A 135947-nucleotide genomic window follows, 5' to 3' on the forward strand; every position below is an offset into this window, starting at 1 on the left:
TAATTTGTCGATAAATATAAATATGCACGCTTTACTTCTGCATTTAAACAATGAGTTTAGCGAACTTAAAGGTTATTTTATTTTTTCTACTGGTTTTGTCTGTATCTATTTTTTTAAAATGCTATTTCTTTGACAGCGCGTGCTTTAATTTTTAACCATGGTTTTAATCAAGAAAATATCACAATTTCGATACCGGGCCCGAACTGCATAACGCCGGAAAAAGGTGATTGTTTACAAACCATTCCTTCAAAATTTGTAGAATGTTAAGAAAGAACACGATGCAATAAAATTACGAAACCAATGTTGCCAACGTCAAATAGCGACTTTTTTTTCCCTAGAAATTTTCTCATCGTTTACCAGCATACTTTTTATTTTATAAAATGGTAGAAAGATAAGTACGTAATTTTTTCGATTCCCTGTTTTACACTCTACGTTTTTTAGATTTCATCAATGGATTGTCAAGTCGAATTCGATTTGATTTTAAATTTAATTCATAAAATATAGGCAAATTGTATAAAGCAATAAAATTAATGCTACGATAATTTTGAACCTTGCCGTGTTTTCGATTACCTTCCGGCCTTCTTATTTTAAATAATAAATACGAAATTAAATCATACTGTGCAATTTTAAGGAAAGAAAAAAGTTGGCGTCATATGCAACGAGATGATCAAATCCTCCTGGTAACCCTGGCGACGATATGTTGGCGATACAAGAGTGGGTGTTTTTGTGATGTTGGCCGTGGGAAAGTGAGATGCGTAATTACGGTTGCTCTCTCTCTAAAAGTGTGTTGTTATTCTCTTTTGAAAGATGAGCGACATGGATTCCGAGTGTGATGATGTCTTCACTGAGGATTTAAAGTGTTATTCCTCTTCCACTGATAGTAAAAAGTATGTTAACACTATTTTCTTATTTATATATATAATATAAATATATTTATATATATTATAAATATATATATATATATATATATATATATATATATATATATATATATATATATATATATATATATATATATATATATATATATATATATATATATATATATATTAGTATTTCATGCACTTCTAGTAATTTTAAACTTCACATTACCTTGTTTTTAAATAGAAAAGATCATTGTTAGAATGTTAATTATTTTAAAAGCAACTTCCTGCTTACCCGTTAGCTCATAGCATAGAAAAATAATCAGTATTTTATGTAAATTTATAAAAGATTAGAGATAAAAACTTAGTTGAAAAAGGCAATACCTGACTTTGCAAATGCATTCATTCATTTAGAGTTTTAACTTATGACTTTTGTGTACCCATTCTAAATTTTTCGTAACGCTGTGAACCAATAATAAAGAAATGAATGTTTTTTTTACTAAAAAGAAAATTGCACAAAAGTTAAAAATCACAACTGGCTGTTGACACCACTAATTATTAACTGTTAACTCTGCAAAAAAGTAACCAATAGAAAAATACGTAATTGTAAATTTCCACGGCTTGCTTTGCTTTTGAATTAAAACTTTTGAAATTTTCGTTTGTTGCAAGATATTTGGAATAAGAACGCGTAACCCCGCTAACCTGTTGCCTTACCCCTGGGGGTACGCGTACCACACTTTGGGAAACACTGATTTAGAGTGATGAAATCTTGTATTCCTGCATTACTTTTAAACCAGTTTTTCATGCTTTTGTAAATTTATTTGAGGATAAATTTACAGCTTTTCCAAATTTAACTTTGTTTTTATTGTTTGTTACATCTTTTTATTGATACGAATCCCCCTAACTTATTCATTTTGTAATAATATTCATTAGTATTTAATATAACAATGACGGCTGACCGTCAAAAACTTGAATGCATGTCAAAATATTACTAATCCTAGTTTTAATAATATCTTTTGTTTTTAAACACAAAAAAACTAAAAATTTAAATTTTTCGATACAACTTTGCATTAACCAAATTTAAAACAATAATTTTTCTCTCCTTTACTCTGCATAATATCTATATCTATAATATATCTATATCTATAATATATCTATATAATATATCTCTTTAATATATCTATAGCTTAGAGTAAATAACATTTTCCTTCCTAAATGTTTAAAACTCTTACCATGCAGCCTATAAGACTTTGACATATATGTATCATGTGCGTCGCAAAGGTCCAAGGGGGGGGGGCACGAAATTTCAATATGCAGTCACAATAACTATCTAAATTTCACCCATTAAAAAAAAATCCTTATGCCTACATATATCAAAAAAATTAATTTTTCATATCTATCTCGTTTTTAACTTTGATGAATTTAAATCGATGATAATGATTCATAAAAATTGTCTTTATTTGTATGAAATATTGAGTTGAACTTTAAGAGATTTCAAATTATTTAGGGAGACTCCCACGCCATCGTGACCCATGAGCTATATCTTCCGCATTAGCAAGAAACTTCAATTCATCATTGTTCCCAATCACATAATCATGTAAAGTCTTTGAAAATTATTTTGCATTTTGTTAATGCATATAGTGCTTAAAAATATTTTTTCAGTGCTTAAAAAGTACTTAAAAGGTGTTTATTTTTTGTTGAAACGTTTGGCTACGCTACCTGTTTTACACATAGTGGTTTTAAATATCATTTTCACTAACTTTTTCAATTTAGATGGTATTTCAAACTCCTCCATAACTTCAAATTATTTATCTCTGATTGATACTAGCCATTGTCCCGCAGTGGACTGATCGTTAAGACACGTTCCCAGCAGATCCCCGAAGTCAAGCATCACTGGCTACGGTCAGTGTGCGGGTGGGTGACCACTTGGATCAGTCTGCTTAGGGACCGAGGGTGTGCGGTATTGGTCCTCGTTAAACTGTGCTACCGTAAAGTGCTCGACTTCGCGCGCAGGTCGTCGGGCTACCGAAGCGGGGGTGCCATCCCCTCCGCAGAGGATCAAAATTGTGATGGCATGTCTTCGGATCATCCTCCGGGATGTTTCCCAGACCGTCGCCAATAGCCCATTGTGCAGCTCTAGTGCGACGTAAATTAACAACAATACTAGCCATTAGCATCGAAGCTGCTCAGTTTTTGAAGGGGGTGAAATTAAATTACACAGTCACAATAGTTCTCTAATTTCGTTTTTTTCTTAAATGTCCATAATACCTAAGAAAACGAAATTATTTTTATATATTTATTGTTTTCAACTTTAAGGATTTTAATTGGATAATTCACGAAAATTTTCTTTATTTGTTTGAAAGACTGAGGGGCACTTTCTAACTATTAAAGGGGGCATAATATCAAGATTCCGATCTACCAACGACCTCCATGATATCATCACATGCTTGTTTAAAGTCTATAAGCAAATGGTGCATACTAATGTCAAATTCGTGGCATTTCATAATTCCTCTACAGATATATTTATCTTTCTTTTTGTGAATGTGACGAATGATAGCATAGTTACATTCAGTGAACATAATTTCATTTTTTCGTTACATCAGTTGGAAAACTATGGATAATAGTACTTGTCTAACATTTTGGCTGGAGTTGTGGTGGCTCAGGGGATAGAGCATCCGCATTCCAACGAGGTGAACCGGGTTCGAATTACAGCGATGGCTGTTGACTGATGACTATGCGTATTCCTAACGTATCCTTATGTTCTATACCCACCGACCACAGTGCTGACGTAAAATATCATAAGTGGTTGACGGATCATGGGTTAGAGGCATGTCATCGATCCAACAGTGTTAGGTTTTCATGGTTTTCCTCTCCATGTAACGCAAATGCGGGTCAGTTCTATCAAAAAGCCCTCCACACAAGAAAATTTGTCCTAAATACTTGATCCAGGAGTTCCCTTGTCTTCTGAATTGGGTTCAAAATTACAAGGCTACGAGTCGAGAAAAGCGAATTGAAAACTTTTTGCACACAATTATAAAATTCGTTTTTCCAAAGATAATTCCATGCAAAATATAACTTATAGTAAATATTTATTTTTTTAACATTTTATTTAATAATGGTCCGAAACTTTTGAATTGTAAGGCATACAGTTCTTTGCGTCATTTTGACGAACATAATTTTACATGATAAAATACAAAATTTGAGCAAAAATTGGTCGAATATTTCCTGGGAAATCGAATTTTAAGTATTTGACTTTTTTGAAATTTAATTTCTTATGAGCTATTCTACCGATTTCGCTCAAATTTTGTATTTTATCATGTTAAATTATATTCTTTAAAATGATGCAAAAAACTGTACACCTTACAGTCTTTTTCGTCTATTATTAAATAAAATGATAAGAAATAAATATTTACTAAAAGTTATTTTTCCATGGAATTATCTTTGGATATACGAATTTTATAATTGTGTGGAGAAAAAAAATTTCAATTCCCTTAAAAATTTCGCGAGATAAAGCGAAATACGTAAAGAAATAAAATTAGCATTAAGGGGTTAAAACTTATGAAAGCTCTCCTGACCACACTATTGGTCAAATATTTCCTAGATCCCCTATATTATGGGGGTCAGAAATCTCAATCCGTCGAGAAAAGGTATGTTTATAAGGAGAAAGTATGTTTTTGTGTCTGATTTTGTAGCTTAAAATATCATATGTACTTATTAACTAGCTTATTTCAGGCCAGCCCCTTGAGCCATTAAGATGAGTCTTAGAGCGCGAAGATTCGATTATTAGATCAAAAGTTATTCAGGGTTGTCCGTATTTTTTTCTTCTTACAGACTTTTTATTTTTATGTAGAGTTGTTCTGATAGTCATGTCATTACTACACTTAAAATCAATTAGTTTTCTCCTATTGTCATTACTTACGTCGTGCTCGCTTTCATCTCCAATTGTGGGTTGTAAGACCTGTTCTCACCCTACTTTAGAATTCATGTCACCCAAAAGAATAAGATCGTGTGTGTCGGATACCTGTTACTCAGGGCTGATTGTGCTCCGGAAAAAATCCGGATTTCCAGAATTTTCGCTAACAGTAATCCGGAAGTTTCCGGAGATCGTAGTGCCAGACATTTTAAAAAAATCATTAATCACAGAAGTTTCCGGAAATCAAATTTTTATAGGTGGAACTTAAAAACACAGTTTATTTTATTTGTTTGTAAGGGAGAGCTAGAGAGATACTTTATAAGCTTATATTCATGATTAATATTTATTTTTTATCAGTAAATAGTTGTTATAATCATAATTTCAAGAAAGAAAGACTTATTTGTAAATTTTAATTACTTCTCCAGGTCATCGTAGGTATGTGTAAATGGTATAGGTATGTGTAAAATTTTAAATATATTTTAAGTAAACTACAAAATATTGAGAAATAGGAAAAAAACCTTGTTTAAATTGTTTTCTAATTTTTCAATTTAAACTGTTGTTTTTTTTTAACTCCTGAAATTTTCCGGAATTTTGACTTGGGCTCACAATCACCCCTGATATTAATTCATTCGCTGATATTATTTGATATATGTCGATATCTGCTGAGGATAGATCAGACGAAATATCAGTGACAGATATTAAATGAGAACGAACTGTACCGGGAGTGGCACTGAACCTTAAAAAAACATCAGTGTAGGGCAGTGATTCTCAAGCACTGTGCCGCGGCACTTTTGTGTGCCGCCAAATATTCGAAATGATACATTAAAAATTATAATGCTTTTTTTTATTGCGAGTAAAGTTTAAATTTAAGAAAAGTGTATATATAATACTATTATATATATACTTTTTTATAATTTTTCCACGCCTTAACTACGTGAACATCTTTGTCGGCGACTGTCTTGTCTCTGAAAATCTTAAAATAAGAAGGAAGAGTTTAAATTGTCTTTGACAAAAAATTTTGATATAAGTAGAAAACTTAATGACTATTAAAATTATTAATTAACAAAAGCAAGCAAGCTGAGTATTAACTTTCAAACGGAAATAAAAGCTAATCGTTAAAGTAAGCTATGCAGTTTATAATTCTAAAAACAAATTAACAAAAGATAACTAACAAAAATAAGCTAACAATTAATAATTAGCAATAAAACTAATTAACAAGAAATCACAAAAAAATAACAATTAATGTAAAAAACTAACAGTTAATAACAATAGAAAACAAGATAACAAATAATAATTAGCAATAAAACTAATTAACAAGAAATCGCAAAAAAAAAATAATTAATGTAAAAAACTAACAATTAATAACAGTAGAAAACAAGCTAACAATTAATAACTAGCAAAAGATATAAAAAACTGTTGCTAACTAATAAAAAATTAGTCGAAAGAAATAATTAATTCCTTAATAAACGTGCTTTTGTTGTACATATTATTTTATTTCACATGCAATATTATTATCACAAACTATTTAACACAGTGTATTATAGGTAAGTAAACAACTTTTAAACTAATTTTTTTCATTGTGTGCCGTCAAATTTCGAAATCGTTAAAAGTGTGCAGCCGCAAAAAAAGGTTGAGAATCACTGGTGTAGGGTATACCGGGCAAATGTATAGCGGGCAGTAAACCTTAAAAAACATTGATGTAATGCATACCGGGCAGTGGTATTTAACTAGACCTAGTATATATATTTTGGACATTTACCAAAGCGACTTTGTGATTGTTCACCAGTTTAATGCAACAACCATCACAGTAAAATATATCTGTACTACTGGGCATTTTTCTTGTACAAGATTCTATTATATTCCGTATAGTTTTTCCTCCGTGCTGGCCAAAGCTTAAGGGCTGCATATTGACTATTTAGCATGATGGGGTCTTAACGTGCTGGACCCTAGCACAGAGCTGGAGATGACACGTAAACTGAGTCACTGAAACTTTATGTATTGAAATTACTCCTTAAATAGACTCGATTCTCTCTGAGAATAAATTACGATAAATGGAGAAAAGAGTGTAAACAGATGGAATATTTCTATTATTTATCCCTTTCTCTGTAAATTTTGCCAAATGGGCAAAACTCTGTTATATATGTAGTAACGAAACAAAGAGCTAGAGTGTGGTAGGTTTCAAGATTTCAAAATGGCAGAAAAGCAGCTTTATAAATATTTGCTTAATTGCAACTTTCGACTATTTTTTATTTATCGTCTTCAACAATAGAAAACAACTGTGTTGTGAATAAATATGCTTATTAGATATTTTAATAGTCACTTTTTATCTCGACCTTTCATTAATTAGCTTAAAAAGAACAATGACTGCGTGCAATATACTTTAAAGCTTTCACAGTTCTTAGAAAAACTCAGTAGTGGCACTATTAAAGTTACGTTAATGTTAGCAAGAAATTCCTTTTTTTTTTATAAGATGCGTTTACACTAACTACAACGTTTAAATGTGTAGTTCGCAAACAGATGTATTTTTTTATACAAAAAGAAAATACCTAACGATTGTCACAAATGGTCGAAGTTTGTTTCCAATTCGTAGCCATTGTTAGAATTTCATTAAACAACATTCTTATAAAGCTTGCTGTGATAACCCTTACGGAAAAATCGAGGCATTTTTGTGGTATAAATGAGTTATTTTTCAAGGGTATAACGGAGGTAGTTATTTAAGTAAGTTGTTAGATTGAAAAGGGTGCAAATGAATACCTCAAATATACCTAAAATATACCTTCAGAAGTATATATGAAATATATCAACCTGAGGTGTTTCATTTTACATCTGTGGAGAGGTAGATATTTATTACTTTAAGGTTTTCAACCTTAGGTTATTAACCTGATAGTATATATTTTACACTTGTGAAAGTATTTATTCAACAACCTAAGGTGTTTCATTTAACACTTCAGGTTATTATAACTCTACTTCAGGTGTATTTTTTTGACAGTTGGAAAGGTAACTTTTTACTAACCTTTGAGGTGTATTGTGTTCGACTTAAGCTAATTATTTATTACCTCAAGTATCTATTTTCATGTTGTTAAAGAAAGAGTTTTTGCTTAATTGGAACATAGTTTAGTTATTAAATCTAATTTAATATTTACAAACCGGAAATGAGTTATAGATTCTTATTATTTTTAAAGTGTTCGTATAGTGCCAATTAATTGAGGTCAGCTAAGTTTGTTTCACTTTGCCATAAATCATTAAAAGGTTTAATTTGTTTATTGGTCGTGGTGGTAAAAGTCATTATAAATCAAAATTCAAATTATAAATTTATTATTTATTCACCCTTTAAACCGGGTGTCATTTATGTGTACATTTATCATTCATCAAACTAAACATTTTTAAAATTATTTGCTCAGGACAATATTTTTTTAATAAACAACAAAATTTTCAAGTTAAATAAGAGTTAGAATTCAAAAACAACGAAATTGTACAGATATGTATGTTAGCGAAAACAGCACTTCATGAGGGGACACACTGTCTGCTAACACACTGGAACCTTTCTGTAGTCAGTGGTTAAACCAAAAACTGACAGTGCCCCGAGTACCCATTATGGAAAAACTAAATAAAAAATGCCTCAAAAATTCAAATAGTGAAATAAATATTCAAAGCCCCCTCTGTGTTAGCAGACAGTGTGTCCCCTGAAGTAGTGCTGTTTTTGCTATCATACATATAGTTTGTCTAAAATAAGAACTCCTCCAGACATTCGTCTGGACCTGTGGCGGTGACTATGGTAACGAGATATGACTATTTCAAGTAGGGGTGAGGGGTCGACATTTTGTTTTGCTTGTTTTTTGATTCTAACTTTTTATTTAAATTGTTCACATAATAATTTGCTTTTAGCGCTTTTCCATTTTGACTTAATAGTTTAAGGAGTTTTTTTTCTTAAAATTTGTTTAAATTAATTTCTTACTAGCCTCGATTGCATTCTGAATATTTTATAATATTCTCAAAATTGCTTTATTTCACGTTACCAGCTGCAACTTCCGCTACTTTCCGTATTCGCTATTTTTTTCCGTAGTTTGTAGTGCATTGCGCCACTTTTCAAAAAAAGGTAGTGAATAGTGCGATAAGAAAAAAGGTAGTTTGTAGGAAACAATGAAGTTTGTAGGTAAATAAAGAAACAATGTTCAAACGCAAAAAATTTTTTGTATCTCATTGGTGCTACAAAAGAACGATTTTTTGAAGAAGTAAAAAGATTTAAAAAAATATATACATCCAAATTAGTTTATGTATTATTCAAAATAAAGATAAACACTTACATTTTTAATATGAAAAACACTAGAAATGGTTGAAAATAATAAATAGTAAGCTTTTTTGGCATATTTATAAAAATTGTCCACACCAGCCCAATGACCCACAACTCTGAGCTGATTTTTTTAAATTGCAGTGAAACAGTTTTCGACTTTGTTCTCAAATGATTTATTTTATTTAGTGGTCCTGAAGATGATGGCAGGCACTCAATGAACAGAAAACGGAGACGTGGGGTAAGTAAAAAAATTTTTTTTTATGTTTTTAATTCAGATAGAAATATTTGCTTCTGTCGCATCAAGAATATTAATCAGCCAATAAATTATCCGTGAATCATAATTTGAATTGCTGCTTGTGACTTCGACAACTTCGTTTGATTTTTATGATACAGGGTAAGTAGCGTTTTTAAAAAGTGCTTATTTTTTATTTACGTTTTTTAAAAGCCTTTAAGGGTGTTTTTTTTTTATTCTGGGTTTGTAATTATATTTTTTTAACATATATTTGCAAACAAATGTAATATAATTAGTATAATTGTTTGCTTAATTTTCTATCTATTAAAAAGAGTTTCTTTGCCGTGTTGATTGACGTTCTAAATTACAAAAATTTTCTTTGTAATATTTATCAGAAAGTAGTTATTTTATCATGGTTATGTAAAGTTTTTAAAAGTGCTTTTGAATTTTATTGATTTCATGTTTATAAATTAAGAAGTTTAAACAATAGAAAAAATAATTTTTATTGCTACACAGATCCTAATTCTGATTTTTTTTTTTTTTTTGGATAGTGATTAAAAATATTTTTTGAGTGCTTAAAAAGTATTTGAAGGGTGTTTATTTTTTGTTGAAAAATCTGGCTACTGACCCTGTAATAGTATCGAATGGAAGTAAAAATTCGGTGCTGCGACGTAAATAAAATACCTTCCTTCATTTTTCCACTTTTCGAAGGTTGCTTTGCGTTTTATGTTTCAAATCACATCTGTTTTCCCTATTCACGTCTCGCGAGTCTTGAGAATAAGCGCTTACTTTCAAGCCCTCGAAACATGTCTCCTTTTATTACTTTTTTCATAATTTTTAAAACGAATGAAGTATTTATTCCGTTGTTGTTTTTAAAGGTAATCGAAAAAAGAAGAAGGGATAGGATAAACAATTCTCTATCTGAACTGAGGAGACTTGTTCCTGCTGCCTATGAAAAGCAGGTTTGGAAATTCATTTTTCTCCTCAAAAATGATACATCCTTATTACATCATAATTAACAATTTGTATTTATTTCCTTTTAAAGGGTTCGGCGAAGTTAGAAAAGGCAGAAATACTCCAGATGACTGTGGATCATTTGAAACTAATGCATTCAAGGGGTAATTATTAAAGAAATTTTGTTCTCTAAAAAGGTGTTTTCTATATGAATGTAAACAACAACTATGTCGAGTTCTCGATCTGCTTTATTTCCGGTTAAAAAGTATGCAGCTGCTTACAACAGCTTATTCAGCGAGGCGACATTTTCAAACAGATAATTTTGTCTTCAATAAAAGAAATAATTTCTGAGCTCAAATCTGCTGTACTTCATAAGATATTAATGCTATTAAGTAATTCTGGTAATTTTGAAGCGAAAATTTGTTTTAGTTATTTAAAAATGCTTTGTTAAAAAATGCAACATGGTTGGTAGATCAAGAAAGAACTCGCTTTTTTGGCAGTCCCATTTTGGCCTTTTTTTTACTTGTTTGTTACCGTTTATTCTTGTTGCAATCCGTGCACCATCATACGGTAGTGTTAGCATATTGTTCTAGCAGTGAGGTTACAAATTAATATTTAGGTTTAAATTTCGAAGTTGGTATATTGTTGACAAGGTAAGGAGTATTTTATAACGATTCTTTTTTCAGGTGAAGATTCTTGTGTCTTGAAATGGCATGTCTTCAAATGAAGATTCTTATGTCTTGAAATGACGTGTCTTCAAATGAAGATTCTTATGTCTTGAAATGACGTGTCTTCAAATGAAGGTTCTTATTACTTGAAATGACATGTCTTCAAATGAAGATTCTTATAACGATTCTTTTTTTAAAAGCAAATAACAAATCTGGTAACAAATACACGTATACGAGAAATACTACCCAAGATAGTCTCAAAACACAATGATCACGCTGTTATCCAAATTGGTTTCAAAATTAGCCAGAAACCCGGAAGTACAGTCAGCAAAGAGCTTGCAGTGCACCCTCGAGTAGAAAACACCATCCATTAGGAATATATACAGACGCATTGTTTCGATATCTTCAGAGGCCACTCGATCGATTCAAAATATTCTTTCAGAAATAAATTGATGTTTACTCTAGTCAGCAAGATACAAGCTTGTCACCCAATAAGAATTTTAAATATAAAGCGATATTCTTGTAGATTTTCTTAGATTTTTCTGACAAAATTAAACAGTTCTGACAAACCTATACAGTTTTGCAATTGTTGTAGTTCATTTACGTCGCACTAGAGCTGCACAATGGGCTATTGGCGATGGTCTGGGAAACATCCCTGAGGATGATCCGAAGACATGCCATCACAATTTTGATCCTCTGCGGAGGGGATGGCAACCCTGCTTCGGTAGCCCAACGACCTGCACGCGAAGTCGAGCACTTTACGGTAGCACAGTTTAACGAGGACCAATGCCGCACACCCTCGGTCCCTACGCAGACTGATCCAAGTGGGTCACCCACCCGCACACTGACCGCAGCCACAGTTTTGCAATTAGCAGTTTTTTTAAAAGGTTGTTTAGTACTATCAAGTCTCGTAAGATACTGCTACTGTTCAACTATTCTGAAAAGCCGGACCAGCTGGAGGCGATAAATAAACTAAAGCTTCAAAAGATTTTTATAATTTTTCATTGTTATGTTTAAACTAAAAGATTTTATGTAAATAATAGGAATTAAAGTTATTCAAACGATTTTTCGCTTTAAAAAAAACCAAGCTTGTTTTTTTTATAAAACCGTTTGGTTTACACCATGATTTAAACTGTGGTTTAAAACATAGTTTAAATCACATTGGTTTGAAGTTGCCAACCCTTATCATGTGGGTAACCCTACCGAACTTTACAAATGAAAGGGCGTTTGGCAACTGTGTTGTAAAATTTTGCATGAATTGAATGAATAAAAAAAAAGTTTTCTAAAATTAAAATAAATTTTGAAATGATTTTACCTTCAGTTTATGAATTAAGCACAAATCATCATATGTTAACTGTAAAAACTTATATTGAATTCAAAAATAAATCAAGATTTCTTTTATTTTTATTGTTCCGAATTTTAAATTAAAAAAATTATGATTAAAAAAAATATTTCAACATAGATATGATTGTTTATTAACTATTTTATATTGAATTCTGGAAAAAATTAAGGTACAAATTTCAATGGAAAACAAATAATTATACAGGAGAGAACCTGGTAGCACGATTTTATATATTTTCAAATTTCTCCCTCTTTTAAAGAATAAAAACTGTTTTTTTTTTACGACTACCAATTTTCTACTCCGTAGCTTTGTAATTTTGAACCTAATCCAGAAGACCAGGAAACTCCCGGATCAGTACCCCCAGAGGTTTGACTTTGTTATGGGAACATGAAGGACTTTGTGACCTGACAGATTTAACGTGCATCAGTTGCCATTTACTACACGGATGAGTCTTCGGCAGGCGAGGATCAAACCCACGACCTCTTGGACATGGGCCCAGTGCCCTACGAACCAGGCTATCCCGGCCAATTAAAACATTAATTTTAAGTTCCTACGTCTTATAGCTTTTGGGCAACAAAACAAAATGTACCGTTAAGCAAAACTAGCGAGAAAAAATTCGTAAAAAAAGAACGTAAATTTTTTATAATTTACGAACGAATTATTATTATTATTTATTATTATTTTTTTTTTTTTTCAAATAAAAAAAAAAGCTCGTGCCAATTTTATGTAGACTTGACCCACATAGTATTTTTTTCTGTTAAGTTAACAGTTAATAATTCGCAATCTTTTTTTTACCCCACTATACTCTTAGTACATTTTCCTCATATTTCAAGTTTCTAAGTCTTGTAGTTTCTACGCAGCAAAAAAAAAAAAAAAAAACAATTATATATATATATATATGGGTCATTCTCACAAAAACAGTCATTTTCATGTCCCCAGTATATTTTATGTTTGTTTTACAACTTACGAAAATAATTTTTTCAGGGAAAGTGTCCTTCAGAATGCAAGCTAACAAAAGAATAAAAATAAAATTATCAATTTTTATTTTTTATTAATTTTAGGTAATAAAAATATACCAATATGCCATTCCCTCACTTGTCCCCACAGCTGATTTAAAAAAAGAAAAAAATTGTTTCTGAAATAAAAATTTTTTTTTTTACAAATTTGTGTTTTTTATTTGAGAATATTGAAATATAGAATTCAGAAAATAAATTTTAAATTTAATTTCAGATAAAAATATTAACACAGCACTATTTTAAACTTTGTCCCCAGTGTTTCGCGTCATTCCCTCACAACAATGTTCTTATCACCTGCAATCATCTTAGAATAAAAATATTTTAATAAAAACTTCAGAAGTTAACAACTGGCATCATAGAACAAAATTGCAGTATGTTTCCATCTTCAACTCAAAGAAGCTTTGCTGTGGAATAAATTTGAATGAATCAAACCAGGTAAAATTTTTTACATTTGTCATTCCCTCATGTCGCTTTTTAGAGTAAAATAAAATACAACTTCATCGAGAAAGTGGATAATTATATGTTGCTTTCTTGTATGAATATAATTGTATGTGATTGACTTCAGAAATTAATAAAGCCTAACTGTTATTTTTAAATTTTATTGAATTCGTCATTCCCTCACTAGTGTATAAAGTGAGGGAATGATGCTGAAGTGAGGGAATGATTCAAGATGAGTATATTATTAAATTTTTTTTTGTTCAATCGTGCCAGCCAACTTTATTTCCCAAACCTGTAAAAACTATTAAATATATAAGACTAAATTATAATAAATATTAGATATACTTAGTATGTTATCATTTTCAAACTTTAGGTAGATGTAACTTAGATAAAAACATGTATTAAAATAAAATATCATTCCCTCACTATTAGTGTCAGTCCCTCACTTTTTAAATAGTGAAAATAATTAATTTACTTATTAATTAATTTGAAAAATAAATTAATAAATTGATTTATTAAACTAATTAATTTATTTATTAAATTAATTAATTAATTATTATAAATTAATAATTATAAATTAATTATTTAAAAAATTAATTAATTTAAATATTAAGTATAATTTATAGGATATATACTTTCTTTATAATGCCATTACATATTTCTATTAATATAGAAAGTTTCAGAGCTTTTTATTCACTTTACTTTTTTGGGATTTTATGAACTGAAAAATGACAGTTTTCGTGAGAATGACCCATATATATATATATATATATATATATATATATATATATATATATATATATATATATATATATATATATATATATATACAACGTTAAGTTGAACAATCAAAAGAACGTCGAATTTTTATGTATGTATTTATGTAAAATATAAATCATCCGTGTGAAAATAAACTTTATTTTTACCTTCCAAAGAAGAATAGACATTATTATCTGATCCCGCGTAGCGTGACTCCTTTTCCTAAAAGATCACAGTCTCGTGCACGGCGTAGTGCAGAGGTTAGAAACCACAGCAATTATCTCCAACCGGTGCCGTGGGAACATTTCCGAGGCATGCCAACCGCGCCAATTCCAGTAGCCAAATGTTCATTGTCTGTTCTGCTAACTTTATTAACAGGTGAAAGAAAAAGCCGTACCGGAAATTATTAAAAGAATAACTGACTGTTGCCTCCTATTATTTATTCCGCCCTTTGTCCTACCGAATATCTTTTTCTCAATTCCCTTCCCTCCCCCCTCATTTTTTTTTTGCTTCTACTGCTTTGGAAATTGTATAGTAGTTTTTTCCTTGTTACCTTGCTTAGAGAGAAAAATCGTAGTTTCGTTAATAGTAGAATATAATGATATGATATCTGGAAATTTCACAAATCATTTTTTACAAGTTTAATTATTAACATGGACGTCGCAGGGACTCCCTTTGTGAGGGGGGGGGAGCGAAATTTAAATTGCACAGTCACAATAGTTTTCTAAATTTAATGCAAGAGAAAAATAATTTCCTTAAAAGTGGATTATTTATATCTCTATATTGATTTTTACTTTAAGGAATTTAAATCGGTAATAATTCACGAAGATTTTATTTATCTGTCTGAAATATTAAGGGGAACATATATCCACCGACTCTCCCACCTACGACACCCACGATTATTAATGTTCAATATACATTTTATTTTATAACGTCGTTGAAGTTGTAGTAAACCGAATTTTTGTGGTTTACTCCTACTAATGCTCAAATTCGTAGCCTTGTAATTTTGAACCCAATCCAGAAGACAAGGGAGCTCCTAGATCAAGTATTGGGAGAAATTTGCCTTCGTGGAGGACTTTTTGATCGAGCTAACCCGCATTTGCGTTACATGGAGAGGAAGACGAGAACCTTTCACGGTTAGTTTGACGGCAACGGGACTCTAATCTATGATCCGTCTATCACTGAGGATATTTTACATCAGCACTGTGGTCGGTGCAAGCCGGATGCGGAATTCGTATCGACCAGCCATGGCTGAGATTCGAACCCGTTCACCTCATTGGACGCTCTATCCCCTGAGCCATGGCGCCCATGATTGTTAATAATTCTCGAATGATAATCTTTTTCATTCCTTCGTACGCCCATTTTCGTAATTACATGCTTTTAAGTTTTATAGTTTTTGCGCAGCAAAATAAATGCAACGTTAGAATAAACACTCAAAATAGCGGTAGGGCATAGCAGTATATTTAATGATTATCAAATAACAAATTAATTCCCCCCACTTATACCCCCGTATCTAAAAATTTCACTATTAGAAAAAGTTACAGTATTATCAAAACGAAATGAGTGGTTACCATAGAATCCTAAAACGAATGGGTTAGCTGGCCTAAACTCAAATTCACCAACTGATAGCTAAGAATTTTTTTTCTAATTTGTTATTACTAGAGCCCGGATTTTGATGACCTAAAAAATCTCTATTAATGCCCTTAAAAAGTGCAAAAAATGCCCTTAAAAATGCGAAAATTGCGCTAAAAATGCCTTATGACATGACTTAAATAAAATAAAAATATTGAAATCAAACAATGTTTTACTCTTTAAAATTATTATGAGTCATTTCAAAAAATATTAAGCAATGCAATACTTGTACTACGTTCATTAAAGTTTGAAAAATATGTTTTATATCCTAAAATAACAACAAAAAAAAGAAAAATATATTGACCCCAAAACATTTTCATTTTGTATAGAAACTTTAATGAATATAACAACTTCCATCTCATAATATTTCTAAATATCAGAATTACATTGGATTATAAATTTTTTTTTGATATTTTGAAATGTAAACGAGCGTCTCTTGTCTGAAAGTGCTTCTTTCAACGTCTACTGATGTTATTGGTGCGTACTTGAAAAAGACAGTCTCACTTACTGACAATTCTTCTTCAATTTGAAAAGATGTTGCTACACCTGTTAATATCCTATAGATTTTTTTTCATTGTTTGGAAGCCAGTGTAATAATAAAAAATGATAAAAAAAATAATAAAAATTGGAAAAAATTAGCAAAAAATTTAAAAAATGCTTTAAAATGCAAAATACGCCAAAAAATTTAAAGAAAAATGCCCTATAAATCTAAAAAATTGCTCTAAAGGACAAAAAATATCCAAAAATGCAAAAAAAATGCAAATGTCATCAAAATCCGGGCCTTAGTACATTCTAAATTAATTCGTAACGAACAATTATACAACTTAATGAAATATAATTTTTTCAAAAATTAAAATACAATCATTAGATTGTCCATTTTTTTAAAAGGCTTTTAAATGTCTTAACTTTAAATAAGTTTTTAAACAATTATTAATTATTTCTATTATTATTTAAATTGAATAAATAGCATTATCAATTCACTCTTATTTCTGCATTTTTGTCGTCTCATCGTTAATCCATCTCTGAGCCCCTTAACATGGTTTCGTACTTTTCTTTCTGCTCTTTAAATGAATGGATTAAAAAACAAGTAATTTATAAAAATTAAAAAAATTAAGTCACTTCCTACTTAGGTCAATAAAAAAATATTTTATTTTAGTTATTTTTTGTTAAATAATTATAATTTTTTCTCCCAAATAAAACTAAAATTAATGAATTAAATTTTATGAATGAATTAATGTTTGAAAAAACTGTACTAACATCAAGTGTCAAGTAACTACAAGTTTCAAAAAATTTATTTGAAGTTGAATTTATGAATAAAAAGTATTTTATGAACGATTGAACATTTGAACAAGATACAGGGAGAGTGTGAACTAATACAGTACAGAACCTGTTATCCGGATATCAGTAAACCGGAAAACCAAAAAACCGGAACAAAATTCGTTAAATTTTCCCGCCATTTTAAAAAAAAAAATTTTTTTTTTCCTCATAAGATTTTAGGATATTTCTTTCTTTTTTTGAAAGATGTTTATCTTACCATCATTTTGGACATAATCATTAGTATATTACTTTGTTTTTTCAAGATTATTTCCAAATATTTTTTTAGTTGGGTTAAATAATAAAAAACGGCTTTACGTAGCTATTCAGAAAACCGGAAAAATCAGTTATCCGGAATAGCGATGGTCCCGATCGTTCCGGATAATCGGTTCCCTACTAGTAGGAATTGAAAGGAGAGAAAAAAAGGAATCGGACAACTACAAAACTATAAATTTGGTGACGTGGACTACACGTCTACTACGTAATGTTCTTTATTAAATTTATCTGACATAGAGCCCTGAATTAGACGTAGAAGCTTAGTATAGTAAAGGATCATAGTATAAGAGCCATAATCTGACACAGCGAATGTAAAATAATTAAATATTTAAATGAGCGCAATAAACTATTTTTTTGTTCAAATTGAAAATAATTACTTTAGAAAAGTGTTCGTGGCATCAAAAACTGATATTGAAATGAATAGTCATGAGTCTAAGAAAGTAATCCAGTTCTTTTGCTTAATCGTTATAATTGCTTTAAATACTTGCGTATATTGTGGCGAAAACATTCCACCCTATTTTTAAAAGTTATTTGTTCTAATTACTTGTTTTAATTTTTGATCATGTGTGCTCCCGTCATTGAAGTAAATTATATACCAAATAAATAGTTAAATTTTGAATAAAGTTTTTTTCCCTAATTTACCGAAAAAAATAAAGTTTTTTTTTAATAGTCCGACAGAATTGAAAGACAGGGTTCTCTGTAAATCGACGAAGTCAAGCATCACTGACTGCGATCAGAAAGTGGCTGGGTGATCGCCTGCGTAGGGACAGAGTGTGCGCGGTATCGCTTCTCGTTAAACTGTTCTACCGTAAAGTGCTCATTTTCGCACGCATGTCGTCGGGCTGCCAAAACGGGGAATCCATCCCCTCGGCAGAGGATCAAAATTGCTATGACGTGTTTTCGTATCATTCTCAGGAACGTTTCTTAGACCGTAATCAATTAAATTACCCATTGTGCAGCTCTAGCGCAACCTCAATATTGAATCCTCTTCGTACTATGATACGTATCATAGTACTATTTAGTTGTTGCTGTAGTTTATTTGCGTCTTACTAGAGCTGCACGATGGGCTATCGACGACGGTCTGGGAAACATCCCTGAGGATGACATGCCATCACAATTTTGATCCTCTGCAGAGGAGGTGGCGCCCCCACTTCGGTAGCGCGACGACCTGCGCACGAAATCGAGCACTTTACAATAGAAAAGTTTATCCGTGACTGATACCGAACATCCTCAGTTCCTTCACAAGCTCATCATAATGATCACCCACCCGAAAGCGATGCTTTGCGTCGGTGATCTAAGGTGAATCGTTTGTGACAAACAGTTTAACGAGGACCAATACCGTGCATCTGTCCTTTCGTAGACTGATCCAAGTGGTCACCCATCCGCACACTGACCGCAGCCAGTGATGCTTGACTTCGGTGTTCTATTGTGAACCGTGTCCTAACGATCAGTCCACTGTGCGGGACTAGTACTATTTAGATACATTTAGTAGTACTATTTGTTCTATTCTACCACACTTAATTTTCCCTATATTCTCATCTCTTTACTCTTCGTAGATTTAAGATATATTTGTTTTGATGTCTTTTAATTAATATGCTTTCATTCTAGGTTTAGATGTGTTTAATCTAGACCCTCATAATTTAGTGACGGACTACCAGGGCCTTGGATTCCGCGAGTGTGCATCTGAAGTGGCCAGATACCTCGTCAGCTATGAAGGACTGGACTTGCAAGATCCCCTGAAATTGAGACTCATGAGCCACCTGCACTGCTTCACCACCTCCGCCCACCCATCCAACTGGTTCATACCCCATTTCTCCAACAGCACCAATATTGTGACCCTCACTGTTCCAAAAAGCCTCCCGATAAATCCAATAGCATCTCGGCCAGCCTTCAGCAGGCCATGGGGTGGAAGAGAACTTGCTTATTAAGAAATTACTAATTTATTCGATTTGGTATTAATTTATTTCAACTTCTGCCAGTGGTGAGCATGAGAGAGGGGGGGGGGATAAAAAGCAAACAGTTCCTCAGACAGAAAAAGGGAGCATTCAATATATGATTTATAATTTTTAAAAAAATGAATTGTGCAGCTTATTTTTTTTTAAAAAAGTTTTTTTTTTCGTGGCTCACATATAGCAGGGCTGATTGTGCTCCGGAAAAAATCCGGATTTCCGGATTTTTTGCTAACAGTGATCCGGAAGTTTCCGGAGATTGAAGGTCCAGACGTTTAAAAAAATCATTGATCACAGAAGTTTCCGGAAATCAAATTTTCAAAGGTGGAACTTAAAAACACAGTTTATTTTATTTGTTTGTAAGGGAGAGCCAGAGAGATACTTTATAAGCTTATAATCGTGATTAATATTCATTTTTTATCAGTAAATAGTTGTTATAATCATAAACTCAAGAAAAAAAGACATTTGTAAATGTTAATTACTTCTCCAGGTCATCATAGGTATGTGTAAATGGTATAGGTATGTGTAAAATTGTAAATATATTTTAAGTAAACTAAGAAATATTGAGAAAAAGGAAAAAATAAACTTGTTTAAATTTTTTTCAATTTAAACTTTTTTTTTAACTCAAGAAATTTTCCGGAATTTTGACTTGGGCTCACAATCACCCCTGCATATAGTCAATGGCTAAATTATTAGACTCACTGTAAGATTCTATGTGAAATCTTAATTATCACGTGATGCTCTACAGCTTTATTGTTTTTACGCGGTTGAAACCGGTTTGCATTTGCTTACGTCCGCGTATCGATTGGTTAAAATTGTAACGCAATACGCTAAAAATAAATACTAATAGGAAGTAAATAAAAAATCTCCTAAATAAAAACCCATTACATGTATATTTAAATATAAAAGTATTGCATTCAAACCCGTGCAAAACATGTAATAATTATAACAATACAGTTCGTGTAATAATTTGGTCGAATTATTACTAATATAATACCTGATAAAATAAATATTCTATATTTATATATAATCCAATCGTCGAATTTATACTATACATCGTCTAATTTAACCGATTAATACACTAACGTAAACAAGTGCAAACCGGTTTCAGCTGCGTAAAAACAATAAAGCTGTAGAGTATCACGTGATAATTAAGATTTCACATAGAATCTTAATAGTGCGTCTAATAGTTTGACCAGGGATTGTAGTTTAAAGCACCGTAATGTCAAAAAATAATAGCTGCTAATAACCAACTGTAATAAACCAAATTATTTCAAAAATAATTTTTAAAAATATTATGATGTAATAGATCTATTTACAGTTCGGATTCCCATGGCAACAACTTATGGTATTTGCCCATGACGTCGAAAGTGGAATTTTGACTGATTTCATACGCATTTTTATAAGCTAGTTATTTATTTTTAAATGATCACCACATTGTTATATTACGTGAAGATTATTTATTTGTGTATATAATGTCTTTATTAGATAGCTATGTTTTACGAAATGATCTCAAGTATGTGTAGAAATTATTGTATATATGCAATAAATACATTCTATTTTACAAATTTAGTTTTTGTTATTGCATTTTCTTTTCTGATGTTTAAAGTAGAAGAAAGGAATAACTCAAATTTTAGAGTACTTTTTCTATACTCTCTTAATACAAACAGAACACTTCCTATGTATGTCAAAGATTTTAGTGACATACCACAAGTATGTCATAGATTTTAGTGACATAAAATATTTTTCTGCTTTCCAAACCATTGTAAAAGAAAGGAATAATTCAAATTTTAGAGTACTTTTTCTATACTCTCTTAATACGAACAGAACACATCCTATGTATGTCAAAGATTTTATTGACATACCACAAGTATGTCATAGATTTTAGTGACATAAAATATTTTTCTGCTTTCCAAACCATTGTAAAAGAAAGGAATAATTCAAATTTTAGAGTACTTTTTCTATACTCTCTTAATACGAACAGAACACTTCCTATGTATGTCAAAGATTTTAGTGACATACCACAAGTATGTCATAGATTTTAGTGACATAAAATATTTTTCTGCGTTCCAAACTATTGTAAAAGAAAGGAATAATTCAAATTTTAGAGTACTTTTTCTATACTCTCTTAATACGAACAGAACACTTCCTATGTATGTCAAAGATTTTAGTGACATACCACAAGTATGTCATAGATTTTAGTGACATAAAATATTTTTCTGCGTTCCAAACCATTGCAAAAGAAAGGAATAATTCAAATTTTAGAGTTCTTTTTCTATACTATCTTAATAAGAGCTAACCACATCTTGAAAACTAGCATGGCAAAGATTTTAGTGACATAAAATATTTGTTTTTATCCCTTGAATTGGCTATATCACGTCATAATCAATGTGTTTTAATTCTATATTTTTAATAATAAAAGACATTTACGAAGAAGTGGGTAGACACTGGTAATTATAAATAAACGAAAAAAATAATTTTATGCAGTTGAAACTCTTATTTAGATTGAAGAAAGAGGTTCTTAGGACTATTTTACACATTGGAGACAATTTTACGCATGTAAACGGAATCATTAACAAAAATTTAACTGTCTCATATGTTTAACAACTTTTTTTGATTTTGTCCAGTAAAATGGGACACATACTTACGCTGAATTAATAAAATAAATTAGATAAAAAGTTTCAATTAATACGATAAATTTTTCTCTTCGTAGATAGAAAAATTTCTTTGCTATGTCTATATGTTACTGTGAATGACCGAAATTGGCGGTTGTTACCTTCCACCGGGGAATGTTGACAATCACATAGTCGCTTTGGTGAGTGTCCGAAATATATACTTGGTCCAGTTAAGTGCCACTGCCGGTATGCATTTGCCCGGTATACCCTACACCAGGGGCAAATGGGGTCGCAAAACTTTTTTGATCATCGACCCCTATATAATTTTTCGAAATCTCCATCGACCCCCACAAAAGTAATTTTATGTTAATTAAAATAAAACTATTAGATACTGTGTTTGTACATTTATTTTATGATTTTAAACATTTATTAAAGTAATAGTACATTATGTAACAATAGTTTTATGAAAAATATATTAACATTGAAATTTAAATACCTTATTATTGAATGATAAGTAATTATGCATAAGTAGATATACTAAGTAAAGTAACTAAAGATTTACTGCTTCTTGATCAATGAGATGGGTGTGCCTGGTGTTTTTTTGCAAGGTTCGCTATATTGGGTTCAAAATTGGTCAATTTTGTAATTTTCGTAAACTTTTGTGCATGGATAATTAAAATTGATATCTAAACCAAACGAATGGTTTTATCGAAACAATAACTTTTATCGAAACAATAACTAATAAAGTTTTAATAATGACACTGCAAATATTCAACACAGTTTGCAAAGATAAGCTGAAACTGCGTATGATATTTGCATTTGTAACGTCAATGCTCATCACACGCGACATTTGGACAAGCGCACGTATGCATATGACTTATAAACTGCGCTGAGTTCGTGCCACTGCGCGGTGGAACGTACATACTTGTTTCACCCCAATAAATATACGTTTATTAATTTATGTTTTACAAAGAAACTGATATTGAGTCAATTATGAAAAAAAAATTCACAAATTTTACATACTTAATTAGGTATGTGTGATTTGCGTATTGAGAACTGTTTCTTTTTTAAACCCACAATCGACCCTTCTGATTCGGATCGACCCCCATTCGCCCCCCCCCGTCTCAGATCGACCCCCGCTTTTGTTAAATAGACCCCTGGGGGTCTATATAGACCATTTTGGCGACCTCTGCCCTACACTGATGTTTTTTTGGGGTTCAGTGCCACTGCCCGGTATGCATTTAAGCGGTACTGCGATTGATGTTTCTCCTAATCTATCCTCAGCAAATATTAAAATATCGAGTAAACATAATAATATCAAGGAATAAATTAATATCAAATCGGGTATAACATTATATATATATATATATATATATATATATATATATATATATATATATATATATATATATATATATATATATATATATATATATATATATATATATATATATATATATATATATATATATATATATATATATATAAAGTTCAAAATGAAGAATAAAACAAAGAAAAATTATAGACATATGAAAAAAAGGGGGGTGGGAAATAATAAGTAAAAAAAATAACAAACAACATTTTATTAAAAAAAAAAAAAAAAAAAAAAATATTAAATGTTATTTAAAAAACTGGAAAAAAAAAAGATATAATCTTTTCTTCAGCCCACACGATTATATCCGCAAAACAGAATCAATGATATAATCGTGTGGGCTGAAGAAAAGATTATATCTTTTTTTTTCCAGTTTTTTAAATAACATTTAATTTTTTTTTTTTTTTAATGAAATGTTTGTTATTTTTTTTACTTATTATTTCCCACCCCCCTTTTTTTCATATGTCTATAATTTTCCTTTGTTTTATTCTTCATTTTGAACTTATCTAATGAGTGCTGTTTACTTGCAGCTTAAGCGCAATAAATGAAACTTATTGTTTTTCTTAACTTTCTTAGTGTTTTCTTGTATATATATATATATATATATATATATATATATATATATATATATATATATATATATATATATATATATATATATATATATATATATATATATATATATATATATATATATTGTCAAATTTAGAATTTACCTTCCATGAAGAGTAGCAAAGGGTCTAAAAGGTACACTAAAGCATATCAGTTTCTATATAACCAGCGTTCAGCGCATTTTCGTCAGGAAACTAAGTTTTTATTCAGTTGGCGGATTTCCGTTCTTCTTCCTCCTATTTCACTTAACTTAAAACAAAGTGTGTGAAAGACAAGGTAAGTCTTCTTTACAATAGTGTCAGTTAAGGAATTAACAATTTTTTTCTTTTTTTTTTATCTTTATTAATTTGTTGTAAACCTGCTTTTGTTTTAATCTGTAACCTACTTTAGAAAATGGTTATTAATTAAAGTAATAATTACAGTTCGTGGCCAAATCATTAGGCGCACTATAAAGATTCTATGTAAATTCTAAATTATCGGGTGATAGTCTACAGCTTTATTGTTTTTACGCGACTGAAACCGGTTTGCACTTGTTTACGTTCGTGTATCAATTGGTTAAATTAGACGATATGTAATATAAATTCAACCATTGGATAAATTAGACGATATATTATATAAATATAGAACATTTATTATAAAACGTATTATATCAGTATATGACAGTAATTAGACCTAATTATTAGACGCACTGTAGTTTTTTAATACTTACATGTTTCGCACGAATTTATATGCAATTCTTTTATATTTGAACATATATATAATGGGTTTTTATTCAGAAGATTTTTTAATTGTATTTATTTTTAACGTATTGCATTACAATGTTAACCAGTTGATATACGAACGTAAACAAGCATAAAAGTTAGTTCAGTCGCGTAAAAGCAATAAAGCTGTATAGTATCACCTGATAATTAATAATAGGGGAGAGTGGGGTCAATTGTAACAGGGTACGATTGTAACAGAGCAAAAATTTCGAGTGTCGGGTTCTAGATTTGGTTCCTAGGTGGTGCACAAGGTGTATTTAACAAATCTACATGTACACCCCTGAGGGCAACCATTTTTATGTACTTTTGAAAGAGTTACATCACAAAAGATATTTTCACGTCACGCAAGTACTTTTTTTGGTATTAGAATATTTTATTGTAACAAAGTAATTTTGTTTAAACAAATAAAAATTAGTAACCGAATATGTAAGTGGACACCTTAATTAACATTTCAATAAAAAAAAGATTAGTTTTGTTAATTAACTAGCATTGTTTTTAAAAAATGAAGCTGAAATGGCGTCTTGGGGACAATTGTAACAATAAGTAAAGGGACGATTGTAACAGCTGAAAATAAATAATCTTATGTTTACAAACCATTACTTAACTCTTTAAGAACCACCAATAGTTTCCTATAGCATTTATATTATGTTGCATGTGCATTATTTTATTTGTCACCTTTCACAGCATAAATTAAAATGTTTAACCCCTTAAAGTTAAAAGTTTCACCCTTTAGGTCAATGCTCATTATTATTTTTACTCCTAAAATATCACTACTATTTTGATCAATAAAAAAATATATCACAACTATGATAATATGTATAATTAACTATGTTTTAGTTGAATTTATGAACTGTTACAATTGACCCCGTAAGTGGGGACAATTGTAACAAGTGCACGACTGTCAAAAATTGTTAATAACTAATATAATAATATTTAAAATCAGGTATTTAATTTTTTTTCTAGTAGAGGATAGTCTACTTTACTCGTCTGTCAATTAATACTAATAATATATTGGATTTTTTGTTAGTTAAAAATAGTTAAGCAAAAAATGTTACAATTGACACCACTCTCCCCTAATCAATAGGTATAATCAATAAAAGTCAAATAGGGACTGAACGTCTAAGTATTAACTTTTTTTTAAGCATCTGAATGAACCAAATTAACTTTTTATAGTTTTGAAATCATTCAGAGATAGCTCTCCAATTTCATTTAAACAGATTACTATTTCAATTGGAGTTCGCATTATACGGTTCCTTCACTTGCTTTTCAATCAATACTATTGGTCTGCATACATCGTTGTTGTCTTCAAAAAAGTTCTATATTTCTGCATTTTGATGCGATAATCCAAATCCTTTTTACGTTAACTACCATTTTCTAGTTTTCGTTTTTTGAATACTTTCAACTTCTTTTAAGTAATTCAAATAATTATAATGTATGTTTTCTTCAATTCGAACAATGGAAAATGCGACGTGTTCTGTTGAGTCTCTTCTTATATTTCTATTGTGGGGAGAGCAGATATCGACTATGTCAACCTTCATCTATGAAAAGGTATCCCAACATAGAATCGAGTTAACATGTCTTATATACTAGTGAATTGGAATTGTATTTTTGTAGTGGTAGATACACTGCAGTTATTATCAGTTCCAAATGATATTAAAACTTCGATACGGCTATCACTGCACACTTACACAGCAAAATGCTGCTCGATGGAGCTTGCAGACATTGATGTACTATCGGGAACAATACTCAACATTGAGCGTGTAGACATCGATGTCAATAATACATCGGGAAATATCGTACACATCTCAGTAAATCACAATTTCCGATGGTTCGTAAAATTGCCTATCCAAACATCGGATCGGCGATGGTTGCATAGAATCGATATTTTGCGATGCATCGATTTATCGCCCAGTCCTATTAGTCATAATCATCTATGTAGTTATTATTTATTTATAATCAACTCCAAACTCTTACAAAGAGCTCAGACAATTAATATTAATAAGCCATCTTCAAATATTAATTAAAATGAACTGATCGGTTTGAATTGTTCATATCACATTGCGTCAGAACCTCGTAAACAATGTTAATTTCCCCCCCTTATTTTCCAGCTTCGCAATGAAAACTATTTTGAAAGAATCATGGATATTGTTTCTGCTTTATGAATATGGTGAGTTTCTGTTAATGTGATTATATACTGAAAAGATTAATATTCTTACAGAAATTTATAATAATAATTCTTCATTTGGTTTTGCGTGAAGTTTGTTTTACAACTAATTCAAATAATAAAAAAGGGGTACTGGGCACAAAATAAAATAAAAAATAAAAAGATATGACTTAAAATAACTTTTGTTCGAATTATCGGAAACAAAGTGCCAATCTTAAGGGTGACCTCAATTTAATTAATGCTAACTATAAGTTACAGCAGTGTTTCCCAAAAAGTGGTATGGGTACCCCCAGTGGTACGAGAATAGTTTAGCGGGGGTAAGCGTTCTTATGTGAAAGATCTTGCAACAAACGAAAATTTCAAAAAATTTTGTTTAAAAACAAAGCCAGCCATAAAAATTTACGATTACGTATTTTTCTATTGGCTATTTTTTTACAGAGTTAACAGTTAATAATTAGTGGTGTCAACAGCCAGTTGTGATTTGTAACTTTTGTGCAATTTTTTTACAGCTAAAAGTACATTCATTTTTTATTAGTGGTAGGGTAAACTAACCAGTGAAGGAATACTTAAGCTTCGCTTGCCTTTTAAAAGATCATATTAATTTCAAAATTCGTAACTTTAGTTAAATGACAGTGTCAACATATTTGCTACTAATTGCAAATTATGTAAAAAAAAAATTGAGAACTTACATAATATTGTTTTAAAGTTTTGGAGGTTCAAATAACAAGTAGTAAGAAGACCAAGTGAAGGAACAGCTCTTACCAGTGAAGGAACACAAAATTTCCCTATAAAGGCACACTTAATTTTGGTTATTTTTAAATGTTTTTTATGAATTTATATGCCATACAAATATCTAAAAACAAGACTATTCTTCAAATTATTACATACAAATACTTGGCAAATTTTAACTTTTTTTTGTAATCATGAATTGAAAAGTAAAGTGTCAACATATTAGCACATACTGTTCATTCACTGGGAAATCTATACCCAGTAAAGGAACATGCCTGTTCCTTCACTGGTTAGAAGTTGCTTTTTGTATTTTTAACATACTTTTGATCCAACATCACTAAAGGTACAAGAAAATTAAAGTTTTTCTTTCCTTTTCATTAACTTAGAAAAAACCCAGTAAAGGAACACTTGTTCCTGCACTGGTTTTTCATCGTTTGGTGATCCAGTTAATAAACACCCCCTTATCTCAGTACTTGATTATGCTATGATGCTTAAAAAAAATAAAACATAACTTCAATAACTATATTTTGAATTCTTATTTTCACAGTGAGAAAAATAAAACTATTACATGCAATTAATTCCATTTCAAACATATAAATACAAACACTCACCTTAAAATTTTTTTAAAGAAACAAGGTGTTGCAGAGATAATAATAAATTTAAAATTTTTTCCACAGAAGTCTATGTGACCAGGTAATCCAAAGCATTGCTAGATGACTTCCTATTGTTTGGCAGTAAGCTATTGTTACCAATCAATCTAAAGAAAAACTTTCAAATTCTTATTTTTAATCAATATATATGAAATGTTCCTTCACTGGTTGGTTTACCCTACACAGCGTTGCGAAAAATTTAGAAAGGGTACACAAAAGTCATAAGTTTGGGAAACACTGAGTTACAGAAAAGATCACAAAAACGTTCTTTTGCAGAATAAATAGCATTAAAATACGGGAAGCAGCCGCAATGTGAAAAATATGGTCCCGTTAATTTTGGCAGGGGCAGTCGAAAGTTAGAACCCTTTAATGTTATATTCATTTAATGCTTTTTTCGCTATATGTGGGAAAGTTTTAAAGCGAATCAAAACATTTTTGCACGTAATTATAAAATTCGTTAATTAAAAAATAATTTATTGTAAAAATAGTATTTTATAGTTTTTTTAATTATTTTATTTAATAAAGGTCCGAAAAAGGTTTCATCGTAACATATACAAATAATTCAATGATTACAAGCTATGCAATTGTAAATGAAAAATTCAAAATTTGAGCGAAATCGGTAAAATAATTTTAAAACTTTATTTTCCAGAAAAATTCTATCATTTTCTTTCAAATTTCGTATTTTGTCACTTAAAATTACATAGCTTAAAATGATACAAAAATTTGTATATCTTACAAATTCGACAAATTTCATTAAAGTTTTCGCAAGGTAGGGCAAAATACGTAAAAAGGGAAATAAAATTTTCGACTGTTTTCCTGACTAAACTGTAGGAACCATATCTTCCAGATATGCCCATATTTCGGTAATCAAAAAATCAAATCAGTAGAAAAAAAGTATGTTTATTCAGAGATAGTATGTTCCGTGCTGATTCGGTGAACTAATATTAATCGTTACCAGTTTCGTAAAAATTCGATCATAAGACCAAAAGTGATTAAGAGTGATATTGGTTTTAACTTGAGCACTTTGTGCACAAATTTTTTTTTAAAAAGCGAGAGAATAACAAAAAGAACTTGGATTTAAATAAATGATAGTATTTATTTTCAAAATACCCAAAATTTGATAATTAGTAGTAGAACTAGCTACGTTACTACAAAAACAAATTGTGTCTGATTTCGTAATTTAAGCTATCATCTGCTGTAATTAATAAGCATATTTAAGGTCTACATCTCGAAATGTTAGGATTGCATGTTATCATTTATCCTATCATTTATCCTATCCAAAATCCTATCATTTATCAATAGTCATTCAGTGCTATTTTTTGCAGACACCACAAACACAAGGGTGATAAAGAATAACTTTTAAGCAAAATTTACAATGAAATATTTTTCTTTGCCACCAAAGTTTGAAAAAACTCTGAGGTATTGACTATTTAATCGCAATTGTGAAAGGTTGTTTTACAGTTTGTATAAAGTAAGAACTCCCCTAGCCATTCGTCTGGACCCGTGGCGGTGGGTGACTATGGTAACGAGGTATAACTATTTCCAGTGGGAGTGTGGGGTCACTGTTTGGGGCAGGTTTTGACTCGAGTCGGCGAGAGAAAGGGAATCTTTTTTATCGGTCTATTGTGTTAGCTTTAGAGTAAAGAGAAGCTACCCTTCCTAAAATGCGCCATTCTTGTTTCGATAGCAGCAAACGGCCGCAGATTTTGTGGCGGGGGGCGTTTTTACCGTAGACAAACTATACGTTATCCATAAAGTTGCTCCAAGACTGAAGGCATTTATTGACACAAAAATGACCATCTTGTTCACTGAATTCGAATAAAACGAATTTTTCGTTACTTTGAAACAACGGTGTCTGCAAAACCTTATAAAACGTCCAAAAGGAAGGAAAATTCTTCCACCCCTTTATTGTCTGCTCCTTTTCACACCTCAACAGGGTCATATGTTGATCAAAAGGCAAACCTCTTTCATTTAAGGGGTGATAAAAATGACCATTAATAACCCTCAACTCCTTTTAAGGTACGACTTTTAAAGGTCAGGCCTGTTGGTAGGAACTCACCCGTAAATAACTTCTTGTAACAAAATATCAGTTGACTTCATCATGAAAACCGAAGGGGGGCACTTTGAAACTCTTGCAAATTAGTTTTAAACAGTAATGAAAAGTTTGGTTGTGGTTTAAACCAGGGGGGATTATAATATAGGTATATCCCGGAATTCCGGGTTTTCCGTATCACCCTTCCACGTCGTCGAAAAATTAAGAGCAATGCATATGAATTTTTTGGGAATATCGTGGAATTCCGCGTTTCACAAGACCATTGGTTCTAGGACTTTCGCTAATCAAAAATTTTTAATCCGATGAAGTTTTTACGGAATTCTACAAATCCAAAATTTTAATTTTGAAACTTTCGCTAATCCCGCTAACGAGATGTTTACATACATATGATCTTGGAAGATTTTCGCCTTTTTGAATATTTGAAACTGCGCCGGAATCAGCTTATTGACGTGATTTAAATACCAAACATTATTTTCCGTATTTACCTGATTTACACGTTGCGATTTGTATTCATACGATTTAAAAATCCAATATCGCGATTGGTATCCACGCGTTTTTAAAATCCAATATCGCGATTCGTATTAACGAATCTTCAAAATCCTGTAACGCGATTTGTTGCAGCCTCATCGAAAGATGTCAGGTCCCGCAGTGGACTGATCGTTAAGACACGGTTCCCAGCAGATCACCGAAGTCAAGCGTCACTGGCTGCGGTCAGTGTGCGGGTGGGTGACCACTTGGATCAGTCTGCGTAGGGACCGAGGGTGTGCGGTATTGGTCCTCGTTAAACTGTGCTACCGTAAAGTGCTCGACTTCGCGCGCAGGTCGTCGGGCTACCGAAGCGGGGGTGCCATCCCCTCCGCAGAGGATCAAAATTTTGATGGCATGTCTTCGGATCATCCTCCGGGATGTTTCCCACACCGTCGCCAATAGCCCATTGTGCAGCTCTAGTGCGAGGTAAATTAACAACAACAACAACAAAGAAAGATGTGAGAGCCCCCTAGCGAATACGAATAAGACTCAATAACTTTTATGAACAGTTTGAATGTGAACGGTCACTTGATACAAGCGCTTGGAGCTTTTCTCTTTTTCGTTACTCATCTACTTTTGTTGTTCATCTTTTATCGTTATGCTTATTAAATTACACTAAAATGTTAATTAGCTTGGTCTTCATTCGTACTTAGATATTTATTGTTAAATATATTGTATGCCAAACAAAAGAGTAAGGTTGGTCTTACTGCTTCTAATCATTCAGAACAACACAGCAAGGTAAGTAATACCTTCCCTTGATTCATTTTTTGGAAGTAGTGACGCCTCCAGTATAGAACACGATTCGTATTGACACGAATCTAAAATCCGATGTCACAATTCTTATTCACGCGTTTTTAAAACCCAATATTGCAACTTGTATTCACGCGTTTGAGATATCAAACATCGATTACCGTATTTATATGTGATATCCTATTATTTTAAAATCCAATATCGCGAATTCTATTCTTTGGGATTTTAAAATCCAATATCGCGATTTCTATTCGCGTGACTTTAAAATCCAATATCACGATTCCTAGTCACGTGATTATGAAATCTAATATCGCAATTCTTGTACGAACTAAGATTTTTCTTAAATTTTAATTTAAGAAATCTAAATTTTTTAATTCATTAATTTAATTATTATAAATCTTATTTCAAGAAATTTTAAATCTGAAACATGTATGATTTATAAATTAATATCTTGATATCGATTTTTTACACATAAAATTTTCAGGATTTTTCTCTTTATGCCTCAATTAATCCATGATGAACATTAAAATTATAGTGAATTCGGCGTACGCGTTCAAGGCTATTTCCTTTCATGCTCCATTTCAGAAATATTATTAGCTCTTATTATTATTATGTCTTTCAAAAAAAAAAAAAAGCATTCAACAGTTCATTAAAAAAAATTGAAGTTTATTATTTTTTCTTTTAATAAATGACTGGTGTTCATTTTTAGTGAGGGCCACAGAAGTGACCGTGTCATCCCATTATATAGTCTCCTCACAGGGCATGCAGGTTGCTCTGCCCGTATTCACCTGTCATGCCAATCACAAGAACTACAGCCGTGTCCTTTGGTTCAAAGACTATATCCTCCTGAGGAACGGATCGGCCTCCTCTCTTTCCAATCACATGTATTCCCTCTCTTCTTCCTCAAAGGGTATAAATCCCCTTACATTGCAAGGGTACTTCTGGTGCGAAACAGACGTTCCATCCATTGTCCATAAATACCTTTTCACCATCAAAAGTAAGTTCATTTTCAATGTCTTTTCATATTTCCACAACGCTTTCTGTAAAAACTATGTTTAATGCAATTTTGAGTTCCATATAATTTCTTAACTTAATCTGTTTGAAAGTCAAAACGTCACTAATGTACGAGTATTTCCTTTTCCTATGATTGTCCACACTCTAATGGTAAAAGCAAGCGAAGTGTTGCCATAGGTAGAGAGTTCGATCGCCAATATACAATGCTAACATTTACATAAACCTATTTGGAGAGATCAGGAAATTTTTCTTACATTTTAGAAATGAACCCTGTAGCTTTTACCAATTTAAAAAAATGCTTAAAAAATTCTTTACCTTAATAGGCGATCACAACGCTCGAAATCGCCATCTGGGGAGAAGACCGGTTCCATGCCTTTGGTCCTTCTCCCTTCCCTCTCTTCCTCTTTTCAGTTGTATAGGCATGTACTACGATATTTTTCCTTTTCTTAATATTTTTCGGTTTTAATTAACAAAAATATTTTTTAAACATTCATGATGATTTCTTTTAGAACTAAATTTAATGTAGTTTTCAGTCCCATATAGTTTCCCATAATTTAAAAGATTTTAATCTATGTGAAAATCGAAACAGAAACTGACGTACTTCCTTCTTCTATGACTCTCCACACGCTAATGGTGAAAACATGCGAAGTGTCGCCATAGGTAGAGAGTTCTGCTCTACGCCACGTGTAGGCCATTGCGATCGCGAGTAATATCGTTCTATTTTTAATAATAGTTCATATTTTTAAATTTTTGAAAAAGCAACCACATGTTTTTAACAGTGGCTGGTTAAGAAATATCCTAATTTTGCCCTATAACTGTAAGAGCTCTAATCTGAGAAAAATGATACATTTGATTTTTCAGAAGTGAATACCACGGAGAGCAGAACAGTGAATACTTACACGGGCAAAATTCTTTCCTCTCAAGTCTTCAAAGGAGGAGAAAATTCAGAAAAATTAAAACAAGATTACGAACTAGAAATGGAGAACATTCTTTTTGGGTTTTTACCTAAACCCAATACCTACGTTAGAGATATTAAAATCAGACCGTAAGTAAATCTTTTTCAATAATTCCTCCCCTCCCTTTTCAAAAATTGAACTATTTTACACTCCAATGTCACCGTTCAAATCACCTCTTATGTCTTAACCATTTCATTCCCTGACCATTAGTTATTCTATAGAAATACTGCATTCTGTATTTAAAATTTCTTAGTATTTACACATTTTCACTCGGAATCCATTAAAAATTTTTAACGAATTCTGTTGAATAGTTCTTGAGATGTATAAATTTTTTTTAAATTTGATATATATATATTATTAAGAAGAAAATATTTTAGGCGGTGATCGCCGATATATTACATTATGAGAATAAACGGTTAAATTTATAAAAAGGAAATGAGGTTATATTCTTGCAGACTTATACAGCAGATAAATGTTTTTTCCTTCAAAATAAATAAATTTTATCATAATAGAGGAAGGCTAGTAACACCTTACACTTGACTTATAGCAGATATCAGTTTACTGTGTTAAGAATGGTGACGACAATGCTAACTCTCTTTGTTTCGAAATAGGAAAGGAGTCGAAGTAAGTTTCTTTGTCTATTCCCGCCAAGTGTTGAATCCGAGGAAGCGAGATCAGGAGGAGTTGATGGAAGATGAGGAGGAACTAGATCATATCCTGGATAACATCAGCAGCAGTAACGAGGAGTGGATGGAGAATCGAAAGATAGAAGATATTGTTCTGAGGAGCACACGTTAGTTCTATTTCATTCAATATCAACGGCCACTAATTAAATTCTTGAATTATAAAGCCAGCCGCTTTTTAAAAACATTGCAAAATCAAAACATGCTGAAACCCATCCTTTTATTAAAACGCTGCTTTGTAAAATCAAATTTTTGTAGGGCATATGTTAATAATAAAAAATTCTGCTTTTATCTATTTTCTCGATTTTTGAAAGCACCTAAATAACATTATATACCAATAAATACACTCATGTCCATAAATTAAGGATAATGAAGTTCAGGCACAGAAAGAGACAGACGCCAAACAAATTTGCCTTATTTGTAAAGTCTATGTATTAAACAAAAGGTAAAGAGCAAAAAAGATGCTATATGTTTGACATAATTAATAAAAATTACGGTTTTTACTACCTGGAGCAAATTTCAAAAAGGAACCTATTTACAAAAAAAACAGTATAACATGGTTAGTATGATGGTTAATACGAAGTATGTCTCCCGGACGATGCAATACAGGCTGTACAACGCCTAGGCATGCTGAGTATCAAATTATCAATCTGATCTTGGGGAATATTACACCACTCATCAAGCAATGCCCTCCGAAAGTCCGGTAGACAGGTGGGAGGGGTTCACGGGCTGCAATTCGTCCGCCAAGCATATCCTACACATGCTCTATTTGATTCAAGTCCGGTGAGTATGCTGGCCAATCCATACGGGTGATATCCTCCGATTGAAGGCATTCGTCTACAATGTTTGCACGGTGAGGACGGGCGTTGTCGTCCATAAACAGAAATTCAGCACCCATGGCGCCACGAAACAAACGTACATGTTGTTCCAGAATGACATCCCTATAGATGTGGCCTGTCATCGTTACACTCTGAACATGCAGATCAGTTCTCGAACCAAGAATAATTCATCCCCAAACGAGCCATCCTGCACCACCTTAACGGTGTCGTTCAATGGTGTTGTCTTGGTGGTAACGGGTACCTGGCGCTCTCCATATGAAAGTCCGGCGAGAATCAGACTGCAAACTAAACCTGGACTCGTCGGAAAACATCACACAAGACGACTGTTGCGGTGTCCACAATGCATGCTCTCTACTCCAGGCTAATCGCAGGTGATAGTGAGTTGCGGTAAGTGGAACACATCTGACAGACCTACGAACATATAGACCAATGTGCCCTAAGCATCTGTACACGGTCTGCCTTGAAACTGTCGTACCGGTTGCTGAAGAGAGCTGACGAGACAGGTCTGATGATGTGCTCCGTCTGTTTCTTTTGGCAGTAACTGCCAAATACCGGTCTTCATTCGGCGTTGTAACTCGGGGCCAACCTGTGCTGTGACGTCTACTCAGATTACCATCATCTTGGAATCGTTGCCAAAGCCTGGAGATGACACTCTGGGGGATTCCAAGTTCCTCGGATACTTCCAGCTGGGTACGTCCACATTCCAGTCGTCCGATGATTCTGCCACGTAAAAAATCATCCAAATGCTTCCTTTGTGCCATAACTATGCGGTTATTGCACTGAAAGGCTTTTAAAGTGCTTGTGAACAATTTTACTTCTTTGCCACCATTCCTTATTTACCCCTCTCTTACACTCTCGTCATTGTGACATACCACCAGCGTCATCTAGTGGTTTCCTGTAATTTGCATATTCTTCTTCAGGATGTGTGTGATAATTCTACAGGTGAAATTTTAATTTTAGAGTTTGATTTCCGTGTGATTCTGAATTATCCTTAATTTATGGACATGAGTGTACTTTAACGCATTTGATATGGGAAAAAAATCTAAATTCGTTCTTATTCAATGAGCATGCTTAAATCATTGTGATATCATTTATGTAGTAATCTTGTGAAATTCCTTCTCTAAACAGTTCCTAAAGTACCAAGTAATGCTAACTAAAATAACTATATGAAACTGTTCCAAAATTAATGAAAATGAATGTAGATTTTTGTCACTTTTACAGTTGGCTGCTATTCGGAAGTAATGTTCGATCCTCCGAAAAACATTTCGTGGCCTTATGCCTATAGGGGAGAGATTGCCATCCCCGAAGAAAGCTGCTCATCTAAAAGTAAGTTGTCATTCTGACAGTCTTCTGACACCCCATTTACATGATGATTAAAGGCAGGCGTCCTCTGCTGCCACAGACCTGAATAAACCATTTCTGAAATCCCATCATGCGGCGATAAACGGGAAATTACCATGAGCTGCAAAGAGCCTGTGCCTGTAATTCCTGTCCTGACTCAGTTTGGTTTCAAAGTCGTACTGATCATAAGACACGGTTCCCAGTAGATCACCAAAATCAAGCAGCTGTCAGTGAGCGGGTTGATCAGCTTGCGAAAGGAACCCGTCTAACGAAACAGACAAAAGAAGACCTTTTGGGTTTCGATCTTCTTTTGTCTGATCTACCTTAAAGTGTTACACTTCACTCACAAGTCACTGAGCAGCTAAAGTGGGGGAGCCAACCTCTCTGCCGGTGATCGAAATTGTGATGGCATATCATCCCCGGGGATATTTTCCCAGACCGTCACCAATCGCCTATTGTGCAGTTCAGGGGTTCTACTATTACTACATAGTTCCGAAGTCAAGCATCACTGGCTACGGACAGTGTGCGGGTGGGTGACCACTTGGATCAGTCTGCGTAGGGACCGAGGGTGTGCGGTATTGGTCCTCGTTAAACTGTGCTACCGTAAAGTGCTCGACTTCACGCGCGGGTCGTCGAGTTACAAAGCGGGGGTGCCATCCCCTCAGCAGAGGATCAAAATTGTGATGGCATGTCTTCGGATCATCCTCCGGGATGCTTCCCAGACCGTCGCCAATAGCCCATTGTGCAGCTCTAGTGCGACGTAAATGAACAACAACAACATCCGTTTCCAGCAATTTGCTTTTTACATAAAATATTTTATGCTATGGTAAAGCCACTTCAGCTTGAAGGTTTGGTTGGATCACTTTGAAAACATAATTGGGTGCCTAAATGTATTTCCAGTTGATTATTTTAGTTTAGTTTTTGTAGGATATATTTTTTTTATCTTATCTATAACTTTAAATATTTCGTTCTTAGTTTCTTTGCTCCTCATCTTGGACACACAAATTAATTTAATACTCGAACCTGTGACCCTTGAATCTCATCCCAAAAATCTTGTTTTCCACCTATTAAAATCATGTACTTCTGCTTTAATTTTCGAGATCTCAGTATATTATCTTCATCGGGCTTGTTATAGGTTTCTTCATATCGGAAATATAAAAAAAGTTCATCCTTCTGAATGTGATTTTAAAAATGTAAATCTCTTTTTTTTTCACTGATATTTTTATAATGTATTAAAAAAGACTAGATTGGTTGAAATCTGAATAAAGAGCTGTAAACTTTTACTGTTATTTGAGATCTGTGGATCTCTGTGGAGGGGGGGGGAGCCTGCAATCCATATTGTTTTGTCGATCCGTTTAGAGAAAACTGAATGTTTTAAAAATGAACAAAGATAAAACGTGTTTCGTTTTATTTGCTTTCTGATATCGCTAGTTTGCAATTCAAGCTAAATTAAATGTATTCAAATTTATGTGAATTAAATTAGTGTTAGTACTTAAGAGGACGCCATACGAAGAGAGAAACTTTTTGTCGCAAATTCTTCTGCACCCTCATTATACTATTTTAAATTTTAAAAGAAAGAAAAAGTGAGTTCAGACTAACCAAGAGTTTAGCTATGTAGTTTCAATTGTTGGAAAAAAATATTGAAATATCAAAGGGCAAACAAATTATTGGAAGAAAACTTCTCCATTTCGAAATCCTAAGTTATCTTCTCATAATTTAGTTTCATTTTGATACTTTGAAATTTTCTTTTCGGTATTTGAAATTTCATGGCTTACTCTAAGTTTGACTGAACTCACTTTTTCTATACTTATAATTTTAAATTAGTTATGGAGGAAAAAGAGAATTTGTGACGTAAAATGTCTACCGCGGTATGGCGTCCTCATTTATCAATGATAAATTATTGGTAGCAATATTTTTAAATTGCTCAAGCTTACAATTACTGAAAAGATTGTAAGCTTAGCCTGAGGACACTTATTTGATGGAGAAGAATAACAGTGATTACGCATAATAACGCATTTAGTTTTTAATGTGAAATGTTTAATACTGTTTTGACCCAATAGATGGCCTTGCTGTCACTCGGTTGTGCATTGGTTCATTTTACTCTGGTGCAAGATGGGGAATGGAATCCGGAAAATGTGATGTGGAACCCAGCAATCTCACCTCTCAACTTATGCAGATACGAGACGTGAGTTTTAATTTTTATAAACAAAATATGGAATTTGAAAATTTTTAAGACAATGAGAGCAAGCTGGAGTCCGGGAAGGAAGTAAAAGTTGTCATTTTTTAACACGTAGCTTTCATACATTTACGCTAGGTGTTCTGTAATGACCTTCTTTAATAAATATTCTTATTACTCTCATAACACATTAAGAAGAAAAATTATGCCCATTAGGATTCTCAATCAATAGGATAGGCATTTCAAGGTTACGTAGTTTCCCCGTATCCCCCTTTCCGTTACCATGGTTACCACGCAAGTATATTCTATATTCTAACGGAAACGTATTGCCATGTGGAAAGAGTAAAATTTGTCGAAACTATTGTAACGAAGAGGAGGAAAGAGAGGTGAGTGGGAAACGGTGCAAACTTGAAAAACTTCCAATCTATGACTAGTCATCGTTAGAATCCAGAATGGAAGTATTGAAATTCTTTTATACCAGTTTATTTAAAAAGGTAGCTTGCTAATGTATTATCATCCATGTCACCCTAGATTGTTTGCACATATGTCGCTATAATCGATAATCATGCAAATATGACGTGAGTCAGGTTAAGAACATCATTTTGGACTACACTTTATGTGAACCATTAGCTATTTCGGTTATAGGTATTTCTCTCCTCTGCTTTCTAATTATTGATATGTACTGCATTTGAGGTGGTAATTTGGAGGACACTTTAATGATTTTTCATATTTTTTCGGTTCACTAGAGAACTTTGATATTAATATCAAGTTATTGGATAGGTGTCAAACTTTCTAAAAACATATACATATGCGAAAAGATGTTGATTAAACATATTTAAAAAATGTGTTATATTGTCCCTGTCACCCTAGATTGTTAGCACAGGTGACGCTATAATCGAAAATAGTGCAAATATAACGTGAGTCGGGTTAGGATTATTCATTTTGGACTACACATAATGCGAACCATTGTCTATTTCGGTAAAAGGCATTTCTCTCCTCTGCTTTCTAATTATTGATATGTACTGCATTTGAGGTGGTAATTTGGAGGACACTTTAATGAATTTTCATATTTTTTCGGTTCACTAGAGAACTTTGATATTGATATCAAGTTATTGGACAGGTGTCAAACTTTCTAAAAACATATACATATGCGAAAAAATTTTGATTTAACATATTTAAAAAATGTGTTATATTGTCCCTGTCACCCTAGATTGTTAGCACAGGTGACGCCATAATCGAAAATAGTGCAAATATAACGTGAGTCGGGTTAGGAATATTCATTTTGGACTACACATAATGCGAACCATTGTCTATTTCGGTTAAAGGCATTTCTCTCCTCTGCTTTCTAATTATTGATATGTACTGCATTTGAGGTGGTAATTTGGAGGACACTTTAATGAATTTTCATATTTTTTCGGTTCACTAAAGAACTCTGATATTGATATCAAGTTATTGGACAGGTGTCAAACTTTCTAAAAACATATACATATGCGAAAAAATTTTAATTTAACATATTTAAAAAATGTGTTATATTGTCCCTGTCACCCTAGATTGTTAGCACAGGTGACGCTATAATCGAAAATAGTGCAAATATAACGTGAGTCGGGTTAGGAATATTCATTTTGGACTACACATAATGCGAACCATTGTCTATTTCGGTTAAAGGCATTTCTCTCCTCTGCTTTCTAATTATTGATATGTACTGCATTTGAGGTGGTAATTTGGAGGACACTTTAATGAATTTTCATATTTTTTCGGTTCACTAGAGAACTTTGATATTAATATCAAGTTATTGGACAGGTGTCAAACTTTCTAAAAACATATACATATGCGAAAAGATGTTGATTAAACATATTTAAAAAATGTGTTATATTGTCCCTGTCACCCTAGATTGTTAGCACAGATGACGCTATAATCGAAAATAGTGCAAATATTGCGCACATGAACTACACATAATGCGAACCATTGTCTATTTCGGTTAAAGGCATTTCTCTCCTCTGCTTTCTAATTATTGATATGTACTGCATTTGAGGTGGTAATTTGGAGGACACTTTAATGATTTTTCATATTTTTTCGGTTCACTAGAGAACTTTGATATTAATATCAAGTTATTGGATAGGTGTCAAACTTTCTAAAAACATATACATATGCGAAAAGATGTTGATTAAACATATTTAAAAAATGTGTTATATTGTCCCTGTCACCCTAGATTGTTAGCACAGGTGACGCTATAATCGAAAATAGTGCAAATATAACGTGAGTCGGGTTAGGATTATTCATTTTGGACTACACATAATGCGAACCATTGTCTATTTCGGTAAAAGGCATTTCTCTCCTCTGCTTTCTAATTATTGATATGTACTGCATTTGAGGTGGTAATTTGGAGGACACTTTAATGAATTTTCATATTTTTTCGGTTCACTAGAGAACTTTGATATTGATATCAAGTTATTGGACAGGTGTCAAACTTTCTAAAAACATATACATATGCGAAAAAATTTTGATTTAACATATTTAAAAAATGTGTTATATTGTCCCTGTCACCCTAGATTGTTAGCACAGGTGACGCCATAATCGAAAATAGTGCAAATATAACGTGAGTCGGGTTAGGAATATTCATTTTGGACTACACATAATGCGAACCATTGTCTATTTCGGTTAAAGGCATTTCTCTCCTCTGCTTTCTAATTATTGATATGTACTGCATTTGAGGTGGTAATTTGGAGGACACTTTAATGAATTTTCATATTTTTTCGGTTCACTAAAGAACTCTGATATTGATATCAAGTTATTGGACAGGTGTCAAACTTTCTAAAAACATATACATATGCGAAAAAATTTTAATTTAACATATTTAAAAAATGTGTTATATTGTCCCTGTCACCCTAGATTGTTAGCACAGGTGACGCTATAATCGAAAATAGTGCAAATATAACGTGAGTCGGGTTAGGAATATTCATTTTGGACTACACATAATGCGAACCATTGTCTATTTCGGTTAAAGGCATTTCTCTCCTCTGCTTTCTAATTATTGATATGTACTGCATTTGAGGTGGTAATTTGGAGGACACTTTAATGAATTTTCATATTTTTTCGGTTCACTAGAGAACTTTGATATTAATATCAAGTTATTGGACAGGTGTCAAACTTTCTAAAAACATATACATATGCGAAAAGATGTTGATTAAACATATTTAAAAAATGTGTTATATTGTCCCTGTCACCCTAGATTGTTAGCACAGATGACGCTATAATCGAAAATAGTGCAAATATTGCGCACATGAACTACACATAATGCGAACCATTGTCTATTTCGGTTAAAGGCATTTCTCTCCTCTGCTTTCTAATTATTGATATGTACTGCATTTGAGGTGGTAATTTGGAGGACACTTTAATGAATTTTCATATTTTTTCGGTTCACTAAAGAACTCTGATATTGATATCAAGTTATTGGACAGGTGTCAAACTTTCTAAAAACATATACATATGCGAAAAAATTTTGATTTAACATATTTAAAAAATGTGTTATATTGTCCCTGTCACCCTAGATTGTTAGCACAGGTGACGCTATAATCGAAAATAGTGCAAATATAACGTGAGTCGGGTTAGGAATATTCATTTTGGACTACACATAATGCGAACCATTGTCTATTTCGGTTAAAGGCATTTCTCTCCTCTGCTTTCTAATTATTGATATGTACTGCATTTGAGGTGGTAATTTGGAGGACACTTTAATGAATTTTCATATTTTTTCGGTTCACTAGAGAACTTTGATATTGATATCAAGTTATTGGACAGGTGTCAAACTTTCTAAAAACATATACATATGCGAAAAAATTTTGATTTAACATATTTAAAAAATGTGTTATATTGTCCCTGTCACCCTAGATTGTTAGCACAGGTGACGCCATAATCGAAAATAGTGCAAATATAACGTGAGTCGGGTTAGGAATATTCATTTTGGACTACACATAATGCGAACCATTGTCTATTTCGGTTAAAGGCATTTCTCTCCTCTGCTTTCTAATTATTGATATGTACTGCATTTGAGGTGGTAATTTGGAGGACACTTTAATGAATTTTCATATTTTTTCGGTTCACTAGAGAACTTTGATATTGATATCAAGTTATTGGACAGGTGTCAAACTTTCTAAAAACATATACATATGCGAAAAAATTTTGATTTAACATATTTAAAAAATGTGTTATATTGTCCCTGTCACCCTAGATTGTTAGCACAGGTGACGCCATAATCGAAAATAGTGCAAATATAACGTGAGTCGGGTTAGGAATATTCATTTTGGACTACACATAATGCGAACCATTGTCTATTTCGGTTAAAGGCATTTCTCTCCTCTGCTTTCTAATTATTGATATGTACTGCATTTGAGGTGGTAATTTGGAGGACACTTTAATGAATTTTCATATTTTTTCGGTTCACTAGAGAATTTTGATATTGATATCAAGTTATTGGACAGGTGTCAAACTTTCTAAAAACATATACATATGCGAAAAAATTTTGATTTAACATATTTAAAAAATGTGTTATATTGTCCCTGTCACCCTAGATTGTTAGCACAGGTGACGCCATAATCGAAAATAGTGCAAATATAACGTGAGTCGGGTTAGGAATATTCATTTTGGACTACACATAATGCGAACCATTGTCTATTTCGGTTAAAGGCATTTCTCTCCTCTGCTTTCTAATTATTGATATGTACTGCATTTGAGGTGGTAATTTGGAGGACACTTTAATGAATTTTCATATTTTTTCGGTTCACTAGAGAACTTTGATATTAATATCAAGTTATTGGATAGGTGTCAAACTTTCTAAAAACATATACATATGCGAAAAGATGTTGATTAAACATCTTTAAAAAATGTGTTATATTGTCCCTGTCACCCTAGATTGTTAGCACAGGTGACGCCATAATCGAAAATAGTGCAAATATAACGTGAGTCGGGTTAGGAATATTCATTTTGGACTACACATAATGCGAACCATTGTCTATTTCGGTTAAAGGCATTTCTCTCCTCTGCTTTCTAATTATTGATATGTACTGCATTTGAGGTGGTAATTTGGAGGACACTTTAATGAATTTTCATATTTTTTCGGTTCACTAAAGAACTCTGATATTGATATCAAGTTATTGGACAGGTGTCAAACTTTCTAAAAACATATACATATGCGAAAAAATTTTAATTTAACATATTTAAAAAATGTGTTATATTGTCCCTGTCACCCTAGATTGTTAGCACAGGTGACGCTATAATCGAAAATAGTGCAAATATAACGTGAGTCGGGTTAGGAATATTCATTTTGGACTACACATAATGCGAACCATTGTCTATTTCGGTTAAAGGCATTTCTCTCCTCTGCTTTCTAATTATTGATATGTACTGCATTTGAGGTGGTAATTTGGAGGACACTTTAATGAATTTTCATATTTTTTCGGTTCACTAAAGAACTCTGATATTGATATCAAGTTATTGGACAGGTGTCAAACTTTCTAAAAACATATACATATGCGAAAAAATTTTGATTTAACATATTTAAAAAATGTGTTATATTGTCCCTGTCACCCTAAATTGTTAGCACAGATGTCGGTGTAATCGATTATAATGTAAATATGACATGAGTCGGGTGAAGAATATTCATTTTTTAAAATTTTTTTTTATCATGCATTAGCGGGGTTTTCGCATTGTTCTATTCTAAGTTTTCACAGTTCATTCAACCAACAATCCATCTCGGCGTACAGTCAGTTCGAAAAGTATGATAGCGCAAACCATATGATAGCGCTAATGAGTCCGCATGTGCGTCTACTGAGTAGGGTTCAGTGAGATTATTGCACTCTCATGTGCAACTCTGCTCAAGATATTCTGAATGTCAGACTTCATTTTCCACACTCTGAAATCGAACCGAAAAATCTCTCGATCTTTTTTTACGGTGGATAACATAATCAAAAAAAAAAAGAGTTCTTTGTCAGAGACTAGTTATTTTATCATGATCATGTAAAGTCTTGGAAAATTATTTTGTTAACGAATATAGTACTTGAAAATATTTTTTGAGTGATTAAAAAGTATTTTAACTTATTTTTTGTAGAGAGATTTGGTTACGCACCCTGATAATAATGTTTTAATCCCTTCTTTGCTTTTCTGACTCAAATGATTTTAAAAATCAAGGACTTTAAAATATGCATGGAAGAACATGGAATGTGCTTTTTCCAGAATCTATTTTTGTGTCACTACAATGTTGTGAATTTCATAATGACCAATCTCAGAACATATATTTTGGGATCCTTGTCGAAAATGAAGTGAAAAAATAAGGAGTTGCACTTAATGAATACTTATGTCGGTGATCACTTTAGAGGGAATAAAACCTGTTTTGTGATCAGAGGTTATTTTTCAAGGTGAAATGCAATTAGGTAATAAAAATTGTTCTGACATTTTTAGAGCCCTTAGTAGTGATTTCAATATACTTTTCCCAATTAAGCCAAATATTATATTGAAGATATTAGAGAAGAATATTTATTTTCAATAAAAACGTCTTTACTTGCTTGCTTATTTTCAGGAGAGTCCATCTTCCTAGTGCTGATGGAAACATCCCCCTAAATAATGTAACATGCATAAAATTTTTGTCAAAAAGCAATTTTTTTGTTACATCTGATCTATCTCAATTATATTCACGGTTAGAAAAATTTTTTAAAACTTTATTTTCGGAGAAAAATTGAAAAAAGAAAAAACTGGAAAAAAAATAGATTCCTGTGTAAAACTGACATACAAAGAGACCAATTTCGTAAACCTAGCTTAAATATTCATGGAAGCATAATCATTTTTAGAAAAAGAAAACTTATTTGTTTGCCTTACATTTTCTTACTATAACTGTAAAAATATTCAACAAAGTTAAGAATATCGTTTCAGAATTTTTTAAAAAAAGTTAGGAACTCTGCAGTATATGAGCAGTCTAAGCTGGTCTTTCACGCTGTATATATATATATATATATATATATATATATATATATATATATATATATATATATATATATATATATAACTTTGTAACGTTGATCCAAATGAAGGTGACTCTATTAAAATGTGGAAAAAAATGTTTAGTTTAAAATTCTATGTGATGATCTATTGTAATTGAATAATGAAGAAAAAAATTTGTTATTTTTTAGAGTGCAACACAGACAACGGAAGACATTGAAAAAGTATTAGAAGGTGCTCACCTGAGCGTCACTGACCTGCATATTTTAACTGGCATTCTCACAAGATTATCGAATAAAGTTCTTCAGTCACAAGTAAGTTCCTTCTTCATTTATGTTAAGAAAGTGAAATCTAAATATCAGCAGATATTTTTAAAAGTGCAAGGGCAGCTGAATAACTAGCTCTTTAATATCAAAATAAAGTATAGTTAAAACAATATATATAAGATTTTGGGAAACTATTCTGGGAGCTGATGGGAAACTTTTAATTGATAGACAAATGCAATGAAAGAGTTTAGTAACTATTTTATTTGAGTTTCAAACTTAAGAGGAGGCTATTCCGCGGAAGAAAATATTCGTAGCAAATTCTCTTTTTCCTTTATTACTAATTTAAAGGAAAGAAAAAGTAGGCAAACCATGAAGTTTCAATTGCTGAACAAAATACTTTCAAATTATTAAAATGCAAACAAATTATTGGAAGAAAACTTCTTCTTTGTGTAATCTTAAGTTATCATCTCATATTTTATTTTCATTTGTATGTTTTGAAATTTTCTTTTCAGTGTTTGAAACTTTATGGCTTACTGTCGGTCTGTCTGAACTCACTTTTTCTATATTTTAAATAAGGAAAAAGAGAATTTCTGACAGAGAATTTTCGGTTAAAAAAATTTCCGTTAACGGAGCTCAAGCAAAAAATCCCCAAATAATGTAAAATTCCGCCAAATTTCTTACAACCATAAGGGGAATGTTAGTTTGCTCAAGTGCAATATTCTCTGAATTTATTCAAAAGGAAGCCCGTTTTCCTTTTTTTCTTCCATCTTAATTTTTGTTTTAATAAATGTATTATTTTTATTTTCAAAAATTTGCGGTTTTGTTTACAATTCATTAATTTTTGTTTATAGTTGATCTTGTTTTGCTTACCATTAATAAATATTTGTTTATAACAGTTGAATGTTTACAACTTTTATTCTGTATATGTCTTGTCATTCGATTCGCTTGGCGACTTGGCTCACGGTTGGTTCACAATTGGAGACATTTTCTCCCGGCTGACGGAAAAGTTCCAAATTTCCTTTTGCAGTATGCGTATTCTTATGTTAACTAATGGTTATGGATGATTTTAATAACTTCCTTGCTCTTACTGACTTCTACAGGGATTATCTTTGTCATTAAAATAGTAATTTGTTATTTAATAAGTGTGCTAAAAGTAAATATAAAGGGCGCCCATTAATTTTTGTTCTTTTTATTGTAGGAGACTATTTCGACAATTTTCTCGATCATCGATAGCATGTTGGCTAATACTCAAAAAACTGAACTAATATCAGCAAAAAACACGATTCGTTTTACTACCAGGTAATTAATTGTTGTTAAATATATTTTTAAACAAGATGAAAGCTCAATTTTTTAATAATGTGCCTCTCTTTTCTTCTGAGAAAAACATTTTTAAGGCCTAGTATACAATTTTTAATTTATATTTTAGAAAATTGTTTTACAAAATCTGATTTAAAACGTGTGAAAACTTTAGTAAGTTGTTTACAAAAAGGATTTTTGCTTTTAAATATAGACCTAAGTAATGTGTAAGTAATGCAACATTACTTGTATTTTTTCACAACCAATCAACTGTCGTGTTTCCTAGCGAACGAGAGAGTGCAGACTTCTTATTAGCATTTACATTAGTCATGATTGCTCTTTGATGGATTTCAAAAATGTCGCTGCATATCTTTCAAGCAGATGCTTATTGTAGGCAGTGATACCAAAATCTACAAGTCCGCTTTAAGACAGAGATTAGAGTTGTAATAAGCCCCATTTTATGACAAAGTTTTTCTTTTTTTTTACTGACATGGTAAGTAAGGTAATCCCGCAAAATTACACATTTACCCTAGAATATTGCTCCACATAATTTTTTTTACACTACCAACTGATAAATTAGACTAAGTTTAAAGTTTCCAAAAATTAAATAAAAATCATTTTTTCCATTGAATTATTTATTTTTTTCTATAGTTTTACAGGATGTCTATTGTGTATAATTTTACAGGATGTCTCTTTACATAATAGTCAAGTATCACTGGCTGCGGTCAGTAAACGGATGTGTGACCGCTTTGATCACCCTGCGTAGGGGGTGTGCGGTATTGGTCCTCGTTAAACTGTTCTACCGTAAAGTGCTCGACTTCACGCGCAAGTCGTCGGTCTACCAAAGCAGGGCAGCCATCCCCTCTGCAGAGGATCAAAATTACAATGGCATGTCTTCGGATCATCCACAGGGATGTTTCCTACACAGTCGCCAATAGCCCATTATGCAGCTCTATTGCGACGTAAATAAAGTACCGACCTACCTACAAATTTCCATAATTTTTTAAATCTTAATATTTTTAATAATACGAAATTATGATGCTTTAGTTTCGAATTTTAATCTCAAATTGTCTATTTCATAGTTAATCCAACTTACTTTTCGATCGTTTCGATCAGATTTCCAAGTGTATTTCAAAATCCCGATCTGTTTAATACGAATCGTGCAAATAATAATAATTTTTGACGTGTTTTCTTTGTGTCAATTTTATCGTAAATCCAAGCTATCTTTCTTTTTCCTCCCTTCTCGTAAAAATTAAAATTTATGTTTGTTCGTGTGCTTTTTAATAATTATCCTGCCATAATTTTGTTGTGAATCGTGTTTGGCAACTAATGAAAAATATCCGATTTGAATATCTTGAGAAAAAATTTACAAGTATTATTTTCACTCCGGAGAAAATTTTTGAGAAGTGAAATACGCATCTAGATGCGTATTAAGATACTCTGTTAATGTGGATGATTACCAAATGAACTCCAAATGTTACTCTGTTACTAAACTGTAAGAATATATTCTATTGTTCCAGAATTCTGAAGATCATCGATTCTGTTCTGAGGTCGGAGAGAAGAGAATTAGTTTTGATATCGAAAAAGAACATTCTAGCTTATGTCAAGTCCACGGAGAAAGATCACGTGATTGGGGCCTCCATTATTTCGGACGATAGTGTGGAATACTTAACGAATCGCACGCAGATAAAGGGCGAGGCGGCCTTTTTCCTGCCTGAGGATTTAGTGTCGGAGAGGGAGAGAGACTTGCCTTTTCCTTGCCACCTTGAGATGGTCTTCTTTAAAGAATGGATTCTGTTTCCCAATCCGAAAGGAGTTCTTCTGAAAAGAAATTACAAAATTCTATCTTCTCCGGTACTTCTTGCATCACTTTCTGGCGGACGCGCTTGGAACCTCTCTTCACCCATACACCTTTACTTTCGAACGGTAAGAAACTACTTAAAAAAAAAATCCTTTTTATCTAAATATATTATTCATTATATGTCATGTTAACCAATCCAATAGAATTGTTTCAATAAATGAATACAAAGTGATATTTCTCAACAAAAAAGACTGATTAAATATCAAAAAGGCTATTTAATGTGATATAGCGTGCCTCTTTATAATCAAAGATGATTGTGCTCAGGAAAAAAAATCCGGATTTCCGGATTTTTCTCTAACCTCAATCCGGGACTTTTCGGAAATCCAAGGTCCAGAAGTTTCAAGAAATCATCGCTCACATTTATGTTTTTAAAAAAAAGGCTTGAATATTTTAATTAAAAATATTAGAACTGGAATTTATACTTGGCATCTCTTTCAATTGTAAATACTTTTTCTGGCAGAATAATAAGTGTGATTAGAAATAAAATTAAACTTATATATAATTATAAATGTAAATTATGCTGCATATAATTTAGTTAGAGTTTCATGTTTTGAAAATATCAATGATTTAAATTCATAAAGACTTTAATTTTGTGAAATGCGTCATTGATAATTTTACTCAAGAAATTTTCAGAACTTTTGAGTTGGGCTCACAATTACCCCTGTATATTAGAAAGATGATTTAAAATTTAAATTAACTGTCCCTTTTACATGTAAGTCTTAGATGTCAAACGGACATGTAAATGTTATTTAGAAGCAGCGCAAACTTTCCATTTTTAAGTATGTTCCCGGTCTCAAACTTTGTGGGGAGGGGAGTTCTTGCAAGGACAGGAATTTTATTCTTCTGCTAAACCTTTAAATCGGAGGGAATAAAAACAAAGGGAATGAATTCGTGTGTGTTTCTTTTATAGCTACAGAACGATTTAATCTTGGGTTCTGAAATTTGGTACTGTGGTAAGTTTTGACTATTTCCAATTGCATCAACTTTGGTGCAACATTCTTGGAACGACATCATTCTTGCAGAAGAGCAGAGACGAGTTTGTGGGGGGAGTTGTTGCAGACAATGTCAACCTTCATCTATGAAAAGGTACCCCAACATAAAATCAAGTTTACATGTCTTATATGCTAGTGAACTGGCATTGTATTTTTGTAGTGGTAGACAGACTACAGTACTCCCCCACCAGAATTATAGCTGTGATAGAATTTGATAAATGGATACCACTAGATGATTCATTGCTGTTTGTGAAAGGGCGGAAGAGCTGTATTAAGATCACCGTACTTTTGAGTGCCGATCGTGAGAGCTGTATTAATGTCAACCCCTCACCAATGAATAATTATAATGTATGTTTTCTTTAATTCGAACAATGGAAAATGCGACGTGTTCTGTTGAGTCTCTTCTTATATTTCTATTGGGGGGAGAGCAGATATCGACAATGTCAACCTTCATCTATGAAAAGGTATCCCAACATAGAATCGAGTTTACATGTCTTATATGCTAGTGAATTGGCATTGTATTTTTGTAGTGGTAGACAGACTACAGTACTCCCCCACCCGAATTATAGTTGTGATAGAATTTGATGAATGGATACCACTAGATGATTCATTGCTGTTTGTGAAAGGGCGGAAGAGCTGTATTAAGATCACCGTACTTTTGAGTGCCGATCGTGAGAGCTGTATTAATGTCAACCCCTCACCTATGAATAATTATAATGTATGTTTTCTTTAATTCGAACAATGGAAAATGCGACGTGTTCTGTTGAGTCTCTTCTTATATTTCTATTGGGGGGAGAGCAGATATCGACAATGTCAACCTTCATCTATGAAAAGGTATCCCAACATAGAATCGAGTTTACATGTCTTATATGCTAGTGAATTGGCATTGTATTTTTGTAGTGGTAGACAGACTACAGTACTCCCCCACCCGAATTATAGTTGTGATAGAATTTGATGAATGGATACCACTAGATGATTCATTGCTGTTTGTGAAAGGGCGGAAGAGCTGTATTAAGATCACCGTACTTTTGAGTGCCGATCGTGAGAGCTGTATTAGTGTCAACCCTTCACCTATGAATAATTATAATGTATGTTTTCTTTAATTCGAACAATGGAAAATGCGACGTGTTCTGTTGAGTCTCTTCTTATATTTCTATTGGGGGGAGAGCAGATATCGACAATGTCAACCTTCATCTATGAAAAGGTATCCCAACATAGAATCGAGTTTACATGTCTTATATGCTAGTGAATTGGCATTGTATTTTTGTAGTGGTAGACAGACTACAGTACTCCCCCACCCGAATTATAGTTGTGATAGAATTTGATGAATGGATACCACTAGATGATTCATTGCTGTTTGTGAAAGGGCGGAAGAGCTGTATTAAGATCACCGTACTTTTGAGTGCCGATCGTGAGAGCTGTATTAATGTCAACCCCTCACCTATGAATAATTATAATGTATGTTTTCTTTAATTCGAACAATGGAAAATGCGACGTGTTCTGTTGAGTCTCTTCTTATATTTCTATTGGGGGGAGAGCAGATATCGACAATGTCAACCTTCATCTATGAAAAGGTATCCCAACATAGAATCGAGTTTACATGTCTTATATGCTAGTGAATTGGCATTGTATTTTTGTAGTGGTAGACAGACTACAGTACTCCCCCACCCGAATTATAGTTGTGATAGAATTTGATGAATGGATACCACTAGATGATTCATTGCTGTTTGTGAAAGGGCGGAAGAGCTGTATTAAGATCACCGTACTTTTGAGTGCCGATCGTGAGAGCTGTATTAGTGTCAACCCTTCACCTATGAATAATTATAATGTATGTTTTCTTTAATTCGAACAATGGAAAATGCGACGTGTTCTGTTGAGTCTCTTCTTATATTTCTATTGGGGGGAGAGCAGATATCGACAATGTCAACCTTCATCTATGAAAAGGTATCCCAACATAGAATCGAGTTTACATGTCTTATATGCTAGTGAATTGGCATTGTATTTTTGTAGTGGTAGACAGACTACAGTACTCCCCCACCCGAATTATAGTTGTGATAGAATTTGATGAATGGATACCACTAGATGATTCATTGCTGTTTGTGAAAGGGCGGAAGAGCTGTATTAAGATCACCGTACTTTTGAGTGCCGATCGTGAGAGCTGTATTAATGTCAACCCCTCACCTATGAATAATTATAATGTATGTTTTCTTTAATTCGAACAATGGAAAATGCGACGTGTTCTGTTGAGTCTCTTCTTATATTTCTATTGGGGGGAGAGCAGATATCGACAATGTCAACCTTCATCTATGAAAAGGTATCCCAACATAGAATCGAGTTTACATGTCTTATATGCTAGTGAATTGGCATTGTATTTTTGTAGTGGTAGACAGACTACAGTACTCCCCCACCCGAATTATAGTTGTGATAGAATTTGATGAATGGATACCACTAGATGATTCATTGCTGTTTGTGAAAGGGCGGAAGAGCTGTATTAAGATCACCGTACTTTTGAGTGCCGATCGTGAGAGCTGTATTAATGTCAACCCCTCACCTATGAATAATTATAATGTATGTTTTCTTTAATTCGAACAATGGAAAATGCGACGTGTTCTGTTGAGTCTCTTCTTATATTTCTATTGGGGGGAGAGCAGATATCGACAATGTCAACCTTCATCTATGAAAAGGTATCCCAACATAGAATCGAGTTTACATGTCTTATATGCTAGTGAATTGGCATTGTATTTTTGTAGTGGTAGACAGACTACAGTACTCCCCCACCCGAATTATAGTTGTGATAGAATTTGATGAATGGATACCACTAGATGATTCATTGCTGTTTGTGAAAGGGCGGAAGAGCTGTATTAAGATCACCGTACTTTTGAGTGCCGATCGTGAGAGCTGTATTAATGTCAACCCCTCACCTATGAATAATTATAATGTATGTTTTCTTTAATTCGAACAATGGAAAATGCGACGTGTTCTGTTGAGTCTCTTCTTATATTTCTATTGGGGGGAGAGCAGATATCGACAATGTCAACCTTCATCTATGAAAAGGTATCCCAACATAGAATCGAGTTTACATGTCTTATATGCTAGTGAATTGGCATTGTATTTTTGTAGTGGTAGACAGACTACAGTACTCCCCCACCCGAATTATAGTTGTGATAGAATTTGATGAATGGATACCACTAGATGATTCATTGCTGTTTGTGAAAGGGCGGAAGAGCTGTATTAAGATCACCGTACTTTTGAGTGCCGATCGTGAGAGCTGTATTAGTGTCAACCCTTCACCTATGAATAATTATAATGTATGTTTTCTTTAATTCGAACAATGGAAAATGCGACGTGTTCTGTTGAGTCTCTTCTTATATTTCTATTGGGGGGAGAGCAGATATCGACAATGTCAACCTTCATCTATGAAAAGGTATCCCAACATAGAATCGAGTTTACATGTCTTATATGCTAGTGAATTGGCATTGTATTTTTGTAGTGGTAGACAGACTACAGTACTCCCCCACCCGAATTATAGTTGTGATAGAATTTGATGAATGGATACCACTAGATGATTCATTGCTGTTTGTGAAAGGGCGGAAGAGCTGTATTAAGATCACCGTACTTTTGAGTGCCGATCGTGAGAGCTGTATTAGTGTCAACCCTTCACCTATGAATAATTATAATGTATGTTTTCTTTAATTCGAACAATGGAAAATGCGACGTGTTCTGTTGAGTCTCTTCTTATATTTCTATTGGGGGGAGAGCAGATATCGACAATGTCAACCTTCATCTATGAAAAGGTATCCCAACATAGAATCGAGTTAACATGTCATATATACTAGGGAATTGGAAATGTAGTTTTTGTAGTGGTAGATAAGCTGCAAACTGAAGGAAAACTCCCACTTCCTAGTCACGTAGTTAGAGAAGGCGACAGTACTAGATCGGATGAATGTTGTGTACGAAGGCTGTGAATATTTTGGCTGCGAATAATATATTGACTGTGAATAATCCAAAGGAATCCCATATTTTGGTCCTTTGACACATTTTTAACGGGCATAATAAAAAAAAACTGTCTTAAATTGGCAGCGAACAATAGCATTATGCTAAATAGCCCTGAATAGTGTTAATCTTTATTTTGACAAGTTGGACTCCTAAAAACGTATTTTGCTTTATCTAATAATGTAAAGTCACCGAAAAGGGAAACAAATAATGGTAATCAAGCAACAAAAAATGCGTTTATCTGAGCTTTGTATATGTTATGGTTTGTGCAATTTTGCATACGGTTTCATGGGGTTAAATAATGCCCTTATTTTTTCAGCCTATGCGAAGAAAGTTTATTCAGCTAGTTAATAATAAGAGCAATGCTTTAAAATTGATTTTTAATATTTTGTGTTAAATATCTACACTATCACTTCTGGGCCGGGATAGCCTGGTTGGTAGGGCACTGGGCCCATGTCCAAGAAGTCGTGTGTTTGATCCCCGCCGTCCGAAGACTAGTAAATGGTGTAAATGGTGACTGATGCAAGTTAAATCTGTCGGATCACAAAGTCCTCCATATTCCCATAACAAATCAATACCTCTGGGGATACTGAGTTTCCAGAGTTATCCGGGAGTTTCCTTGTTTTCCGTATTGGTTCAAAATTAAAAGGCAACAGAGTTGAACATTAGCAGTCGTAAACTGTAAATTGAGTTGGCTGTTCAACGACGGTTACGACTAAAGAACTGAGATAGTCTGCTATGGAAAGAGCACGGAGAGGAGATTTTGATAAAATTGCTGTCGAAATATTTATCACCAATTGATATAGGTCGTAACCATGGTCATCGACAGTGTTACAGAAGGGAGCTCTTTAGATAGATGGACTAAATCACTTTATTCTTTTCAATTCGAGGTGTTAAAAGTGAATTTTTTTCTCTCTCTTTCCAGGGTGATGTGGAAGTGGAACATCCAACGTGTGTCTACTATGACGTCAAAAAAGAAGAGTGGAGTACGGAAGGGTGCGAATATGTCGGTCTAGAAGAAGATTTTTATCACTGCCAATGTCATCATCTCTCTATCTTTTCTGTCATTTTAGTAATCTGACATTTTTTTTAAAAATGTTTATGTCTTGTCTAATATGCTAACAAAAATCATAATGTGGAGTTTTACAATCAAGTGCCACAACAATTAATTCCTTCGGGACCAAAATCACGTGATCCTTTCTGCGCGGTATATATGCAGAGATGATTGTGCTCCGGAAAAAGTCGTGATTTTCGGATTTTTCGCTAACCGCGATCCGGAAATTTCCTGAAATTCATGATCCCGAAAACATTTATGTATAAAAATTTTTGTGTATTTTTATTTAAAAATATTAGAACTAGAATTTATACTTGGCATCTCTTTCATTTGTAAATATTTTTCTGGTGGAATAATGATTAGATATAAAAGTAAATTTATACAAAATTATTAATTTTAATTTATGCTGCATATAATTTATTTAGAATTTCATGTTGTGTAAAAATCAATGATTTAAACTGACAAAGACATAATTTATTGAATTCCGTCATTAATGATTTTACTCAAGGAACTTTCAGGATTTTTGAGTTGGGCTCACAATCACCCCTACATATGAGACAAGCCTTTCTGACTCTATTGGCTCATAATCTCACTGATGACTCAATTTGATACTCTCATATGATCGTCCCTTATATCTTGGTGAATAAGTTAACCCGTTGTTTATGTATCAACACCCTATTTTTGATGACAGGATAATAAATTTCTGGTACTCGATAAATAAACCACTGTCTGTACGACGATTGTTATTCCAATAAACGTCATGTGTCAAATAATATGAGGGGAATTAATTATCGACTACATCAACCTTCATCTATCAAAAGATACCTCAAGATCGAATCAAGTTAGCGTGTCTAGTGAATTGGTATTTTAATATTCATAGTGGTATAGTTACACCACAAATACTAGACACATAACAAAACATGGATTCAAATGTTATTGCAAAATATTTTTAAGAAAATGCGAAATTTTGAATTATTTGGACTGGGGTGGAGATTATTTTTTGTAGGATGAAATACAATCTACTGTAGAGTGTGACAAATATATAGCCACCATGTATCATGACAAAGTGTGAATTCAAATGTTATTATAAAATATTTGTCAACAAATTTGTTGTAGCAATATAACTATCGTTTTAAATGATATTTTTTAAAAAAAATTATTACTAATCAAAATTATTTATGTTCATTAATAGATCTTAATAGAAGCGTACGAGATCTTTTATACTATTTGCCAATCAAATTTGACTGGAAATAAACATTTCATTTAAAGAAGTTAATGTGGGAAATGGAGGTATAAGAGTAAGAAAACAGAATTCTTTACTGTAAATGTATTTTAAGTGAATACTTTCGTAGAAAAGAAAACTGTCTCATCATCAGAGCCGGATTATACCTTTCGTAGGCCCTAGGCACAGAGCCGGATTATACCTTTCGTGGGCCCTCCCCTCTTTTCAAATTATATACTAAAATTTTCTTGCATATTTTTTTTTACATTTTTATTAATATGGATTTTAATTTACAAATTTGTTTATCGAACTTTATCTGCAATACCGACATACTGCCGATATTGCAGTTGATATCGATAATACCATTATGATTAGTTCGATCGATAACAATGTTAAAGATAAACTTGTGAATACTTTTCCTAACGTTCACATTGCATTAAGAATATATTTGTCGATTGTTGGATCAAATGCAGAAGGAGAAAGATATTTCTCCAGATTAAAATTGATAAAAAATTATTTGCGTTCAACAATGATCCTTTGACATCGCTCGCACTTATGTCTATTGAATACGACATTTTGCGTAGTTTTGGAATTCGACAGCTAATACAAGATTTCGTTGAATCCAAAAATCGCGAAAAAGTAATACATTAGATCATAAGATTCTGCAAAATAATTTATTACCGAAAAATATTATATATTTATATGTATCATCATAATTTTGTGCAAAATACACTTGTTGTTTTTAAAGCTAAATTATTTTTGTCAACAAATTTTTTTCTCCCAAGTTTTTCGTAGGCCCCAGAATTTCGTAGGCCCTAGGCACGTGCCTAGTGTGCCTATAGGTTAATCCAGCCCTGCTCATCATACAAATCAACAATTATTTGTGGGAAAATCATCGGGATTGGTGAGCGCCAGAAAACAAGTGGCTTAGCCCTCAAGTCATCTACACTGGTATAAGAAATTAAGAGAGTTTGCAGACTTGGTTCATTATCTCTAGAAATACTAGACCCAGTGAAATTTGATTTGTACATACATTGATACAATACAAAACAAATGACCATTCAACAATTGTAATGCACCCGCATGATCGCGGATAACACTCGTTGAAGTCGGAAAATATGAAACAGCATTTGCAGAATAAACAAAAGAAAAAGGTCCCTTCTTACAGATATAAAGGCCTTGCACCGCGATTTCATACTTGATATAAGGCAGTTTATCAATTCCTGTGGGAATTTCATACTTTCCTACTCCAACGAGTGTTAATATACACGATCATGCGCGTGTATTACAATTGTTGAATGGTTATTTGTTTTGTATTGTATCAATGCATGTAATTATCAAATTTCATTAAAATTGGTCCGGTAGTTCTAGAGATAATCGACCCAGTTTGAAAATTCTCCTCATTTTTTAAACCAGTATACAGTGCTGATACAAATATGTGCATTTCAATTACGAAGAGTTTTGAAAAGTGTGTGCCACACCCATCTCCCCTCTTAAAACTCTGTTAAGATTTATGACAATTTATGTTTTCCTAAAATCCAGGTGTGAATTCAAATGTTAGAAGTTAACATTAAAGAATTTCCTAAATATTCATAATTTGCTAAAAACGAAGCCCAGATTCTCCTTGCATTTATTTAATTTATATGTTTATTTCATTCTTACAGTCTGTTAATCCAGAGAAAAGTGATCCCCCCTCTTACAGATTGGGAACTGCCCTGCACGTGGGATTAAGTTTTTCTATGATTGCTCTGGCTTTCTCAGCCCTACTCTACCTTCTCTCCAAGTAAGACTTGTATCATTCAACTTTCATTTATTTTATTCCTGCCGTAAAAATACCTCTGATCCCGTCTTTATCCCTAATTTTCACATTAATAAAATTATTTTTGCTATTCAGAAAAAAATGGGAGTTTTTCTTTTTAGAGGATTAATCATTTTCTATACTTTCATTCATAGTTCAGGAATTCTCCTTTCATGCAAGACACAAAAACTTTATGGAAACAACAAAATGAGTAAACAATTTCAAATTAAAAGAATAAATATTTTTTCTGTCAATTGGAACATAGGACACAAAGTTTGCTTTAGGCAAGGTTTGAAAACTTTAGACACCCAGAAATGTACTAAATTACGAAGAAATGCAGATGACGTAACGACTTTGTCGAAGAAAATACCCTGTCGACGAAACGATTCTGTTGATGAAATGACCCTGTCTACGAAATGACCCTATTGACGAAATAACATTGTCAACGAAATAGACTTTTGATTAAATGACCTTGTCGATAAAATTATCCGTAGAAGAGGTGTCGATGAAATGGCTTGTCGATGTAGTGATTGTTGATGGAACAACCCTGTCGACAAAATGGCCCGTCAACGAAACGACCCTGTCGACGAAATGACCGTCGATGAAATGATCTGTTGATGAAGTGATAGTGTCGCCGAAATAAATTCGACCCGCAGTAATGATAGTAAAGTAAATCGCTATACTCAACCGCAAAATGTTAAGAAGAGGCTATACATTGTGAGAAACTTTTAATGGCGAATTCTCTTTCATCTCCATTTTTTTTTTAAATTTATCATCATCATTATCAATGGCTCGACAGCCCAGGGTGGGCCTTGGCCTTCTCAAGAAGTTTTTTCCAGGCCAACCTTTTTCCTGCTAGCGTTTCTAGTTTTCAAGACCAAAAAATCTTTTTCTAGGTCATCTATCCTTCTCAAATTCGGCCTGCCTTTCTTCCGCAAACTGTTAAGAAGAGGCTATACCTTGTGAGAAACTTTTAATGGCGAATTCTCCTTCATCTCCATTTTTTTTTATAAATTTATCATCATCATCATCAATGGCTCGACAGACCGGGGTGGGCCTTAGCCTTCTCAAGAAGTTTTTTCCTTGCCAACCTTTTTTCCTGCTACCGTTTTACAGTTTCAAATTTTTAAGACCAAAAAAATCTTTTTCTAGGTCATCTATCCATCTTAAATTCGGCCTGCCTCTTTTTCGTGTGCCAACTGGTCTAGCATTGAAAACTCTTTTTGCGGTACGATCTTCATCCATTCTGATAATACCCATTTTATTCTTTGTCGTTTAAAGAAGTTAATAACGTCAGGTTCATTATATGAGTGATAAAGCTCTAATTTTGTTATTTTAAAATTTATAGTTGAGAGAAAAATGAGTTAAGGTAAACACTGAAGTTTCGAATGAAATTTTCTGAAAAAAAATTTTCAAAATATTTGAAGACAAACAAATTATAGCAGGGTTACTTAGGATTATATGATGGGGAACTAACCCTACCATGAGAGGTTCCTCCCACGGTATAGAGTTCTTTTAAGGTAATAAACTGAGCGAAAATTCAGATTCTTTTTACTATTCTTATTAACATCCATATTTGAACTTCAGTTCATTAACTTCCTAAACCCTTGAAATATTTAATCTCCGATTTTTTTTTTTTTTTAAGCATACTGACAGAGGAAACTGGAAAGAAACTCCCAAAAAAGAAACCAAAATGCTTGACAGCTATTTTCCTACCATTGCCTACGTTATCAATGCTGAAGTTTTTTTAGCGGGTGTGTTGCTTATCATATGAATATGTTTAAAATATGAAAATCTCAAATTTAAAATACTACGGTACAGTTGAAAAAAACAATGTAAGTCGTTTACGACAGATTTTTAAAAAACCAGCTTGACAACTATTTTCATACCCTTGCTTGCTATCAATGCTAGTTTTTTTTTCTTTTTTTTGAGGTGTGCAGCTTATCATACAAATACGTCAAAAATATGAAAATCTCGAATTTGATTTTTTTGTCACTTGTGTTGATTTTTCGAATGAACAGCTTGTGTTGTAAAAAATGATCTTACATACATGCTTAATGTTAAGTTCTCGACATAATTTGAGATTCGAAGATGTCTTTAGATTAAAAAGAAATGTTCATAGCATAATGAAAAGAGAATTTTTGTTTCAGGAAATGGCGAATGACAGTCGATCACACCATCCTGTTCCATTTGTCTTTGAGTTTTTTGGGTTGCCTTCTCATCCTCCTCTTGAGCGAGGAGAAGTTTTCTTGGGAGAAGAGCTGCTTCCTCCTATCCTTAATGCTCCACTACTTTCTGTTGGCAACATTTGGCTGGCTCCTCGTTCATGCAATCGTTCACAAGATGAGATTTGGCAAGAAAACGGATTTGGAAGAAGTACCTTACTTCCAACTGAAAGCTGCTATTTGTACTTGGGGTAAATATACATTACTAGCTAAAAACCTTTTACCGACGATGATTTTCTGTTCTTTCATCTAAGAAAAGTTGTATAGCTGAGGAATTATGGAATAACACTACATGGTTAAAAAAATTCATTTCTGGACTAGTAAATTTTTAACGAATTTAACCGAAGTTTATAGTAAGCAATGTAACAAAGCTCATTATTATTTTAAAGAGTTAAATAAAGATACTGCAATCAATGGAAATCTCTTAAAGTCCCCCTCAATATTTCAGAAATAAAGTAAATTTTTCTTGAATTATTATTAATTTAATTTTATTAAAGTTAAAAACAAGAAAGAGATAAAAAATATTATTTTGGACGGTATTTAGCACAGTTAGGAAAATTTTTTTCTTATGTGTGAAATTAAGAACTGTTGTCACTGTGTCATTTAACTTCATCCCCCATGCAATAACAAAAAAGTTTCCATTTGAGATAAATTATTCGAGGTCAAAACAGAGATTTTAAATGAAAAAAATATTGTATCATATGTCTGGTTATTTGGAAATACCCGGATAATTGTTCAAAATAGAATTGTGATAAATATTTTGATCAAATCCTCAGCTGATCTGTGTTATAATCAAAATCAAATATATGATCTGACAATCAGTAAACTTGAATATCAATTAGTTCAGAAGCTTCTATAAACATCACAATAGATAAGAATAATATTTGAATTCAAAATTTCAAGCATCCTTTCTTTGTAAACTTTGAAATGTCAATTAACTCACGGCATTACTTCAAAGAGCAGATGTTTGACCTATGCATCTTTTATAATTATAATAGTGTAAATTTTATTCGATTTTTCATTTTTGGTAAAAGAAATATGTATACATACTTATACAACACAAATAAGAACATAACATTTGCCATATAATTTAATGGGGTAGCCTAAAAATAATTTCGTTTTCTATTTGACCATTTCCTGATAAATGAAATGATCAAAGTCAACCCCTGGAATGCAACAAAAGAAAAGAAGCTAAATTTTTTTTTCTTGTAAGTGAACTATAATTAAAATTAACAATAAAAATATTTTATTGTTTCACTCACTCTATTGCTATTAGGTTGAGTATTTTCACTAACTGATTTTTAAACAGAACTTACTTTATACTATGCTATTTGAACAGCATTAGGGGTCAAAAAATATAAGTAAATAAACCCAATGCAATCACACACACAAAACCAAAAGGCTAATTTTGGCACAATTAAAAAAAATTGAAGCACTCTTCTATTACTTGCTACTCATCCTAGTAATTTTACATTATTTGATAAAGTAAAACATGTCTTTAGAAGCTTAACTCATTAAAATAAAGATTAACTGCTTTCATTATAGATAATATCAAATGATTTTTCTGACAAATTTCTACTTTAGACTTCACACTCTTTACAGATTATTCGCATTTTTGCAAATAATGTGTCCAAGAGGTCGTGGGTTCGATCCCCGTCGGCAAAAGACTCCCCGTGTAGTAAATGGTGACTGATGCACGTTAAATCTGTCGAGGCACAAAGTCCTCCATGTCCCCATAACAAATCATACCTCTGTGGGTACTGATCCAGGAGTTCCCTTGTTTTCTGGATTTCATTCAAAATTACAAGGCTACGGATTTGAGCATTAATAGTCGTAAACCCTTAAAATTGAGTCGGCTGTTCAACCACGGTTATAAAATAAAGTAAAATAAACTGAATTTGAGCCGCGATGGCTCAGGGGATAGAGCGCTCACCTTCCAATGAGGAGAACCGGGTTCGAATCCCAGTCGATACCGACCACAGTGCTGACGTGATATATCTTCAATGGTAGACGGATCATGGGTCAGTGTCCCCTTGCCGTCAGATTAACCGTGGGAGGTTCTCGTGGTCTACCTCTCCATGTAACGCAAATGCGGGTTAGTTCTATCAAAAAGTCCTCCACGAAGGCTAATCTTTACTATGCTTGATCCAGGAGCTCCCTTGTCTTCTGGATTGGGTTCAAAATTACAAGGCTACGGAGTTGAAATTAGTAGTAGTAAACCCATAAAATTAGGTCGACTGTTCAACGACGGTTATAAAAAAAAAAAATCAGAATTAGTGCCGGGATAGCCTGGATTGCAAGGCACTGGGCCAATGTCCAAGAGGTTGTGGGTTCGATCCCCGCTGGTTGAAGACTCCCCGTGTAGTAAATGGTGACTGATGCACGTTAAATCTGTCGAGGCACAAATTCCTCCATGTTACCATAACAAATCATACCTCTGGGGGTACTAATCCCGGAATTTCCTCGTCTTTTGGATTGGTTCAAAATTACAAGGTTACGGAGTTGTACATCAGTAGTCATAAACCCAAAATTGAATCAGCTGTTCAGCGACGGTTATAAAATAAAATAATCAGAACCAGGATAATCTATTTGAGTTATTATATTTTGCAAAGTTTACATCTTCTAAAATCAAAATGAATAAAATTATTTATTTTGAGGTTATAATTACTCGTCAAGAAATGTTGACTTATTTTTACAGTTTTTTTTTCTGTTATTGTCATGAAATATAATAAAGTCTAGTGTATTAACAAACTAATAAAAAGTTCTAATAGAGGAAATATTAATAAACATATTTTATTTGTTTAAAAATAAAGAAAATCTGAGTGAAGTTATACTTTGGTGGAGCACTATACACCTCAAGATAAACTAAATGCAAAAATAAGTTCTGTTTTTAACAGCCTTTCTTTAATTTATAACAGGAGAATTTACATAAGTGTTTTTTACCTCTCTCCTCATTGTATAATTGAGAACTTTTTAACTGAAATAATTAAAAGTTTCTTTCATAACCATTATTTTATTTCCTTCCTGTACTATGCAAATTTATTATTTATTTTCTTAGTTTCAATTTTAAAATTGTAGTTATAGTGCATTTACGCCGCACTAGAACTGCGCAATGGGCTATTGGCGACGGTCTGGGAAACATCCCTGAGGATGACCCGACGACATGCCATCATAATTTTGATCCTCTGCAGAAGGGATAGCACGCCGCTTCGGTAGCCCGACGACCTACACGCGAAGTCGAGCACTTTACGGCAGAACAGTTTAACGAGAACAAATACCGCACACCCTCATTCCTTACGCAGACTGATCCAAGTGGTCACCCACCCGCACACTGACCGCAGTCAGTGATGCTTGACTTCGGTGATCTGCTGGGAACCGTGTCTTTACGATCAGTCCACTGCGGAACCTTAAAATTGTAAGCCATTGATAAAAATTTTAAAAAATTTTCAATTGTTAAGTGATAACTTTATTTTCCTTTTCAGGCTCAGCTGCTGTTATCATATTTGTCATATGGTTAACAAGATATGATGAGCACTACAACTTAAAGAGGTACATGCCTTCTTTACCTCTCTAAGTGATAAAGGGTCCAATTGCTCCCCACTAATTACCTCAATTGCTCAAACATACTCCTAAATAATTTTTTATTTTAATATGCCAAATTATGTCCCAGTTTTTTCAGAAGATAAAAAAGCATATATACCAAAAATGATATTCCAATTGCCATCGATTGTGGTCACCTAAATTTGCTATCAAAACAATCCAATAACAATATATCAATGGAAATTTCTACGTTCTCACATTCAAAGTTGCACATTGTTTGAAAAATAGTAAAGAAACTTAGAACTACATCATTTAGCCGGTTTGCTATCATTTGTCACAAAATGGCGCTTGAAATATCTTCCAACTAACTAAATAAAATATAAACTCTCCAAAGTGGAATTCTCCTACAATATCAGAATTTACGGCACAGCTATGAGGAAAAATATCAGCAAAATCACTTGATGCATGATTTGATTGTTAAAATATGTCAAATTTTGATAACAAAGATATTAATATGGGAATAGAACGTGTTACTTATTTTCAATCTAAACATAAACAAACAAATTGCCGAAGAATCAAAGATAGTAATTAAAATTAAACTCAAAATTCTCAACAAAAAATAAAACAGATATACAACTAAATTTGCTACATTAACATTTATTTTTACTGAAAATGAATAATAGTATTTAAGAAGCCTCTTTTTTTTAATATAAAATATGTTTCCACATACAATTAACAGAAAACATCTAGATCTTAATTTTGTTACTATTTAACAAATAATGTGCACATTTAACCTTCAGAGCATTGTAATTTTCAGTAAAATTAAATATTTAAAATAGTTTTATGAAAAGTTTATGTGGCCACTTTTTAGGGCAAACGAAAGTGAATAATTTGAATGTTCGTTCCATGGACTAAAAGTTACTTAAGTCTGAATTTATTAGTTTTATACCATAGCTAAATTTTTTGCACTGCAATGGAAAAAAAAAACCTCGATCATTTAATTAAAATTCGAAGATCTTAATTTAGTTACTATTTAACAAAGAGTGTGCACATTTAACTTTGAGAACATTGTAATTTTGTGAGTAAAGTTAAAATAGTTCTATAAAAATTTTACGCCTTTATTTCTTATGGCAAACAAAAGGGAATAATATGGATGTTCGTCATACCGACTAAAAGTTATCTAAGTCTGAAGTTATTAATTGCATTCCATTGCTAAATTTTTTGCTAGCAATAGAAGAAAAAACTTCGATCATTTAATTAAAATTTGAATTTGTTGTTCCACATTTATCAGTAAATCCGCCACAGTTAAAAATTCTACATCTGGGTAACGGCAAGTAGCAAATTTTCTTAATTTTGTCCTGTGTACCTCTTGGAGCTTCAAAAATGGAATCGATTTGTTTGTTTTTCAGCTGTCTGAAGCCATTGACGGAGGTATCGAGGGCGGCTGTCATCCCAATTGTTGTCTTGGTGCTCGTGACACTCTGCCTCAACCTGTGCGCAGTCTACGCCATAACGTGCCGTTACAAGAAGGACTACCTATTAGAAAACTCATCCTACCATGAATCCGTCATCAAGTTCAGGGTGGCCTTCACCATCTCCTTCCTTTTTGGTATCCTAAATAGAATAAAAGTCTCCAGCAGGCTGATTTCAAAATTATCAAAAACAAACGTCTATTGTATAAGCTGTTAAAATTATATATATATACACAGCCACCAACTACACTGGATTTTGCCAGCTTCTCCTGATCTACTAGTTTACTAAAAACTCTCCTGGTTTTTGTGCATTTTAGAAAATTCCTTAAAATTGTTTAAGTTTCCTATAAAAAAAATCCCTATTGAAATAGAATTTTAACACAGATTATTGCTTGCTTGAATATTTAAATAAGTATTACTAATTTATATAATGAAGCGAGCCTCATTTATAGAAATCAGTTAAAAACTTTTTTTGTTCTAAAATGTTCAGTTTGTTTTTATTCAGAACTCTATTTCTAAATTAATTTTAAAAAAATCTTAATTATTTCTTATGAATTAAACGGCAATTACTATTCAAAATTATGAGTAAGCATAATTCACTACATTTCAAGCATATTTAATACCAATCATGACCGGAAAATATTGCAGTTTTTCTATTTTGATGTCAATAGAATTCCCTGAAATTCCTTATGTGTTAAATATTTAGTATCTTTGGCAACAATTATCATGAAATTTAAATTATTTCGTGAAATCTGCTTGTTGTTTCGGATTGGTCCTGTACTCTATTGAACAACATGTGTTTCTTTTGCTGGAATATCACATTTTATGGCATTTGTATTCTTTTCAAGAATTCTGTAGTGCGCCATCTCTTGGCCAGTTTTGTAACTTAATTCCAAAATTTTTGTGTAAAAAGTTTACAGGTTTTATAGAAGACATACGGTTTGTTTTATTTATCTATCTCCATTTGTGTTCGTGTTTTTAATTTTGAAATCAGCTAATTTGTAACTCATGTTAATTACGTTAATTATCATATGAAATAACTGCACACATTTTCGCAAACCTAGCTTACATATTCATGGAAATATGGACATTTTTATAAAAAAACTAATTTATTGACTTACGTGTTTTTACTATAACTGCAGAAATATTTAATAAAATTGAACAAATTTTTAGGGTAATTGTTAATTAACAATAAAAACAAAATTTTAAAATTTGTTTAAAATTGAGCAAGATGAGTATTTAAAGTTATATTTTCATACTGCTCACGTGCGAAAAAATTTCTTAATTTTGTTTTGGATATCTTGAAAATTTAAAAAGTTTCTAGCAATTTTCTTAGTAGTATTCGATAATTTGGAAAAAGAGCTTTGAATAGAAAGGGGTTTTCTACATATTTAATTTTGCACTATTAAACAAGATTTATTAAAATTGGCATTATATAGGACCACACAAAATTAAATTACGTTTTATTTCCTAATACCGTCACATTTTGTTGTTCGGACCATATTGTCATTTATTAAGAAATTTTGTTTTATAGTACGAATTGATATTTGTGGAAACATCCTTATTCAGAGCTATTGATAGAGTACAAAAGCTACCTAGAAATTTGCTAGACACTTTTTACATTTTCAAGATATTCAAATCGGACATTTTTCATAAGTCAGCAACTCCGATTCTAAACAAAATCATGAAGAAAAAATTTTAATATTTTCCTCGCATGCGTAGTATGAAAGAATCTTACAATACTTATATCTTGCGAAATTTTCATGAATTTTATTGAAAATTTTCAGCAATTATAGTAAGGCGTTACGTTAATACTTTTTCAAAAATTGATATTAATATTGAATTCTGTTGATATTATCTAATAATGTAAAGTTTCAAGCATTTTTCGCCAAATATGGTAAAGTAAAATTTCTAAAGTGAAGAGACAAGCATGAAAAGTAATCTTCAAGATAAAATATTTATCCATATTTACTAACAAAAATAATAAAATGTGCATGAATTTTTGACGAAAAAAGTGTAACGATTGAGTAGTTAAATGCAGAAAATTTTTGAATCACCATGTTACGTTAATTTTGTCCTATATTATGGAAACATTTTATTTCCCTGTGCTGCAGTATTCTGTAAAAGCTATGAAAATGTTATTAATATTTCAGGATAGTGTTAACCACAAAATGTATTTTTCTTTTCACAGTTATATCCTGGCTGTTTGGATTGTCCGCCCTGCATCATGAATATAAGGAATTAAGAATCCTTTTTAGCATCTGCATCGTTCTCACCACCTACTACATGACTCTATTTTTTGTAAGTAATATAGTTTAATTGGGAAATTTTATAAAATTAATGTTTAGTGATATTTATAGTCGATTGCAACGCTGGAATACGCCATCTGATCTGGGGAAAAGACCGGTACCATGCTTTTGGCCTTTCCCCCTTTCAGTTGCATAGGAATGTACTACGCCATTTTTCTTTTTCCTAATATTTTTCGTTTGTAATTAAAAACAATATTTTTTTTAAATTTTCATGATGCTTCCTTTTAGAACTATGTTTAATGTACTTTTCAGTTCCATTTAGTTTCCCAGCTTAAAAGATTTTAATCTATATGAAAATCAAGACAGAAACTTCCTCCTTCTATGACTCTCCACACGCTAATGGTGAAAGCATGCGAAGTGCTGCCATATAGGTGGAGAGTTCTGCTTTAAGCCACCTGCAGCCCATTTCGATTGCCAATTGCTTCAGTTAGTTACTGAACCAACATCTCACACGACTTCGTTTTAGTTAAAATTCAAGAAGGGAGAAAAAGAATTTTGCTTCTAACGAACCCTTTACAGTAGTATTAAGTAGTTATAGCATACCGGTCAGAATTCATTTTTGTTGGATTAACGTAATACGCATTATAATGAGAAAAAAATAGTGCGTGGAGTCCCTCCGCGCGGAAGAAGTTAAACTTCGTAACCTGCGACGTTAATTGTAGAAGAATCAGCAGTCGTAGATGGATCCCTAGTTCTATTCAACGACTCTTTTTCCTGCTCCGCTCGCTTCCGTGTTTTGTAATCACGATAATATTGTGCATTTTTCCCTCTTGAACCAGTGGAAGTGCTTGTGGTTGCCTCATCGTCTCGCCCTGAAAAATGTATTTGTATGAATAATGTATGTGAATGCGTCATAATGTAATTTCAGAAGAGAAAACCTAACAATCAACTGATATTCACAAGAGACGTACCTTGACATAACCTTAAGTCTGTCGCATTGTCCGTGGGATTGCTTTCACTCATTTTTTACAATTGTTATCCACTAAATTTGAAAGTAAAAAAAATACTACCCTATTAAATTATATGTGTATCAAAACAAACTAAACAAATATTTATAGAAAAACAATACTTTTATTATTTTTATGCTAGTGAGAACCCAAACAATATGGAAATGAATGAGGGAAAACTGGATTTCCCGGCCAATAAAAATGTAGCGTTAAACGTTTAACGCAACCTTGTTGGAAGTCGCATAAGAAGTATAACTTCAAAAAAAAAACTTTGTCACTTAAATACAATTTATAGAATACAGTGACAGTGAAACCTCTTGAGAGTGACCACTCTGTTTCACAGTATACTAGTCGTTGATGGAGGTTGGTCATTCTTAGGGGTTACCTAAATTAACTTCAAAATGTTATCAAAGGTACATGATTTTTTCGCAAACGATTTTAATTTTAGTCGATATTATTTTCTAAATTCGGAAATGCCATTAGTGTTGTCGTCATGAAACCTGAATCGATGAATAAAATTTAGCGTCAATAAAAATGATCCCTACTGATATGTTTAAACAAATTGTGAATGATGGAACCATTTTAAATAAATAAAAAATTATGTTTAATTCTGTATTGAATTTAATATAAAAATTAGGTAGCTTTAAAAGACGAGTAAAAGGCTTGTTTGTTTGAGATGCTTAGTTTCTCTAAATTAACCTTTTTTTCTTCCTAATTTAACTTTCAATTCGAAAAATAAATCAATGATAGCATCTTTAGTGCATTCTGACTGCTACATGAGGTCGTAGATCTCTTCCAGTGATCGTCAAAAAGAGATCGCTAAATATCAGCATTATTTAAATATTTTGAATACATTTTAATCTACTTATTTGTTTTGCTAATATTTCACCGCATTTGGTGCAGAGGTTTGCTCAGTCACTGGGAGAGGTTCTGATGGTCTTTCCTAAAGGTTTTCGTCAACACAAAGTAGTATAAGGGAAAAAATTCTGCGTCTTCCAAAAGTGGTCTAAATAGAGGAGATCGCTATATAGAGGTGGTCTTTCCAGGAGATTTCACTGTATTATTTTTATTTAAACTAGAGGGCTGCGCCCCCTGCTCGCCAACCCCTGAAAATTGCTACGCAATCTTATAAGGTTTGCTTCACTCGCTACTAACTTAGGTACATTGCAAATGCACAAAATTCTAAGAATTCAAAACAATCATTCAAATCCATATAACAATTTTTTTTTTTTTTAAATTACATCTTTTTAGTAAATACTAAGTCATTAAAATAAATTTGAATTCAAATAAATGACATGTAATTCGTTAAGCCTATTAGAAATGTGATATAGTATAAAATCTTAAGATAAAATTTCTAAAACTGATATCTCTTTGAAAAGGTTAAAATTTTGGCTATAATTAAGTCTATTAAAAATTGAAATAAGTGAATTGCAATGGAAAAACCTGCATAAACAAATAAATTCTAGTAAAACAAATAAACTCGTGATATAAATCAAAAATCGTCAAATAAATTCTAGTAAAACAAATAAATTCGTGATATAAATCAAAAATCATCAAATAAATTCGTAATATATAAATTCGTGAAAAAAAGCGCTTTCGACAAAATACTAAAATACAGATCTATCGACAAAGACTACTCACTTCTGCCTAGCTTACATGCTGTCTCTGGTTATCCGTTTTTAAAAGCGCTATATGTTGAGCCATCTCAGCTAGATTTGGCATGTGACATTTTTAGCGGCAATCATTGGTCGATTTTCTAGCGTTGCTATTCGGGGAGTTGTAATGAGGCATTTTTGTCGCCGTGTAAGAGAAATATATATATAGATTTTAAACATTTCCAAACACCTACGATTCAACAATACAGTTCAATACTAATAATACGATCAGTAGGGGACAGTGTTGATTTACATTCAGAAAGTATAAATATATACGCCCCTTCCGCCAGTGCAGCATATGTAGTCTATGCTGTAACTGTCTGTGTTTCATTTCATATTTTTCAGGCATGCACTATACTCTTTGTAAATAAAATAGGAGTTTCAAGATTTGCTCATTCTTGACACTTGCAACACAGTGCAATGTAGTAAACCTAACCGGTCGCTCACGCCATATCAAACAGAGATTATTTTTTTTAGCAGAGTTTTTTAAAATGAAACAACTAGAGTCTTCCTCTGTAAACTTTACAGGAAGTCAAAATTCGAACATTATTCTAAACATTCGAATATTATCTTAAACACTATTGTAAATTTATTTTAACAGGTCTTTATTTTTTATGAAACATTTTTTTTTTCTTTGTGAAACTTTTTTCTGTATGACCCAGTCGAAAATGTTCTCTTAATGAAGATAACTTTTAGTGCTAGTACTGTTAAATGCATGTTTTTATTAAATTGAAGTTGAAATTTAACTATGGACAATGATTTTTATGGAATTTTAAATTTGGATGCAATTTGAAGGCCACAATTTTACAATAGCAAAATTATCTTCTTTTATATGGGAAAAAATATACAGAAATTTACCTGTCATAAATGATTTTTATTTGAAGTGACAATTTTTGAAAATATTTTCTTACTTTATCATATTTTTGTGTCGATTTTTTAACATAATTTTTGATTTTCACAAATTATGTCAAAATTTTCACAAAATAGGTACCTCTAAAGAAAACCCAGATAGACCCTTGCTAACTTTTAAGCAACATAAATCTGCTCTATATTCATTGTCCAAAAAATATTTTTCATTTTTAAGATATATAATAGAAAAGATTTTCTTATGGTAAAATAAAAAGATTCCTTCCTTATTTTTCTAGGTATTTCAAGAGACCAGCTTTTGGGAGATGTGCCAGAAATGCAACAAAAAACAAAGTGATCAAAATAAGGAAGACGTAGTTACCTTCACCACCAAACCAGCAGAATAAATGTATTTAAATCTCAATAAATATAATTAAAGAAAGGCATTTTCATAACTAGAAACTTTTCCGTATACTTTAACATACAATTGCACTAAAATTGAGAAAGTTAATTGAAAGTTGGGAAGCTAAATTAATAATTTCAAACTGGAAATAAGAGTATTTGGAAGGAGGCGAAATTTATTTTCACCCACCCGAACAAGTTACAATTGAAGCATTTTAATGTTTGGGTAATCTTGACTAATATAAACAATTAAAGTCATTTTTAAACAGTTACAGTCAAACCCGGTTTAACGAACCCCTATTTACCAAATTTCGTTAATTAACGAATTTTATGAAGTAGATTTATAGGAAACAATGAATAGCTACTCTGACACAAAAGTCGATGATAATGAATCTCCAGAGAAAACTGTTACTTTTTCTGATGCTTTGTACTGTTTGGAAACCGTAAAAACTTACCTTATGCAGCAAGATGCAAATGAGGGAGTATTATATTCTCTTCACGACATTGAAAAAGAACTTTCTTAAGTAAGAAATCAAGGGAATGAGTAAACCTTACTTATGAAATGCTTTAAAATTTCAAACTAATCAGCACATAATCGTTCGCTGTATTTTTAGTTGCTGAGTAAACAGTGTAAGATTTCTATTTATTTTGTGTATTTTCTTATTAGAGATGTTCGGATAAGGTTAGTCTATTTTTTTTTATTTTGCCCCCGATATTACGAATTATCCTCGATTTAATCAATGTTTCCGGTCCCTATGAATTCGTTATATCGGGGTCCAACTGTATATCTAAATCTTGAAAGGTGGGGGACCCCTGCGATTCACATTTTTGTTTTGTAAATATTTTCACGGAGAATTAATTTTGACAGGAAATTTTTTAAGAAGTCTTACAAAAATTTACCTTTGTATTCTCTGGAGTACTTTTGTATCAGAATTACGCTGATGAGTTTCTAAATCTGGATTTTCGCAAAAACACATTTCGAGTTGTGTCTAATAGTTTCAAAAAATTGCCAACAACTAGTAAGAGCAGTGATTCCCAATAAACCTTAATAAACATTTTTAATGTTAATAGCGGTTCTTATAAATTTTTATCTCTGGTGTAAAAAAATACAGCATATTTTAGACATTTTCAGCTTATGTTATGCACCAAATACTAATTCAGAGCTAGATTAAATGTAGCACAAAGACTGGAAAATTTAACTGTTGGACATAAAATTTTATTAATGATAAAACAATGAAAAATCTTCATTCTTTTAATTAATTGCTTTTAAAATAGTCTTCTATAAGTTATAACGTTCACAATTACCTTAATAAACCTTTTTATAAAGTCAACATTCCGAAGAAAAAAAAGGTTGATTACTTCAGTTTCCATAGCCAAACCGCTGAATTAGAGAGCTTGAAAAATATCATAGTTTTCCAACTTCGAACCAAGTGCTTGCAGAATTTGCTACTAAATTTTTTCATGTGTAAGCGAGTATATTTTCAGAATTGTTGTCAAGGCAAATATTGTTCTTTATAACAACCCATAAGCACGATAATAGATGTAATTAAAAATTATTTCCTTAAGAAGTCAATTATATCAATATTGTAAATTACGGAGAGAAAAAAAATTCATACCTGTATCATTTTATAAAAAAAAAAAAAAAATTTTAATATAAGTTCCTTATAACCACCCACAAGCATGATAATAGATATAATTAGAAATTATTTCCTAAAAAAAATTAGTTATATCACTATTGTAAATTACAAAGAAGGAAAAAAAAAGTAATGCATTCCTGTATCATTTTATAAAAAAAAAATCTGATCATCAATATAACTTACAAAATAGAAAATGAAACCAATGAAAATAAATAATCAATGAAAAATAACACACGTATCAACAAGAATAGAACTTTAAAAGGAAAATTTCTTCCTTAGGCTTGAAATGTTTTTTTAAAACTAACATTAAGTCCTTACATTAAACACAATTCGTCCTATGTCTTGCCACTCGTAAAAGGAAAGCGCTTGGATTTGTCTCAGGAACTGGAAAAAATTTGATCGGAAAAAAAACTAGAGATTATTACGAACAAATAAACGGAGATCATTTTGTGAGGAGGTTTAAAAATATTGTTTGTAGTGGCGGTCATCGTAATTCCAAATTTTTAGTGGTAGTTCAGGTATCATCATTGTAGTTTTTATCATCATATTTTTTGTTACAGATGTATCTTAATTATATAATAAAGGTATATTATCTCAGAGAAATTAATAAAATCATTTTAAGAAAAAATAGATTTATTTAGTAATTGTTAAAAAGAATATGGCCAAACATAAAAATAACAAAGAAAAGAAATCCCTTAAAAGGATCAAGATAATCATTCTCTTACATCGAAAATTATTGTTAAGATTCATACAGGGTGTGTAGCCAAATCTTTCAACAAGAAATAATCACATTCTAAGCACTCAAAAATATTTTTAGGCACCATGTACATTAACAAAATGCAAAATAGTTTTCAAAGACTTTACATGATCATAATAAAATATATAGTTTCTGACAAAGAACTATTTTCTTGATTATATTAGCCATTATAAAATGATCAAGAGATTTTTCGGTTCTATATGAGAGGGTGGAAAATGAAGCCAGAAATTGAGAATATCTTGCAAAATGCTACAGAGTTGCACACGAGAGTGCAAAAATTTCACCGCACCCAGACCAGTAGACGCACATGCTGACTCGCAAGTATTTCATCAATCATGTAAAATGATTGGCGTTTTCATATGCTATGGACTGACAATACGCTGAAATAGATTTTCGAATGAATTGTGAAAACATTGAATAGAACAATGTGAAAAGCACGCTTTAGCATTATATGTGGCGAAAATCGACATGGTAAAGAAGAAAAAAAATCTAATTTTCGGAAAGGGAAAATTAAGCACGTTTTAAAAAACACTCAATGAAAAAAGCACCTTCAAGGGCTTTTAAAAAACGAATATCGAAAATAAGCACCTTTTAAAAACACTATGCACCATGTTACATTCAACCGTTGGGACTGGGAAGCCCAAAAGGGCACTCCCAGTCACCATAAATTGGAAATTGAAAGTGAATAAATTGTTCCCAAAAAATGTAATTAACTTTTTTTTAATCCATATTTATTGTATATTTAACAACAGATAAAGAGTACAAAATTTCCAATAACCTCTTCATTTTTAAAAATATTTTCAGAAATGTGTACCGAAAAATCACCAATTGTTATCTTCTTCAAAAGTGGAAGTGACTTCACCCGATTCAGGATCATCCACTGATTTCTTCAACTTTTTTGCAGGAGGATTACCTAAAATGGAGACACACAAACATAAAACAACACGCTATACAGAAATACAACTTTAAATTGTAATTATTATGACTTTGTAATTTTAAAGAGTGTCTTGTTTGGTGGTATCCCCCCTTTGTTTGGCAGCAAAAATAAGCAAGGCCCAAATATTTTTAAATAAAGATAGAAAATACAAATTAAGGTTAACTTTTAAATAAAAGGCTCACTTTTCCAATAAGCCCTGAAAGAATTTTTATTACATAATTCAATTCACCTAATTTTTGTTGCATTTCCAGAATAAAATGTATGAACTTTTAATCCAAATGAGGTTTTGTGTTATGTATGAATAAAGCACACAGGGTGCATAGCCAAATCTTTAAATCAAAAATAAGCACTTTTTAAAAATTTTTCAAGCACTTTACAAAAATTTTCAAGCACTCAAAAAATTCATATTGAATCAATGATATTATTGAAAAACAAAAACTTTTTATGAACAGTTTTAGCATTAAAAAAAACCCCAAAAAGAAACGGACGTAAATCGTAACAATCAGTTCTTTCCTCATCACCGAGTGAATTCAACTTGACTCTGAACTCAGAACAAAAGTACCCTTACCCACTACATCAAAAGAGTGTTAGAAGTAAAATAAAATAAACAAGAATAAAATTAAAATAAATTAAAAAGAAAAAAATTTAATAAGGATCTGACTCTATCCGAATTGGAGCACTCGGGTTTCAGTTTCGAGTGTGTGCGCATGCGCAAGTCATAATGTGGGTACGATATGAAGTTCATGTGAATGATTACGTAGCAAACACCCCATTTCTCGTGAAATGCAGAGGATCCGTCAGATATCACTGTAGGAAGGGAAAAAATTGTCTCTGAAAAAAAAAGCACTTTTTAAAAACGCCAGCTGAAAAAAGCACCTTTAAAGGCTTTTAAAAACGAAATCCCCCAAAAAGCACCTTTAAGTACTTTTTACAAACGCTATGCACCCTGAGCACAAATTAAGGTACAAAAATGAACAATTTATTATAGTGATACTATAATTCCAGTTCAAGAAACAACCTTCCATTGTGTCCTAACATAACCATACCTGCCAAAGTTGGAGGAATAAAATAATGAGGATTTTACTAGTGACATTTTCTAGGCTACGAGAAAAGTTTTAATACATCATGCATAATCATATAAGCTAAAAAGAGAAGGTCAAAATTGGAAAAAAATATAAGTATTTATATTTAGCGAAATAAAAAATATGTATATAAATCTTAATCTAAAGAAGATTTTTTTAAACCATTATTAATAATTACTTAAACTATTAACACTCAAAATACTATTGTACTGGCAATAGCACCATCTGTTGAAGAATAAGAGAAGTATTTTGCCATCAGCAGATATTTTATTAGCAAAAAAATTTTTTTTTCTCAATTTCTTCAAATACGGAGACATTTCATAATATACGGGTAAACAGAAGATAGTCGTAAAATACAGGAGTCTTTGTTAAAAAAAAAAAAAACAGGAGACTTGGCAGATATGCACAACACACTTAACACAATGGAAAATTTGACATTTTGTTATTGACTTTAAAATGACTAATGTTTATTGACTTATTTCTGTTATTATCAGGATTAAACACAAGGCAAAATGTATAGGATAGATAAATAAAAGGAGAATGCAATTAATTGTTTACAAAAATGACTCAACTCACAAAATTTACAAATATGTCAAAAGACAAAAACATATTTTTACAATATTACATATAAATTTTTGAAATGATGTTAATTTTAATGAGTATTAAAAAAAAAAAAATTTTAGTACGACTTTTGCTAATTAAAGTTGAAAGTTTGAAGAGCTTGAGGAAAACAAAAACAGTTACCGACAGATCAAATTTTATTAAAACATAAATTGTAGAGTAAACATCATGCACACACAGTCCTTTCTAAACAAGTTAAAAAGGAACAGAGAGGGAAGAAAACTAGAGCGTGTTGTAACCCGACAAATATAACATGCACCAATCAAAAATTATTTCACAGGGAGTCTGGCCAGTGGGGATCAAACTTACTTTTAAATTATAATTCATTATCATTATCTATATTTTCATTAGCTGCAAGTAAAACAATTTTCTGCTTTATAAACATGCTTCAATTAAACCCAATGTTTCAAGTTTTTTTAAAACTACTTTCAAAACTAAGTATAAATAGTTTGCATATTTCTATATAATTAATAATTGAAGAAAGTTCTGTTCTGCCAAGAGTAATTTAAAATAATTTTCTTACATATATTTTCTGATTTAAATTAATTTGTTCGTCGTTTTTCATTAGATGTCTGACAGACAACAAAATCATTTTATCATTCAATTATAATTAAATAATACGAGAACAAAATGTTGATACGACTAAACTCAGTGACAATATTTTTTACAACTCTGTGACCAAACATTTGATAAAATTCCATGATAATGATCTGTTCCCCAAAATGCCTCCAACAAGTCATATTAAAATGTTATAATTTTAAAGTCATTGAATTTTGAAGTCATCAGAAATTTTAAAACAATGAATTCAATAGATGTCTGTAACAATTTGTAAATTTGCTGGAAGACACTTTAATTTCTTAATGTATATCAAACTTTCATCATTTCGAAATTTTCAAGTTTTACTACTGTGGCGAAATCAACAACATTGATACATTTCAAATGCTGATAAAATACACTCAGCCTATTTCGCCAAACTACTATTAAGGAATAGGGACAAAGTTTTGGTGTGACAAAGCTATACCGTAAACAAATGTCACGAACAAATATTTGCTTAAAATCTTAATAAGTAAATAATCCCTTAATTTCAATTAGGAGAAAAAAAATTTTATACAACTATTTTGCAACCCTTTAAAGGGCTGTGGGAAGTATACTTGCCACCAAATTCATTAGTTTTTATATGTTGATGGGAAGCAATTTTCCCAACCCATGATTTGTTTTTACCCAATCCAATTTTCGGGTTTACGACTACTAACGTTCAACTTCGTAGCCATGTAATTTTGAACCCAATCCAGAAGACAAGGGAACTCGTGGATCAAGTATTGGGAGAAAATTGCCTGCATCAAGGACTTTCTGATGGAACTAACCAGCATTTGCGTTAACCTCCTACGGTTAGCCTGAGGCCAAGGGGACTCTAACCCATGATCCGTCTACCACTGAGGAAATTTCACGTCAGTGTTGCGGTTGGTGCAAGCCGGATGTGGAATTCGTGTCAACCGACTTTGCTGGGATTCGAACCCCAGTTCACCTAATTGGAAAGCGAAAGCTCTATGCCCCGAGCCATGGCGTTCATTCTTTTAATCATTCATCAATAAATTTATTTGCAGTTAAAAGCCCAGAATTTATAAATTCAATTATTTATAAGCACATACATTCAAGTTTATGGCTAATTCTGTAATTCCTTGGAAAAATTCCACAGACTTTCCCACCGAAAAAAGAAAAAAATTTTATTAAAAATAAAATTTCTTTTAGGTAATAAGGTGCATGTGAATTTCTTTTTATAAATCAATCTCAATCACAAAAATATTTTAACATGACTAAACAAATGTCCCAATAAAAGATGCAGAAAAATACTAAGGAGATCTGTGCTTATAAGGGGAATTTTAGAAATTACATTTACATTGAGTCCTCTACACCAATTCATGCCTTTAGAAATAAACTTCAATATAATTGAATTGAAATAAAATTGTAGGAAAATATTCTCACCAGAAGGTGCTCCTTCTGCTTCATTTTCATCAATTTCTGGAATCAAATCCATACTGGAATTGCTACTGTAATGAAAAAGTTGCTTTAAGATACAAAACACAACTTTACAAAGTATATTAAAATATCATTTGAGAAAAACATTAAAAATTTAATTAATTTTGAGAAATCCAGAAAATTTTCTGAAATAAAAAAAAAATCCTTATTCCTTCAGTCACTATATTTACCTACATTAGCAGTTGTTTCCCCTATTTACTATTTCACAGTAATGCTTCATTTCCAATCAAGCAAACAGTGCTTTAAATTTTATTTTGCATTCGTGTCCAGTTTATTCTAAACATGATGGTTGAGCTAATTTAAATATGTAGAACTTTCATAAGATTATCAGGGGTCTGTCAAGGTTTTTTTAGGTACCTACTTTGTGAAAATTTAGAAATATTTTGTGAAAATTAAAAAATCAACACAATATGTACACAATATCATTTTAATTAGTATTTTACCAAGTACTCAGCACACTTAGCATATTGAGATAACAGTTTACTGAGATAAAATAACAGATTTTTAATATTAACATACTCAGACAAGTTTTGACGTTGTACTCAGTTAATACTGAGTAGTTGTAAAAATTCAATATTATTAAGTATAGTTTTAGTAATAAAAGAAAAAGAAATATATATTCAAACATAAATTTATAGCATGCAATTATTTACTACTGCTAACTCACAAAAAAAGACAATTGTACCATAAAATTTTAAAAGGCATGGAGGAAAATTTTAAAATTAGCTTTTTTAAAAAAAGTATTTTGTGAAATTACCGTTTTCCTTAAAGGTGAATTTATGAAGGTACGGATAAACAGTAGTAAATTTGTCCTGAACAGATCCCTGATTATGGAATGATTATAAAAGTAGGATCAAAATTTGCGAGAGAAACAAGAAACTCTTGATTTTATTATTTTAGATTATGACCTTAACAAATAATTAATGATATTACAGCAAATTTTTTTTATTATTTTAGATAATGATTTTAACAAATAGATGAAATTACACCGAAGTTATCATTTAAAACATTGAATTAAATTATTGACAAAATAAAATTTCCTTAATATTAGTTTTTTAGTTATTATTCTATTGTATAAGAAAACACATAATAACTACATAAGAAAACACAAATCAATTTAAAAATTCAATTAAAAAATATTTTTCCCCTCCCCCGCCCCATGTGAGGGTTAGACACAGGGCAACTTCAAAATCTTAAATAGGAACTCATATTTTTTATTGCTGATTTGGATTTTTCAGAAAAAGAGAACCCCAATTTTACGGATTGTTACATTTTGATTCACAAGTGATGCTTTCAATGAGCAAAAATTGTTTATCCTGAGAAATACATCTGTCGTTGAACAGCTGACTGAATTTTGAGTTTACTGCTACTTATGTTCAAAAAATTACAACTTTAATTAAATAAATATATCATTATCAGTGTATCTTCTTTGTAACTAGACTGCATCTTCACATGTTTTGCCAACCTAAATTATTATTTTCTTAGTTAACCATGCAAAATAAAAGCATCAAGTATTACCATAAAAATTAATTATAACGCTACATATATTGTTCAAAACTGAGAGTAATTATAACAATTTATTATTTACTTATTCCAATTTGCACAATAGTTCTGCATTATAGTAGAAATGCTTACGTGTCATTTTTGAAGCTCCTTTTCGCTTGAGAAACTTTTGATGATGATGATGTCGCAGGTTTCTTGATTTCAACTTTTTTAGTTGAGATTTGTTGATTTTCCCATTTTCTATAATCAGCATATGTCTGAACACGATACATTTTGCTACTTTTGTTCAACAATCCAGATTTGGCTAAAAAACAAGGAAAAAACATTTTAAGAAGCTAGTAAGTAAAGAGGGGGAATGCATTACAATTATTTACAAGAAAATAATTTACAAGAAACGTTAAATCCCGGCGAAATGAAATGTGCAGCGGAAATAACATAAGTCCCGCTGAAAATAATCCTCAAGAAACGTAATATCTCTAAGAAAAAAATGGCACATAAAGAAACTATGCATTGCGTTCTATATTTCAACGCTGATCCTCGCGTGAAACCGGGAGTTCAATTCGTCCTTTGTTACTCAACATCAAGAAACAAACATAGTCTACATAGCTAGACGCAATCAACATCTTCGCAGCTAGACGAAATTGAAATAGTCTTCATCAGCGCTAGTGTTAATCAGTGATAGTGTTAATCATAGCAAAGGATACTTGCATGTTAAACTGCGAGCGTTGACTTATCTATATTTCGCGATACTTCGATTTATCGCACAGTCCTACTGACAATATGCACTTAGATAACATTTTTACTAATAGTATTGCAGCCTTTGCAGTCAGAGGGTGGTGGATTTGTATCCCTGTTCTGAAAAAGCAATTCATGCATCAAACATGTCCCTATCAATTAAAAACTTAGTGCTTCTAAATTTTTGAAGACTGTACATTCTACCAGATCTTGCTTGCATTATTGCCAACATAGAAGTATTTTAAATTTCCTTTTCAAATAATACTTAACAAAGGTATAAAAAGCAAATTTTCACCTGTCTCATTAGAGTAGTCATTCATATTCAATATATAAGCAAAATTTTATGAAATAAGTAGCATATAAAACTTATTTCATCATACAAAACATATATTTAATATTTATCTGACTTTAAGTGGTTGAATCGTTTCTTTATTCACAAGACTGCAACACAGTAAATCAATGATGTTGCCGTATTTTTTTTAAATCTTTTTTTTTTCCTTTTACTCTTCGCTATGGGGAAGTTTTATTTTATTTTTTTACTTTTCATTTGAAATTCCCCAAGAAAATGTAGAAAGGTAAGGGCTTGCATTTGTGCCATGGTTCAGAAATTGGGACACCGGGTGAAAAGGGGGAGTACATTCTTAACACATTCTTAAATGCAAAAAAAAAAAATATTTAAATTTTCATGACTTCAATATTAAAATATGTTTAAAAATTAGATTTTATTTTTCATAAGTTATTTTGCTCCCTATCAGGTATTTACAAAATAAAAATAACATTTGCAATGAAGTACCAGACTTTAAGTCATTGATTGACTGGATGCTTGGGACCACATCTTTCTTTCACCATCAAGTATGACATTTGACAAGCATGCCATCAAGTATGGCATTTTTAAACTATGACAATAAAGGGTGGAAATCACTCTTTTACATGCATTACTATGAATAACATTTAGATATTGAAAGTTTATTGTCATGCTATTGTTATTCTTCATCCTTATCATGCCAGCATATTTATAGAACAAAAGTGAATAACTTTGAATAGTGTTTGAAAATATTAATATTTAAAAATGGTCTTTATAAAAAACACTTTCAATGGAATAGTACAAATATTTTTAATTTGGAGCTTAAAATATTGTTTAACTTTTTTAAAAAGAAATAAAAAAAAACTAAAAGATTAATGAGAAGCATACCGCTTATAGCATTTTCTGGGTTCTTGAGAGCTACTAAAGCAGAGACATCATCAAGCCAATGCACATAAATGTCACCTTAAACAAATGAACTTATGTTACTAAATAGAAAAAAAAATGTAGTATTTAGCACACAAAAAATATATATAAAATTACCATATGGCAGGAACAACTCAACAAGATCAATTGTTTTCCATTCTTTAGGGAAGCTTACATAAAATACATTCTCCCTATCAGGTTCAGCTAAAAGAAATATTAAAAAGAATAACAGTTACTCTTATTTGCATAGAACACTATTGAAAAACAACACTATTTTTTTTAAAAAAAGTTGCCATTCCCAAAGAAATCAACACAGCAATTTGCAAGCGATGCTTATCATTCCAGGTTCACGATTTTATTTTTTAAACAAAATTCAACTAATTTATTTAAAAGACACTTTGAGAACTTAAGTTTATAAACTAGTTCCTTTTTAAAAATCTAAATATAATTGAAATATTATTAATTATAAAAAATAATATCTATATTATACCAAAACATTTCAAACTATATTACAACATTAAAAACTGTTTTATTGTAATATAGCTTGCGAATGCATTATTAACAAGGTACTGAAAAACAAATTAAAATAAGAAAATCTTGTTTAAATAAACAAGGTATTGGTAGAATTTTCATTATTATCACATCTTTTCTCTAAAAAAAAATCCAATTACTACTTTTTTGGAGATATTTAAATTTACATAAAAATAATTTCATTAAATTTTCACTACTTTTTATTTTAAAAAATTCAGAAGAGTTAAGTGATTTAAAAAATTTTATTTGAAAAGTTTAATAATTTTTAATGCATGAGAAGCTAATGTAATTTTACTTATTAACACAATGACATCTTTACAATTTTAAAACTTTGTAAATCAATAAAAACTACAAATAATATGTAAATTGCAATTATGCTATGCAACAAACTTATTATGCAAATCAAAAAATTACAAACAAAATTTTAAAACAATAACAATTAGCCTAAAGCAATATATTATAAACTTTAAATAAACTGGAAGTTTTAATGATTAAGCATTTAAAAAAAATTTTCAACACTTTGAATTCAATACAAGTGTATAAAATAGAAAATAAATACACATACAATGAAATACTTACAGTCAGGTCCACAAATATTTAAAGACTGGATGTCATAATGCCTTAGAATATAGAATCTAAACGAATAAATATTTAGTGTTAACAAGGAAAACAATTCAGCAAGCAAATTAAAACAATTGTTTATCAAACTTTTTTTAAAAATTAAAATAAAGGTGCTATTTAAAAATCGAAACAAAAACTGGTTTGCTTTAGTTAATAACTATTTCCGATAATTTTTGTTCTAAACCGAAAAGAATATTTTCCTTTGTTACCTTTAAGAGGCAAACAATAAATTTGGTTTTAAATTTGGATATTATTAATGACTTTAAATATTACTGGTTACATATGTAAGTTTGATATTAAATGAGCAGTAAAGTATTATAATTTATGTATAAACAGTCAACAAAAATAACGAACAATCTATTTTGACATAATTCCTACTTTCCATTTTTACACAACAAACTAAATATAATTTATGATAATAATACAGTAAAAATAAAAGTTTGAAAATTTTCAATGTTAAAAGTGCAAATAGCTATCCTAAATTTATAGATTAGCAGATTAAAAAAAAAAACTGAGATTGCCTTCAGATTTAATCACATGAATTAAATGTTTGAAATGTCCCAACTACTGATAGACAATAAATTCTGCTGTATTAACAATAGATACGTTAAACATAACCATTTTTTTTTCAAATTGATTCCCTGAGTAAATTATTTTAACTGTTATAGTAATTTAAACTACTGAGACAATGATTTTACAGTTGTCAGAATGAAACTTTTATAAGTTTTGAAACAAGTCTTGAAAAATAAAAAAAAGCAAGGGTCTTTTTTCTTAAACAGTCATGTGCTGGGAAAAGAACATACCAACTCAATCATGAAAAAATAAATAAAAAAGCATGTGCAACAGTTCTGCGCAAAAAGAAATACATTTAAATTTACATACTTAAGAGTTTTTAGAAGAAAAAAAAACTATATGTGTACATTGCCAGTACAGCAAACTGTTTAACTTTATATATCATGTTATTAAAGAGAATAAAATAACAATAAAGTAAAACAAAATAATGTAGATATAAAGAAAAGATACAACTAAACATTTTTTCTAAATTTTAGAAAATTAAAAATTCCACCAAAAGATCTAGTCAACTTGAAAACAAAATGTATTTACGCATAGGCATTCAAACAGAGGTGATGTAGAGCTTGACAAAATTTTAAAAATGCATTATCTTTGTACTTTTAAAAATCAAATATTGTGACGTAACCATTCAATTGATTATTGGGAAAAAATCGTTTATCAAATGTAGGGCCAAATAACTCAATTCTACTAAGCAATAATTATAAAATTGAACGCTAATAAACATTAGTTATATTTAAGGGTTCTCAAATAAACCTTAGTGAAGCTTACTTTTTCACTTCATCTTTGCCTATGAATTTCTTAAAGATAAACACTATTTTTCAGGAAGGTTCTTTAGTAAAAATCCTTTTTATCTTAATTTTTTAATATGAAACTAAGCCACTTTTGTTATGTATTAAATCTAAATTAAACTTACTTATTTAAGAACGGCTTCAAGAAAGCACAGGATGCATCTATTTGCTCAGCATTTTTCGACTGTAACGAAGCTACAAATAATAATAATAAACTTAAAACTCAAAATGAAACATAGCAACTTCAACATTTAATAACACAGGCAGCAGACAAATATAGGTCTCTAAACAGAGACTAATACAGATTAATTTTGGCACCGCTTTTCGGAAACTTCAAAAAAATTATTCAGACCAGAATGGCACCTTCACAAAAATAAGTTAAAATAATTGGCATCAGCACAAAAAATCTATCAGAACATTGACATTTTCTCAATATTTCTACCAAGGGCCGGGATAGTCTGGTTGATAGGGCACTGGGCCAATGTCCAAGATTTCGTGGGTTCGATCCCAGGTCGGCCAAGGACTCCCCGAGTAGTAAATGGTGACTGATGCACGTTAAATCTGTAGAGTCAAAAAGTCCTCCATGTTCCCATAATAAATCAATACCTGTGGGGGTACTGACCCAGGATTTTCCTTGTCTTCTGGATTGGTTCAAAATTACAAGGCTACGGTGTTGAACATTAGTAGTCGTAAACCCAAAATTTGGTCGGTTGTTTAACGACGGTTATAAAAAATAAAATATTTCTACAAAAAATCAGTACTTTTACAATAATTTCGCCAAAAAAAATTTGACAAAATTTGCAGGAATTTATCCTTTAACTAATTACTTGCAGTGAGTTTAGGTTATGTTTGTTAATAAAGTGAGCACCAATCAAATTCAAAACTGACTCATTATCCGATTGGTTCATCCGTTCAGTATTCTAAATGCAAGTGAGAATATAGCGCACTTGTGTTATGCTTTCTGAAACGATCGTCCGACAACGAATGATATTCACCCTTGTCACTAGCAGATTAAATAAAACTTTAATATATGTTTAAAAAATTGAGAGAAAAAAAAAGTTATATAAAGTTTATCCCTCCAATCATCTAAAATTAGGAGATTTGACTCTATTTCAGAGGGTAGGATATGCAAACAGAAACCGCAAGTCAACCACAGGTATGTCTGTAATTCATTCTATTATAACCACTCTTTATAAAGCATTCTTAGAATGTGAAGACAATAATTTTGAGTAATCCAGTCTGCCTAAAAATGCTTGCATAAAAAAGAATATCATAATATAAGAAGTGGTGGTCTGTTTAGCAATTAATTTTATTATTTTTTTAATATTACTTGGCATGATTTAGAGAAAACTCGCTTTTATGAGTTCTGATTCGGCCTTTTCTCACTTATATATTACTGTTTGTTCTTTAGTGCAAGCCGTGCATCATTATACGTTAATGTTAGCATTTTGTTCGAGCAGGGAGAAAGTTCATTTCACAAATTACCCTTTAGGTTTAAATTTCGAAATTGGTACATTGATAACAAGGTAAGATGTGTTTTATAACGATTCTTTTTCAACTGACAATTCTTACGTTTTAAACTGACAGGTCCTCAAATGACTATTCTTTTTTTAAACACAAATAATAAATCAGGTAACAATTACACGTGATCAAGATAGTCCAAAACACAATGATTACGTTGTAAGTCAAATGGGTTCAAAACACACCGATAATAGTAACCCGGAAGTATATGCAGTCAAGAGCTCAAAATGCTCCCTGGTGTAAAAAACACTATCCACATTTCTGGCATGTTTGAGCCCTGCTTAGTTTAAACTATAATTCTAAGTTCTTATAAATGAAATAATTTCTTTTTAAAAAATACTTAAACAGAGTAAATGAATTTTTGCATTCCCACAAAAGCATTTTTTTGCAGTAAAATTGACACCTTGACACACACACCAACTCTTCATTTTATTATTATTGATTTATCAATATAATGCAGAGAGAATAGCCAAATCTTTCAGCCAAATAAACACTTTTTAAGCACTCAAAAAATATTTTTAAGCATTGTATACATTAACAAAATGCAAAATAATTTTCAATGATTTTACATAATCGTGATAAAATTATTAGTTTCTGACAAAGAACTAGTTTCTTGATTATATTAGCCATTACAAAAGAGATTTTTCCGTTTGAAATCGAAGGTGGTCAACGAAGCCTGAAATTTCTTGCAAAATGCAGCAGAGTTGCATATGTGAGTGCAATTATCTCACCGAACCCAGCTCAGTAGACGTACCTGCCTAATCCAAAGTATTTAATAAAACATGTAAAATGATAGCCGCTTTTACGCTACAGACTGAATGTAAGCCTAAATGGATTTTGGTTGAATGAATTGTTAAAATGTTGAATAGAAAAATGTAAAAGGCACGCTTTTGCATTATATGTGGCAATAATAGACACGGTAAAGAAAAAAGCCTCATTTTCAAAAAGGGTAAATTAAGCATTTTTTTTAAAAATACCTAATAAAAAATGCAACTTCAAGGGCTTTTAAAAAACGAAAATCGAAAATAAGTACCTTTAAGCACTTTTTAAAAACATTTTCACTACCGATTTGGCATAAGCATCAAGTCTTTTTTTTTTCGTAATTTCGACTTCATGTAATTGAAAATCATGAGGAACTCATAAAAACAATAGTTTAGAAAGACATTAGTAAATAAATAGAAGAAAGCAAATTACCAATTTTCCTAGTAAGTCCAATTAAGCTTACTCCAGTGATAAAAGCATCAAATCCAGCTTCATGATAATTGCTACAGGATAATTCATAACCCTTAAATTTGACTTCAGTTTCTAAAATAATAAAAAAATATTTTATAGCATTCTACAGATTTATTTTGATTAACATCAATTCCATGTTTCGCTTTTTAAATTTATTGACACTTTTGCATGAAGGATTATTACTAATAACTATGATAAGAACTCAAAAACCACAAAAATAGCAAATTATTTTCTAAAAATTCCTTATTTCATATGTCAAAGAAGCCTTAACAGAAATGTAGTGAAATGGACGATTGAATAGTTCAGGTCTCACTTTACATACTAGTATTGAAGAACATATTAAAACATACTACGCATTTGTAATCATAGGACTTTAATCATGGTTTAGAAAAGAGTGAATTATGCTGTAAAATTTAAGCATAAAAAATAAATATTATTACCCTTTAAAGAAAAACAGCAAGTATTCAATACTAGAGATGCACCTGGTACACGGAAATAGCTCGGTACCCACACACATTTTCATTACCTGCATCCAGAAAAAAATTTACTGCCCTTTACCGGGTACTCACACCATAATTATATTGCGTATCGAGAGCAGGTAACACTAATTTATGTCTAGCACAACCATATTCAAAATGATAGTAACCTTAAAATTATTCATATATGCAATTTTGTAAATTCTGGAATTCCATATATATATATATATATATATATATATATATATATATATATATATATATATATACATATATATATATATATATATATACATATATATATATATACATATATATATATATATATATATATATATATATATATATATATATATATATATATATATATATATATATATATATATATAAAGACTTAAGACAAAATTAACTCACCAATTTCAGGTAAGTCGAATGCTTTGCCTTGGATACTTTTGAAAAGATCTCCTAAATGTGTATTTTCAAGGAATGGCTAAAAAAAAAAATTTTTTTTTTTTAATAAGAGCACATTTTTTTACAAAATAGTAATAAAATATACCATTTATAACTTTAACAGATAACTTTAACAGAAAAACTTCATAACAGAAATTTTTTACACTTTCCAGTATAATTTTATTATTAGAGCACTGACTAACTCCTCATAGTTTGAGATCAATATGAAGAAACTGCTTAGTACTGTTGCATTAAGAAAATAACCAATATCTATTATAGTTAATATTGCCACATACCAATACTTGATTTAAATTTATAATGAGAGCTTCTCAATCTTGACTTCCTCAATCAAATAATCTTTAAGAAAGATTTTAATAATCGCAAAGCAAAAACACGGTAAATACAGCACTGAACATTTTAGTACAAAAGAATTTTAGAATATAAACTTTCTATTCACCAATTAAAAAATCTGTGATTTGATAACGTAACAAGGTGTGTAACCAAATTTTTCAGCAAAAAATAAGCACCTTTTAAGAACTTTTAAAGCACTTAAAAAATATTTTAAAGCAATATATACATTAAAAAATTGAAAAATAATTTTCAAAGACTTTACATGATCATGATAAAATAAGCAGTTTCTGACAAAGAACTCTTTCCTTGATTTTATTAGCCATCATAAAAAGATCAAGACGTTTTTCTATATAAGACGGTGGAAAATGTAGCCTGAAATTGAGAATAAATAGCAAAATGCAGCACAGTTGTACATGAAAGGGCAAGAATCTTACCAAACCCAGCTCAGTAGATGTACATGTGGATTTGCAACTATTTCATCAAACATGCAAAATGAATAGCGCTTTCTTACGCTATGGATCGACGGGACACCGAAATAGATTGTGGTTGAATGAATTGTGAAAATGTTGAAAGCATGCTTTTACATAATACGCGGCGAAAAATTACATGGTAAAGAAAAAAATCTCAATTTCAAAAAGGGAAAATTAAGCACTTTTTAAAAACATCCAATGAAAAAAGCACCTTTAAGGGCTTTTAGAAAACGAAAATCGAAAATAAGCATCTTTAAGCTACGCACCATGTGTAAAATTGTAATTTGAGTTTCACTTTTATAAAACAACTGAATTTCTAAAACCGTTCAAACAATGAATCTTGCAGTTGCAGCTATATACCTGAACTAAGTATGTAATTAGTGGACAGTCCTCAAGTTCTAACTATCAATTTTAAAATTTTTACTAGCGTTATTAATTAAAATAAAAAAAGTTTTAATTGAATTTTCCAAATTTTTAATTCTTCAAATTTATTATTTTAAAATCCAAACTTGTATTCGTAGAAAATGGGACATTTGAAGCACATGCTAAAACTCAGAAATATCAGGGCAAAAAGCTACAAATCAAGATAAATAACGATAAAAAAATTTTTATCAAGAAAACAGAAAAACTACAAACTCTGATACATACATCACTTATTTTGGGATACCAGAGGCCTATGAATTAAGATTTTAGTTACTATTACTAAGTTGTATAATTTGTAAATATTTAAGGGAGGAATTTTAATTATTATTTTTTGTTGAAAAGTAATTTATGTGTCAAATTTTAAGGTTTTAATTATTCCCAATATTATTTCACGATATTAGCCATAGCTTTAAGACTAATTAGAAAATACTACTTAATCAGAGACAGACTTAGAAGCTTTTTTTCTGATTACTTATTCAGAAAGCAAATCTAACCACATAGCACTATTTATAGTATGATATGCCATGTTCTGCCACTATTACATATTTAATTTTATATACTGCTTAGAATCTTGTTAAAAAAAGAAAGGGCAAAAGACAGACTAGTGATTAGAAGAGTGGTAATTATCAAAAATTTAATCTGTAAGAATATGCAAAGCCTTTAAGTTTATAATTTGGTAAAACTTTTAAAAAAATCATTGGTGCAAACAAAAGCAAAAAAAAAAAAAAACTAGCATTGCACTCAGTTTTGATAAAATTTTCAACCAAAAAAGTTCCTCTTAAGCACTTAAAAAATATTTAAATTCACATACAAACAAAATTTTTTACATATAAACCTAAAACAAAAAAAAATTCAAAAACACTTTTAAAGACTTGACATAATCATGATAAAAAATAACTTGTTTCTGGCTAGAGATCTGTAAATATAAATATTATGTAAATATTATTATGTAAATATAAACTTCAAACCCCTTCATTCATTTATTAGACTTACTAATAAAATTTTAAGCATAATTTTAAATATATTTTTTAATGGAATTGCTTACTCTTTTCTTTAAATTAATAATAATTTCATTTAATTATGTAAAACTAATTATTATCAATATAAACAACAGATGTTTAACAAATCTGAGATTATTGAATCGTTTATTTAAATTATTTTTATACCTAGTGGTAAAAGATATGAATCAAGTTTTTTCTGGAAAGACAAATATGAATCACATAAAAGTTCTTACTGTACTTGCGCTACACTGAAAAAATGATGACAGTACACTAAGAAAAAAAAAACTTTTTTTAGGAACTGTTTCACTCACTTTTTGCAAACATCCAATGAAAAACAAGCACCTTTTAGCATTTTCTTGTACCAGAAAAAAGGGTAGTTTCCAGTAAATTTATATTTAACATTGATTCATATTTAAATATTATTTAGCATTGACTGTTTCATTACATTTGAGTTAAGTAAGTTGTTCAACATGAATAGTTTTTAATTTTAAAAAAAAAAAATATCAATAAAAAGCATTATTTTGAAACACCTATTAGAAAATAGTGCAAGTACACATCAGAAAATAGTAAGCAGACTAAAGCAGCCTTGGTAATGCTGAAATTACTTTAAATTATAACAATACAAACAATTCTAAAAATAAATATTAAAAAAATTTAGGTGTATATACAGTATACTCACAATATTTCGAATTTTGATAACTCAAAAACTTTGTTATGTCAAAAAAATAAAACCAATTCTCTTCTGTTTAATGCATAATTTTCTTTAGTCTTACTTTAAAAATAAAATTATTAATGTTGTATTTAGATTTATATTCAACTATCATTACATATATATTTATTAGCAGTTATTCTTAAGTTCCGTGACTTGACTCTTTATGGTAACATTTTAAAATATATTTTTCTACTTTTTAGAACATATTTAGTTCTGCACTTAATACCTCGAAAACTAGCTATCTATTTTCTTAACATCCCTTTTACTTTGAGATATCAAGAGTATACTGTATATATGTGTATATATATATATATATATATATGGATGGGTGATCGCGTAAAGCTAAGGGTGGCGGCGCTAGTGGTAAAATTGCTCTTTCCAGACTTCCGGGTTACTGCTTCCGATATATTTTTACGCCGCAGATTGAGAAAACGCGCCATCATATTATTGCATCATATCTTTTGCAGTATTTCACATGTACCGAGTTCTTTCTTTCAGCCTTTAAACTTCAGCATTATCATAATCATTAGAATATTTTCTAATTAGGCTAACTTAAAAAGATATTTTTGGGGACATTTTATTCAAATGTAGCCAAAATAAGGGATAAAATACAAAACATGGCAAACCTTAAGAATTATTCACAATGAGATATTAACTTTCCAAAATTTTTTCTGGCCTTACGACCTCTGAGAATCAATACATTTCTGAAAGCTCTTATGAATGGTACAATTATGTTTAGATTTGAGACCAAATTACAATAACAAAACTGCATAGAATATTTGGCTTGTTCACACATCGCCTCGTAGTCATAACATATGCGGAGGGATACACCGGAAATTTTCTAAATTTCTTCCGGTTTAAGGACACTTGTTATTGTTTACATTAGTTCACCCATCCATATATATATATATATATATATATATATATATATATATATATATATATATATATATATATATATATATATATATATATATATATATATATATATATAAGAATTCTGTTGATAATTGAAGCAAAAATTTTAATTCAAAAACATACCCTAACTCTATCGGATGATGCTAAATGCTTAGTATCTATCAAATTTGGAAATACCAATTGAAGCATTTCCTTGTATTCTTGCAAAGACTGAAACAAACAATACTCATTAGTTACAGACTTCAAGAGAAAGCACATTAACCTCAAAATGGTAAAATACACAAATTCAAATATGCTCTTTAGAATGTGTTTGTTACTAATCATATAGAGAAAATAGGGCATTAGCTAAAATTCAAGGCCTATTGAAGCTAAACTGTTCAACCTAAGAACTGGCAGATTTAATCAAGGTATTTACCGTTTTAGTTGCAAAAAACATATCCTTCCTGAAAAATCACTGATGCACTAGTTTTTTAAGAAGTTTTTTTTCCCGAGAAAGTCAAATTATCTGGTCTTATCCCATTTGTGGGGAAAGACCAGGTACATTAGTTAACTCTATTGGAAATTTTGAAATACAGTATGAGACCCTTAATCCGGCATCCCGAAATTTGGCACTTAATTCCATCTAATATTTTTTTTCAAGAAATTATTATTGATAAGAGAAAGAAAAATCAGTTATATTCTCTTTTTATTTGGAATTTTATTCTGTTGCACTAAGTAATTTTATTTTATCTTTTAAAAATAAAAACATGAATTTTTTTTTTTATTCCTACTATATCTGTGTTAAAGGAAACATCTGTTCCTAAAGCATTTTAAAATAAGTGAAAGGGAAAAGTAAAAACACCTGCATTTCCAATGAACAAAATAAAGAAATGCAAGTTGGGAGAAACTGATCAATCAATCTTGAGAGCTGTGCATGTGCTCTACTTCTTTATCTCCACATTTCCCTCACCAGTTTGACCATAAATTGGCCACACCCAATTGACATTGAAACTACCACATGGGGTCAAATGAATTCTATCCCTTTTGCTGCTTTTTTTATTCAATGTAAGATGGGACAGTTTTAAATTCACCCCATCATAATCTAAGATCAAAATTTATTGGTTTGTCTGAAATTAACAGTATAATTGAATTTCGTAATACATGGGCGCCATATTGGAATTTCCAAAAAATATCCGAAATTCGGCAAATTCCAAAATACGGAATTTCATCAGTCCCGTGAGTGCCGGATTTGGGGTCCTATACTATAATAGAAATGCAGTGAAAAAGTAGAAATTTCTATTTTATAAGACAATTTAAAAAATTATGCATGTAGTTAAGGCTGAAGTCAAGGAGAGAAGAGAGGGATAATTGTTCTAGTACTCGGGCATCTTTAAATATACAGAAAAAAACTATAATTTTATATAAAGGTCTTCAAAATATCAAAATAAGAGCGTGCAATAAATTTTGACCCGAGGCCATAAAACCTTTGTTCAGCCTTAGACGTTGTTATCTTCATCTGTTGCATCGCATTTTCCGTGGATCCAGAACAGACAGTCATCAAGAGGATACCGTCTTACTACGAGATTATCGAAACAAAATAGTGCTACTATTGAACTAAATCCTTATTGTTTGATAAAATCTTTAGCAAACAAACATAAACTGGAGGGGAAAAAATTATAACTGTAATAATCAATAAATAAGGATAGCTTAAAAACAATAGAACATAAAAGGATTAACATAATAAAACAAATTTATCTACATAGGAGACATGAATTAATCAACAAGGCACTAATATGGTAGGTCCTTTTTCTTGACTGGTAAAGTGTGATTCAGTTTGTCCGCAAGGAAACAGAACTATTTCTCACACATCAAAGTACCCAGTCTTAGCATATTATACCCACTCTCTCTTATTTTTCTTATGCCACACAAATTAGGGGTTTGCCTAGGTTTTTTTGAGAGATTCTTTTCTAATTTTAGAAATTCAAAAATTGTCACTACAAATTTTCCGAAATTGTCACTACAAATAAAAATCATTCATCACTGGTAAATTTCTATATATTTTTCCCCATATATTTTAAAGAATAATTTTACTATTGCAAAATTTCGAGCTCAAAATTGCATCCAAATTTAAAAATCTGTTGTCCATAGTTACATTTCAACTTGCATTTAACAGTACAAGAACTGAAAGCTATTTTCATTATAAAAATATTTCCGACTAGGTCATATAGAAAAAAATTTCAATGGGAAAATGTTTTTCAAAAAATTTTAAAGATAATGTTGGAATGTTTAGAATGATGTTCGAATTTTTACTTCCTGTATAGTTTATAGAGAGAGAACCTTGTCGTTTCATTTTAAAAAACTCTGCGATTTATAGTTTTTTTTTTAAGGGGATACAAAAACAGATTTTTAAGAGGCAAAGAGTCTTAGAACTTGCTTCTTTTAAAGTATTTTGTGAAACTACCATTTTTTTCTAAAGTTGAATATGTGAAGGTGCCGCTAAATGGTAGTAAATATACCCTGCACAGACCCCTGCAAATTAAGATATAATAAATTAAAATTGAAAAGTAAATTTCCCAAATCCTACATTCAGTCATTTTGTCTTCTTTCATGAAATAATTAGACATGCAGTTCAAATAATCAACCAAATGCTTAGATGAAAAAGAGGATCAAAACTGTGATGGCATATCTTTGGATCATTCTCAGGGCTGTTTTCTGTCACCAATAGTCATAGTCCTGTCTCTGCCTCTGATGCAACAATGCAGGTCCCTCATTTGGAGCCTAAACTAGCATAGGTTTTTGTACATTTGGAGCCTTGCAGTGGACCCTACCCGGCTCAGGAAATGAGATTTCAGATAAGTTAGATAAAAAAGGATGTATAATATAACAAACCCTTTTAAGCTAAAGTTTGCTATGGATCCATAGCTATAAAAATTAATTTGGCAACAAGAGATTTCTGTGGATCAGAATTAAAAATAAAAACCTTAATAGAAATATCCTTAATTTCCTTTATTCCAGGAATCTAGCAGTCACATTTTGTCAAATGATGGCCATACAGAATTATCTCTAAGTTCACCTCTATCAACTGTCAATAGCCTTGCTTGCCGCCTATGCGTTAAAGACGAAGCAGAAACTGAGAACTCTCTCCCCCTCATTGTCCAGCTATTAAGGAAGAATCAATCTACTTCTGTTATTGGGAGGATAGAGAATTTTAATAAAACTTTATAACCTAATTTTTTCCTTTCTATTTTCTTTAATTTGCTTGTACTTTGCTTCAGGATGCGTAGCCAAATATTTTAACAAAAAATAAGCACCTTTCAAGAACTCAAAAAATATTTTTTAAGCACTACATACATTAACAAAATGCAAACGAATTTTCAAAGACTTTACAAGATCAAGACAAAATAACAATTTTTTGACAAAGAACTCTTTTCTTGATTATATTAGCCATTATAAAATGATCAAGAGATTTTTCGGTTCAATATCAGAGGGTGGAAAATGAAGAGTGAAATTGAGAATATCTTGCAAAATGAGCAGAGTTGCACATGAGAGTGAAAGAATCTCACAGAACCCAGCTCAGTAGAAGCATCTGCAGAATCCAAAGTATTTCATCAAACATGTAAAATGACAGGCGCTTTAAAACACTATGGACAGACAGTATGCGGAAATGAATTGTGAAAACATTGAATTGAACAATGTGAAAAGCACGCTTTTGCATAATACGTGGCGAAAATCGACATGGTAACGGAAAAAAATCTCATTTTTGAAAAGGAAAAATTAAGCACTGTTTAAAAACACTATGCACCATGTGCTTGTATGCTGTTGCTTTAGTGCCATTTGTTTATCTTTTCCTTAGGAAAAAAAACTTTGCTCACTCTTGGATGCAGTAGTGGAATTAAAAAAATCATAATAAAAATTAGGACCTTTAAAGATTTTTAGGTAAAAATAAGCTCACTTCAAGGACATTTAAAAGAATTTTTTAAATTAAGGCTTTTCTAAGGGCTTTTTTCTTCAAGCACTTGTCAAAAAAACATATAGAATTTTTTTTCAAAACATTTCCAATTTTAGAAAACTTTCTGAAATTCATAAGTGTAAGCCAGTAAAATTGCCAGACTTGAATAAGAACATGAAACAAATTTAAATTCATCAACTGACAGAAAAAAGCAATGATCATTTAGAAACAACTTTAACATACTGCAAAAACCTAATTCTTAGTGATGGAACATAGAAGTAAAAAGCATTGTATTACCTCAGGTAAAGGATAGAAGAATTTATGTATAGTATGCAATATATCCAAATACATATGATGACCAAGAACCAGTTTTTTAGATTGTGATATGTGTTCAACGACTTTTCGAAAGCCTATTGCAGTGTCAATATCATCCTATAAATAAGGTGCATACAATTATTAGCTACAGGATATAGCACTTTAAAAAAAAGATAAATAAACCAACAGTTTTTACTAAGAAATTTTCATAAGCCCTGTAAAACAATTATTTTTTTAAAAAAAAAAATAGAGTAATATTCACTATGTTGATTCAAAAAAGTTGAGAATAAAGTGATTAAAAAAGCAAAAATTTTGAAACAAAAGTCTAAGATTATATAAAATGCAAGGGAAATTTTACAATTACATTAAAAGTATCTAATAACTTATTAATTAAATAAACTCATCATTTCAAGCCAAAAATAAACATGGCTTCATTTTAAAATCAAATTATTTATATCTGTTACAACTGATACAATTTAAAATAAGTAATGCTTAAAAATAATGCAGAAGGTATGAGGAAAATTATACAAATTCTCATGATGCATTTTAGGAAACAACTATAAAAAGTGACTACAGATCCTAATGGGTTAAACTAAATTAGATGAGTGTTTTTTCAAACATGTGATAATTTTTTTTGCTCTAGTGTTTATAGTTCTCGTCATAATTCTTAATTAACATACTTAAATAATTTTTTGATTGATATTCTGTTGTTTAAAAACATTTTAATGTAGATTTTATGTCACTGAAATAATTTCTTTCCATATAAGAATATCTCAATTCTAATCAAATTAAAAGAAAAAGCATTATTGATTTAATAGACAGAATCGATAGTATCGAGCAACAGATAATGCTTCTGGTTTATAAGGTAAATTTTTAATAAACAGATCTCGAATTGCATCTTAACTACAATAAAATTATAACAGATTTCTAGCTTTTCCCAAGAGAAAAAAATATCCTTTTAATTAAGTTGTTATTTATATCTTTTGTTTCTAACTATATCCTTGGGTACAGTAAAAAAATTGATTTGTGAACATTTTCTTTGAACATTTTGAACTTGTTCTTTGGATATTATGAACTTGTTCCATTATATTTCAGAAATTTAATTTTATAATTAGGGTTTTTTTCTTGGAATTTTTTTAAATGAATTAATCACTTAAAATTGCAATTTAAATCAATTGATTGCTTTTTTTAAATTATTTATTCTAAAATATTTTATACAATATAATTAATAAATGTATACTCCAGGCAGAGCTACCACTGATTTTTGAATTTTTCTTCTTTTAAACATAATAATAAATTGAAAGTTATTTTTAATGTTTGAATGCCTTTAAATGGTGGCAATAAGTATAAAAATGAATTAAATACTGGTTTTCAAAATTTAAATCAAGATAAATCAGGAGAGAGACCAAACGTATTTGTTTCAGTCCAACATTGGTGTTCTGTTTACGGCTTGGCTCGGACATTTCATTATACAAACAAAATTTCTTTATTGCTGAGAACAAATCCCAGCATAAAAATAAACATGAAAGTGATCAAATACAAAATTGACAATTAATAGTATCAGGATGAAGTCAAATTACGATCAGAATAGAAATGGAAACATTAAAAATGACAAATACCTGATTATGACTAATAAAACTACGTATTTAAATGTCGCAGACACAAATAGTACTTTAAATATTATCCCAACTCGAATTTTCAAATAATTAAATGTCCAAAAAGAAAAATTGTAAATGCAAAACAAACAAAAGGTATTTTGCAACCTAACCAAACTAGCACTTTAGATTTAAATAAGGAACCTTTCAATAATACTCCATAAGAAAAGATATTGCATTAACGATACTCTTTTGTTAAATTAATTATTGAATTATTACTGAAAGTTTCCTTTTAAACTAAAATTGTTCACTTTTATAGTATAAATTAAAACTCAAACCAAAAAAGTGTTATTCCAGGTGTCTTGAAAACCCAATTATAAAAAAAATCCACCTGGGATTCAAAAAAAAAAAAGGAATTTGATACCTACCATGTCAGAAGTTTCCTTAGCATCCAGCTTTCCAATTTTGGCGTTATCAGTCATTTTGGTGATTGTGATGAATCTCTCTTTCTCATCATTCACTGTGGACAACATCTCAATTCCACTTGTGTACTTCTGTTGGACACTTTCATAAATGAGTTTCCTGCGATACCCACTACAAGGTTCCAATTTCAGAACTGTTTCTGATTCATTCTCAATAAATGCATTCACACGTTCACTGGAACACAATATATAGTCATCTCATTAAGCGGACAGCAGTTAAAACTTAGAAGTAATGAATAAAATAAGTAACAGATTTAAAAAAAAAACTCTTATACTACTTAAATAAATAACTCATTGAATATGAATTGAATTTATAGAGACCAAACTAACTTACCAATTACATTTCATTATTATCACTATAGTTATAGAGATAAAAATGGTAAAGATTCTTTTCTAACTTCAAAAAAAAAAAAAAGATTTTTTGCTTGAATTAAAAATCAGAGAGGTTTAGCATACAGAATATTGAATATGAATATTTTTATTCCCTGGTAAAAATTTTAACCTTAATTATCTGAAGAAATTTGACTTCAGGTAACTGAAATTTTTGGATAATCGAGGTTAATTGTTTTTAAAGTCCATTTTCATCAAACTGTGAAAATCCAGCAAAGTGCTAAATTATGATAACTTAAATACCATTATGACAGTTTACTTCACATCTCCCTATTAAATACATAGAACAATACGACCGAACTTTGATTATCTGATTTTCTTAGGTTAACAGAAAATGTTCACATATGTCAACGTTTCAGTAGCATAAATAATCAGTAAAAAAAAGTTACTAAAAAGTGAACTAGAAAAAGTGCAATAAAAGATCTTGTACTGATAGTGTTCCTCGGTCACCATTAGTTATGTTGCATTAGTGATTACAATATTAACTATAATTGTACAAACAAGCGGTTTATTTTTGCAAAAGGAAAGAAAATTAAGATTGATTCCCGGGAAAGTGAAGGTTTGCAGAAAAAGACTGCAGTGATCTTACCTATGGGAGAGGATTGTGTCAAAATAGACGTGCGAATAGTAAGTAAAAGAAAATAGTTAAAAAAATAGTACAAAAGAGATGGGCGAATGATTCGAGTTGATCAAACAATCTTAGAGATTAAAATCCATTTTTTAATCTGTTACATTGTTGATGAAACTGTGATTGTCATATAGCTTTGATGAATGTTACAACATTTTTTTAACAAAATCATTCAAACAATCTTGACAAAAAAAAACTTGAGCAACTATAGCAGCTATCTACAGACTAACTTTTACCAGACAGGATTGTCAATCTTATTCATCATACATTTGTCACAACATGCATGAAGATAAAAAAAATAATAAAGTGGCATGCATGTAGAAAAGTAATAATAATACTTGATTCCTGTTTCAGATTATGGTTTTTTTTTTTTATTCCATTTACAGATAACTGAAAGAGTCCTCTCCCTCCTTCCGTCTTTACTAATAAAACCAGGGATAGACATAATCTCATCACTAAATTGTTCTCACGAGAAATTACTTTTTAACTTTCATTTGATAGCTACCGAATTTCTGTGCCAAAAATAATTGTGGCTAAAAAATTATTAGGAGCCAGGAGTGCAGGAACAGCAACCAAACTTTTCAGAAAATAGTAAGAAAAATAGGAGCATCAGAAGGGAAAAAATTCACTTTAACTTAAACATTTCATGATTTTTAATTTAAACTATACAAAATACCCACTTAAAAAAAATAACAATGTGAAATGATTAATGATAACAGCAAAATAATTTATGATAAAAGCAGCCACACAACACTATATGCTACCATAAGATGATGCTGTTCTTCCATTAGACTATATCAATCTTAATATTGTCACTCAGGCGTCCATTCCTCTAAATGACAAGTTCATCAGAACTCAAGTAATTTTACATTCAAGCAAATCTAGCTGTTATTGTAAGATGTTATCTTTTGTTGTGATCTCATAGTTTGAATATTTCATTTTAAAAGAAAAGTAAGGTTTTGTTCATTTAATCTTGCTATACATCTATATTAATATTGTTTAATAAAAATAAATATTTCTATTATTCTTTTAACTGCCAGGGGTTTGTCCAAGGCAAATTTGCTACCGTTTAGCGGTACCTTAACAAATGTAACTTTAGGAAATATGGTTTCACAAAATACTTTCAAAAAAGCCTTTTAAAATTCTATTTTTTGTATTCCCATAAAAACAATAAATCCTGGGTTACTTAAGCATTTCGACTTGCAATGGAGCCCTCCCGCTGATTGCTATTATGACATAGTAAAAGAATTTTCTTCCCACCCAGTTTGTAAAAAGAGCACTTTTCACAAAACAGTTATCTCTAAAAAAAACCTAGAGAGACCCCTGACTGTATCATATGCATTAATTAGTTTCATTAATTCGATAACATTCCATTCAGTCAATGATTTCTATTTATAATTACTCATATACATAATTTGTATTGAAACTTTATATAATCTCAACAAATAAAAAAATGCCTTAATTACTTAATTTCTGCAATGAATTTTTTGTGCTCATCTGGAATTTCAACTTCTTTCTGACCATTTGCTTCAGAGGATTCTTTCTTAGGAGTTGAAATCGAATCCCGTTGTATCTTATATTTACTGTTGGTGAATTCTTTCAACTTCTCCTCTTGATCGTGCCTTAAATATGAAATGCCTATAGAAAAGAGGTAATGCATTTTAAAATCACAAAGGATTAACAACATTGAAAATTTTGGTAACATCACAGGGTGCGTAGCCGAATCTTTGAATCAAAAATAAGCACTTTTTAAAAACTTTTCAAGCACTTTACAAAAATTTTCAAGCACTCAAAAAATTCATATTCAATCAATGATATTATTGAAAAACAAAAACTTTTTATAAACAGTTTTAGCGTTAAAAAAACAAACAAAAAAGAAACGGGAGTAAATCAAAACAATCAGTACCTTCCCGCACCACCGAGTGAATTCAACTTGACCCTGAACTCAGAATAAAAGTACCCTTACCCCCTACGTCAAAAAAAGTGTTAGAAGTAAAATAAAATAAACAAGAACAAAAATAAATTAAATTAAAAAGAAAAACATTTCATAAGGATCTGATATTCTCTATCCGAATTGGAGCACTCGGGTTTCAGTTTCAAGTGTGCGCATGTGCAAGTCATAACATGGGTACGACATGAAATCCACATCAATGATTACGTAGCAAACTCCCCATTTTTCGTGAAATGCATGGGATCCACCAGATATCACTGAAGGAAAGAAAAAAAGTTATTCGGAAAAAAAGCACTTTTTAAAAACGCCAGCTGAAAAAAGCACCTTTAAAAGCTTTTAAAAACAAAATCCCCAAAAAAGCACCTTTAAGTACTTTTTACAAACGCTACGCACCCTGCATCAGGTAACTGAGGTAACATTGTGCTAAGTAAATTTCTAAAAAAAAAAATTTTCATTATTAATTTTTAACAAAATATAAACAAACAAATATAAGAAAATTGAGTGTCTGAATCAAAGATAACATGGTAGGTTAGAATCAAAGTAAAATATAAAACAATTATAAAAATAAAAGAGTTTCTGTGTGCAGAGTTGGCATAATTTAAATCATAATTTTTAAAAAATATATATACAGTCAAACCCCGCTATAGTGAACCTTCAAGGGACCGAAATTTCAGTTCACTATAACCGGGAGTTCACTATATCCATTAATCAGGCAATTTAACTGATGGTTCCTAAACTCCTCCCTTTTATTACACATTATTCAAATAAATGACTGAAAAATATTATATAGCAGCAAAAAATGCGTTATTTTTCATTACTCTTTGTCTTGCGTACAAAAAAAAAATTGTAATCTTTAGCTGATGAGCAATCCTCAACATCAGATAAGGAAAATCTTCACGACTCTCAGATAATTTTTCCTGAATTTCTGTTATTCCGCTTTTTAAACCTGTCTAACCTACCATTCGAGCAGCAAAAGTAGTCTCATAAAATCGCTTAGCAAATTGATCGACATTTGTCCAGATACTTAGATTGGTGAACCACTTCAGTAATGCTTCTTCAACATCCTTGTGATCTGCTTTTCTCAACTTTTTTCTGTCATCTAAATTTTTTTCATGAGCAGAAATTATTAATTGCCTATTTTTCCATATGTTACAAACTGCAGATTTGGATAGTTTATATTCCCTGCAAATATCAGCTCAATTGCATCCATTTTCAATTTTCCTGATTAGGCCCATTTTATCCTCAATGGAGAACGTTTCATGTTTACTGTTCGCATTTGAGACACTTGTTTTCAGGATTTTTTAAACTGAACTGAGAGCAAAAAGGAGTTGAAATGAGGGTGTTATCAACACATATTAGTGTCCAATCCTTTGAACAATAATGAATAATTGCTCATTCCCTCTGACAAAAAATGCATTTTGATCAAACTGACACCTTATAGTGGCATCGTCTGCCTGGGTTGGAAACATCTGCTTTGTTTGTTTAGGGATGGAAAAGTGAGATAAAAGAACCAAACAAGAAAAAATGCTTATCACTACATTCCCCTCTATAGATGGTTTTGAAAATCGGTATATGTATTTTTTTTTTTAAGTAGAAAATTCAAAATTATTACAAAAACAAATCAGTTGAAGACATAAAAAAGTTAATTATATCCAACTTCCCCACCTTTTTGGTTCACTATATCCACAAAAAATAGCATTATACGTGTATAGCAAAACACGGGACCGAACATTTTGTTCACTATATGCGGGAGTTCACTATAAACCGTGCTCACTATAGCAGGGTTCGACTGTATATTGATTTAAGTCAAATTAAAAAGATTAACTATTCAAGATAAAAAAATTATATCTTGGCTACAGTTCTGCCTTTGAAAAACATAATTTCAACTATGCCAATTTAGTTTTTATAATTAACTAAATAAAAATACTTTTAAAATTTATTACATATGTAGTTCATGTATATAAATAATAAAGAAAGACTTGTTCTACCAAGAGTAGAATAATTTCTTTCTTTTTCCTAATCTAAAAATTAATTACTTCCTCATTTGATATCTAACATGATAAATTTTGTCTTTGTATTTTCATATTCATGAAAACATTGAGATGGAACAAGAACAATTATGATTTAATTTTTCCAGTAATATTTCCTAACAATAATTTTTAAAATTAGTTAGAAAGACTAAGCACTTGAGACACATTGTTTTTAAATAATATTAAGCATTATTGATATATTTTATCAGAGCTCTGATATGTAAAAGATTTTTAAAAAAATCTTATTTAAATAAGAGAAGACCTGATTTTTTAAAAAAAAAAAAAAAAATTTTTTTTTTTTTTTTTAAAAAACATGTTTTTTTTCTTCTTTTAACCCTGAGTGTTTCTCTCTTATATAAATCCAAAACCATTTGAACTAGCTTCCAGAAACTTGATCAGCAAGAGAAAAGGGAATTTTAACTAATTAAAAGCGATTTTTTTTTTAAAATTCTGATTTAAAGGGAATAAGGAAAACGGATTTTTACGTGATCCTGAAAATGTTTTCAGCTCAGAATACTATCATTTAAGAATATAAAGACAAATTAAATTAAAAATAGAAAGAAAAAAAGTAAATCACTTTTTTTCTCAATTGATTTAACAAAATATGTTCACTGAGAAATTAACACATGTAGGTCTCATAGTGGGCCTAAGATTTTGGCTAAGGTAAGAAAAAACAAAATTTTTCAAAAAGATCAGGACACAAGGGCATTTTCCTGAGTTTTTTCTTTATAAAATGAAAGATTTAAAAAAAAGAAACAGTTCAGCTATCAAAGTTATATGCCTGAACTAAATATATATTGAGTGGATGGTCCCTAAGTTTGATCATTCGAATTTTGTGATTTTTACAAGCATGATCAAATAAAATAAAAAGATGATGGATAGAAAATCCAAATATTTTGATTGTTTATATCAACAATTTTAAAATCAACATTTTCATTGAAGATAAAAATCAGGAATATCAGGACAAAAGCTATGATTGAAAAATAAAAAATTTACTTAAAACTTTTTTAAAAAATTTAAAAAAAGAGCTCATATATCTAAAATATTAGAAGATAGCTGGTTTTGCAACTAGATGCACAAATAATCTATATTTTGCTGCTCCTTTCTAGAAAAACCACACTTCGTATTATTTGTTGTATATCTACAGTAATGCTTAAGCTAATTTTTATATTATTTTTCAAATTGTTTAAAATACAAGTAACAAACATACTCTCCAGTTTAAAGTGATACTCGTTTGAGCTTAACCATAGTGAAGTGTAATTTCAAATGCATGACAATCAGCTTTATGAATTACATATCAAAAGGAACATTCTGTTACTGAAACATGTTTTGATTTTTAAAAGACAATTGATGCAAAAATTTTAGTTTCATTTCTTTGTTGAATTACTAATACTGAATCAATTACAGGCCACTTTTTTTTCTAACCATAACATATTTACTTTTTATGTATATCTTTAAAATAGAGATTTATATAATTTTAAATAGGTAACAGCTTTTATTAAAAAAAAAAAAAAACTTTTGGGTTCTAAAAAACCTTGTCTAGCACAATAACTGACAGATTGCAGAAAAACAATGTTAAACATGAATATATTTTCTTACATTATTTCCTTCATTAAATAAAATTGTGGTTCATTTGTGATACAAACTTTAAACATGTTTTAAAACAAATTTTAAATCAAAATTTCAGTTTTAATGTAAAAAATTAAAAATAAATGATTTAAATAGTAAAATAACCTTCATAAATGGTTTTATTGAAGTCATATCCATGTGATGCTAGAAAATGAATGCTTGATGTCTGTAAAAGAGATATAAAAAATAAAAAAACATTTGCAGTGTTTTTTTAAAGATATTAATAAAGATACTAATAATATGGTAAAAAAAGCCGAAAGCTTAATTACCTGACACAGAAATCGGTGATCTGGAGCTTGCCTGATATGTGGGCGGGGAAATATGTAAAAGTTAAAATCTCTGTGAGTAAATCTGGAACATAAAATGTCAAATTATGAAATCCGAAAAACAAAATTTTAAAATGTATTAGGATGCTTATAAAAATAATGCTAATATTTTGATTGAATAATTAAATATCTTATCTAGGTGAAAGAAATCTAATTGCCACACAAAAAAGACAGTAAATTAATAACTATAGATGAATAAAGTTAACTTGATATTTTTTTATTATAAAACTTTGAGTTGAAAGTTTAAAAAGCCAAAAAGTAACATTGAAAATCGGAATTGTAATTGAAATTCAAATAACAAGAATTCCAAAAAAAATTTTTAAAAAAAGGGAGGAGAAAGAAGAAAAGAAATTGGAAGAGATTTTAATTACCATAAAACGTTCCTTTTAGCACAAAATCTGGTTTTAACACCACTGGGGCATTAAAAGGTTGGAGTGTAAACACTTTACAAACTGGTGTAATGTAATTGAGAAGAAGAAAAAATAATAAATGAAACAAAATTTTATTTAAAAATTCATTGTTATAAAACTACAAGTTTCATTTACTGAAACTTTTGGTGTAAATATTTACAAAACAATTTGATATACAAAGATTTTTTAGTGGAAAGCTTCCTAAGCATTTGATATTTTTCATATTTAATAACTAACAATGCTGCAAATTAAGTTCTTTTTACGCAAATAGAAATAGAAGGTCTTGTAAATGATGAAATAATTTTAAAACTCAGAATTGGAGATTCATACTATCTAAAATTAAGGAAGTGACTGGATTTTATGCTTGGAGAGCAGAATAATATCGAAAAAGAGACCACTTGTTTTCCAATTTAATTATTATTTTTCATTTTCATTGCAATTCTCCCAAAACTAAGACAACAGGACTATACTCACTATTCATTACAATTCATTTAACAAGTTCAATTACAATATGATAAACAATACAATTTTCTATACATTAACCTGTTGCAACTTGATTGTTTACTTTCTATTCTGTATATGTACTGATAAAAAAAAATTGCTAACAGCAAGAAATGAATGTTTTTTTTTCTGAAAATCCAGAAGTCTTCAAATTCCAGAGATCTTTCCGATTGATTTTAATTCCCTGCTTCAGTAACATAATCCTATTGACCAAACATAAAATTCCCTAACACTAAAACAACTTTCTTCTTCTTTTTTTTTTGTCAAAAAACCGTCAATCCAACTTTACGATTTTGAGCTTCTTCAGTTAGTAGAAATTCTACAAGTAATTTTGCATTTAGTCTAAATGAAAAGTAGTATCATAATATATTAAAACACATATTAAGAAAACTTTTGTCTACACAGATGCTTCCTTTGTGAAAGTTTTTTTCTGGCACTCTCCTTAACAATAAAAAAAAAAAACATCTTTTTTCTATTTTATTAATTTTTTTCCCAATGGCAAAGGAAAATGACAAGATTAACAATAGCTTTACGATTCGCTACAGCTTAAACGATGCCAAAAGTGATAACAAAACAAAAAATTTCAATTCAAAATTTTTGATCTTTTTTTTTTCAACAAAAAGAAAAAGTTAATATTTTTATTATGTGCATATGCTAACACAAATTGCACATTAACAATTGGCAGAACATAGGTTGTGCACCCCTGACACATGACTTTTATATGTAAATTATGAAGAAAAGAAAAAATTCTGAAATTGTAAATTAAAGTATTCAACTAGAAGCATAAGTATTTGCAAACATATTAAAAGTATTTAACTTACTTCTTTAATTTTGGATGATATTTAAAGCAACTTAGACCATATTGGATTATCAAAAATTCAGAACAAAGCTAGAAAAAACAAAAATAAATAATTTATAACACATGAAAATGAGGCAATCAATTTCAAAATGAAAAACATTTTTAAGGAGTATGTTACACAAAATATTTTACTACAGTATAACTGGGCTATAATTCTTGATATACCGGGCTATAATTCTTGATCAGTATAATTCTTGACTCACTTCAAGAAAACTATATAAGAAATTATGAAAAAGCATCTAACAGTTAATAAATTTTTGGAGAAGGATTTAAAAACACTTCTTCAATGAAAAAATGCAAGTATGTAATAAAAATAAATTGTATGAAGTTCTTCACCTGTTCAAGTAAAATTTTCCGGATAATGAGGCGACGGTTGATAGGAAATTATGAGCTGTTGCAATGATGACTAAAAGAATTTGCTGCTACGCAAGGATTCTATGCAAGCTATGCAAATAGTTGCTATGTAAATACATTTTACCTTAAATTATTTATAGGTAGTTTGTAAGTGTTTGTGTGTATGTTCCTAGATGGTAGTTTGTAAAATGCAGATTCCTACAGTGACTAAGAAAAACGAAAACAGATGCAAAAGCAGATATTTTTCAGAGAAATAAACTTTTCAGCCATCAGAACAATCAGTGATTTCTCGCCATAAGTATTTTATGACACAAAATTGATAAAGAATGTCAAAACATATAAAACTAGTGGAACTGCCCTATATTTATGAAGATTTAAAATACCAAGAGTCAGTTTTAAGAGATCTAACCTAGTATGGCCGCGCTCGTTAGCCTAGTAGACTCCAAAGAAAAGTTTAACCTTAATCCAACCAGATTTTGCAGAAAAATTTTTAAGTACAAATTTAAAAAATCAAAATATATGGGCATATTAAGTGTTTCGTTAATTTCCTTAGTACTATCTTGTAAAATATTTCTCCTGAAGAAATTTATAGGATTTTTATAAAGTTTTGTATACAACAGTTCAATAGTTTGTATAATACACAACATTGCATATACAGTCGGACTTCTATTTAACAAACTTCCATTTTGCGAATTTTTTCGAGGAACCAAAAACATTTTCGAAATTTCTTCGCAAAATAACTTTTAAATAGCAAAGTGAATTTCCTATTTAACGAACTTTTCCTTGTGATCCACTCTCCTTATTTCCCAAATTATTTCAGAACATTTTAAATTTTATGGGGGAAAAGACCTTGAATTTATTTTCGAAGCCACTTAACTATTAGAGAAGGCAGTGAAAATCTTTCCCTTTTTGTTTGCATTTCAAGCAAAAAACTCAGACAAAATGAACTGATTTTATCAGTAGCAATTAAACTTAAGAATGCATGAGGTAATGTATGTTTAAAATTACTTTTATAATAAATGCAGCTACAAATTTATGCATAAATTTAGCTTTTTTTTAGTAGAAAATGTGTTTAGCATGATAGTGTAACACTGGATAATGTTTTGCTCTATTCTTGCTTTCCATGCTGATTTCTTTTATGGTTAAGATTTATAAAATGAATAGTAGATAGTAGTTCACAAGATGAAGGTGTATCAATTGCTATTTTAATTATGTCTAGTGTTTATGAATTTAAAAGCTGTTTTGTGTCGTTTAAGTATTTCAAAAGGTGATTTTCTATTTAACGAATTTTCCATATAACGAACTTATTAACGGGATTTAGAGACTTCGTTAAATAGAGGTTCGACTGTATTTTGTTACAATGCCAAGTTATAATAAATCAAAAATTTTAGTTTAATTTCTGTTTGTTTATAAGAATAATATTAACAAAAATTCGTACATAAAATATATTGATTTTTTTTTGCTGCATTGAAAGAGATATTTTTACACTTACAACAGGAAACTTCATTATAAATGTGATAAAATAAGTTAATAGCTGTTTTTATTACAATGATTTAAGCAGACATATTTATGTGTGTGTGTGTGTTATGTGATTAATCTGGTGATTTAATATCATTACGTATAATAACCATTTATTGACTTCCTAATTGTAAAATATAAAATATTGTAATTTGTGGTCTCTTACGCCACAATGTTCAACAGAAAAATATTTTTCTGATAACTACTAAAAAAAAAACTGTACTCTATTCTGCTGACCCAATCAGTCATGATATTTATCACATTTACCATTACGAGTTGGGAATTATGCAAACAGTTAATTTGATAAATTTTCAACAATTTATTATATTTAGCAAATTTAGTGGTGATTATGCATAATCACCAGTTTATAACTTTTACCATAATATATGTGTGTGTATATATATATATATAAAAACATCAGGTAATTTAAATCATTTACACACTGCCTGCAACAAATATTTAATCCAAAGCTATACCTTGCGAAGCTTCGCATATCTCTCCTCCATGCTGTCAAATGCATGTTCAGATGAGCGTTCACTGTAGAGACCTTGAAATATAGAAATGCATATTATTTTCAAATCTAATTGACATATTTTGATGAATCAATAATAGTAGCAAGAACATTAAAAACAATAAAATCAAACAGAAATTTATAAAACAAATCTTGCCAGAAAAACCTCTTGTTTTATTTGCAAAAGTAAAAAAAATTCATGACACATTTAAAAGAAATGAAAAATTGGTTACATCATTTGAATCATTTCATCATTTGCAATTACATGCATCAATTACACCATTTGCAAGTACTATTACAATCATAGAACTGAATTTAAAAAATTCGAGTAGCTCTAATAATTTTGGTGAAAATAACTCTGTAACTTACACTCACTCTAAATTTTAAAAAGTTTTACAAAATAAATTTCTTTTTTTAAAAATTAAAAACTTGCTGTTATACACTTAACATATTTTGTTACATCCATAAAACCTAGTTAATTTTCAAAAAGTTTTAAAGCTTTTGAAAATTCCTAAAACTTTGAATCTGTAAATGAAACAAAAATTTATTTCCACAAAAAATATGCATCAATATTTTTAGCTGAATTACATGCTTTTATTATGTGTAAATAGTAAAATTTCTCAAATGTCAAAAAAAGAAAAGAAATTTAGAGTTATGAAGAAAAAAGTTTTTTCACAATTGTCTTTGCTAATAGTACGAAATAAAAGTAAATTAATTGACTAATAGATAATTAAACTAAAAACTTTTCCTTTGTTGTTGTTGTAGTAGTAGTAGTTAATTTGATAGTTGACAAAAATTACTTTTGAGTCACGAGTCAGGGTTTTTTTTTTTTTTTTGGTTATCTAACTGACCTTTTATTCAAACTATTCTAGTCAAATCAGAAATCTTATATCAGGGATTGCAAATAACGAGTTTGACTGTATTTGTTTAATTTAATTTTAAAATATGAACAAATGATTGATAAAATTATTAATTAAAAAGATATAATTTAGATAGAAAAATTATTAAATTATAACATAAAAACATTAATAACTGTGGTTTGATTCCTACGGAGTTATAGAAAAACAACACTAAAATAAAACCTAACTCTTTATGAAAAAAAGACGAAATAGTGATATGAGCTGGACTACCTCAAGCTGGACTACCTCGCTCATCCGAAGACAGAACAAACCAGATTTTGGAAAGAAGATACAATAATATAAACTAGAGCTGGACTCATGATCAATATCACTCGTCATTATTAAATTGAAGTGCAAGTGTATAATATATGCAAGTATGTAATATAAACTTTAGCTCGACTAATGATTAAATTGAAATGCAGGTGCATAATAAAAGCAAGTATATAATATAAACTACAGCTGGACTCCTGATTAATATAACTTGTCATAACCAAATTAAAATGCAAATGCATCATATAAGCAAATCAGGGTTGGCAGGTTTTTGACATGTGACAGTTTTTGACAGTTTAAACCATGGTTTAAACCGTCATGTCAAAAACCTCACTGTCAAAAATGTCGAAAATGTCAAAAACCTATATTTATATGTGAAATTTAATTAATACATAAAATTTATATATTTTTTATAAAGGATAGTGTTTCTAAATATGTTCTAGAAAAAATAAATTTTAAATTTTGAAGAAACACTTATATTTTGAATACTAGTAACCAAAATCTTGTACTTTTGAAAGCTCACATCTTTTGTAATATTATGTATTCATTTTCATGTGTTATTGAAAATCTGCAGTGATATTATTAAGAAATTTATTTATAACCAAATTTAGTGTATAGTATAGATTATACTAAAAATTAGACATTTTTAAAGATAAACATTAGCAGTTTTGCACATTAGACATCTTTTAAAGAAAAATCTTTTTAATATTCTTTTAAATCTTCTTAATAATCTTTTTAACATAAGACAATACAAATTTAAGTGCTTTCTGTTAAATACACAGAGTAGTTAGTGTCGATTTACAGTATATTCAGCCTATTCATTTACTATGCTGAAAATTTAGTTTATCCAAATACTTGTGAATTTCATTTTGCTGAATACCATATACATAGTTTTGTTGAATATCTAAATATTCAGCTGTTGAATAATTACTTCTTGCTTTCAAGATACAGTTGGACCCCGATTTAACGAACCCCTATTTAACGAATTTCGCGATTTAACGAATTTTTTTTCAACCCCAGCAAAAACAGAGTCAAAAACCCCTAATTAACGAATAATTAACCTCGAATTAACGAATTATTTCAGCATCCGGAAAAAATATTTTTCATTAATTTTGATCAGAAAAATATTGCATTTTTTTTGTAATTGGCAGATTCTAAAGGGAAAAAAATCTTTCCTGGGAGGAATAAAATAGAAAAAGTGCATATTCGTCTCAAACAAGAGAAACGACCGCAACAGGGAAAAACAAAATTCGTCTTGGGGAGGTGGGCAGAGTTAATAAGACATATTACACTTGCAAGATCATTTTCCGGGGGTTTGTCACGTGGGCTATGAGTCAAACAGGAAATTCCTTTCTTATCTTTGATAGTTGTTTATAACTAGTAATTTTTAATAATACATATGCACAAAAAAAATTTTTTTTTGAACCCCGATTTTACGAATGACCCCGATTTAACGAATAAAATTTCCGGTCCCGATGAATTCGTTAAATCGGGGTCCGACTGTATGCATTATTTGTATTCTTAATACAAGTGGGGGGAAAAATTAAGAGGTAAAAATTTTTTAAAATGATAAGTGTAATAATTATAAATAAATATAATAAACAATATGAATTATATTTATCATTATTCACAAATATAACTACTTTTAAATTCAAATTAACAATCTGGATAATAAAGATATTCGGTATAACATTAAAAAATTTTTTCATACACTTGTATCAAGTTTGTATTTATACAACATAACTTGTAAGTTCCTTATAAATATTAGTTATATGTTCCTTATATGTCAAAAATGCATAGTAATAAACTTTTAATTTTCTTAAGTATCAAAAAAGAAAATTTTTTTTCAAAATATAAATATTTAAAAAAAATTTGTGCAAAATTTTTCTGCACATGCATTTGAATATAAATTTCTGAGATTTTAAATCTGTTATTTTACCTTAATTTTAATTAAAAAATATTTTAAAACCTGCTGATTACCTATAGTATAATTAAATTTCAATATAATGCATGGCAACTGTTGGTAGTTTTGAAGTTTATATATTTTTTTGGCAAACTTTAGTTTTTGACATTTTTGACGGGTTTTTGACGGTTTAAACCAGTATTATACCCTTGTCATGTCAAAAACCACTTTTTGACGTCAAAAACCCAACCCTGAAGCAAATATATACAAGTATATAATATAAACTATAGCTGGACTCAGAATGAGTATAACTTGCCATAATAAATTGAAATGCAAGTGTATAATATAAGCAAGTACATGCAAGTATATAATATAAACTATAGCTGGACAGACGATGAATATAACTCGCCATAATAAATTGAAATGCAAATATATAACATAAGCAAGTATATAATATAAACTATAGCGGGACTAATGATGAATACAACTAGTCAAAATTAAATTTAAATGCAAGTGCAAAATACATGCAAGTTCATAAAATGAACAATAGCTGGACTCTAGATAAATATAACTAGTCATAATTAAAATGAAAAGAAAGTAAAAAATATTATCAAGCATATGAAAGTATATAATATAAACTGTAGCTGGACTCCTGAAGAGTATAACTCCTCATAATTAAATTGAAATGCAAGTGTATAAAATAAGGAAGGATATAATATAAACTATAGCTGAACTAATAATAAATAAAACGTGTCATAACCAAATTGAAATGCAAATTAATAATATAAGCAAATATAAGCAAGTATATAATATAAACTACAGCTGGACACACAATGAATATAACTTGTCATAACCAAATTGAAATGCAAATGTATAATATAAGCAAATATATACAAGTATATAATATAAACTAAAGCTGGACTCACGATGAATATAACTTGCCATAATAAATTGAAATGCAAGTGTATAATATAAGCAAATATATGCAAGTAAATAATACAAACTATAGCTGGACTGACTATGAATACTACGCGCCATAATAAATCGAAATGCAAATGTCGCATAATGCATAATAAGCAAGTATATAATATAAACTACAGCGGGACGAACGATGAATATAACTTGACATAATTAAATTTAAATGCAAGTGTACAATACATGCAAGTTCATAAAAAGAACTATAACTACACTAGATGAATATAACTAGTCATAATTAAATTGAAAAGAAAGTAAAAATAATATCAAGCATATGAAAGTATATAATATAAACTGTAGCTGTACTCCTGAAGAGTATAACTCCTCATAATTAAATTGAAATGCAAGTGTATAAAATAAGCAAGGATATAATATAAACTATAGCTGAACTAAAAATATATAAAACTTGTCATAACCAAATTGAAATGCAATTTAATAATATGAGCAAATATATGCAAGTATATAATATAAACTTTATTTGCACACACGATGAATATAACTCGCCAAGATAAATTGAAACGCAAGTGTATAATATAAGCAAGTATATGATACGAACAATAACTGGACTCATGATGAATATAACTTGTCAAAGTTAAATTTAAATACAAGTGTATAATATAAGTAAGCATATGCAAGTATATAATATAAACTACAGCTGGACTCATGAAGAATATAACTTGTCATAATTAAACTGAAATGCAAGTATATAATATAAGCAAATATATAATATAAACTATAGCTGGACTCATGATTAAGATTACTCGTCATTATTAAATTGAAGTGCAACTTTATAATATATGCAAGTATATAATATAAACTATAGCTGGACTAATAATGAATATACATTGTCATAATTAAATTTAAATGCAAATGTACAATACATGCAAGTTCATAAAATGAACTATAGCTGGACTCTAGATGAATATAACTAGTCCAGGGTTGGGTTTTTGACGTCAAAAAGTGGTTTTTGACATGACAAGGGTATAATACTGGTTTAAACCGTCAAAAACCCGTCAAAAATGTCAAAAACTGAAGTTTGCCAAGAAAATATATAAACTTCAAAACTACCAACAGTTGCCATGCATTATATTGAAATTTAATTATACTATAGGTAATCAGCAGGTTTTAAAATATTTTTTAATTAAAATTAAGGTAAAATAACAGATTTAAAATCTCAGAAATTTATATTCAATGCATGTGCAGAAAAATTTTGCACAAAAATTGTTTAAATATTTATATTTAAAATTTTTTTTTTTCTTTTTGACTTACTTACTTAAGAAAATTAAAAGTTTATTACTATGCATTTTTGACATATAAGGAACATATAACTAATATTTATAAGGTGCTTACAAGTTATGTTGTATAAATACAAATTTGATACAAGATACAAGTGTATAAAAAAAATTTTTTAATGTTATACCAAATATCTTTATTATCCAATATGTTAATTTGAATTTAAAAGTAGTTATATTTATGAATAATGATAAATATAATTCATATTGTTTATTATATTTATTTATAATTATTACACTTATCATTTTAAAACAATTTTTATCTCTTAATTTTTTCTTTCTCCACTTATATTAAGAATACAAATAATGCATATCTTGAAAGCAAGAAGTAATTATTCAACAGCTGAATATTTAGATATTCAACAAAACTATATCGTATTCAGCAAAATGAAATTCACAAGTATTTGGATAAACTAAATGTTCAGCATAGTAAATGAATAGGCTGAATATACTGTAAATCGACACTAACTACTCTGTGTATTTAACAGAAAGCACTTAAATTTGTATTGTCTTATGTTAAAAAGATTATTAAGAAGATTTAAAAGAATATTAAAAAAAAATTTTCTTTAAAAGAAGATGTCTAATGTACAAAACTGCTAATGTTTATCTTTAAAAATGTCTAATTTTTAGTATAATCTATACTATACACTAAATTTGGTTATAAATAAATTTCTTAATAATATCACTGCAGATTTTCAATAACACATGAAAATGAATACATAATATTACAAAAGATGTGAGTTTTCAAAAGTACAAGATTTTGGTTACTATTCAAAATATAAGTGTTTCTTCAAAATTTAAAATTTATTTTTTCTAGAACATATTTAGAAACACTATCCTTTAAAAAATATATAAATTTTATGTATTAATTAAATTTCACATATGAATATAGGTTTTTGACATTTTTGACAGTGAGGTTTTTGACGTGACGGTTTAAACCATGGTTTAAACTGTCAAAAACTGTCACATGTCAAAAACCTGCCAACCCTGAACTAGTCATAATAAAATTAAAAGATAGTAAAAAATATTATCAAGCATATGAAAGTATAAAATATAAACTGTAGCTGGACTCCTGAAGAGTATAACTCCTCATAATTAAATTGAAATGCAAGTGTATAAAATAAACAAGGATATAATATAAACTATAGCTGAACTAATAATATATAAAACTTATTATAACCAAATTGAAATGCAAATTAATAATATAAGCAAATATATGCAAGTATATAATATAAACTATATCTGGACGCACGATGAATATAACTCGCCATGATAAATTGAAACGCAAGTGTATAATATAAGCAAGTAAATAATATAAACGATAGCTGGACACACGATGAATATAATTGTCATAACCAAATTGAAATGCAAATGTATAATATAAGCAAGTAAATAATCCGAATAATAACTGGATTCATGATGAATATGACTTGTCATATTTAAACTGAAATGCAAGTGTATAATATAAGTAAGCATATGCAAGTATATAATACAAACTATAGCTGGACTCATGAAGAATATAACTTGTCATAATTAAATTGAAATGCAAGTGTATAATATAAGAAAGTATATGCAAGAATATAATATAAACTAGAGCTGGACTCATGATTAATATTACTCGTCATTATTAAATTGAAGTGCAAGTGTGTAATATATGCAAGTATATAATATAAACTATAGCTGGACTAATGATTAAATTGAAATGCAGGTGTATAATAAAAGCAAATATATAATATAAACTATAGCTGGACACCAGATTAATATAACTTGTCATAACCAAATTGAAATGAAAATGTATCATATAAGCAAGTACATGCAAGTATATAATAAAAACTATAGCTGGACTGACGATGAATATAGCTCGACATAATAAATTGAAATGCAAATGTATAATATAAGCAAGTATATAATATAAACTATAGCGGGACTAATGAATATAACTTGTCATAATTAAATTTAAATGCAAGTGTATAATATATGCAAGTACATAAAATGAACTATAGCTAGACTCGAGATGAATATAACTCGTCATAATTAAATTGAACAGAAAGTATAAAATATTATTAAGCATATGAAAGTATATAATATAAACTGTAGCTGGACTCCTGAAGAGTATAACTCCTCATAATTATATTGAAATGCAAGTGTATAAAATAAGCAAAGATATAATATAAACTATAGCTAAACTAATAATGTAAAAAACTTGTCATAACAAAATTGAAATGCAAATTAATAATATAAAAAAAATATATGCAAGTATATAATATAAACTATATCTGGACACAAGATGAATATAACTCGATATGATAAATTGAAACGCAAGTGTATAATATAAGCAAGTATATAATATAAACTATAGCGGGACTAATGAATATAACTTGTCATAATTAAATTTAAATGCAAGTGTATAATATATGCAAGTACATAAAATGAACTATAGCTAGACTCGAGATGAATATAACTCGTCATAATTAAATTGAACAGAAAGTATAAAATATTATTAAGCATATGAAAGTATATAATATAAACTGTAGCTGGACTCCTTAAAAGTATAACTTGTCATCATTAAATTGAATTGCAAGTATAAAATATTATCAAGTATATGAAAGTATATAATATAAACTGTAGCTGGACTCCTGAAGAGTATAACTCCTCATAATTATATTGAAATGCAAGTGTATAAAATAAGCAAAGATATAATATAAACTATAGCTAAACTAATAATGTAAAAAACTTGTCATAACAAAATTGAAATGCAAATTAATAATATAAAAAAAATATATGCAAGTATATAATATAAACTATATCTGGACACAAGATGAATATAACTCGATATGATAAATTGAAACGCAAGTGTATAATATAAGCAAGTATATAATATAAACTATAGCTGGACACACGATGAATATAACTTGTCATAACCAAATTGAAATGCATAATATGAGCAAGTAAATAATACGAATAATAACTGGATTCATGATGAATATGACTTGTCATAACTAAATTGAAATGCAAGTGTATAATATAAGTAAGCATATGCAAGTATATAATATAAACTATAGCTGGACTCATGAGGTATAAAACTGGTCATAATTAAATTGAAATGCAAGTGTATAATATAAGAAAGTATAAGCAAGTATATAATATAAACTAGAGCTGGAATCATGATTAATATTACTTGTCATTATTAAATTGAAGTGCAATTGTATAATATATACAAGTATATAATATAAACTATAGCTGGACTAATGATTAAATTGAAATGCAGGTGTATAATAAAAGCAAGTATATAATATAAACTATAGCTGGACTCCTGATTAATATAACTTGTCATAAATAAATTTAAATGCAAGTGTATAATATATGCAAGTACATAATATAAACTACAGCGGGACGAATGATGATTATAACTTGTCATAATTAAATTTAAATGCAAGTGTACAATACATTCAAGTTCATAAAAAGAACTATAGCTACACTAGATGAATATAACTAGTCATAATTAAATTGAAAAGAAAGTAAAACATATTATCAAGCATATGAAAGTATATAATATAAACTGTAGCTGTACTCCTGAAGAGTATAACTCCTCATAATTAAATTGAAATGCAAGTGTATAAAATAAGCAAGGATATAATATAAACTATAGCTGAACTAAAAATATATAAAACTTGTCATAACCAAATTGAAATGCAATTTAATAATATGAGCAAATATATGCAAGTATATAATATAAACTTTATCTGCACACACGATGAATATAACTCGCCAAGATAAATTGAAACGCAAGTGTATAATAAAAGCAAGTATATAATACGAACAATAACTGGACTCATGATGAATATAACTTGTCAAAGTTAAATTTAAATACAAGTGTATAATATAAGTAAGCATATGCAAGTATATAATATAAACTACAGCTGGACTAATAATGAATATACATTGTCATAATCAAATTTAAATGCAAATGTACAATACATGCAAGTTCATAAAATGAACTATAGCTGGACTCCTGAAGAGTATAACTCCTCATAATTAAATTGAAATGCAAGTGTATAAAATAAACAAGAATATAATATAAACTATAGCTGAACTAATAATATATAAAACTTATTATAACCAAATTGAAATGCAAATTAATAATATAAGCAAATATATGCAAGTATATAATATAAACTATATCTGGACGCACGATGAATATAACTCGCCATGATAAATTGAAACGCAAGTGTATAATATAAGCAAGTATATAATATAAACTATAGCTGGACACACGATGAATATAATTGTCATAACCAAATTGAAATGCAAATGTATAATATAAGCAAGTAAATAATACGAATAACTGGATTCATGATGAATATGACTTGTCATATTTAAACTGAAATGCAAGTGTATAATATAAGTAAGCATATGCAAGTATATAATACAAACTATAGCTGGACTCATGAAGAATATAACTTGTCATAATTAAATTGAAATGCAAGTGTATAATATAAGAAAGTATATGCAAGAATATAATATAAACTAGAGCTGGACTCATGATTAATATTACTCGTCATTATTAAATTGAAGTGCAAGTGTGTAATATATGCAAGTATATAATATAAACTATAGCTGGACTAATGATTAAATTGAAATGCAGGTGTATAATAAAAGCAAATATATAATATAAACTATAGCTGGACACCAGATTAATATAACTTGTCATAACCAAATTGAAATGAAAATGTATCATATAAGCAAGTACATGCAAGTATCTAATAAAAACTATAGCTGGACTGACGATGAATATAGCTCGACATAATAAATTGAAATGCAAATGTATAATATAAGCAAGTATATAATATAAACTATAGCGGGACTAATGAATATAACTTGTCATAATTAAATTTAAATGCAAGTGTATAATATATGCAAGTACATAAAATGAACTATAGCTAGACTCGAGATGAATATAACTCGTCATAATTAAATTGAACAGAAAGTATAAAATATTATTAAGCATATGAAAGTATATAATATAAACTGTAGCTGGACTCCTTAAAAGTATAACTTGTCATCATTAAATTGAATTGCAAGTATAAAATATTATCAAGTATATGAAAGTATATAATATAAACTGTAGCTGGACTCCTGAAGAGTATAACTCCTCATAATTATATTGAAATGCAAGTGTATAAAATAAGCAAAGATATAATATAAACTATAGCTAAACTAATAATGTAAAAAACTTGTCATAACAAAATTGAAATGCAAATTAATAATATAAAAAAAATATATGCAAGTATATAATATAAACTATATCTGGACACAAGATGAAGATAACTCGATATGATAAATTGAAACGCAAGTGTATAATATAAGCAAGTATATAATATAAACTATAGCTGGACACACGATGAATATAACTTGTCATAACCAAATTGAAATGCATAATATGAGCAAGTAAATAATACGAGAATAACTGGATTCATGATGAATATGACTTGTCATAACTAAATTGAAATGCAAGTGTATAATATAAGTAAGCATATGCAAGTATATAATATAAACTATAGCTGGACTCATGAGGTATAAAACTGGTCATAATTAAATTGAAATGCAAGTGTATAATATAAGAAAGTATAAGCAAGTATATAATATAAACTAGAGCTGGAATCATGATTAATATTACTTGTCATTATTAAATTGAAGTGCAATTGTATAATATATACAAGTATATAATATAAACTATAGCTGGACTAATGATTAAATTGAAATGCAGGTGTATAATAAAAGCAAGTATATAATATAAACTATAGCTGGACTCCTGATTAATATAACTTGTCATAAATAAATTTAAATGCAAGTGTATAATATATGCAAGTACATAATATAAACTACAGCGGGACGAATGATGATTATAACTTGTCATAATTAAATTTAAATGCAAGTGTACAATACATGCAAGTTCATAAAAAGAACTATAGCTACACTAGATGAATATAACTAGTCATAATTAAATTGAAAAGAAAGTAAAACATATTATCAAGCATATGAAAGTATATAATATAAACTGTAGCTGTACTCCTGAAAAGTGTAACTCCTCATAGTTAAATCGAAATGCAAGTGTATGATATAAGCAAGGATATAATATAAACTATAGCGGAAATAAAAATTTATAAAACTTGTCATAACCACATCGAAATGCAATTTAATAATATGAGCAAATATATGCAAGTATATAATATAAACTATACCTGGACACACGATGAATATAACTCGCCATGATAAATTGAAACGCGAGTGTATAATATAAGCAAGTATATAATACGAACAATAACTGGACTCATGATGAATATAACTTGTCTAAGTTAAATTTAAATACAAGTGTATAATATAAGTAAGCATACGCAAGTATATAATATAAACTACAGCTGGACTCATGAAGAATATAACTTGTCATAATTAAACTGAAATGCAAGTATATAATATAAGCAAGTATCAAGCATATGAAAGTATATAATATAAACTGTAGCTGTACTCCTGAAGAGTATAACTCCTCATAGTTAAATTGAAATGCAAGCTTATAAAATAAGCAAGGATATAAACTATAGCTGGACTCAAGATTAAGATTACTCGTCATTATTAAATTGAAGTGCAACTTTATAATAAATGCAAGTATATAATATAAACTATAGCTGGACTAATGATGAGTATACATTGTCATAATTAAATTTTAATGCAAGTGTACAATACATGCAACTTCATAAAAAGAACTATAGCTGGACTCTAGATGAATATAACTAGTCATAATTAAATTGAAAAGAAAGTAAAAAATATTATCAAGCATATGAAAGTATATAATATAAACTGTAGCTGGACTCCTGAAGAGAATAACTCCTCATAATTAAATTGAAATGCAAGTGTATAAAATAAACAAGAATATAAACTATAGCTGAACTAATAATATATAAAACTTGTTATAACCAAATTGAAATGCAAATTAATAATATAAGCAAATATATGCAAGCATATAATATAAACTATATCTGGACGCACGATGAATATAAGTCGCCATGATAAATTGAAACGCAAGTGTATAATATAAGCAAGTATATAATATAAACTATAGCTGGACACACGTTGAATATAACTTGTCATAACCAAATTGAAATGCAAATGTATAATATAAGCAAGTAAATAATACGAATAATAACTGGATTCATGATGAATATGACTTGTCATAATTAAACTGAAATGCAAGTGTATAATATAAGTAAGCATATGCAAGTATATAATATAAACTATAGCTGGACTCATGAAGTATATAACTGGTCATAATTAAATTGAAATGCAAGTGTATAATATAAGAAAGTATAAGCAAGTATATAATATAAACTAGAGCTGGAATCATGATTAATATTACTTGTCATTATTAAATTGAAGTGCAATTGTATAATATATACATGTATATAATATAAACTATAGCTGGACTAATGATTAAATTGAAATGCAGGTGTATAATAAAAGTAAATATATAATATAAACTATAGCTGGACTGACGATGAATATAACTCGCCATAATAAATTGAAATGCAAATGTATAATATAAGCAAGTATATAATATAAACTACAGCGGGACGAATGATGAATATAACTTGTCATAATTAAATTTAAATGCAAGTGTATAAAATAAGCAAGGATATAATATAAACTATAGCTGAACTAAAAATGTATAAAACTTGTCATAACCAAATTGAAATGCAATTTAATAATATGAGCAAATATATGCAAGTATATAATATAAACTTTATCTGGACACACGATGAATATAACTCGCCATGATAAATTGAAACGCAAGTGTATAATATAAGCAAGTATATAATACGAACAATAACTGGACTCATGATGAATATAACTTGTCAAAGTTAAATTTAAATAGAAGTGTATAATATAAGTAAGCATATGCAAGTATATAATATAAACTACAGCTGGACTCATGATTAAGATTACTCGTCATTATTAAATCGAAGTGCAACTTTATATGCAAGTATATAATATAAACTATAGCTGGACTAATGATAAATATACATTGTCATAATTAAATTTAAATGCAAATGTACAATACATGCAAGTTCATAAAATGAACTATAAATGGACTCTAAATGAATATAACTAGTCATAATTAAATTGAAAAGATAGTAAAAAATATTATCAAGCATATGAAAGTATATAATATAATTTATATCTGGACGCACGATGAATATAATTTATATCTGGACGCACGATGAATATAACTAGCCATGATAAATTGAAACGCAAGTGTATAATATAAGCAAGTATATAATACGAACAATAACTGGACGCATGAAGAATATAACTTGTCATAATTAAATTGAAATGCAAATGTATAATATAAGCAAATATATGCAAGTATATAATATACACTATAGCCGGACAGACGATGAATATATCTCGCAATAATAAATTGAAATGAAAATGTATAATATAAGCAAATATAAACAAGTATATAATATAAACTACAATTAATAATGAATATAACTTGTCATAATTAAATTTAAATGGAAGTGTATAATATATGCAAGTACATAAAAAGAACTATAGCTGATTGCACAATTTGTCATAATTAAATGAAAATGCAAGTATATAATAAATGCAAGAATATAATAAACTATAGCTGAACTAATGATGAATATAACTTGTCCTAATTAAATAGAAATGCAAGTGTATAATATAAGCAAGTACATGCAAGTATATAATAAAAACTATAGCTGGACAGATGATGAATATAGCTCGACATAATAAATTGAAATGCAAATGTATAATATAAGCAAGCATATAATATAAACAATAGCGGGACTAATGATGAATATAACTTGTCATAATTAAATTTAAATGCAAGTGTATAATATATGCAAGTACATAAATTGAACTATAGCTGGACTCGAGATGAATATAACTCGTCATAATTAAATTGAACAGAAAGTATAAAATATTATCAAGCATATGAAAGTATATAATATAAACTGTAGCTGGAGTCCTTAAAAGTATAACTCGTCATCATTAAATTGAAATGCAAGTGAATAAAATAAGCAAGGATATACAGTGAATTCGCGATAACTCGAATCTGATGGGACTGACGAAAAACTTCGACATATCGGAAGTTCGACTTACCGTTAGTTTCGGTTTGGACTTTCAAAATATTGTCGGATTATTTAATTAATGTTTATCAATTACAAATCTTCCAAATGCTTACAATATTTAAGATCATTTTTCTGACAGGACATTTACGATAAGACTGTTTAAGCACTTTATGATACCCTGGTCTATCGGCTGCAACTTTGCTGTTGTGTTTGGAGGGAGAAACTGCAAGTTTACTGCCTTCAAATTAGGTAGATCACTATGCGCTGTGCATTTATACATAAAGAGTATCACTTTTCTTTTTTTTAGCGAAGAACTTCCGATCCAATTTTCTTACATAGTCTTCAAATAAAACTGATGTCATCCAAAACTTTTTGTTAGACTTGTAATCCAAAGGATACGTTTTTACATTCTTGAAACATCGGGGATTTCGGTATTTTCCGATAACAAGTAAGGGCAATTTCTCTGTCCGAGACGCATTTCCTTCAACTAGGACAGTCAAATGTTTCTTGCTCATTTTACCCCCTGAGCAGTTTTTATCCTTAAACATCAGTCTTATTTGAAAGACATTTAAAAAATAAACCCATTTCATCAATATTGAAAGCATCATTTTAACTGTATGCTTGAAGTAAATTTGGTAACGTTTCATTTAACCACTGTTCACATACTTCAAGAGGGACAGCTTTAGCTTCTCCATGAAGAGTGCGAAAGACATTGTGTGTGTTTGTTGCAAAGGAAGGGGCAAGATATCAGCTCCTAGGTTTTTTTTTTCTTGCTTTAAAAGATCCAAAAAAAATCGAGTTAAAGGGAGTAAAATTCGAGTAATCGAGAATAATTAACATGAAATTGAAGATAAAAGGGTCGGGCCCTCATAGAAAAATCGAGTTATAGTAATATTCGAGTTATCGAACTTCGAGTTATAGCGAATTGACTGTAATATTAACTATAGCTAAACTAATAATGTATAAAACTTGTCATAATGAAATTGAAATGCAAATTAATAATATAAGAATATATATGCAAGTATATAATATAAACTATATCTGGACACACGATGAATATAACTCACCATGATAAATTGAAACGCAAGTGTATAATATAAGCAAGTGTATAATATAAACTATAGCTGGACACACGATGAATATAACTTGTCATAACCAAATGGAAATGCAAATGTATAATATAAGCAAGTAAATAATACGAATAATAACTGGACTCATGATGAATATGACTTGTCATAATTAAATTGAAATGCAAGTGTATAATATAAGCAAGTATATGCTAGTATATAAGATAAACTATAGGTGGACTCATGATTAATATTACTCGTCATTATTAAATTGAAGTGCAAGTGTATAATATATGCAAGTATATAATATAAACTATAGTTTGACTAATGATTAAATTGAAACGCAGGTGTATAATAAAAAGAAATTTATAATATAAACTATAGCTGGACTTACGATGAATATAACTTGCCATAATAAATTGAAATGCAAGTGTATAACATAAGTTCATGCAAGTATATAATATAAACTATAATTAATGATGAATATAACTTGTCATAATTAAATTTAAATGCAAGTGTATAATATTTGCAAGTAGATAAAACAAACTATAGCTGATTGCACAATTTGTCATAATTAAATGGAAATGCAAGTATATAATAAATGCAAGTATATAATAAATGCAAGAATATAATAAATCAAGCTGAACTAATGATGAATATAACTTGTCATAATTAAATAGAAATGCAAGTGTATAAAATAAGCAAGGATATAATTTAAACTATAGCTGAACTAATAATGTATAAAACTTGTCATAACCAAAATGAAATGCAAATTAATAATAGTATAAGCAAATATATGCAAGCATATAATATAAACTATATCTGAACTCACGATAAATATAACTTGTCATGATAAATTGAAACGCAAGTGTAAGGCAAGTATATAATACAAACAATAACTGGACTCATGATGAATATAACTTGTCAAAGTTAAATTGAAATACAAGTGTATAATATAAGTAAGCATATGGCAAGTATATAATATAAACTATAGCTGGACTCATGAAGAATATAACTTGTCATAATTAAATTGAAATGCAAGTGTATAATATAAGAAAGTATATGCAAGTACAGTATAGAACCCGTTATCTGGAAGTCAGAAAACCAAAAAACCGGAACGAATTTCGGTAAATTTTCCAGCCATTATTAAAAAAAAAAATTTTTTTTTCCTCATAAGATTTTAGAATTTTTCCTTCTTTTTTGAACGATGTTTATCTTACCATCATTTTGGAAATAATCATTAGTGTATTACTTCATCGTTTTAAGATTATTTTCAAATATTTTCTTTTTAGTTGGGTTAGCAATAAAAAAAAAGGCTTTTTGCAGCGATTCAGAAAAATCAGTTATCCGGAATAGAGATGGTCCAGATCGTTCTGGATAATCGGTTCCCTACTGTAATAGCCAAAAAGCAGCAGCCCTGATGGCAACACTCTCTAATTTAACATCAATGATAAACAAAATGATAAATTCTGATATCACACCTTTCTCACAAGTAATGGGTTTGGATTTTAAAAGAAATTCAAATGCAAAATTGATTCTAAAATTTATAATTTAGCATAATAATAATTCTAATTTAGCATAATATGAACACATAAGCGCTTAAAAAACCCAACGAATTACCTTAAAGAATATCCACAGGCCCAGACTTCTAACTAGGGATGTACAATGTGCAAAATAAATAACGGACTACTCTGAATAACATTTGTTCTAATGATCTAATCTTTGCGTTCTAGGACTCAATCCTAATGATTCATGAGGGGTGACCCAATTTATGTGAAATTATTAACATAGACAATATTTTAAGTTATAAAATCACACTCAAAAACGTACTTTCCTCGAAGAAACATACCTTTTTTGCAACAGATTCAGATTTCTAGCGCTCAAAATATAGGGAGTACTTGCAGTCTGGAAAATATGGTCCCCATAGCTTGGTCAGGAGAGAGGTCCAAAGTTTGAACCCCATAATGTTAATTTTATTTTCTGTGCATTTCGCCATATCTCAAGAACTTTTTAAGCAAATTGAAAAATTTTTGCACACAACTATAAAATTCGTATATCAAAAGATAGCTGCATGAAGAATAATACTTTTAGTAAATATTGATTAATTTTTATTATGTAATTTAATAATAGTAGAAAAATTTTGAACTGTTAGGTAGACAAGTTTTTATTTATAAGCATGTAATTTTAAGAGGCAAAACACAAAACTTGAACGTAATGGTGGGAATAGTAAGAAATCGAATTTCAAAGAAGACATATTTTTAATTCAAAATTTCATTACTATTATTAATTTTATTATTAAATGAAATAATAAAATTTCACTTAAAGTTATATTGTTTATGGAATTATCTTTGGATAAATAAATTTTATAGTTGCAAGACATGGCGAAATACACAGAAAATAAAATTAACATTAAAGGAAACAAACTATGGACTGTTCGCCATACTATACTATGAGGGCTATATTTTCCAGATTGTTGAGGCTGTTGCTGCGGGTTACACATCAAGGCCCCCTGTGCATCCTTATGATATGCAGTCTTATATAGCTTGCAACAAAAGAATTTTAATAAAAGTTAGATTTATTTACCAGTTAACTCAGTGTCTATAGCTAAAAAATCACACCAATCTATAGCTTCTTTCACAGCAGGCAATGTTTCAACAAAATCTAAAAGTTACAATAATAAAATCATCAATATTTGAGCATGATCAAAGAATGTAAACAGAAAGCATAGTATCAAACAGAAAAATAGCATACTGACAAAAAGCATATGATTTAAATCGACAGTTCCCAAATGGCGTTTCGCCGGAACTTTAGGATTCTGTGGAATGGTAAAGAGGATTCCCAAACTTAAAATACTTTTTTTTCACCCTTTAATGATTTTTTAAACCATGTATTCATATTTAGATCTAATTAATTTAATATTTTGTTATCTCCATGAAATTATTTACAGTAAAATGCCAGTAAAAAAAAGAAATTTCAAAATTTTTTAAAATAAAAAATTTATTTTTCTAATAAGATTATCTGCATTTCTGAAAAATTATGTTTGCATTTCCCATCAAGTTTTCCAAATCATAATAAAATAACTGAAATTTCTTAATCCCTTAACTGCCGCAGGCATATATATACATCTCGGCCAGACGATGCGTTAACTGCCGCAGGCGTATATATACGCTTTCCCGAAGTAAGATACTTTGCATTGCACTGGTATAAATAGAACTACACCCCCCTACTTCAGAATGCAGTAAAATGACCTTGAAAGTGTTTGCTTTGCAAATGTATTACTAATTTTTGAGGAGGGGGAATGGGGAAAGGATGTTATGGAAAAGTGATATCGTATTAATCGCTTGCATGTCTCTATTTGAGTAAGGTTGGGTTTATTCTTTTTTCGCTTTCGTTTCCCGTGTTTATTTAGTGCTTTTTATTATTTCCATCAACGTCTTCAAAGAAAAATTAATCGCGAAAATGTACCGTCCGTTCAAGAAAAAAAATTCTTTGTGAATCCCTCTATCAGTGCAATCAATGTGATGTTCGTTTATGTGTCCAACCATGTTTCAGGATTTATCATACAACAGCTAAGTTTTAACATCTTTTATATTGTACTTTTATTATTTAATTTAAATTTTGTATTTTCTTTCTTTCCTTTTTCTTGTCTTGTAAAAGTAAACTGTTTTTAAATTGCAACGCGTGCATCATTTTACCCCACCAAAACACCGCATAAGAAAGTGTACTTGAGCAAAAAACGGTGGCACTGGGAAGTGAATTACGTAAATTTTACTCCGCAGTTAAGGGGTTAATAAGGATACTGATATATCCCTGAAAATCTCTGTCTGACTATTGTTGATCCATCGCGTCAACTACAAGCGCCAAATAGATTTTAAACTTTCAAATTTTTTTTTTAAAAAAACATGCAGATGTTTGCCTGGGGGTGGCTATGAGTTATACCTTTCGAGTTGTTCTCTTTCTGTGACGTTTTTTTTAGTTTCCAGAGGGCCATTGCCTAGAAGTTTCCAACACTTGGCAATTTTTCTGCCACAGATCACGATACAGAAATCTCCCCCTGTGTTGATGTGGCAGACAAATTTGGTTTTAAATAGATAGTGAGGATTGTCTACATAAATTCTGCAATCAGGTTCACTACTAGGCAAAGAAGGGAAGCAGGGCAAAGGACAAGTAACAAGTACAAAATGTTCAATTCACTCCTTCAAACTAATCTTTAATGCACAACCTATTAAGTTAAGCTTGAAATAAACTATTTGAAATTCAAGAAAATATCAAAGGCAAGAATAAAATAGGATAATGTGATGACGGAAAAAAGGAACTCTGACAGAATTTAATAAGAATGGTAAATCAAAAAGAGATTGAGGCGTTAAGTTACAATTTAAAAGAGTCGAAAAAGACAAAAAAATATTAAGGTATATACAGACACTAAAAATAAACAAAACAAATGTACTATTGAAATTACAGAACACTAAAATTAACAATTTTAAATGCAAAAATTAACAAAATGACAGATTCTGATATAAACTTACTGTTTCTGGTTATTTCCATTGTTGATAGCACAAATAAGAATCAAAAGTTATTAATAAAATGTTAAATTAATAAATCATTTTTCGAGTGACAGTAGTAATACGAAGTGAGAATCTTTATTCAAATCAAAAGGAAAAGCTAAAGGAATTGGTACTTTTTGAGATTGATAATAATAAAAATTGTTGTTATTCATTCGTAAAAATTTGTGCAACTGAAGAATTAGCTTTTATAAACGCTTAAAATTAGCTGAAACTGGATTCCTTATAACACAGTTTTCAAAATATTTGGAGCCGGGAATATGCGAAAATGGAGGCGAAGAGGCACCACTTTGTATTAAAGAACGTGCATAAGTTTCAAATTATAAGCCTATTTCTAACGATGCTGCCATCTAGTGACATTTATGAAATATAAAGGTTTCGGGTTGTCCTCTAAAGAGTATCGTATTTGTGATCGCAATAATTGGGTATAATATAAAAAAAACACAACTACTTCCACTTAGTAGGAATAACATTTACCATGACGCAATGCTAAATTCTATGCCACTATCCACATAAATCAATTATTAAGGGGCCTCCCTGGCCGAGCGGTATCGCTGGTCCAAACGCTCTGTTAAGCGTGGAGGTAGCGGGTTCGAATCCCGCCGTAACCCTGGATGTATTCTTTGTGATGTCTTTCTCTGAATTGTTCTATCTGTATTTTCTACTTGACAATGACTTATAAGCCTATATTGAGCACACAAGTCAGCAAATGTATGTAATTTCAATAAAATCAATCAATCAATCAATTATTAATCAAAAATCGAATATCAATTACTTTTCTTTATAATGCAATAAAATCTGGCGAGCAGCTATTTAAACGATCAAACACTTCGTTTGTTTATTTGTGACTTGAAGTTAGGCTCGCAGAAAATGCCGTTCATGGGAGTAGGAATAACACAACCTGTGACGTAGGCTATAGTATACCCAATTGTATTTGAGTTTATGGATGATTGCCTTAATTTAAACAGTTACAAGCTTTCTAAAACCAGAATCCCACAGTGGACTCATAAAGACACGGTTCCCCGTAGAACACCGAAGTCAAGAATCACTGGCTGTGGTCAGTAAGCGGGTAAGTGACCGCTTTGATCAGCCTGCTAAGTGACTGAGGGTGCGCGGTATCGGTCCTCATTATACTGTTCTATTGTAAAGTGCTCGACTTCATACGCAAATCGTCGGGCTACCAAAGAAAAGGAGCCATGCCCTCTGCGGAGAATCATAATTGATGTGGCAAGTCTTCGGATCATCCTCAGGAATGGATCCCAAACCGTCGCCAATACCCCATTGACCATTGTGCAGCTCCAGAGCGACGTAAATAAAGTACCTACCGTACTTAAAACCGGATAAAGATTGAATAACTTCCGGAGTATGCCTCCGCTTATAATATGTTTACGAGGCAATGTTTGAACAAGCTTCATATTCTAGGAAGTTTTATAAGTCGCTATCGCAACGCTCGAATACTCCAACTGGGGAGTAGACCGGTTCCATCCCTTTGACCCTTCCCTCTCCTTCTCTTTTCAGTTGTATAGGAATGTACAACGATATTTTTTCTTTCCTTAATATTTTTTTTTTTATTTAAGAGTTAAAAATGTTTTTAAAATTCTTATGAAATTTTCTTTTAGAACTGCATAATGTAGTTTTCAGTTGCATACAGTTACCTAAATTGAAAGATTTTAATCTAGTAGAAAATCAAGACATAAACTAACGTACTACCTTCGATGACTCTCCACAAGTTAATGGTGAAAGCATGTGAAATCTTGTCATAGGTAGAGAGTTCTGCTCTATGCTACCTGTAGCCTATTTCGCCAATTGTGATTTGTGTTTAAATTTATATACTGTGTATGTATTTATGTACTAATTTATATTATTATGTTATTACTGAGTTACATTGAAACGTAATTTTACCATTCATAAGAGTTTACTTTAATTTATAAATTCTAACAGGTCATGAGCCGAAAACAAATTTATCAAAATCAACAGCATAAATAAAGTGTAAGGTTTGCCATGTTTTGAGTAATATCTATTTGGTTATGATAGTTTAAGGTAGTTCCGTTTCTTTTATTTTGGGTCAGCATTATAGCAAGCTTGTGGAGTCTTCCAATTCATTTGCTGTTTGTTTCGTTGAAAGTTAAATTGAAAGAACGCGTTATATTGAAAACACTACAAGTATCACCTCTGCAGCGGACCAAATTTGCGATAGCATGCTTTCGGATCATCTTCAGGGATGTTTACCAAACTGTCGCCAAAAGCCCGTTGTGCAGCTCTAGTGCGATGTAAATAAAGTACCTACCTAATACCTACAAATTTTCATAATTTTTTAAATCCTAATATTTTTAATAATACGAAATTATGATGCGTTAGCTTCGAATTTGTAATCTCAAATTGTCTATTTCAGTGTTAATCCAACCTACTTGTCAATCGTTTCGATCAGATTTCTACGTGTATTTTAAAATCCCGATCTTTTTAATACGAATCGTGCAAATAATAATATTTTTCGACGTGTTTTCTTTGTGTCAATTTTATCGTATATTCAAGCTATCTTTCTTTTTCCTCCCTTCTCGTAATTATTCAAATTTATGTTTGTCCGTGTGCTATTTAATAATAATAAAAATATTGGGCACAAAGCTTTTCTTTATTTTAACTCCCGATCTCTAGCCAGGGCCACATAACTCGATTTGTGGTGTTGACCTCAGAGAGAAGGAATATTAAACATCGCCCCATAACAGATAGGGGTAAACGCTGAACTCGTAAAAAATTTGAATGTTTTGATCTTCCAGAAAAAGATGACAATAATTTGTTCATCCGATCAGAACCATGCTATGTTAAACTTAGTTATTTTTCAAAGGCAAGTTAAATTTAACAACAACGAAAAACCATTAAATTTGATATAAAATATACATTAAAGGGAAAATAAGTATTTTAAATAAACTCTATTTTATTTCCGTCGTTGAACAGCCGACTCAATTGGGTTTTCGACAATTCATGTCCAACTCAGAAAGCCTTCGTAAATTTGAACCAATCCAGAAAACAAGGAAACTCCTGGATCAGTACCTCCAGAGGTATTGATTTGTTATGGGAACATAGAGGACTTTGTGACTCGACAGATTTAACGAGCTTCAGACACCATTTTACTACACGGGGAGTCTTTGGCCGATCTGGGATCGAAGTCACGAACTCTTGGACATGGGCTCAGGGCCCTACCAATCAGGCTATCCCGGCCTCCAAACTCTATTTATAATAGTAAATCATATTAGTATTTAAATTATTACGGTTATTTATTACTCATGAAATAATTTCAATTTGTCAGGTGGGTGGTACCTTCGCAGAAATTTTTCAAGAATTATGTAAGGTCCATTAAAATTAGGAGTAAGTTTTTTGGTATTGGGTATTTAAAATCTTCATACTTTACTGTATCGTTAGGGGAAAATTGAATAAGCATAATAGATTTTACTTTTCATCTAGCATCATAATAGATTTTATTTTTTTATGATATTGTTTTATTCTGTCAACTACAATTTTTGAAGATTCTTCCATTGGTGAGTAAATTTCTTCCGATAATGGGTGTGCAAATGGGACAACGCCAAACATTAAGTAAACAGGTGGAATTTTAGTCAAATTATATTATTCAGTTACTTCTTTAAATAATTAAAGTCATGAAAAATTTTTTAGAAAAATTATTAATTCTGCATTTTAAACGCGTTACAATCATTTGTCTTAATTGTTAAATATTTCCATTAGTTTTCAGTCTATAGTTTGTCTTTAAAAATTGTTTTATTTTACAATGTTTTCGATTTTTTTAAAAAAACGAGAAGAAATGCTGTGTTTCTATCTCTCTGAATTCTTTTAGGAGATATGGTGTAAAAGTTAACGTAAGTTTCTGTTGAAATAGAATTGGGCGCAAATGACCACATATATTGAGTAAGATGATCAATTATTAAAGACCTATACTATCTATTGCAATTATTTCGAACGTTTTGTCGACTGGGTGCATTGCCTGAAGCAAACCAAATCGTTTTTGTTTTTTTTAGATTTTTTATTTATTTGATAAGTATTGCAAGGTTTATTAAAAATTGTAATGTCTTATAACCCTGGCAGCAAAATATCTTGGGCTCTCATTGGATCAATATTCACGAATCATAACTCAGTAAGGGTTCAAAGGACCGTTATTTTTCTGATATTGAACATCTACAGAATTTTCCGATTCGACCGATATTTTACTGCCACTTTACAACCAATATAAGCCCTATATAGAGTTGTCAAATTGACCCCATTTTATATTCATTATTCAATCTATATTGGCCGTATATAGACCGATATTGGCCCTGTATAGGACCAATATTAAAAAATCTAGACATCCCAATATTGGTCTCTTGATGCATGTTCATATAGGACTCATATTGAGCCAATTCAGATTCATCCGATATTTTATATTCATTATTCAATCTATATTGGCCGTATATAGACCGATATTGGCCTTATAAAGGACCAATATTAAAAAATCTAGACATCCCAATATTGATCACTTGGGGCATATTCATATAGGACTCATATTGAGCCAATTCTGAGCCCAGCTGCGGCCAAGGTAAAATTGGGAAGTAATACTTCTCAAAGTGATTTATAGTTTTTGCATCCCAAGAGGACCGAACTTTTCATGAGTAATTTTAAATAATTTGTTCTCCTAAAGAAAATGCGACAATTTTGGTAAAACCCTTTTTATGTAAACAAAAAATGCTGTTAAGTTGAACAAAAGATTTCCAATTAAATTATCGTTTTGTTGGACTATAGGAAATTCATCTTATTGCAAAAGATGTAAATAATGGGTTCCATTATTTATATCAATGTTATTATTATTACTATTGTCAGGATTATCTGTAGACAACATGTCAGCTTCAAGATTTAAGGTGTCGCTTGTGCATTTTATGTCGTAATTAAGTACATATTCAGCTGTAGTACAATTGTAATACATACTCAATTAACCTATCCGTTTTAGATTTTTTTTTGTACATTGTTCAGTCACACAATTGCTGCATCTTCTATACGTATGGTAAATTTATTGCCAAATAAATAATGATGAAGCATCTGCAATATCAAGACAATTCCTATTCGGTAATGGAATAATTATTTTCAAAGTCTCTTTATCGAAAGGGTTCAAATACACTAGTATAAGAAATTAACAGAATTTGCAGACTTGGTCGACGATCTCTAGAACTACTGGACCGATTATGAAATTTGATAATTACATGCATTGATACAATACAAAACAAATAACCAATCAACAATTGTAATACACACGCATGATCGTGCTTAACACTCGTTGGAATCGGAAGGTATGAAACAGAATTTGCAGATTTTTTTTTTAAAAAAATAGGTTAATAAGGGGTATGGTCCCCTCTTGCAGATATACAGGCGTTATTTCATACGTGAAATAAGTCATTTTGTCATTCCCTGTGGCAATTGGCCTGAATTGTCCTCTGGCAATTTCATACTTTTCGACTCCAACGTTTGTTACGTACGATCATGCGTGTGTGTATTACAATTGTTGATTGGTTATTTGTTTTGTATTGTATCAATGCATGTAATTATCAAATTTCAATAAAATAGGCCCAGTAATTCTAGAGATGATCGACCAAGTGAAGACCTAGAGATGAAGTCTGCAAATCCACTTAATTTCTTACACCAGTGTATTATGTCTGCATATTTTTGCCAATTTCTTTCTCCCTTCTTGTTAGAAAAATAAATAAATCAGAAGCCTCCCTCCCATGCTTACGTAAAAAAATCTTTATAACACTCCCTGTTTTTTGCTTTCACTTTGTCTTCTACTTCAGTAATCTAATTTAAGGATTACATTAAAATAAAAATAAAATTAATTTTGTTTAAAATAAGATTTATGTTTTAATCTAATTTTATAAAATTTTGCGCAGAATATTTTGCAAAAGTTTTTTAGTTTTTTTTTCTATTATTAATTCATTTTTTTAAATTTATTTTTGTTTACAATTTTAAACTATTGACCTCTGATACTTTTCCAGCCAAATTTAACTTTTATTTC

General features: G+C 30.3%; 3 protein-coding genes across 7 annotated transcripts; 2 read left to right on the forward strand and 1 right to left on the reverse strand.

Moving 5' to 3' along the window:
- The first annotated feature begins 688 nt into the window (after positions 1–688).
- LOC107451886 (hairy/enhancer-of-split related with YRPW motif protein) lies at positions 689–21215 on the forward strand. 2 transcript variants are annotated; one of them, XR_015434817.1, is made up of 6 exons: positions 716–887; positions 9254–9305; positions 10178–10261; positions 10345–10417; positions 19307–19830; positions 20325–21215. XR_015434817.1 is itself a non-coding variant. In XM_043051130.3 (5 exons), the coding sequence occupies exons 1-5, from the start codon at positions 808–810 to the stop codon at positions 19624–19626; spliced, it is 609 nt and encodes a 202-aa protein (XP_042907064.2). In that variant the 5' UTR covers positions 689–807; the 3' UTR covers positions 19627–21215. The 2 variants fall into 2 exon arrangements, 1 of the variants encoding a protein (XP_042907064.2); XM_043051130.3 differs by having other exon boundaries at positions 689–887; positions 19307–21215.
- A 3235-nt stretch (positions 21216–24450) lies between these two features.
- LOC107451885 (adhesion G protein-coupled receptor G6) lies at positions 24451–71795 on the forward strand. Its single transcript, XM_087166456.1, has 17 exons — positions 24451–24522; positions 27116–27174; positions 32591–32878; positions 33757–33940; positions 34463–34644; positions 36595–36699; positions 38775–38899; positions 46069–46191; positions 47342–47442; positions 48960–49365; positions 55211–55357; positions 58226–58344; positions 60510–60775; positions 64067–64133; positions 65534–65733; positions 67788–67897; positions 71653–71795. Exons 2-17 carry the CDS (start codon positions 27123–27125, stop codon positions 71758–71760), a joined length of 2583 nt encoding a protein of 860 aa, XP_087022582.1. The 5' UTR covers positions 24451–24522; positions 27116–27122; the 3' UTR covers positions 71761–71795.
- A 2212-nt stretch (positions 71796–74007) lies between these two features.
- Positions 74008–130372, reverse strand: LOC107451883 (poly(A)-specific ribonuclease PARN). 4 transcript variants are annotated; one of them, XM_043051127.3, is made up of 19 exons: positions 129869–130372; positions 127926–128003; positions 109753–109823; positions 107367–107434; positions 105578–105659; positions 105414–105474; positions 101165–101336; positions 98627–98855; positions 96586–96720; positions 92484–92570; positions 88450–88525; positions 87521–87631; positions 84931–85000; positions 83403–83458; positions 82410–82496; positions 82257–82331; positions 80462–80633; positions 78773–78837; positions 74008–75062 (listed from the first exon to the last, which is right to left on the reverse strand). In XM_043051127.3, exons 1-19 carry the CDS (start codon positions 129885–129887, stop codon positions 74971–74973), a joined length of 1806 nt encoding a protein of 601 aa, XP_042907061.2. In that variant the 5' UTR covers positions 129888–130372; the 3' UTR covers positions 74008–74970. The 4 variants fall into 4 exon arrangements, with proteins under 4 accessions (XP_042907061.2, XP_087022583.1, XP_071034338.2 ...); XM_087166457.1 differs by lacking the exon at positions 129869–130372 and adding an exon at positions 129282–129348; XM_071178237.2 differs by lacking the exon at positions 92484–92570 and having other exon boundaries at positions 129869–130201.
- Between the last annotated feature and the right edge of the window lie 5575 nt (positions 130373–135947).

This window comes from Parasteatoda tepidariorum, chromosome 6 (genome assembly GCF_982258835.1).
Source record: "Parasteatoda tepidariorum strain Cologne lab strain chromosome 6, Ptep-v5.0, whole genome shotgun sequence".
Lineage (NCBI taxonomy): Eukaryota > Metazoa > Arthropoda > Arachnida > Araneae > Theridiidae > Parasteatoda > Parasteatoda tepidariorum.

What these genes read in the sequence shown, in the direction of transcription:
- LOC107451885 (XM_087166456.1), top strand. Translation starts at nt 27,123, where the DNA reads ATGAAAACTATTTTGAAAGAATCATGGATATTGTTTCTGCTTTATGAA. An exon ending in ACGATTCGTTTTACTACCAG is followed by an intron (nt 47,443 to 48,959) that starts GTAATTAATTGT and finishes CTATTGTTCCAG; the next exon opens with AATTCTGAAGATCATCGATT. An exon ending in AGCTGCTATTTGTACTTGGG is followed by an intron (nt 60,776 to 64,066) that starts GTAAATATACAT and finishes TTTCCTTTTCAG; the next exon opens with GCTCAGCTGCTGTTATCATA.
- LOC107451883 (XM_087166457.1), bottom strand. Translation starts at nt 129,333, where the DNA reads ATGGCCCTCTGGAAACTAAAAAAAACGTCACAGAAAGAGAACAACTCG. An exon ending in AAATATTTGTGGACCTGACT is followed by an intron (nt 82,497 to 83,402) that starts GTAAGTATTTCA and finishes TATTTCTTTTAG; the next exon opens with CTGAACCTGATAGGGAGAAT. An exon ending in AGCAGAAGGAGCACCTTCTG is followed by an intron (nt 75,063 to 78,772) that starts GTGAGAATATTT and finishes TCTCCATTTTAG; the next exon opens with GTAATCCTCCTGCAAAAAAG.
- LOC107451886 (XM_043051130.3), top strand. Translation starts at nt 808, where the DNA reads ATGAGCGACATGGATTCCGAGTGTGATGATGTCTTCACTGAGGATTTA. An exon ending in TCTTCCACTGATAGTAAAAA is followed by an intron (nt 888 to 9,253) that starts GTATGTTAACAC and finishes TATTTTATTTAG; the next exon opens with TGGTCCTGAAGATGATGGCA. An exon ending in ACAGAAAACGGAGACGTGGG is followed by an intron (nt 9,306 to 10,177) that starts GTAAGTAAAAAA and finishes TTGTTTTTAAAG; the next exon opens with GTAATCGAAAAAAGAAGAAG.